At 59.0% G+C, this 139,709-nt stretch overlaps 2 protein-coding genes and 2 long non-coding RNA genes across 9 annotated transcripts; 2 read left to right on the forward strand and 2 right to left on the reverse strand.

Moving 5' to 3' along the window:
* The first annotated feature begins 3,681 nt into the window (after positions 1-3,681).
* Positions 3,682-7,560, forward strand: LOC106852099 (uncharacterized). Its single transcript, XR_015806364.1, has 3 exons — positions 3,682-3,813; positions 5,774-5,862; positions 7,191-7,560. It is a non-coding gene; the product is annotated as an uncharacterized LOC106852099 (long non-coding RNA).
* Positions 7,561-9,321: 1,761 nt separating this feature from the next.
* On the forward strand, positions 9,322-13,435 carry GINS2 (GINS complex subunit 2). The gene is made up of 5 exons (XM_014874438.2): positions 9,322-9,581; positions 10,277-10,391; positions 11,062-11,161; positions 12,227-12,353; positions 12,795-13,435. The coding sequence occupies exons 1-5, from the start codon at positions 9,492-9,494 to the stop codon at positions 12,918-12,920; spliced, it is 558 nt and encodes a 185-aa protein (XP_014729924.1). The 5' UTR covers positions 9,322-9,491; the 3' UTR covers positions 12,921-13,435.
* A 2,037-nt stretch (positions 13,436-15,472) lies between these two features.
* GSE1 (Gse1 coiled-coil protein) lies at positions 15,473-79,431 on the reverse strand. 6 transcript variants are annotated; one of them, XM_088172115.1, is made up of 16 exons: positions 79,292-79,431; positions 30,534-30,752; positions 26,964-27,163; positions 25,458-25,639; positions 25,123-25,320; positions 24,745-24,936; positions 24,156-24,472; positions 23,457-23,781; positions 21,258-21,838; positions 20,598-20,710; positions 19,774-20,044; positions 19,549-19,671; positions 19,074-19,442; positions 17,873-18,130; positions 17,407-17,510; positions 15,473-16,452 (listed from the first exon to the last, which is right to left on the reverse strand). In XM_088172115.1, exons 2-16 carry the CDS (start codon positions 30,748-30,750, stop codon positions 16,318-16,320), a joined length of 3,585 nt encoding a protein of 1,194 aa, XP_088028241.1. In that variant the 5' UTR covers positions 30,751-30,752; positions 79,292-79,431; the 3' UTR covers positions 15,473-16,317. The 6 variants fall into 6 exon arrangements, with proteins under 6 accessions (XP_088028241.1, XP_088028240.1, XP_088028237.1 ...); XM_088172114.1 differs by lacking the exon at positions 79,292-79,431 and adding an exon at positions 76,564-76,718 and having other exon boundaries at positions 19,549-19,656; positions 25,458-25,636; XM_088172111.1 differs by lacking the exon at positions 79,292-79,431 and adding an exon at positions 76,564-76,718 and having other exon boundaries at positions 25,458-25,636.
* A 39,464-nt stretch (positions 79,432-118,895) lies between these two features.
* On the reverse strand, positions 118,896-122,990 carry LOC148222422 (uncharacterized). Its single transcript, XR_015806173.1, has 3 exons — positions 122,554-122,990; positions 120,474-120,575; positions 118,896-120,325 (listed from the first exon to the last, which is right to left on the reverse strand). It is a non-coding gene; the product is annotated as an uncharacterized LOC148222422 (long non-coding RNA).
* Positions 122,991-139,709: the final 16,719 nt, after the last annotated feature.

Raw genomic sequence — 139,709 nt, forward strand, 5'->3', positions numbered from 1 at the left:
TCTCCCTGAGCTCATCATTCTGTGTGTGCATACGAGGATTTGGGGAAGTTTTTTCCCCATCCAGCAAGCGAAGCTGCTGGCATTTCCCCTCTTCCCATCTGCTCCTGGGATGTTCCCTCCCCGAGGAACGTGAGCAGAGATGTAACAGCCCCAGCTCTTGGAGCTGATGTGGATGCAGGAGCAGGTGAGCAGTTCAGACATCACCTGGCACAGCTGGAGCCAGCAGCAAACACATGTGCAAAGCCCACCCCAGCCGTGAGGGGCGGCCCCCTGCCCCCAAGAATTCCTTCTGCGAGTGGCAGGCGAGGAGAGGTGACAGTGACAGATGCAGGAAGCAATGCCGGGGCTCTCTGCTCCCTGGCTCCGCGCCTAATCACTGCACTCTGTGATCTGGGAAGCGTCTGGAGATGCCGCTGGAGGAGGGCACTGCCAGGGAGAGCCGGGATAATGCTAATGGAGGAGCTGTTAGCGGGGTGGGCTTGCGGCTGAGTGCAGCCTGGAAAATGGCCTCGAGGGGAAATGTGCTCGATCTGTTAGCTCTGCTTCTCGTTTGGGTGGAATTCAGCTCCTGCAGCCGAGCTGGGGCACCCACACGACCTGGTCTCTATCGGGCTGCTCACCTCTCACCCTGCCCAGGCTCTGCTATTCCCAGCTGGGCTTCAGCACCTCCGCACATCCCAGTCCTACCCCACAACCCCGTCCTTGCTTCCCCCAGCGCCCTGACCCAGCCCTCCCGCAGCCGGCAGCGCTTTCTGTGTGCCCAAGGATCCTCTGAGGACTTTATCGATTTCCCTTTTGGTTTGTTGTTTGGTTTTTTTTTTCACTGTCGCTTTTAGACCACATTTTCACCCAGCCTTCTCTTCTGAAAGTACACCCCAGCTGCATCCCTTCCATTTGGTTTCCCGTGGAAGGCAGCAGAGGCAGATTTGGAGAGGACGGACACAGGGGGCTGACAGGGGGGACAACGCTCCTGCGTGTGGCACTTCCAGCCTGCCAGAGCTGGGATGAGGGAAGCAGGGAACTCTGCTCTTAAAAACACGCGGTAGGTGGGCTGGGGGTGAGGGGTCACTCGGGGAGTGCTTGCAGGCAGCGCCGCTCCGGCTGCAGCACTTTAGCGAGATGCGGGCAGGATCCGTGCCAGGCATGGCCCATTCTGCGCACAGCCAAGGCCGAGGGAAACAACCCAGCCCTTCCTAGAAATGCACCCTGGAGCTTAAAAGATGGACCTAATTGAAAAACTCTATCGAGGTTGTAGCAGCAGGGGATAAAAGGGAAAGCTGGGCCCAGATTAACCTGGAGCTCAGCGAGCCGGGAAGCGCAGGCAGCCGTGGCCAGGTCCCGGAGCCAATTCCCGGCTGTGGCCTCTCAGGGAGGAGGATGCTCCATGCTGGGAGAGAGGTGCTTTGTTCTGGATGCAGGAGGTCTCTGTGCCTCAGGTACGTGCTCGCTCCCTGCTTCGCTCCCGACCCCCATCTCAGCAGCTCCCTCCTCATCCCGCTGGATTTTCTCCGGGGGTGCTTCCAGCCCACGCGGTTCCTGCCGGTCCTGCCAAGAGCCCGTGCTTGGGGAGTGCTGGAGCTGCTCCAGTTTCCCCGGAGCCTGCATCTTCAGCTGCCTCCTCGTGACATCCTCCTCCCTCCCCACTCCTGGCATCCCCTCCGGGTACCGCTCGCCAGCCCCGGATGACTCTGGAGCTCCGGGAGGGAATTTCTTCTCTGCTCCCAGCGCTGGTTGCCACTTCCAGCTCCTGCAAGCCCCGGGCAGGACCCTGCAGCCCCTTTCTGGGGCAGCTCCAGAGCCAGGCTGGGAGCAGCCCTTTCCCCTGCTCGGGCCAGAAGGGACGGGGGCAGGAGGGGACAGGTGGCCTCGTTGCTGGGTTAGCACGGAGCCAGGGTGACGTGTCACCTGCGTTAGCAGACCCTGGCACTCGGTGACCCAGAAAGCTGCTTCCTCCCCCTCCCTGCTGAAAGGGGAGCCCAGCTGGTGTTTGCAGGAGCAGCTCCTGAAGGGAGCCAGCAGAGCTGCTCCAGGCTCTCCAGCCAAAGCTTTTCTTGTGGCCAGTGTTTGCACAACACGTCCCTTGTCCCTGCGGTTCCTCTGGCGCCTGGGAAGCATCAGCTCTCCCTGCCCTTTTCCCGAAGGGAATTTGGGAGGCTGCCCTCCATCCTCACCCCCCACCAGGGCTTCAGCCCCGGGGCAGGATGGAGCAGGAGGGTTGGGAAAGCACGGGGAGAGGAGCAGCACAGCTACCAAAGGGACACAGTCAGGACTGGAAACCTGACAGTGACCACCCCAGGGGACAGCCAGGTGCTGGAATCTTCTCCCAGGGAGTGAAGGTGGCTCTGAACCTCCCCCCCCACCCCCTGAGCTCACCCTCCTTCTCCCCTGGCCAGCTGGCTCTTGATGGGCTTTGGCTACTCGCCCTGACGTGATGCTCAGCAAATCACAGCTCAGAGCCTTGTGACAGGAATCACAGGAAGGGATGTGACCCTGCAAAGTGGGTGTTGAGCCCGCTGAGCTGCTCCTGTTCCTGGCACTCAGCTCTCCCTAACCCTGCTCACCCAGCAGTGACCAGGACCCCACACCAGAGGGGCTCCAGGCCACTCCTAATCACCTCAAGGTGGACAACCCCCACTTTTTAAACCTTCACAAAGGTTTTTGCTTTGCTCACCAGCCCCAGGGAGGACAGGAAAGGGTGTTTGACGTTGTGTTTGTGCCTATCAGTTGTCAGCAAAGCAGCTGGAGCTGTGCTGCACCCGCAGAACTAACCACAGGTATTTTAGCAGCCTGGTGTTTATGTTTCCCACCCCTGCTGCAGCAAGACAATCACTTTCTGTCACTGTTGTAGCAACAACTGCTGCTCCAGGCCAGGCTAATTCCAGCCCTTGTGGGTTTGGAGCTGTTTGTTCTCACCCAGCAGCAGCAAACAGGTAGTTTTGGAGACAGGCAGTAAAATAGCTCAAGGGGGAGGTGGGATTTGTTCTGCTCTGACTGGATTTGTGCTTCCAAGGGAGCAATCCCTGGCTCCATGGGATGCTGCATGCTCTGAGTTTGGGATGGGACCTTGAAAGATCAGGTTTGCCAGGCTCTGGTTCAGGACTTGTCTCTAACTCTTAGACTTTGCAGCTGAACGGGGGAAATAAATCCACATAAACCAATTAATTTGTTGTTTTATGGGGTAAAAAATGGAGCTGTGGGTTGCAAATGTCTCTGCCCAGGACTGTGCCTGTAGCTGGAGCTGAAGCCTTGCCCCTGTGGCACCCTCCCTGCTCCTGGAGCTTTGCAATAACTCAGTTATTTGACAAATCGGAAGAGTCAGATCGGGAAGGAAATCAGCTCTTCCCAGACTTCTGATTTTCATCAGACATGGCAGCACCAAACAGCAGAAAGTGGAGCAAAACCACCGGTTCCATCTCCCTGCTGCCCTTCATGCCCATCCCAGCAGGGCTTGGTGAGGCTGTGATCCCATCGGGGTCCTCCCAAACTCCTGGCATCACTTCTCTCCCGATCCTTGGGTGAAGTTCCCAGCTTTCTTTCCCTTCCATTCCCTCCCTCCCGCAGCCGGGGGGGTGTTTAATGTGCTGCCGGCGTTCCCTGCAGGCCGGCGCCCTGCATTTGAACCGATGCTTTTCAGCTCCGGCTCAAAAGGAGCCGGCGCGGGGCCTCGCCTCTTAATTGCGGAGGAGGGGGAACATGGAAAAGCCTCTGGCTGCTGCTAATGCGGGCGAAGGCGGCTGCTCCGGAGGCACAGCCTTCTCCTGGGCGTCCTCCCAGCGGGGTGGGACCCGACCCGGAGCGCTCATCCTGGGAATGGTGAGGACCCCGCTGCCTCCTGGTGCTCTTCCCGCTGCCAGGCTGGGTTTGGGGCTGGGAAGGGGAAAAGATCCTTCCTGCAAGCTGGTGAAAGGTGGAGGTGCTGCCAGAGGTTGATGTCTGTTGACATCAGGACCTCAGAGATGCTGATGGGTCTTGCCAGAGCTGGGTGTGGACACCCACTGGCCCTTTGCGGGCACTTGGTAGCCCCCAGGCTGCTTGTAGGAGTGTTGGATGCCCGGGGGCTTTGCTGGCAGCCCAGGGCACTCCTTCCTCTCTGTCTCTCGGCTCTGGACTGGCTTGTGCAGCGGGGTGAGAGTAAATCAGCGTTTCCTCATCACCCAAGGGCTTTGCTGGCCATGGATGGGGTTGGACTGGGGGCTGGATGGGAGGAGCCGGCGCTCCGCTAACCTGATTAACCAGGTTCCCAACCAACCTCGCCAAACCCAAAGCCGACCGGCTGCCACCTCCTGCCACCCTCCTGCTCAGGGAAACCCCCCTGCCAGGCTCCGGCATCCCGGAGCAGCCGGGTGCGGTGGGAGGTGGGATGCGACCGCGGGCATCGCCCCTCCGGGCACCGGGTAAGTGCCACCCCCTCGGAGCTTTGTCCCTTTTGTCCCCTCCTCGGTGCAGCCTCTGAGTGTCCCCCCTGCCCGGGCAGCTCGGTCCCCGCTCCAGTGAGGCCCGCGATGAGTGTCTGGGGGTTTTTGGAGCGTGAACTCGTCGGGATGCAAACATTCCTTTGGCCTGATGCTGGCACACGGGAGCGAAGTTGGAGCCCCAGCAGCGAGCACCAGGAATCCCGCTGGGGTGATCCCAGGGGGAATTCTCTACCCAAATTCTGGAGACGGGATCCGGCCCTCAGCCATGGGGAGGGGGCTGCTGAGTCCTGCAAGGGTTTGACCACAGGGGGTGATCCCAGAGGATCAGATCCCAGAGGATCAGATCCCAAGGAGACCCCCTGTGCACGGAGCTGGGTGTCCCCAGCGTGACCCTCCTCTGTCCCTGAGTGGTGTGAGCCACCAGCAGGTGCCAAAATCCACAGGATTTGCCTCAAAACAGATTTATTGATATTTGGGCAGCCTCCAGGAGAGCTACGAAGTGAGGTCTTGCAGAGGACTCCACTCCCCAGCCCTGGGGCGGGTCACAGCTCAGGCTGCACCTGGGGAACTGATAAAAATACGGAATTAAAAGCAGAGAGAGCAAATTTTCGCTTCCCCTTGCTGGCTGCTGCCAACCCACCTCAGGGCTTCTTGGAAAGGCAGAGGTCAGGCAGGGGGAGCAGAGGCTTTCCTTGGCTCTTTGTGTGGCCCAGAGCTTGGAAGAGCCAAAATGAGTCACTGACCCTCATCTCAATAAGCTTTTCCCAGCAGCAGTGGGAGGAGGGATGAAGATTTCCCAGTAAAGTGACTTTTCTTCGCAGAAAACTTTTCAGCATCTTGAAAAAATGATGTCCCGCAGTGGAAATCATCCATCCAGAAGCTCTTGGGGCATCAGGGATGCCCAAGAGGAGCAGGATGATTGAATTCCAGCAGAGCATCCTGGCAGCTGCTCTGGCTCAGCCCGAGGGAGGCAGCTCTGGGAGTTTCCGTGCATGGACTCAGGGTTTTCTCTGCAAGAACCAACCTAAAACCAACCCAATTCCTCCTGCTCACAACCTTCTCATCCAGAAATATTTTCAGCCCAGACTCCAGGAGTGGAGAAGCTGGGATGGGACCCCTCACCCAGCAGCAAGCTCCTTCTCCACCCTCCCAAAAAGTTCTTCCTGAACCCTATCGGGCCAGATTGAGTCACTGAAGTGCCGTGACATCACTGGTGGTTTTGTGAGCGAGCAGCCGCGTTTCCTGTGGTGCCCGGGCTCCTGTAGACACAGACACGCAGGGAGAGATGTGAGCTTTTAGCTCCTGCTCCTTCCTCCCTGCCAGCATCGCTTCCCTCAACCCTCTCCTCTCTTCCCCAGCGCCTGCGGCGAGGGCCGGCGGCGGAGCTGGAGAGCTGGATCCCGCTGAGAGGATGAAAACATGGGGCTCAAGTTCTCCTGCCTGAAAGGTGAGCTTGGGATGGGGCTTTGCGGCGTTGCTGCTCTCTGAAGGCGTCTGAGGGATGGTTGTACCTGGAGGGGATTTAGGTGTGGGCAGGATTGGTGGAGTTTGGGAGTGTGGTGGAATTTCTGAAGTGCTGCGGGTGACCTGTTGCACCTGGAGTGGCCCAGAGAGGATTTTCCCAGCTTTTATTTCCCCCAGTCCTGTGTTCGTCCTACACCCGTTGCTCTGGAGAATCCATGGGTTAAGGGCAGCCTTCAAGAAACCAGGTGGATTTCCTTGGAGGCAGGAAAAGGCTGCTCAGGGACACGTGGATGGGATGCAGGGGTCAGCCCAGAGCCAGGGTCCCAGCTCCTGGCTTTCCCCCAAGCATCCCCCACTGCTCCACCCTCCCCAGGGATACTCCAACAAGGAGCTTCTTCCCCAACTTTAATTTTCTTAATGGATTTAGGCTGGGAATGGCGTCAGGGATGTCTGCACTGGGGCAAAGTGGGAGCTTTTAATGCTGCTGGCCTGGCAGGGCGAAGGCTGGATATGGCATCTCCCATTAGCTCTGCATCCCTCTGACTCCTGGTAATCGTCCTTGGGGTCGTTAGGGATGGGACTTAATGAGGATCCCTCTCTAGGATGCAGGGCTGCCTCTTCCCTGGCTTTCCCCAAGCCTAAATTCTGTGGGATTCTGGTTGTGATGGGCACAGAGTTGGATGCATCACCCAAAAATGAGCTCTGTCCCCTCTCCGCATCAGGGATGTTGGGAGGGAGTGGTTGAGAGGTTTGAGGTCTCACAACTCCCCCTGTCCAACAAGGGATAACTGAAGAGGGGAAGCAAGCAGCAAGGGAATCCCAATCCTGCCCTAAATCCAAGACAGAGCCTCAAAATATTCCCCCATGCCTCCAGACCCCTCTGATGAGCTTGGAGTCTGGAATAAAAGAAAAGACCCTCCCCCTTTTCCAGCTCCCTTACATAAGGCAGAGCTTTATCCTTAATTAAAAAGAGATTAAAAATATCAGTGTCTGTCCCCTCCGGGCATTTTCCTGCTTGGGAAGAGCTGAAACCTCCCTGGATGCCGCCTGTGCCACACGGGGGCTTTTCTCCTGATTAAAAAAGCAGATTAAAGCGATCTGCTCCCCTCAGGGGGGTGAGCTGGGCAGGTGGTCGGGTGAGGGGGGGATCTACCTATGAAACCCCCCAAAATCCAAGGTGGGTCCAGGGGAGGAGATGTGAGGATGCCGTGGATTCTCCAGCGCCTCGTAAAGACACCGAGGAGGGCAGGGAGCTGGGGGATGCTGTAGCCCCGTGCCTGATCTCCTTTTTATCCCCCCAAATTTCCCCAGGCTTGAAGATGTGTGTGAGCAGCGGGAACGGCAGCGACGGGACCCCGACGGCATCCTCGGGACAGAAGCACCTGCACGTGCCCTCCATCATCGTCACACCTCCCACGCCCACGGGGACCACGCTGTCCCGCGAGGGGCGGCGCGGGGAGGGCCCCTCACCCTGCAGCCAGTGCTGAGCAGGGACATGGGGCACACCCAGCCTGGCAGGACCTGTCCCTGCTCCACCAGGATGGAGCCACAGCCTGCAGGGTGCAGCTCCTAGAGACACACGGAGTGGGTTTGGACGCCAAGGACTGGGGTTTGTGTCTTTTCCTAACAGCGCCGGGGAGGGGGATCCCCCCACGATGAATAAAATCCCTGGGGCTCTGCACCCCCGGTTTGGCTGTGTCGGCACAGAGGGAGTGGGTTGTGCCCCCCAAAATACGCCAGCACCACCCTCCCAGGAGCCGCCCCCCCAAAAGTGAGGCCCCCACTTCTCCAGTGGGGATTGAAGAATCTCAGCAAACAGCAGCGGGAAAATGAACTCGGCGTCGTCACCCGCATCCCGCCGGATCGGCCGCATCCCGCGAGGGAGACGGGGGCGATGATTCCCGGGGAGCGGCGGCACCCGGAGCCGGCGGGAGAGGCGGGAGTGTGAAAGCAGATGGAAATTTAATTTTTTAATGACAGCAGCAGATGGCAAAAGACACGCGAGGGGAGGCGCAGCGTGGGGGAGACGTTCCTGGAGCGCCCAGCACGTGCCGGCGGCACCGGGGGCTGCTCTGGGAATGGGGGCTTTGGGACCCTCCTCGTGCCACCCATGGTGGGGGTGGGTTGGAGGTCCCCAAGGCTTGGCTCCCACCCCAGGGTGGGGTTAGCACTCATCCCAAGGGTCGTGGTTACTCCGTGGGTGGTGCCAGGGCTGAGCCCAAGGTGGTTTGGTAGAGGGATTGGGGAGAAGTGGATTTGTCCGGTGAGGGGGAGTTTCCATGGGGACTTGTAAATGGAATGCAGCCCCCAAAAATCATCCAGGAGCCACTTGGCTGAGCTGGGTGTGGGGAGAGGGACGGATGGAGGGAGGGATGGATGGGTGAATGAAGGGAAGGATGGATGAGGTGTGGATGGATGGAGGGGTGGAAAGGTGGATGGAGGCGTGGATGGGTGAAGGGATGGCTGGTTGGGTGGATGGATGAGTGGATGGATGGATGGATGGATGGATGGATGGATGGATGGATAGAGGGAGGGGAATGAATGATGGATGGATGGATGGATGGATGGATGGATGGATGGATGGATGGATGGATGGATGGAGGGGAATGAATGATGGATGGATGGATGGATGGGTGGATGGATGGGAATGAATGATGGATGAATGGACAGATGGATGGATGGATAGGTGGGTGGTTAGATGGAAGCATGGATGAGTGATGGAGGACTGGATAGGTGAATAGATGGATGGGTGGCTGGGTGAATAGCTGAGTGGCTGGATGTGTGGATGGATGGATGGATGGATGGATGGATGGATGGATGGATGGATGGATGTGGATGGATGGGAAACAGAGGAAAAGGACAGGTGAGTGATGGCAGGTGCCTGAGCATGGGTGTCTGCATAGGTGCCACTGAACAGACAGTCAGCCGCCGCTGCTGCTGGTCTGTGCATAGGAGGGCGAGTGCTGGGGCCTGGGCACAGCCCAGGGACAGCCATGCACAGCCAGAGTCACCCATCACAGTCAGAGTCACCCATCCCAGCCCGGGTCACCCATCACAGTCAGAGTCACCCATCCCAGCCCCGGGTCGCGTTCCCGCGGGGCGCTGCCTCTCCCGCCCGCCAGGGGGCGGCAGCGTCGGGCGCCGCCACTCCCACGGCGCCCCGGCAACAAGTACCGAGCGCTGATTGGCCGAGCGCCCGCGGGGAGCGCCGTGATTGGTCCCGGTGTCCCCATCCGGGCCACCCCCCGCGGAGAGCAGATCAGCCAATCATAGAGGCGTGCGCCACGGCAACAGTGGGGGACAGCCAATCAGCGTGCGCTCCCCGCTCCAGGTCCCGCCTTCTCCCGGAGACCGCGAAAACGCGCGGGGAGGCGGGAGCGGGGCGCGGGGAGGCGGGAGCGGGGCGCGGTGGGCGGGGCCTGGGGGCTGCACAGCCAATAGGGAGCGAGGGCGCGCGGCCGGTCGGTGCCGGTGCCGTCCCGGTCCGATCCCCGTGCGATCTCGGACTGATCTCGGTCCGATCCCGGTGCGATCCCGAGTCGATCCCGGTGCGATCCGGGTTCCATCCCGCTGTGATCCCGGTGCGATCCCGGTTCGGCCCCCCCCAGGCCCATGGAGCCGGCCGAGGTGGAGTTCCTGGCCGAGAAGGAGCTGGTGACGATCGTGCCCAACTTCAGCCTGGACCGGATTCACCTGATCGGGGTCGGCGGTGCCGGGCTGGGCAGGGACCGGGGCTGGGGCAATGGGGACACGGCTTGGGGTGCCCGAGAACAAGTCTGGGGGGTTTATGGGGCAGGGGAGGGTCTGGGTGGGTTTTAGGGGCGGGGACGGGGGGTTAGGTCTGGGGAATTTGGCTTTAAGGGTTTGGGATTGAGATGCAAGAGCTGGGAGGATTAGGATGGGTCTGGGGTGTTTGGGAACAGGGGGAGGAGATGGGGAAGGTTCGGGATGGATTTGGGGTGATGGGGACGGAGGGATGAAGGGATTCGGGAATGACAGGCAGAGGGGTTGGGAGAAGAGGCAGTGCAGTCCCCCAGGAGGTTTGGGAGGGGGCTGTGCTGTCCCCCACATATTTGGGGGTCTTTGCAACCCTGGAGCCCTTGCTGGGAGTGTCCGGCTGTCCTGGGCATGGCCAGGGAGATGGAATTTGTGGCTGTAACTCCTGTGAAGCACCTTGAAATAGAAAATACACTGGAAACATTGGTTATTCCTTCTTGAGGGAGAGGAGGAAAAATCTGAGAGCAAAAATTCTGGGAAGTGAGAGGAGGAAATGCAGGATCAAATGTTTGACTCAGGCTTTTCCAAATCCTCTGGAAACTCTCAGCACATTAGCAGACAAGTTCTGTGCAGTCCAAGCCTGGTGGTTGCCTGCCTCTCATCCTTAATTTGTTTTCCAGGGAGATCTGGGTCCCTTCAATCCTGGTTTGCCAGTGGAAGTGCCTGTGTGGTTGGCCATTAATCTGAAGCAGAGGCAGAAGTGTCGGCTCATTCCCCCAGAATGGATGGATGTTGGTGAGGACGGAGGCTCTGACTTCAGCTCTGGCCTTCAGTGGGTGCAGTGGAAGCATGAAATTAAAAATAATCCGTTTTTCAACATTAGTGGGGAGCTTAATTCAAAAACACAAAGCAACTGAGAGAAAAGGATTCCATGTTCCACCACTGGAATTCTTTATTTACTCTGAGGGTGGTGAGGCTTATTCAGAGGAAGCTTTAGGGACTTTGGGTCACAGAATCCCAGAAATTTTTAGGCTGGAAAAGACCACCAACCTCATCAAGTCCAACTTGTGCCCAACCTTGTCACCAACCCAGAGCACTGAGTACCACATCCAGCCATTGCTTGGACACCTCCAGGGATGGGGACTCCAAACCTCCCTGAGCATCTCCTTCCACTGTTTAATCACCCTTTTAGTCCAGGAATTTCTTCTGAGATCCAACCTGAACCTCCCCTGGAAAAACTTGTGGCTGTTTCCTCTCATCCTGTCACAAATTCCATGGGAAAATCTCTTGGAGGTGTCCATTTCCCTTGTGTGCCTTCCCACAGGAGCCTTTTCCTGCCCTCACATCATTGCTTGGACCCTGAGCTGATCCTACAGAAACAACGTGGGTTTCCCTGGGGAGGGGGAAAACACACCTGGAGCATTTAAAGCCTGGTAAAACCTGAGCACCCCTGGTTGTATTTTAGGAAAACTGGAGGAAATCCGGGATCAGGAACGGAAAGAAGACACCTTCACTCCAATGCCCAGTCCCTACTACATGGAACTCACCAAGCTGCTGCTGAACTAGTGAGTAGGAGCTGAGCTGGGCCATTTTCCACCCCACTTCGTGTGAGCACAGATGATTTTTCAAGCTTTGCTTGGCAGCAGCCCCGGAGGGTGGTGGGTAAAAGGAAGAGTTGAGGGAGGTTTATCCCCTCAGCCTGCCAAGATTTCACAGCAGCACTTCCCTCGTGGTAACTCTGTCTCTCAGGAACTTGGGGATCGCTTGTTCCGTGGCCTCATAATTGGGGCTGTGCCGCTTTATTGAGCAGCAGCTCAGCGTGGAGGCCTGGAGGAGCCACAACACGTTCCATGGCTGCAATCTGTTCAGCAGCCTCCAGCCTCCAGGCTTCTTCCTTGGCTCTCCTTCAGGAGGAAAGCTCCTCTCTCCTCAGCCTGGGAAGCAGGAGGCCGGGGATATTCCGAGCCTGAGCTCCTGCCTGCTGAGGCATTTCACTTGTAAAATGTGCTGGCTGGTATTTGTCTCAGCGAGGGCTCTGCTGACTTTTTAAGCTCTCGATTAAGCAGGGTGGGCATTCCAGCTCTGGCTTTTCCTCTGGAGAGGAGGCTCCTGGCGTGCTGCTCCTTCCCAGCACGCTCCAGCAACCCTGACAGCTCTGTCCGTGCGCATCGATCGCATCTCCCAGCCCCTGATGGCAGCGCTGAATGGCCTTAATGGGGTGATGTGGCACATCCCATCCAGCCCTTCCAGCTTCATTCTCCCTGATGGAGCACCACGAGCCCTGAGCAGGGGATTTCGTAGTGCCTGAGCCCTTGGATTCCCCAGCTGGCCGTGGCTTTGGCCAGGTTTGGGGCCCTCTGTGCGCCTCATACCAGGTGGGCAATTAAAGAGCAGAAGGATTCTAGTAAAAGCCAGCTGCTGCATTGGAGCTGAGCATTCCTGGGGAAGGAAACCGTCCCAGAAATCCCAGCAGGACAAGGAGCAGAGAGGATTTTAATGTGGACTCACAAGTTTTTAGCAAACCGTCCTACGAGGGAGCGGGGCTGAGATGGTGACAACACCACTCAGTGACATAACCACACACCCCTCACGAGCCTGCTGTGAGCCTGCCTTTCCTTTCCCTGTCCCAGTGCCTCTGACAACATCCCCAGGGCGGATGAGATCCGGACGCTGGTGAAGGACACGTGGGACACGCGCATGGCCAAGCTGCGCCTGTCCGCCGACAGCTTCGTGCGCCAGCAGGAGGCTCACGCCAAGGTGTGCCAGCACCTCATCCCGGGAGGGATCCAGCTGCCCCGGGCTGCTGAGGGATGAGGGATGAGCTGCTGGGAAAAGGCTGGCTTAAGGCATGCTTGTCCTGGCTTGTGGGTGCGTCACTGGAGTTGTGGGTTGAGCCTCGTGGGGCAGGGGCAGCTCGTTGTGGGAAGCAGAGGAGTCATGGAGTGGTTTGGGTTGGGTTTGGATCTCATTCTGCCCTCTTCCACACCTTCCACTAGACCAGGCATCTCCAAGCCCCATCCAGCTTGTCCTTGAACACTTCCAGGAATGGGGAGTGCTCCTGAAATGATGCTGGGGTGCTGCTCTAGACCAGGGCTGGCAGCTGGGTCAGTCCCTTGGGGTGTCACCGAAGGGAACTGTGGGCTGTGAGCTGCTTCCCGAGTACCTTGTCCTCCCTGATCCTGTTCTTTCCCCTCTTAGCTGGATAATTTAACCCTGATGGAGATCAACACCACCGGGACTTTCCTTACCCAAGCCTTGGATCACATGTACAAGCTCCGGACTAACCTCCAGCCTGGCGAGAGCTCCCAGTCCCAGGATTTCTGACAGGGAGCTGGGAAGGAGCTGGAGCAGCTCCCACCTCCCTGCAGGGACCTCCCAACCCTCCAATCTCCCCTCGGGGCCGGATGGGAATTGCTCCAGAGCTGCCTGAGCATCGCCAGAGCCTCGGTGCAGGCGGTGACTCGCTGGGCGGATCTCTCGGGTTGTACTTTCAGCGAGGGAACTTCTGAGGGCAGCACAGGCCACACACTGCCTTGAAAGCCGTAAATTTCGAGGCGGTGCTTCCATGGATTTTCTCAGAGCCTTGGGGGAAAAAAAAAAAAAAAAAAAAAAAAAAGGAAGATGTGCTGGCAATGAGGTGTCTGCTGGGGAGATCAGCTGGGAAGCAGATCCATCTGCTCTTTGGAGAAGGACAAAAGAAAATGGTTTTCCCTTTCAGATACCAGGCTGTGGGGAAACACCAGAATATCATCCATCTTTATTTTTGTAATTGGGGTTTTAATCTGAAACTTGTCTGTAAAAAAAAAATAGCGATAATAAAAAAAATAACTGCAGCTGAAGAACGGCATCAAATTAATCCTGAGCTGTGTCACAAACAATGCTTGGAAAATCCTGCAGCTCTCCTTTGGCTCTGGCCCCGTTTCCCTGCAGCAAAGTGACAGGCAAGGGCAGGATCCAGGCAGGATCAAGATGGGATCCAGGGCAGGATCCAGGGCAGGATCAAGATGGGATCCAGGGCAGGACCAAGATAGGATTCAGGCAGGATCAAGATAGGATTTAGGCAGAATCCAGGCAGGATCCAGGCAGGATCCAGGCAGGCTCTGGCCGGAGCAGGGCTGTGCTGATGGCAGCTGTAATAATTCCTGGCACCCGAGGCTGCCAGCGCTGCCCTTCCCCGAGCATCTGGGCCAGGCTCCCGCTGCCATCTGTGCCCTGCCTGCCTGGGCCGTGCCCCCAAGGGCTGGCACAGCGGGAAGGATGGCAGGAATGACGGCAGGAGCTGCCGGGAATGCTCGGAGCAGGGCTGGGGATGCTCGGAGCAGGGCTGAGTTCCCAACGGAGAAAGGATTCCTTGCCGTCGTTGTGGAAGAGTTTATTTTGGGTTTTTTTTTTTTTGGGGATGTTCTCAGGAATTACAGCAATATATTCATAAATACCTAATTACTACATTCAACAAATAATATATTACATTACAATTAATTCCGACAAAGTACACTTTGAACATGTTTAGGGTTGGGTTTTTCTCCTTTTTTGGGTTTTTTTTTTTTTTGTTTCACAGCATCCAACCTGCTCCCAGCAGGTTCTGCCTTCCTCTCCTTCCTCCTTCCAGGCTCTGGCACAGCTGCTCCAGCAATTCTCCACGGACACAAATGCTCACCACAGCCCCGGGGCGGGGGGAAAATTGGTCCAAAAACCCTGAATCCAGGCTGGTGAGGAGGGAAAGGCAGCACAGGAGAGAGGCTGCATCCCAGCCAGGCTCCTCAGCACGGCGAGGGATAAATTACCAATGATTTTCCATCCCTGGCTTCTTCCCCCTCCCTCTGCCACGGCACACAGGAAGGGAAAGGAGTGCAGCCACGAGTGAATTTTACTGTGTTAAAATTCCCTTCGAAGCCTGGAGTTGGCAGCGGCGAGGCCAGAGGCTGGCGAGGCAATTGGGGATTTAAAAAAGATTAAACTAATTTCTGTCACAAGGGCATTTTGCTTTTTAATCTTGCCCAGCTTTTTTTTATTTGGTGAAGCCAATGAGAGAGCAGGGAGCGGGGGGGGGGGGGAGTTAGTGCTTTTCTTTGCCAGTGCAACGAGGGAATTTAAAGCAGGAAGCAGAGGTCACCTTTTCCCAGAGATGTGAGCTGGTCTCGTGGCGAATTAAAAACAATTTCTAATAAATAATTTAAAAATAACAATCAAATAAAAAGGCTCCCCCGGGGGAAGGGAGGCAGGGCATGTGCTGGTTTTTAGCTAAAAATGGCACCAAGCCTGACCCTGGTGGCACCAGGACATCCCTGCCCGCCTGCAGGCACAGCCCCACATGGATTGTCCCCAAAGTGCCACCAAGAGACCCCACAAGACCCCCTCTCCCTGTGCCCAAACTGCCTTAGAGCCCCTCTGATTGTCTTGGTATTTTTTGTGGGGGACAGGGGCACCCCAATGCCACCCATCCCTCAACCCTCCACCCTCTCAGCACAATTCCTTGGGATTTTTCCTTTGGCAAGGCTCAGACATCACCCGGCACTGTGACACCCACGACGACCCAGCTGGAGCAGAAAAAGCCCCAGAAAGCAAAGAAAAAGGGTAAAAATAAATTAAAAAAAAAAAAAATCCACAGGAGGGTGGAAGGGCTCAGCTTCCAGAGGGACTGGTGATGGGACAGGACCTGCCCCAGTGGAAAAGGGGATTTATTTTTCCTGGGTTTCAATTCTTTTTAAAACATTTCAATATCTTTTCTGGCCCAACCAGCAGCAGTAAAAACACTAAAAAAGCGAGTTAATCCATTTGCCAAAATAAAAACGAAAACAAACTAGGAAGAAAATAAAACAGGGGGGTAGAAGGAGGGGGGGAAAAAAGGAAAAAAAAAAGCAGAAACATCTTAAAAAAAAGGGCAAGCTTTTTATAACAATAATTAAAGCAATAAAAACATACAAAACTTTGTTGTTTTTTAATATATATACACAGTACAAGGCTGAAACACCTTTTTTTTCTTTTTTTCCTCTTTTTTCTTTTTTTCCGCCTGTTCAATCCCAAAGCCGGGGTGCCAAAGTGACCCCGCGCATGTCCCTGCCCCTTCCCCGCCAACCAGGAACAAAAAGGGACCTTCAACCAGTTTATTGACTTTATTTTTTTGATAGCGAAGTGCATTTCCAGGGGAAACCCCGGGCTGGGGGTGCCGTGCTGGGAGCAGGATCCGGCAGCACCCGGCCCCGCGGGGCCCCACCGGGTTTAGTGTTGTCGTGGAGTCTTTCATTGTCTTTTTTTTTTTTTTTTCTTTTTTTTCTTTTTTTTTTTTAGAAAAAAAAAAACCCAAAGAACCAACAAAAATGAGCGTTATAAAGTGTAGGTGGGTGGAGGGGGGGCTTCAGAGCTGTGGCCCCCAGAGGAGGGGACAGGAGGGGACATGCCAGGGGCTGCTGGCCGTGGGGTGGGCTCCCGGCTCCTCCCGGCTCCCATTTGCTTCATGCATGGCACATTCTCCATTTATTTATTTCTCTTTTTTTTTTTTTTTTTGTCTGTTTTCTTCCTTTTATTATTAACGATTTTGTTGTCGTGGTTTCGCTTGTTTGTTTTTTTTTTTTCCTTTTTGTCTTGTTGTTGTATTTTTTTTTTTTTATTATTTTATTTTATTATTTTAGCTTCAAACCTCCCAGTGAAAAATATTAAATATTCAAGGTAATAAAATAGATTATTATTTCTAGACTATATGTTCGGCCTGGCCCAAGGAGCGTCACCTGGGATACCCCTTGAAATAACCCCTAGACCACTGCATTGCAGGCAAGGCAAGGCACTTCCGCAGGTGATCCAGCTCGGCTTGCAGGCGCTCCCGCTCCGACACCATCTTCTGCTTCTGGCTCCTCAGCTCCTGCAGGCAGCCACGGAAAGGGAAAGGGGATGGTCAGTCAGGCACTGGACAGCTCGTAGGGCAGGGAATAGGGTGGGGGTGGTGTTGGGAATGGGGGCTGCGAGGAATGGCCAGTGCGGGAAAACGGGCACTACAAGGGATGGGTGCTGCAGGGCACTACAAGGGATGGGTGCTGCAGGGAATGGGTGCTGCAGGGTTTGGGATGTAGCAGGAGATGGGATATAGCAGGGTTTGGGACATAGCAGAGTTTGGGATATAGCAGGAGATGGGCACTGCAGGGTTTGGGATATAGCAGGGTTTGGGATATAGCAGGAGATGGGCACTGCAGGGTTTGGGATATAGCAGGGTTTGGGAACTGAAGAGTTTGGGATATAGCAGAGTTTGGGATATAGCAGGAGATGGGCACTACAGGATTTGGGATATAGCAGGGTTTGGGATATAGCAGAGTTTGGGATACAGCAGGAGATGGGATATAGCAGAGTTTGGGATATAGCAGAGTTTGGGATAGAGCAGGGTTTGGGAACTGAAGAGTTTGGGATATAGCAGGGGATGGACGTTGCACGGCATAGACAGAGCATGGATGGGGCAGTGCAAGGAATGGGAAGTGCAGGGTTTGGGATATAGCAGGAGATGGGCACTACAGGAAACGGGCAGTGCATGGATGGGGTAGTGCAGGAAATGGGCACTCCAGGGAATGGACACTGTAAGGAATGGACACAGAGTTTGGACACTGCAGGGAATGGACACTGCACAGGATGGGTACAATATGTGTAAATGGATGGGCTGTGGGAGGATTGGGTGCCTCGAGGTCAGATCCTGGGAAGGCTGGGTACCAGGGAAGGCTGGATGCCCAGGGGATGAGTGCCCAGAGAATGGGTGCCCAGGGGATGGGTGCCCAGGGGATGGGTGCCCAGGAGATGAGTTCCCAGGTGATGAGTGCCTGTCCCCACTCACCGCCATGCTGTGTGACAGCTGCTCTGCTGTCAGGCTCAGGGTGTAGTGCTGGGCCTCCAGCCGCCGGCACTGCGTCTGCAGCACTTGGCGCTCCAGGTTTTGTTCTGCAACATCCAAAGGACAAGGGCTGAGCACCAGCCCCTCCCACAGAAGGTGCCAGCCCTACTCTAGGCCTGCCCAGACAGCAGTGATTGCCCCCAGCATCCCAGAACATTCCCAACCCTGGCACTGCCTGTGGGGAATCATTAGGTCCCACTGGAAGGACACTGGGCAGCTGTGAATACACCGATTTTTAATGCATACATTAATTTTTGAGAAAACAACAGTGCCTGTTGCTTTCATGCTGCTCCTACACTGCTGGAGATCCCCCAGTGCTTCCCCAACTCATCCCAGCAGGAACCAGTGACACCTCCCACGGGAAACTAAAGCACAAATTGGGAATTCTACCCTCCCTGCACCCCCTTACCTTCTATATGTTCCTGGTAAGCTTCAAAAATTGCCTCGATCCCTTGCCACTTGGGCCTGGGGTAATCTTCCTCCTCTTCCTCCTCTTCCTCCTCCTCCTCCTCATCCTCGGAGGCCGAGTCCCGGGGGGGCAGTGGCCGGAGTGGCCCCTCGGCCGTGCCGTTGTGCGGGGGCCCGGCCAGGCGGGTGGACGCCTGCAGCTCCGGGATGTTGTAGTGGATGGAGGTGTCCAGCTTGTGGTTCTGCTCCACTGTCCCCCCTGTGGGCAGCCACAGTCAGTCCCTGTCCACTCCCCATGTTCCCTCAAGGCATTAATTCCCACCCTTCCCAGATTTTTCAGGGGCTCACAGCATCTTCTGTGGGTTTTTAATCACTCTTTGAGTGCTGGAGTGGTTTTATTTATTTCAATCACTAGACTGAGTGAGTTTGGAGGCTTTGGAGCTGTGTTATCCCTAATTTTTAGCTTCAGCAATAAGCTCATGGGACGCCACTGTCAAACCCTGGTGGGGGGGACATGGGGGTGATGTCCAAGACTCAACCAGCTTCCTGCATCCCTGCTTCTTTTTCTGGACATCGAGGAGAATTTCTTGATTGGTAGGGTTGTTAAACACTGGAAGGAATTGCCCTGAGAGGTGGTGGAGTCCCCATCCCTGAAGGGGCTCAAGAAGGGCTCAATGTGGGACTCAGTGCAGAATCTTAGTCTCCTGGAATCTTAAGTACCTTAGATTTGTAAGTTAGGCATGTAAGGAAGTTATTGTTGTGTGGTACAGTAAATTCTGTATTAATCCCTTGCTAAATTGTTTATATTATCAGTAACTTTAAATGTTGCTAAGTGCTGTTCAGTTTAAGTGCTGTTGGGCCTTTAAACATAACCTGTTGATCAAGTCCTGGCTCAGTTTAGCACAGGGGTCTACTCTGAACTTGTGACACAAGGGTCTTCCATATTCCTTTTTGTCCTTACCCCTTCCTAACCTTTTGTTTCCCCCTCTCCAGCCTCCAAGCCGATTATTTGGGGTTTATTTATTGACTTTGGATTTTTGTTTGCTTTTCCTCAGAGTGCTTTAACCATCCAATAAAGAGGAGAGTAAACCTTGCCAACGAACTTTGTTGTGACACTGCTTTTACACTAAACCTGTTTTTTCTGATACTTTTTCTGGCGACTCTTTAAGTGACTTTAATAATTCCTAACAACTCCCCGTTACCTTTGTGCTTCTGCAGCGCCTTCTGCGTGGACTGCAGCACCGACTCATGGAACTGGTGGGCAAATTCCTCGGCAATGAAGGGCTCCCAGGGCTTGCTCTTGCCGTTCATGCTGTGGGACAGCGGCACCGGGATGTCCTTGGGGAGGGGCCCCCTGACGTAGCTGAGGATGCTCAGAGCCTTCTTCCCGGGGTGCCCATCGCTCAGCCGGGGCTTCTCCGGTGCCGTGCCCGACTCCTTGGGCCTCGCTGGCTCCTGAGGTCTCAGCTGCTCTAACCTGGAGGCTTCTGCTGCTTTCGGCACCTCCGGCACGGAGACGGCGATGCCCACGGGTTTATCCAGGTCCAGCAGGAGCGGCGGCACTGGAGGCTCTTTGGGAAGAGGAGCAGCAGTTGGCTGTAGCCAGGACTCCGTGCACCCCTCAAGGCAAAGCTGTGCCCCCCAACCCAAGAGCCAGGGAAGGACTCGGGCGCTTACCAGTGCTGGGGGCACCGGGGCTGTCCCGCGGGGAGCTCTTCACCACCACGGCAGCTGGTGTGGTCTTCTGCTTCATGGCCTGCAGCATCTCCACCAGCTTCTCCTTGTCTGCAGCATGGGAAGCTGAGGTTTAGTGTAGCCTCTGCTCAGCAGAGCCAGCTCAGGGCCCAAGGCAGACCCCCCAGAGCACTCCCAACCCAAGCAGGCACAGGCCATGGCTGTTACCTTTCCTCTTCTCGGCGCTGATGTGCGTGAGGTTGAAGATGGTGAGGAAGCGTTTCTTCTCCTCGAAGTTGGGGCTGTTGTTCATCTCGTCGGGGCTGTAGCGGGTGGAGAGCGGGAGGCGCGGGGAGGGCGTGCGGCGCTTGTTCTGCACCGTGGGGGGAGAGGGGCTCCGCTCCCGCAGCATCCGCCGCCGCTTGCGCCGCTTCTGGCTCAGCAGTTCCTCCTTCTGCTGCTGCGTGGTGAGGCCGAAGAGCTGCAGGAACTCCAGCTTCTGGGGCGGCCAGGGGGAGAGAAGAGCAGGGTCATGCCCCGTCCTCATCTTCATCCCCACGCCCATTGTCATCCTCGTCTTCATTCCTATTCCCGTCCTCATGCATCCTCTCATCCCCGTTGTGATCCCCATCTCCATTCCCATCTCCATTCTTATCTCCATTCCCCATCCCTATTGTCATCCCCATTCCCCTCATCCTTATTTTCATTCCTGTTCCCATCCCCATCCTCATCCCACCCCCACTCCCATTCCAATGCCCACCCTTACCACCATCCCCATCTCCATTACCCACCCCCATTCTCATCATCCTCATTTTCATTCCTGTTCCCATCCTCATCCTCATCCCACCCCCATTCCCGTTCCAATGCCCACCCTTACCACCATTCCCATTTCCATCCCCAATCTCCATTACCCATCTCCCTCCCCATCCTCATCACCCCCACCTCTAACCCCCTCTGCAGACATGTGGAAATGGTGGCTTTATTGGGCACTGGGAACTGGTGAAAAGGAGGGGCCGCTCCCCCAGGGAGGGGACAGGGGGTGCCACCAGTACCTCAGAGGACGTGTCCAGCTTCAGCGGGGGCTGCTCAGCCACGCAGCGGAGATGGGCCCGCACCTCCTCCTCGTCGCTGTCGTCACAGGAGTCATCCAGGTCGTAGTAGTACCCTGGGGATGGGGAGAGGCTGGCGTGAGGCTGGGGACACCTTGGGGACCTGCTGGGATCCTGGGGAATCTTCTGGGACACAGGGGAACGCCACTGGGGATGGGAGTGCAGCAGGGTAGGATGTCAGAAGGGAGTGATGTGAGTCCAACGTGGGGCCCAGCAGGGTGGGGGGAGCCCTGTCCCCTCTCCAACAGCTGTGGGACCTCGGAGGGCATCACCCACCTCTCTTGGCATCTCTGTGGGATGGTGGCAGGGGGTCGCTGGGTGACAGGTTGGGGAGGCTGTGGCTGAGCCCCCATCCCACTGGAGTGGGGACAGCAATCCCAGCCCCTCCCAGCTCTCCATCTCCTCCTCACCGCTGTTCCCATCCCCGCTCCAGCAACCCCATCAATATTTAAAACCCTCTTATTAGCTCCAGTTCATCATTTATTCATCAGGCAAGTCTGGAGCGCAGGGTTTACCGAACTGCTCGGATGTGGGAACGTCGGCATCCCTGGGAGACCCCTGGCCAGTTCCTGGTGCCAGGGGGGGAAATCCCTGCTCCCTCACCTTTCTCACGGGCCTCCCGCCTCCGGCGCTCCTCCAGGTCCAGTTTGCTGACCAGCCTGCGGTGCTGCTGCACGAATTCGTCGTAGATGTACATGGGGTCCTGGGCACGGGGCTGGGGGGGCCGGTAGGGCGAGCTGGGCTTGGTGGCCTCGGAGAACGGGGTGGCTGGGGCTCTCTGCTGGCTCAGGATGCTCTGAGTGGACTTTTCCAGCTCAGCTAAGAAGGGGGTATGGGTGAAGGCCCCGTGCTCCGGGGCACCAGGCTCCCGTCCCGGGGGGTATTTCTCCAGAGTGTCCCTCTTCCTCGGCCCCTCCTCCAGCTTCTCTGGGCAGAAGACTCTCTCCACCTTTACCAGTGGGATGCCCTGGCGGCCGGGCTCGAAGGGTGCTGGGTGGCTGTGGAGGGCGTGGGGCTCGGGGAGGCGCCGGGGAGGGTCGGGGGGGCTCTCCATCAGCGAGACAGGGTTCCAGAGGGACGTGGTGACAGGGTGGTGCTGGGGTTTGGGGGAGATGAGGGGTGGGGGACCGCCAAAGTGCTGCCCTGGCTCCCGGCTGCTTGGCTCGTGGCGGCTTGATCCCAACCTGCAGGGAGAGGAGAGCACCGGAAAGGTGAGGAGCTGGCACTGCCACCGGAGAGCTGGCAGCACTCCAGCCCCGGGGGATTTTGGGGAGAAAAATCCCTGTGCGGAACACCCAGACGGGTTTGTGCATGTGGGGATCCCACAGTTGTCCCCTCCCTGCCACAAACCTGAGGGCTGGGGGCAGAGTTAAGGCTGTGCATGGGTGTGTTGGGCAGGGATGCGGCTGCATCCCAGGAGCAGTGGGTGGGAGACGCCAGCCTTGACCCCTGCATGGGGACAAGCGAGCCACCAGTCCTGCCACAGCCCCGTGGCCAGGGCAGTGCCCCAGTGCAGCCCTCCTCTGACAGCCAGAGCCAGAGCCAGCCCGTTTGCAGGATAAATATTTCATGTGCCCAAGCTGTGCATTTAACACTTTTCCGCTCCAGTGCCCCGGAGCTCCGCGTGCGGAGCAGCGGCTTCAGCTCGGTGCCGCCATCGAGTCACCACCGGCGGGGAGCACAGCCCATCCCCTCCCCAGGATGCAGGAAAAGGATGGGGATGGAATATCCCCAGCTGCAGGTGTTTCGGGGTGACCTTGCTATCTCCTCTCTATTTTGGGGTGGGAGGAGCGGATGGGGAAGGGAGCCCGCGGCGGGCGCTCGCCTTTGTGCCGCCCCGTGATCCGCTCCTTATTATCCTCCATGAGCCGCGCTAATCCCCTGGATACCCAAAAATAACAAAGGGAGCAGGCGGCAGAGCTGGCTGGATGAGCTTGCACTGCTTAAGTGCTCAGCCACGGGGGTGAGCAAGGCTTTGTCAATCAATCCGGGGGTGTGGGCACGCTCTGCTGCCCCCCAAACTGCCCAGGCTCGGCGCAGGTGCCCCCAAAATGAGGCATCCATTGCCCAGCCCCACTGCCTGGGAGGGGGAAGCTGCAATTAGTGGTGCTGGTGGCTGGGCAGCACCTGGCAACTCACCGCTGGCCCTCGGCCACCTCCCGGGCTCGGCGCCTGCCGCCGCGCAGATGTCGGGCACCAGGAACGCCTGGCACTGCCAGCACAGCCGGTCTGGCTGGCACTGTGTGGCAGGAACCTGCTGGCACCGGCCAGGCACCGTGGCTTTGGCTCAGGGGATGTGTGAGGGGCACGGCCGTGGGGTGGTGGATGCCTGATGAGGGGCAGAGCTGGGTAATGGGGTGGACACAGCCACAGGTTGAGGGGAAAATCCTATAAATCATCCTATCATGGCATCATGGAATGGTATGGGGCAAAGAGACCTTAAAGATCATCCTATTCCACCCCCTGCCATGGGCAGGGACACCTTCCACTACACCAGATTGCTCAAAGCCCCGTCCAGCCTGGCCTTGGACACTTCCAGGGATCATTGGGCAGCCACAGCTTCTCTGAGCATCCTGTGCCAGGGCCTCAGCACCCTCACAGGGAAGCATGTCTTCCCACTATCCCATCTAACTCTCTCTATATAAAGACATTCCCTCTGTACTATCACTCCTTTCCCTCGTCCAAAGCCCCTCTCCAGCTTAAGATACAGATATTCCAGCAAGGACAGCTGCAACACAGGAAAACACAGCTCAGTTTTGGGGGAAAGTATTGCCCTTGGAGCAGGGCTGGCAGCATCCCTACCTGGGGTGCTCGGGACGGTGCTCGGGCTCAGCTTGGCTCGGGGCACGCCCTATGTCCAGGTGCTGCTCCAGCACTTGCTGCCGGAACTCCGAGACTTGGGATTGCCGATCCTCCTTCTCCTGGCGCAGCCGGCGCTGCCGGGCCAGCCACTTCTCCTCCTCGTTGGTGCGGTGGATGAGCAGCGCCGTGGCCGCGCTGCTTCCGGGCAGAGGGAACACGCTGTGGTTGGGGATGAGGCTGGGCACGGGGTGGTGGGATCCTGGTGGTGGGTGCAGAGGGTGCTGGATGGGTTTTGGCGTGGGCAGCACCGAGTCCTTGAGTTTGTCTGCGGTGGAAAAGGGGTGATGGAGAGTCAGGGAAAGAGGGAGGGTGTTTTGGGGCGAGTGTTTGTTGCTGTGGGTGGCAGGGACCCGGAGCTGTGGGGCTGCCACCGGTCAGAGCTCAGCACAGGGGGCTGCCCACTCGCTGCCAGCCCAGCTGCCCCACATGCACCGGGCACGGTGCCAGCCCAGCCCGAGTCAGATGGCACAGGCACCGCGCCGCCGCTCCGAGCTGCCGCAGCTGGGCTCCTGGCAAAGCTCCTGGCAGCCAGGACAGCCCATCCCCATCCCCAGCCACCTCCCGGGGCCACCAACCCCCTCAGCTTTGCCATCTGGAGGGGAGAGGGGACCAAGGCAAGCTCTGCAAGGCGAGCGTTACCTGCTCTGCTGGGTGCCAGCGGCTCCACCGGCTTGCCCCGCTCCTCGGCCGGGTGCCCCCGCAGCCCGTGCAGCTCCGCCACGGGGAGGAAGGGCCCCTCCATGGCTTTCACCATGCTCAGCTCCTTCTCCCGGGCACGTTCCCGCTGCCTCTCCAGCTCCCGCTCCCGCTCCTTTTCCCGCTCGCGCTCCAGCTCCTTCTCGCGTTCCCGCTCCCGTTCTCGCTCCTTCTCCCGCTCCCGGTCGGCTTCTCGCTCCCGCTCCTTCTCCCGCTCCCTCTCCCGCTCCCTCTGCCGCAGCTCCTCGTCCATTTGCAGCCTGCAGAGAAAAATCAAAAAGAAAAGCACCAACCCCAAACATCCTCCCTTGGAGCACCCCTAAAATCAATCCTGGATGCCTGTCAGCACGCTCTGAATCACCCTTCAACCTTCCCAGCACCCCTGGGCACCTGTCAGCATCCTCTGCAGCACCCCCAAATCCCTAGTCACCTGTCAGCATTCCTAGAGCATCCCAAAACCACCCCTGGTCCTCTGTCAGCATCCTCTGGAGCACCCCCACCCATCCCCCCCACCATCCATGCCCTTCCGTACCTCTCGGCTGCCAGGCTGGAGATGCGCTCGGACTGCAGGGCGGACAGGGAGGAGTGGGAGAGCTCGGGGGGGTACCGGACCCCCGAGAGGTGCAGGTGCATGGCCGAGGGGTGCAGGGGTGGCAGCGAGCCCGGCGCTGGCAGCGGGTAGAAGGGGGTCCTCAGTGCCGACAGGCAGTACGACTCATCCATCCTGGGGAGACAGGGATGCTCAGACGGGCAAAGAACCCCTCAATTCCCCTCCCAGGAGCCAGATGGGGGCTGCCTTCTACTGGGAGAAAGGGATGGAGAGCCCCCAAACGCCCTCAATGGATCATGCTCCCACCTCCCAACACCCCAAAGCTCATCCAGTGGTATCCCAAGGCTGGGAGGTGCCCACCTGAAGGCAGGATGAGGGAAGGGGTGATGTGTCAGGTAGCTGGGGTGGTAGTAGGCGGCGGCAGTGGCCGGGTCGAGGCCGAGGGGAGGCAGGGAGGACATGCGGAGATCCTCGGCCGTGTGGTAGGGACGGAAGCTCCGCAGGTAATCCTCGGTCACCGCGCTGGGAGGCACCACGTGGTGGACCGGCCGCTGCAGGCTGGGGGGCAAGGAGATGGTCACCACCCCTGGGCAGGTCACCATCTCCCTGGGGGAGATGTCACCTCCCCCAGGTGACACCAGAGCTCGCAGGGGACGCCCGCATCCTGCAAACCCGTCCATCCCGAGCAGACTCACTTGAGAGGCGGGAAGCGGGAGTCCTGGACCACGGAGCTGGGGGGCAGCCCGAAGGAGTAGGGTGTCCCCAGGAGGTGGGAGGGGACAGTGGGACCCCCCGCTTTCTCCTGTGCGAGGGGGGGCTCCGAGATGAGGCGCTCGCGGCCGGCGCTGCTGCTGCTGCCTCGTGACCCTGCTTCCTGCTGGAAGGCAAAGGGGCAGGAATGCCAAGATGGGGGACAGCAGGGGATGGGGAATTCCTGCTGTGTCCCCACCCCAAGACCCTCAGTAGGTCTCCAGCGTGCCCTGGCTAGCACCAGTACCCAGGGAAGGATTCATCCACCAGGGCATCTCCTCCATCCAGGCTTTGGAAAGGCAGCTGGAAGCGTGGGAGGGTCTGGGAGGCTACACCAGGGGGGCCCCAGTGGGAAAGGAGGTGCTGAAGCCAGGGCAGAGCTGAGGGCAAGACACCCATTACCTGCCTGGAGATTTATGGCTGCTTTGTTCTCCCGAGCTATTAATCATCCGGGGAGGAGTGACACGGCCGGGGGGAAATCCAGGCGGCCTTTGATAAGGGCCATAACCCAGGGGTCAGCCCACAATCCCCCCGGCATCAGCACCCTCCCACAGGGCCTCAGCCGCTTTCCATCAGCTCCCACCCCTGGTGTCAGGATGAAGGTCACTCCCTCCAGCTGGGGAGGGACCCCTAGCAAAGGGGGAACAACTTGGGGTGACAAGAGACCCCACAGGATCTGACAATTAGTGGGGCGACTCCCCAGCAAAGCAAGTTTTGGTTTAAAAATTATTATTTTTCATTGCATCATCTCCATTTAGCAGCTCAGGAGGAAGACGATGGCGGCACCTACAGCATCCCCCTCCCCACCGCAGCCCCTCCAGGGCAGGGGCAGCCCCAAGGTCACCACAAAGGGCACGGTGTCCCCCCCTGGCCACCACTCCTGCCGCCTGCGCGGAGCTCATTGTGCGTGCCAGGCTCTGCTCTAATTACCTCCCATCTCGGATTGTCTGCCAGACAATCACCACGCTCGGTTAACCCCCACACCGGGGGGGACACGGGGGTGACACCGGGCTGGGGAGCTCCCGGACACCCCACACACCCCTCTGAGCTCCCGAGGATCACAGTTCCATTTATTTTTTTCCTCCCCACCCCTGCCCCCAGCGTTTCTCATCCCCTAGCCTCGCCTCTCCGCTTTGTGGTTTAATTAGTCTTTCCAAGTGGCATAATCCCCCCGGGAATCTGCTTGTAGCATGCGGAGGAGAGGAGAACCACTAACGATGCTTCTTAATTAGCTGCTCTCCCCCCACTCCTCACCCCCCCCCCCTCCTCCTCCTCCTTCCTCACACTCCCCTCCGGATGGCAGCCCGGGGATGATGGCAGCAGGGGGACGATGGTGACACAGCTCAGGGACACAGCGGGGAGGGGAAGGGACAAAATGTGGGCAGCCCAGTGATCCCACGGTAGCCCTCCATCCTTCAGGGGGGCCAGGCAACCCCCGAGCACAGCCATACCTGTCTGCCCTCGCTCCTCCAGACCCCGTTGACCGTCTTGGTGGGGGCGATGGTGACGACGGGCGGCGTGCTGGGCACGCTGTGCCCCCCTGGGGGCACGATGATGGGGCCCATGGGGCCACGTTTGGGTGTGCTGGCGGGGGAGCTGTGGTTGGTGGCCGGTGAGGACACTGGGGACGACTCGCTGCTTAGTGAGGACCCTGGAATTAAATCAGAAATTGAAATAAGTTAGGAAAACAGCAGTGAACTGGATGAAACCACCCTCTGAAGGAGCTGGAGCCATTCGTGACAGGATGTGTCACTGCAGGGAGCACGGGTGGGGCACTGGGATGCACTCAGGGCGTTCAGCATCCTGCCAGACTCCCAAACTGGACCCACATCCTCCCATCCCAGAAGTTCCCAGTGGTGCTGAAGGCTCCACCCAACACAGTGGGACGGGGCAGCCTCTTGCTCCCACCTAACAGGGACTGCCAAACCTCACAAAACCCCTCAGCACAAGTGACACCGATGTGATGCCGGCCCCAGACAGCCACATCTTCCCAAGGCAAACCCAGAGACTCCTTAATCCAGCTGCAGAAGTTGTCACGGACAAGCCAGGGCCTCTGGAGACACTGGGATGAAGGAGTGACTCCCTGAAACCCTTGGGCAAGGCTTTGGTTTCATTTGCATAATACATCTGTACTTTAACTTATCCCCACCCTAGGGATGCTGGCCATATTTCCAAAGGAAAAATAAAAAGGGAGTGAAAGTGGAGAACAGGAAAAGCAGAGAAATACAAATTCCACATTAACCGGGGCACAGGGAGCCTGGTGTCTTTTCCATAGAACACTTCCCATTCCCCAAACACAGCTGGGCAGTCTGGGGGGGCTCTGAACCCCCAAACTCTGCTCCCTCCATCCCAGAGCCTGGGTTAGAGGGAGATTCCAACATGCCAGCAAGGATCAGCTGTCGGAAAGTGAGGAGTGGGCTGTGCTCCCAGGATGAGGTGACAGCGATGCTCCCAGGCAGTGGGCAGGGCATGGAGAGAGGCTTCGGCTCCCCTGAGCGTGCAGGGTGTCCCCTCACTTTCCTGAGTGTGCAAGGCCACTCCCCTGAGAGTGCCAGCCATCTCCTGTCCTGTGGACACAGCAGGACACAGCTCCTCACCCTGCACCCCAACTCCATCCCCTTGCCCTCTCCTCACGCCACACACCACCAGGAGGGAACCAGGAGGCTGGGAATGCCAGGGGAAGCAGGAGCATCCCCGGGCAGCAGAAGGGATGCTGGGTGGGAAGGATGCTCCAGAAGGACGCTCTGTGGGAAGGATGCTCAGCAGAGCAGAGGCCAAGCGGAGCATCCCCGCTGCCGGCCGCCCTCCCTGATTAATTATTCCCGAGTCGCTCCGAATCGCTTTCATTTGAAGAGCAGCAAGGCTGGGGGAAGGAGAAAGGCTGTCCCCGACAAAGGAGGCCGATTTGACACCCACTGAAGTCTATCTTGTCAGCGCAAGGCCAACAACAATTAGCAGCCTAATCCCCTCTGAGCTGGGAAGCCATTACTCACCACGCGATAGCGTTAACAATCAATACCATCACAATGAGCCCGGCAATTAATGAAGCTAAAGTCTTACTTCAGAACCTTAATTCTCGCTGTGTGGCTTTAAACGGGAGGGTTTGTGATCGTTATAATTAACTGGTGGTATTCAGCCAGGAGTTAGTCAATGAAACTAATCTGGATTGGAGATGACAAGAGGCACAGTGTGATGGTGTCACCTTTGTTTTCTGACCTCCCGCTTCCCGCTCAGCGATAGCAGATTAGCAGCCCGGGCTGACAGGCAAATGTAATTAACAGCTGAGACCCTGACTGGAGAACTGGGGAAAAAAGAAGGGAAGGAGGGGTGGAATAAAACCCACCCTGCGGACAGCCTCGGGCAGGACAAGAGGCAGCAGCCCCCGGGCAGGCGGTGGCTTTGTGGGGCTTTGCTGGGAAGGGGTCAGTCAGGATGAGCCTTGACAGTTTGGGATGCTCTGGAGCAGTAGGATATCCCTAGGGATGTGCCAGCACACCTGTGAGCCCATAAAGCTGGAAAAAATACAGTGATCCTGTGTGGATCTGGCATCTGCCAGAGCGGAGCATCTCCAGAGGTGGGAAGGGAAGTGGAGTGAGCATCTCCTGTTGTGGGAAGTGGGTGAGGATTTGAGGGAAAAGCAATTCGTTTCCTGGTGCTAAAAACCACAGCAAGGAGAAAAACCCCCTTCCCAACACACACCCAAACCCACACGGATCAAAAACCTCTGGGATGGGTGACTTGAGGCACCCAAATGGGCAAGGGAGGGGTTTTTGAAACAAACTACGAAAGTGTTAAGGGGAAATCCAAAAACAATGTGACTGCTTCTCTCCAGTGCCATAAAATCCATGCCCAAACCTGATGATGTCCCTTGGGATGGGCTGAGCAGCACAGGGAGGGCACAAACTGTGGGGTGCGAGGCGAAAATAAATCAAAATAATTCCCCAAACTCAATCAATCGCTCTAAAGGAAGCAGATGGGTTCCAGAGGAAGCAGCTGGGAAAAACCAGGAGCTTCCAGAGAGGATGAAGCATCACCAAGACCTGGTTCCCTCAGAGTTACAGGGACCTGCTATCCCCACACATTTCCTTGGGAGCAGCCAATGCTTCAGGTCATGGCTGTGCCAGAGATTTTGGGGCTGCAGGGAGGGTCATGTAGATGGTGCTTCCAAAAAGGATTTTCCAAAAAGAGCCTTGCAAAAGGGGTCTTGGAAAAAGGATTGTGCCAAAAGGGCCTTTTAAATAGGGTCTTCCAAAAAGACTTTGCAAAAAACATCTTGCAAAAGGGTTGGGTGTCTTTTCCAGGGATCAAAGTGTCCAAGCACTGATCCAAAGGGAACACCCACCGATGCAAATAGCAGGGATAAAGACTATTTCATCCTAAATTGATGATACCAGCAGTCTCCTAAAACACTTCCCAGCCCGGAGACTGGCTGCCTCCCCTCTGGGTGTGGAAGCCCTGGAAATTCCCATGAGATATGCTCCATGAGGAAAGGGAGACCTCGGGGTGCTCCAGGTATGGAGCATGACCAGGGGATATAGGGGATCCTACAGTAAACACAGTCCCAGTCCATGTACAGCTCTGCCTGGCAGTGTGGGGCAGTTATGGGGCAGGCCAGGGGCTGTGGGGCATCCCAAAGGCTGTGGGGCACCCGCAAGCTGCTCCAGAAGCAGCTCACACCCACATCCAAACAGAGACAGGGGGGTGTGATGGAGGATGTGGGAGACAAGAGCTGGGCACCTCCTGGAGCTGTTCAGCTGGGAAATTCACCTGGGGAAATATCAAATTTGGGGAAACTCCAGCAAAAGTAGCATGGTGGGAAGGAGCAGGGCTGGTCCCAGGGTACAGTGAGCAACGCAGCACTCGGATTACTCCGGATGAATTGAATTCCCAAACTGCCCCCTCGAGACACGACAACAGGAGAAGGCATAGCTGGGAAATGACAGGAAAACACCAGCTCCAGCTCCTGGGAAAGGCACCAGTGTTTGTCCCCACCCTGTCCTTGCCCCTGTCCCTGTCCCCACCTCTGGGCTCCTCGGCTTGCTTGGCGAGCTTGCGGAGGGCGGCGGCGAAGCTGGAGGAAGGTGCTGCCTGGACGGACAAAGTGCTGCTGGCAGCGGGGCTGCCATTGGGAACGATGGAGCCGTTCAGGGGGGACGGGGTCAGGGGGCTCACGGTGGCAGTGGTGCGGGTGGCCGTGGAGAGCATTCCTAGGGACGGCGACTTCGGCTCATGGCTCATGCCTGTGAATGAGACACACCGGGTTAGACACGTGGAGACAGGATCTTCAGTTCCCCCTAAAACCTTTCCTCTAGTTCACCATGCCGCCCCAAAATGCACCCCGAGTTCAGAGATGGGGGGAAGCGTCTCCCAGCATCCCACTGAACCCCTGGATGATGGAGCAGGAGGGCTCAGCAGAGCTCCGCAGGGATGGACAGAGTGTTTTGGAGGGACACAGGGACTTCAGCATCCTGATGGAGGTGACGGGGAGAGGCACAGTCCCCTGACTCGCATGGTGCTGCCAAAACCCAAAGGACCACTGCTGCACCCCTAACTGCCACTGTTGCACCCCCAAATCTCAGACACTGCACACTCAAATCGCCACCACTGTACCCCTAAATCCCCAATATTGCATCCCTGGATTTGCAGCACTGCGCCCCCAAACTTCCACTGCTGAATCCCTGGATTAACAATATTTGATCCCTAGGTCTTCAGAATTGCACCTTCAAATCCCCAGTAACACATCCCTGGATCCCCAGAACTGCATCCTTAAATCCCCATCGCTGCACCCCCAAAACCCCGATACTGCATCCCTGGATCCCCAGCACAGCACCCCCAGCTCCCCACACTGCACCTTCAGATCCTCACGCCTCAAATCCCCATCACTGCACCCCAAAGCCCCGAGTTGCTACAGGGCACAGTGACCCCAAAAGTGAGGTTCAGGTGCTGAGCAGGAGGGTGCAGCCCTCCCCGAGCTCCCCCAGCTGTCACACCAATCGCTCCAGGGCTCTCCACCTCCCAAAACAGCAACTGCTGATGTCAGGGGCCCTTAAAATAGACTTCACCCAGCAGCTTCATTAACACCAGCCTAAAATTAGCCCGGCTCCCAGGTGGGCAGGAGGACAGGGGGGTCGTGGGGCAGCCCCCAACTCTCAGCAGGCCTGGAGGCAGCTCGAGGCATTGAACACCTGGAGCATCCTCTGCAGGGAGGGTGGATGGAGCATCCCCGGAGCATCCCGCGGATGGGCAGGCAAGCACTGCGGGCGCCGCGGGAGCCGGGGGGGCACGGGGGGCACTCAGCGTTGATTAATCTTTGCCCCCCGGCCCCAGGAGAGGCGGCCGGCGCGGCGGCGCGCTCCCCTCTGCCCTCATTATACAAGCATTTATTAACTCCGGTGCTCTCAGCCATTGACTGCCGCCTTGTCGACACGCTCGGCTCATGTAAATTCATTACCAGAACAGCTGGGAAGCCAACCCGCCACGCCAGCCTGGCCCCGGCACCCCTGGGCTCTGTGCTGGCACCCCCGGGCTCTGCTCCAGCCCCGGGTGAGGGTTCGGTGCCAACCCCAGAGAGAGGTGGCACCGGGATCTGCCTGCAGCACCAGGCACCCACGCATCATCCAAAGGGGACACGGCACTCCAGGCACAGCTTGCAGCTCCCATGCACCCCTGAGCATTGCCCCACATTCCCCAGGCACTGCCCAGCATCCCTTTGGCACAGCTCTGCATTCTCCCAGCACTGCCCCACAGCCTCCAGGCACTGCTCCATATATCCCAGGCACTGCCTGGCATCCCCTTGGCACAGCCCTGCATCCTCCAGGCACTGCCCCACATCCACCAGGCACAAACCTGAATCCCCAGGCTCAGCCCTGCATCCTCCAGGCACTGTCCCACAACCTCCAGGCACAGACTCAAACACTTCCCAGTGCCCCCCAGTTCCTCCCCACCTATTAACCCCAAATTAACCCCCCCGTTTCCAGCCCCAATCCAGGTCTGGAGACGCTTTCCCAGCCACCCGGTGGGATCAGCAGGCTGGCACACGGGCACGGGGCTGGCTGCAGGGTATCACCCGTGTGATGCTCAGCTGATCCCAGCGGCCCCAAACGCCTCTCGGCCAACTCATGATCCCAACGGGATTTTCCAGGCGAGCTCAGGGCAGCAGGGAGCGGGCGAGTGGCCGGGCAGCGTGCGGGGAGCTCGAGTGCCCCCCGGGCTGAGCTGTGCCGCTGCCCCAGCCGCGCTCCAAACCAGTTCTGCCGCTCCCTCCCGGTGATAAAATCGGCGCCTCCACCCCGGCTGGGGCCCGAGCAGCGCCGCTCACCCGCCGTGCCCCGCCGGCGCTGGCGTCCGTCTGTCCAGGCGTCCCTGGGCTGCTCCATGGGACAGCTGCCAGCTGGGGAAACTGAGGCACGGAGAGCTGGCTGGGCGGGAGCATCCACACGGGACGGGACGGGACGGGACGGGACGGGACGGGACGGGACGGGACGGGACGGGACGGGACGGGATGGGATGGGATGGGATGGGATGGGATGGGATGGGATGGGATGGGATGGGATGGGAAGTGGGGTTGCCACGCTGCATCCCCCCCATCCCTCCGGCATCCCATCCCTGGCACAGTGTAGGTGGCACTCACCCCTGCGGGTGGCTGGGGACGCCGTGACGCCCCACGGTGAGGTGGGGCCCCCCCAGCTCTGCCCCTCCCCGGCTGCTTCTCTCAGCAGGCAGATCCGTGTGGAAAAACAGGTCAAGTTTGGTGCCTGGAGCAGCCCGGGGTCATGGCAGCGGTTGCCTCACCAGGGCGGGGAGATGAACCCCAAAACGGGACATGCTGTCTCTCCGCTGTCCCCAGCCCTGTGTGGGTACAGGGCTGGCACTCTCACGTACACCTCCCTTTGGAAAATGATGCCTGTACCCCACACACACAAAGGCAAGGGGGCTGTGGGGGCCACCTGGATCCCCCGCTGAGGCCACAAGGGAGGTTAGGGAGCGGGGAGCAGGCGATGTGTCACCCTGTCCCCGTCCCTCCCACAGCATGTGCCCGGGCACAGCAGTACAGGGAGTGTCTGGCATTCCCGGTGCCCGCTGGCTGCCTGCCCGCGGGAGCAGGCAGAGGAGGAGGAGGAGCGGGGATGGCAGGGTCACTGCCACGCTCCCCTCACCCTTCCCGCAGCGCCACACATGGCACTCGCCATGGGGCTGGCATCTCCGACGGCACAGGACCCCAAACCCCTGACTCCTGGAGCGGCGCTCCCGCCCCCCCGAACCCCCGCATCCCCGGCTCAGGGCTGGGAGCCGGGAGCTGGGAGCGTGCCATGTTCTCTCCATCTGCTCCTGATGATGCTGGCGGGTTTTTTGGCAGCGGGAGCCTCCTCCGGCAGCGAGAGCAGAACCAGTCTGGCTGCCTGGTGGGGCTGGAGACAAATAAAACCCCTTGGCAGCCGCTGCGGGCAGGCTGGAGCGGGCAGCGAGGGGCAGGGATGGGCTCCCAGCGCCCAGAAATCCCTGGGCACGGCGTTCTGCTGTCGGGAAATGGAAAGTGGGCAGGTTTAGCACCTTGGCTCCCGATTGCCCCCTTCCCAGCACCTTGAAAGGCCTCTAATGAGCGTGGAGTGCCCTTGGGAGCAGATTGCCATTGAACTCGACCTGCACCAGCCGCCCGCTCTTACAGCAGCTATTTTGAGCTGCCGGGCTCCCAAGTGCTGGAACTAATAATTTATTACCAAATACGATCAGGCAGCAGCTCCAGCCCCTGGCAAATGGAGCGGAAAAAAACCCAGTGCGGTGGGAGGCCGAGGGAGTGGGGAGAGACGAGCATCCTGCATCCTCCTCCCCCGGGATGGATCCGCACCCACCCCGCAGCTGGGACGGAGCCCACTTGGCCAAGCCCTCTGGAAAGCTCCACCACGCTCACTGCTGATGGTTCCCCAAGGGATTTGGGGTGATGAGGTCCCCCCTCAGCCTTTCCCCCCTCTCCCAGCGCCTCTGCTCCCGCTCCGGAGCCGCATCCAGCTGCACGCTCCAAGCAGGAACAGCTGCTCTGCATGGATTTTCAATGCTAATGGCCTCGCATTGTCAGCACCCCCCTTCCCTCTGCCTGAATGCAGCGGGCAGAGCCCCAGGATGGAGGGCAGGGGGCCAGGGCCAACACGTGCCCATCGTCCCCTTGTCACACACCCTGCCACCCCCTGGGGCAGGGGACAGGCAGAGGGGAGAGGCAGAGGGGACAGCTCCTCTCCCGGTGATGTCCTGCAGAGCCGCCGCACGTTTTCCACCCCTCATTAAAGCAGCTCTGCTGCTGCACCTCCAGCATGCTCCATTAATTAATTAATTGATCGATCGCAGCCCGCGCTCCTGCCTTCCCCCCCCACTTCCCAGCACACAGCTGAAATGAAGGGAGGTGACCAGCCTTGGTGTCCCCAAGTGTCCCCAGGCGCAGAGAGACGCAGACACAGCCTCTGTCCAATTTTAGGGTGCTCAGGGCAGAGCATCCTGGGAACATCCCCCATTCCCTTGGAGGGGCCTGGATGGGTTCCCCACGGTGAGGAGCACCTTAGTGGGAAAGGCTGGGATTTGGGGCTCCCCGTGGAGCCTGGAACGGCACCGAGCACCCGGCGCTATTATCCGGCTGGGCCTCCATCGATCACTCCTCCATGGACCATTGATCTGGCAAACGACAACAAGCAAACTAATAAGAGCTCGTTTGGAGGGCGCAGCGCTGGGGATGGAGGGATGCTGGGTGGCTTCTCTCCCTTCCTGGCCTTCCCAAGGCCCAGCCAAGCAGCCCTGGGAGCTTTTTCAGCCCTCAGGAAATCGAGCCAGGGAAAGATTTACTTGAAAGCAACTTTCTACCCCGTTTCTGCCCTGTTTCGAAAAAATCAAGCCCCTGTGCCCCAAGGGTGCTGCTGGGCCCTGAACTCCACTCTATGGTATCAAAGGTTGGGTTGGTAGCCCCTCGTGGCTCCTGATGCCCAGACCCCAGTGCCAGCTGTCTCCTGAGGATCCCTCTGCTTTGGGGGAAGCGGGGTACAGCCCTCACCCCTCCACACTGCTGTCTTCTGGGCACTCCATGGGGCTGCCAGGCATCTCCTGGGGGAGACTGGGCATTGCATTGGGATTCTGGGAATGGCCTGGGGGAGACTGGGCATTGCACTGGGATACTGGGAATTGCCTGGGAGAGATCTGGGAACGGCACTGGGATGCTAAGAGAGAGTTGGGCACTGCATTGATGGGCATTTAATGGCATAGCCAGGCAGTGTTTGGTGCTGTCAGGCACTGCAGAGTGGCATTAAATGGTGCCACTGGGCACTCCCTGCAGCCACTGAGCATTGCACAGCAGCACTGGGAATTGCACAGTGCTGCTGGGCATCCCATGGAGGCGGCACTGGGCATTCCCAGATGCCACAGGGCATTGCACAATGGCACCGAGCATTCCACAGAGCCGTTGGGCAACACCTGGGTCGGAGCCAGGTGCCACACGGCGCTGCCAAACCTTGCACAGCACTACCTGCCACGGCACAGCCCGAGAGCAGGCAGTGCCTGGCACATCCAGGCTGCCCTCCCATGCCCACATCCCCGTGCCCCATGTCCCCACGTCCCCAGGCTGGCGCAGGCGTGCAGCAGCAGTGCATTGTTTTGGGCGCAGGATCCCTTGCCCAGCAGATGGCAGGTATAACAAAGCAGCTTGCTGCGGCCAAGCCAATTATTTATCTAATTATGATTTACCACTTAACCACATGATCTTTCTGCAGAGTTGTAGGCAATTAAAACCAGGGTGATTATGTGGATTATGCAAATCGGCTGGAGCCGAGCGAATAAAATTGGAGATTAGAGTTTCACGCAGGCTGGATCTTGTGTGGGGCAGGTCCTGGAGGGGCAGGGGCAGGGCAGGGGGCTGCAGGCAGGGCAGAGGAGGCAGGGCCACGGGGCTGCAGGCAGGGCAGGGAGCCAGGACTCAGCCAAGGAAAGGAGCTACAGGACACAGTTGGGAAGTGCCAGAACAAGGTGAGCAGATGCCTTGTGCCACCCCCCTGCAGCATTGGGGCCAAAAACTGCCCCCATCATGGGGGGTGCCCACAGGGGACCCCCGGTGACTCTGTTGGCACCAGGGACTCCCCAGCATCCATCCCCAGCTGCACCCCAAAAAACAGAGAAGGGTTCCACAGTGCAGACCCCATCCCTCACCCCATCCATGGGGCACCTCATGGCAGGCTTCAGGGGCAATGAATAACAGGTATTAATGATGAGTACTAATAACGGGCATTAATAATGAGTATTAATAAGGAGCATTAATAACGCTGCCTGGCAGATTACGCCGCCCGCCCGGCTCGATATGAGATTTATGGATGGCGTGAAGTCCGGAAATACAGGAGTATTAATGGTAATTCCTCGTGTCCTAGCAAAGGTCACAGGCAATCTCCATCAATCCTGCTGCAGAGCTGGGGGTCTGGCCAGGATGGGGGGTCTGGCCAGGATAGGGGGGTCCAGGCAGGATGGGGGTCCCCCTTTCGCCCCCGGGGTCCCCCTTTCGCCCCCAGGATCCCCCAGCAGTTTCTGGTGGTGCAGATGGGTCAGAGCAAAGGTTTTACCTTGGGATAAGAAATTATCCCTGGCAAAGAGTGAATTTGCTGTGTGGATTTTCATTTTCCCAATACCATCTGCTCCCGATGGGTGCCCCATGTCCTCAGCTTTGAGCTATGAGATGTTGTGAAGGTCCAGGGAAAATCTTGGATTTTTCCAAGCCTGGGAGCACCTGCAGTGTCACCAGGGCTGCCTTGATGGGTATTTCCCTTTCCATAGAGTCCCACAAAAAAATGAGGAAGGTTTGAAGGAGCAGAGATATCCCTTGAGCCAGACTCTGCTGGGGATGGGGACACGCTGCCAGCATTGGTGGGACAGATCCAGCACGTTCCTCATTGCAAGGAAGATCAACCAAAACCCCAATGAGGGGAGCAGATCCCTCTTCTCTTCCCACGCTGGGATTTAGGGTGATTAACACCAGTGATCCCATGTGCCAGTGCTGGGAAGGCCGGCCCGTGCCCCCATGAGCAGCATCTTCCCTTTTTGCCTACAGTAATCCTCAGCCTTTCCAGCAAATTATTAAAATTCACTTATATTTAATCTGCCTGCTGGAATTAATTGAATTTTTACGCTTGGCAAATGTCAGTGGGTGCACGCTGCCTCCCAACGGGGACCCGGCTGCAGGTGCAGCGGGCACAGCCCACGGCTCTCACCACCCTCCAGGGATAAATCCCACCCTGGAGCAGGGCACAGGCTGCCCACAGGCCCCACTGGCAAGGGTAGTGGGATGCCAGGATGCCAGCACCCTCCCAGCTCTGCAGGAATGCTCAGTGACACCAGGCGTGCATCCCTGTGAAGGGAGGCTCCCCAAATCCCATGGGATTCCAACTGTGGTGGCTTTGGAGGGGACATGGGGAGCCCCTCTCTCCCTTTCCCACACATCCGTGCTGGAGATGCCAGCGCCCTGCCTGGCATTGTGTCGCCCTCCGGGTGATGAGAACCTTCCTCCCCTCCCCATCCTCCTCCTCCTCCTCGCAAATTGCCAAAGCATCTAATTTGCCCGCTGGGAAGGCCGAGGGAAAAGAGGCTCTATTTTGCCGGTAATAAGCCCTCCAGACAAAGGCGGGATGAGCCATTCAGAGCCGGGAAGGGGGAAGGGTCCGGCCCCACGCCAGAGCCGTGCCAGGGGCTTGGGGAAGCCAGAAATTCCCTCCTTGTCGGGCGAGCCAGCACTGGGACACACACACAGGATGGGACGCTCACCCCAGCATGACCCCGGGATGGGACACACCAGCCACGGCGCTGGGGACACTCCCGCCCTACAAACTGACCCCAAATCCCAACCCCACGTGGCCTCACTCGCTGTTGCCCCCGGGAACAGCCCCGTTCCCTGCTCGGGGATGCTCCCCTCTCCAATGGAGAAGTTCACGGTCGACCGTGGAGTTCACGGTCGGCAGGAGCCACGGGGGACCCCGGGCCCCGGCAACTTCCAAACTTGACTGGCGCTTGCCCCCCTCCACCGCCCGCCCGGGATTATCATAAATTAAGACGTAATTACTCCATGGAAATTTACAGCACAAAGCTGCGGCGCTAACAAGTGTGTTTGGCGGCACCGGGGGGAGATACAAAGCGCTATTGTCTGGCAGGCGCCAAAAAAGCTGCTCTGCCCCCAAACCCACACATCCTGGGGACAGGGATGAGGGTGGGGATGGCGATGGAGTGACACCACGGCAGCAGCGCAGGGAATCGCGTTTGCACGACACGGAGCTCCAAAAGGAGGGTCCCAGCAGGGAGGGGTGGGTGAGGGTGGGTGAAGGCTGCCCAGGGTGATGGGTGCCCTCCAAGCAGGTGCCACGGCTCTGCTCCCCAACAAAGAAATTTCCTTTATTCCCTTAAATAACTCTCAGCTCCCAACCATGCTGCACCCAGCAAAACATTCCCTCTACCCCCTTTTGCCCAACTCCAGCACACACGGGGTTAAAACTAAACCCCCTGGGGCACTGGAAAGGGGGGGGGACACATGGGGACCAGTGCCAGCGCTGGCGTGTGTCCCCCCCCTCGGTGCTGCCACATTCCCCCAGCTGTCACACGCATTAAAAAATAATAATCATCAACGTGGCAAAAAAAAAAAAAAAAAAAAAAAAAAAGCAAAAATAATAAAAAAAAAAGCAACCAACAACCGAACCCAACAAAACAGTGCGAAAAAATTCAGGCGGCTAAAACAAATCCAGCAATAAAGGAGCTGGGATCCTCGGAAAGCTGGCTGTGCAATTAAGCAGTTTTCTGCTGTATGCCGATAATCACCTAATTATACTATTAATGACAGTTCAACCTGCTCGGAAATAAAAGGACATTCTTCCATAACAGGATGCCAGCTGTTTGTTACAGATGTCAAACATCTTTAAAGCATTATTATTAAAAGAAGGGGGGAAGGAGGAAGCTTGGGGATGCTGAAGCACAGCCGGTTTTCCCCCTCAAAGCATCTTGCAAGGGATGAGGGGGGCGGTTTTGGAGCGTCGCCCCCACTTGGAATCCGGGAGAAGAATCTGTCAGAGGGGTTTTGGTTTTTTTTCGGCGGGGGTCGATGTTTGGAGCCGTAAATCCCCCACGTCGGGCTCGCGGCGAGAGGCGCCTGGGTTTAATTAAGCGCAGCGTTTGGGAAATAAAGTTAAAAATCAGTCATAAAATTAGAGGGAGGGGATGCTCCTGCTGCCAGGCTCGGGGCAGGGCTGGCCCCGCTCTTCCCCCCCCCCCCCGCCTTTGGTTGCCACCGCCGGTGCCTCGAGCGCGGCTGCCGCCGGCGGTGCCCGCGCACGTGCCGCGGTGCCGTGCCAAGGAGCATCCCGGCAGGTGCCGACAGCCGCTGCCAAGGCGAGGGAAAAGGGGGGGACACGCCGGAGAGAAAGGCGGCACCTGCTCCCCCTCCAAACCCCGCGGTGCGCTGGGAGGTTTGGAGGTGAGCGGTGCCCGCTGCAGCCCCGCTGGATTGGGGTGCGGCGGTGCCAAGGAAAGGGGAGGAGGGGGGACAGGAGAGTGGCAGGGTGGCAGGTGTGCCCCAAATCGCCGGCCAAATTCCCGCTGGGGTGATTCCACCTCTTCCCCGGCAGCTCTGAGGGTTCGTGCTGGCACAGCATTCCCGGGGGGCAGCGGGGTGCCCACCCACCGTGGGGTGATGCCAACGCTGGCGTTACCCACCCAGCCAGCCAGACACCTGGCTTTGCACCCTGTCCTATATAACTACCGGGAAATCTGCCTGTAAAACCATCAGGAACCAGGTTTATCTTGGGAATAAAGAGATTACGGGGAGTGCGGGGGGGAGAGAAAGGAAGGAGGAAGGAAAAAGGGGGTGTCTAATTCACCCTGCTCCTGGCTGTGTGGTTACTGATATCCCGAATGCCTGCAGGGCCAAGGCATGCAGAAAGGCACTGGATTTTGGGGGTGCCCACCCACCCACTCAGAGCTGGGGGTCTGTGATGGAGCCCCCTACCCAGGCCAGGACCCCCTGGCCCCTTGGCATGCACTGGGCTGGCACCGGCCCCACTTGCCAGACAGGATCCAGCAGGAAAAAACCATCTGGGAAGCGTCCCCCCCGAGCTCCCGGCAATGCCCCCAGTCCCCCCCTTCCCCTGGCTTCCCTCTTCTCCCCCCTCCCCTCCTCAAACCATCACGGGGAAGCTGGAAAGTGGTTGACATGGTTGCCATGGCGACCGAATTTAGGACTGGCGAGAGGAGGAGGAGGAGGAAGATGGTGGGGTGGGCAAGGGAGGAAGGCAGGAGGACTTCCCGGCACCCCAACACGGCTTGGAACCCCTCGGCATCACCCAGCCCCCCCCTCAGCACCCCACCAACACCTCCTCGTGCACCCCTCGAACCCCACACGCGGCGAGGATGAGGAAGGGTATCCCCAAACCCCAGACCCAGCTGGGGGGATGCCAAGAGTGGGGCTCAGCCCCGAGCACCCCAAAGGCAGCCTGGGGGCGACTGTGCCCGCCCAGCGCTGCCGAGAGCCGCCGGTGACTCACACCTCGCGCCAGCGGCACCCGCCGAGCGGGTGTTTACGCGGCATCACCCAGCTCCTTCCATCTGCTTTGATCCAGGGGCTAAATATTCCCGGCCCCGGCATAAAAATAGGAACCATTTGGGAAGGTCCTGAGTCAGCAGCATCCGCTGCCGGCACCCACCGCCATCCTCCCCGGCATGCCAGGCACCCGCCGGGGAGCCCCAGGGCCCCTCCAGCACCTGGGGGATTCGCCGGATTTGGGGATACCCATAGGGAGGGGGAGTCCTCAAAAAGCTGTGTGCATCCAGGTGCCACCCTTGCGCTTGCTGGAGCAAACAGCCAGGCCCTCCGGGGATGCTCTGTGTCCCCAAGGAGTGCCGCTGTCCCCAAGGAGGGTGGTGTCCCCGAGGGACACTGACACCGGCCATAGGGTGACAAATGCACCCACGTTATCTCAGGGAACATCAGTCTGAGCACGGTTCCCATAGGGACCAGCAGGGAATGGGGTCCATTCCCTGTCCCCCAGGTCTCAGTGCTGCCTGATGGCAGGTCCCCACAGTGCCCAGTGTCCCCTTGCGGCCGGCTGAGCCCCGTGGCATAAACGCAGCCTCATCACCACAGGGACAGAGGGGACAGAGGCATCGGTGACCACAGGGAAAAAAAGGGACAGAAGCATCAGTGACCAGAGAGACAGGGGTGACAGGAGCATTGGTGAGGTGACCAGAGAGATAAAAGGGGACAGCAGCACTGGTGACAACAGGGACAGAAGCTTCAGTGACCAGAGAGATACAGGAGACAGGAGGATTGGTGAACCAGAGGGATACAGGGGACAGGAGCATCAGTGACAAGAGGAGACAGGAACATTGGTGACCAGAGGGACGGAGGAGACACAGAGGAGCCGGCTGGATCCTGGGCCAGCCAGGCTTGGGGGAACAAGCCACCGAGGAGTGTGTGACACGGGCCACGGCCAGGCAGTCCCTGAGGCGGTGACAGTCCCCAGCAGGACTCGCGCCGCTGAGTCACCGCCACCAGCCCCGCGCTGCTGAAACCCCCGCGAGCCCAGGGCGGGGGGAAGGCTCCCGTCTCCATCTGCTCCCACCCGACCTGGCCCACCGGCATCTCCCAACGCCCGGCAGCTGCCGCCAGCGATCCCGCTGCGTGCCAGCGCCTCCAGCATCATTCCCCCTAATTGCTTTAAACCTCGCAGCCTGACACTTCCATGTTCCTCTCCGTCTTGCTTCCCTCCTCCGATTTTATTATTCCCCCTCCTCCCGAGGTGGTTGAGGAGCCGGCCGGAGCAGGGTTTTCCAGGGCGCAGGAATTAGTGCATCAGTCACAACGGCAAAACCAGAAGTTTCACGCAACAGGAGCTGCCGCCGGGAACCCCGGCTCGACCGGCGCGTGCTAAATATGGAATTTAAGGGGGGAAAAAAGCCAACCCCAAACCCGTCTCCCTGCACCTGCAGCCTTCGGAGGAGTCCCCACCGCAAGGGACGGCTCCGAGGCCGGGCAGGAATCGCCCAGGGCTGCTCAATGCAGCGGAGAAGAGCGAGGAGCAGGCGAGGCGATGGCGTTTGGGGGGAACACGGGGAGCGGGACCCCCACAGCCGGCACGGAAGAGGGCGCAGGGTGGGAGCGCGCAGGGTGCCACAGCAAAGCAGGTCACCCACGTCCCCACCGTGGCACAGCGCTGGCAGGGGATGTCACAGCACAACCCCTTCCAGAACGGGGGGACCCCCATTTCAATCCCGGTGCCCCCCGGTTGCCCTTCCCTGCTCGCCTTCGTGCGCTCCGGCGCAGGCGCGCCGGGAGAGCCCTGGCTCCGGTAAGAACGGCCACATGCCAAAGCCATTTCCTGAAACAAACAACCATCCACCGGGGAACGGGCACGCGTGGGCACCGAGCCCCGCAGAGGGCCCTGCCACTGCTCCCCAACTCTGGGACAGCGCCCCGAGCGTGCACCCCGAGCTGCACCCCGAAAGAGCCTCGAGTTCACGGCCGGGGCTCCCAGCCCGAGGCTGCATCCGGAGGCTGCACCCCGAGATCACATCCTGAGCTCACAGCCCGAGTGCTACACCCCAAACACGCACCCTGAGCCGGCACCCCCAGAGCACCTCCAGCTCCCACCCTTAAGCACCCCAAAGCCCCTTCAAAACACTCACCCTGAGCACACACCCTGCACGCACCCCAACCCCACCGATGCTCCCCAAACCCCCCCCGGGGGGATCCCCCTCCCTCGCCGGCTGCCGCGGGGGCCGGAGCTGCCGGCTGGGGTGGCACAGCAAAGTTTGGTGCCCCAAATCGCCTTGCCCTCGCAGTGACGAGGCTGGCACCCCAAAACACAGCACATCCCGCATTTCTCCCCATCCCATCTTTGCCAGAACGCCCCCGGCTCCTCGGGGACAGGGAGAAACCCCCAGGGTGAGGGAGTGGCAGCAGGAAAAGAGAGGGGGATCCAAGCACCCCAAAACACTGCAGTGCCGTGCCAGGGCTCTCTACTCCCCCCTCTCCCTCCTTCCCCCGACACCAAAAACCTCTTAAAAGGCGCTGGAAGAAAGTAAGTTCACCCCCAAATTGCCCTTGGCTGCCGCTGGCTGGGGCGGACAAAGGGGAGTCCCCGGGTTGGGGGGGGACCCCGGGGGGAGACCCCGGAGTGGGGGGAGAGGGAGTGCGGAGGGCTGGCGGCAGCATCGCTCGGTGCCTTACCTGGTAAGTAATAGAGAGGTGGTTTCAACCCAAACATGATTTATGTTACAGTTCCATTGCAGCCAGGGAAAAAAAATTAAAAATAAAAATAAAAGAGCCAACGTGAGGAGGATGTGTCAGGAAGCAAGAAAAAAAAAAAAAAAAAAAAAAGAAGAAAAAACCCCAAAAATTAGCACCAAGCCGCACGGAGGGGGTTGGAAAAATAAACCAGAGGCGAAAAAATACGGTGGAGCGGGGAGGAGGAGAAGGAGGAGGAGGAGGAGGAGGAGGAGGAGCGGGGGGAATCAAGTGCGTGGGGGGAGGAGGAAAAATAAAAATTGAAATAGCAGCGAGCCCAGGGCGCCGGCGGAGGGTGGCGGTGGCGGCTGTCACCGGCGGGGCCAGGGCAGGAGCCTGGCTGCCACGCGTGACGCCTTCCCGGGGGTTTTCCTGCCGCTGAGCCCCCAGCTGCCAACCGCAGGCACACAAAAAGCCAGCGACGAGAAGGAGGAGGAGGAGGATGATGAAGAGGCGGTGGGACCCTCGGCGGCGGGGAACGCACCCCCTGAGCAATGCAGTGGGGTTCCCCCCACGCTGGGGAGGGTGCTGGGGGCGTGGGGCGGGTGACCCACGCGGGGGCTGCGAGCCGTGTGTCCGTCCGTCCGTCCGTCCGTCTGTCCGTGCGGCCGGAAAGCCCCGTCTCCGCGGGCTGCGCCAAGGCGGGCGGGCGAGAGGCGGCAGACTTGCCCCTCGATCAATTTTCATGCAAGAATCATTATCGGTAAATTGGAAATCTGGCTCCTTGACAGCAGATTTGTCTCCTCTAATGACGGGGAGCGGGCAGGAGGGCGGCCGGCAGCTGCTCGCCCCAGCACCCTCCGCCCACCGCCCGCGTCCCCCGGGCTCCAGCCTTTGGCCCCGGCGGTTTCGGGGGAGGGGGGTGAACCCCCGGGGCGCCCCGGGGAGCAGCCTCCTTCCCCCTCAACCCCCCGCTCCTCCTCCTCGCCTACAGACGGAATAATTTTAAATTTCTCTTTCTTGCCTTTTTCTGTTTTCAAACAGCTGCCGATGCGGCGGGCGGAGGGGAGGATGGGGGGAAGAGATATATGTAAAATAAAAATAGGAAACCAAGCCCCCCCCCCCCCCCCCCCCAGTCTCTTCAGGAGGGAAAATTAGGAAATAAAACAATAAATAACCCAACTTTCCTGCCTGCCGGGAGCTGCCTGCTGCTTCACAAAAGGCAGGCGAGCAAAGCCGCCTGCCCCAACCGCAGCGCGGGGGCTGGGGGTGAGCTCCTGCTGCCCCCCCAAATCCCCTCTGAGCCCCTAAATCCCCCCTTGCCGGCCTCGCTGGGCGTCGGGAGCTGTAATGAGCCGCCCGATAGGATCTCCCCCATCCCCTCTCCGCTGATGCATTAGCAGATCCGGGAAGACATGCTTGCAGGCAAATAGGGCTAATAAATGCTATTACGGGAGCGCGAGGGAGGCTGGAGATCCTGGCTGCACCATAGTAACGAGGGCCCGGCTTAATTTGCTTTAAGCAAACGATCAGCCAAGGCGGGGTGGAGAAAGGAGGGGACGGGGGTGGGGGGGGGGTGCGGGGAGCGTCGCTGGCTCCAGGCACGCACGGGCGCGCTTCCCCGGGCACGCGCTTCCAGCGGGAGCGCGCTTCTCACGGGAGCGCGCCCCGACTGGTACATGTGCGTCTGACCCCCCCCTTCCCTCCCCTCCCAGCGCCCCCGCCCAGCTCCGTCCTTCTCTTCCCAAACTGGTTTTAACACCAAAGTTCACAAGGGCGACGTGTGATATCTCGCCCCTGCAAGAGAAGCCACATCCTGTATGATAATGACCAGCCCTTCAAACAGCTTAAAGATACAGAGGCCATTCCCAGGCGCCCGCTGCCTGCCCCTGCCTCACCGGAGCGTGGGGACAGGGGGCACGGAGGTCATGGTGTCACCCCAAAGCCATCCATCCAGTCCCAGGTGGCCCCTGCCTGCTCCAGAGCGTGGGGACAGAGGGGCATGGGGGTCACGGTGTCACCCCAAATCCATCCAGGCATTCCCAGGAGGCCACTGCCTGCACTGGGTGTGGGGACCGAGGGTCATGGGGGTCACGGTGTCACCCCAAACCCATCCAGGCATTCCCAAGAGATCACTGCCTGCAGTGGGTGTGGGGATGGGGGGGGCATGGGGTTCACAGGGCAACCCCAAATCTATCCAGCCATTCGCAGGTGCCCCCTGCCTTCACCAGAGCGTGGGCAGAAGGGGGAAAAAGGGGGCCACAGTGTCACCCCAAACCGATCCAGCCTCATGGGGGTTTGTGAGAGGTCGTCTGTCTGCAAATGCATGTGTGCAAACTTCTGCACACACACAGGTATCCCTGCACTCCCACCCTGCCAGCCGTACTCCCCAAAATCCCACTCGGCAGAGACAGAGCCTATGCAAACCTGCACCTTCCTCCTCCTCCTCCTCCCCCCCTTCCCCCTTAAAACATTGCTTTCCCGATTCCAGGTCGGGGGATTATTATTATTATGTCTTCTCTTCCTTCCTAACCTACATCTGTCAAGATCGGTGCTGGGAGTATTTCTGGCCCGTCCCCTGAGTCATCGCCGCTCGCGTCCCGCTCCCTCCCAGGCAGCTCCCCTGTGTCACCGTGCTCCGTGGGGTGCTGGGACCTGCTGCTCCCACCCATGGGGTGCTGCTCCACCGTGTCCCCCCATCCCGGCCAAACCCCCTCCTCAACCTCACTGGTGCACTCTATAATGTCACTGATGGGGTGACACACCTGGGGGTGCCCCAAAAGCAGTGTCCCCCCTGCGTGGGTGCAATGGGGGACCCCCCCACCCCACGCTGGGAAAGCTTTGGAGTCACCACGTCACCCAATTCCCACCTGGCTTGCAGAAGGGTTGGATTTGCCGGGTTCAGACAAGCACGGGGGGACCCCTCCCCTGCTTCCCCCCCCACCCCACGGCAGGAGCCGTAAAAATTAATTTGCAAACATGTCATTACACAATAGCTGTGCAGGCAATAAACCTGTAATTACAGGCGGCTGGGGGAGCGGGCAGGCAGGGAGGGGAGGCCAGGGAGGGGAGGGAGGGCAGACCTGCCTGCCAGCTCCGGTTTTGGGGTTTCGCCCCCCTCTCCCCCCACCCTTCCCCCCCCCCCCCCCCCCCGCTCCCTTTATTCATTATGCAAACGAGAATTGCTTCACTCCTGGAAGTTGGGCTCCACTTCAAAGGGGCGCCCTGCCTGCCCGGCCTGCACTCCCCGCCTTGCCTCCCAAAACCCCCGCACCCCAAAAACCAGGAGCACCCGTTGCTTGGCCGGCATGGGGAAACCGAGGAACAGCGGCTGAGGCAGCCCCGTTGGGAAACGCTTTGCGACATAACCGAATTATCCGCCACCCTCCTGGGCTGTCCCCGCTCTGCGGGCAGGGGCGACCACCCTGCCTCATTTTACCCATTTACCACCCTGCCTCAGTTTACCCATTTACCACCCTGCCTCAGTTTACCCACTTACCACCCCGCGGGACGCCGGGTGACACCCGCCCGGGCCACCCAGCAGCCGGCTGGGCCACGCCGCGCCTCGCCCCTCGTTAGCGGGAGAGCCTGACGAGCCTGACCCACTTCCCCGAGCGCCGGGAGGATTAATTGGTTCCTTTGCTCGCGCGGAGCCGCCGGGAGCTGGGGCAGGTGCCAGGCGGGATTAGCAAAGCATGAGAGCGCAGCTCGCGGGGCCAGCCCTGCCCACGCCGCACGGGCATCCCGGATTGTCACCGGGACACCCCTCCCTGGGGATGGCTCGGCCTCTCCCGTGGGTATCCCCACGGAATGGGATGCGGCCGTGCTGGGGACAGCCAGCCTGTGGCCCTCAGTGGGATGCCCAACCCCAAGGGATGCCCGCTCTAGGGAAACTGAGTCACATTCCCTGCAGCCCAGCATGCTGGAAGCATCCAGCAGTGGGGACACAGGATCAAGAGGAGCGAGCGGTCGCCTCCCATCGTAAATAAGCAGCTCAGCGATGATTTCCTGCTCTTGTTGACCTTTGACTATGCAGAATAAAGACATAAATCCATATTTTAAACCCATCTGAGCGCCAGCCAGGCCCACAAAGCCATTTACAGCCTGCGATTTGGACGGGGCAGTGAGCAGGAAAGCGATGGTTTCTCGAGGTGACATTCCCCAGGAGGGAAATGAAGTGTTTTATTTGCAGATATATAGGGCACGGTCGTTCCTCCGCTTCCCCTTCCCTCCGCCCTCGGCTCATAAATAAAACATACGGCCGTGTAACCGGCTAATTACGGGGAGGATGGCAAAACCCCGCCGGTCGCTGGGAAAAGAAATCAGCTTTTTAATCAGCCCACTTTCCTCCCCATCTAACTTAAGAAGAAACGGGCATTTCGGGTGCTGGGTTGGAGCCGAGACTCTCCGGCGGCTCGTAGGCTCCCTCTGGGGTTGTGCACCCTGATCCCTCGGGGCAGCTTTGGGGTTGCTCTGGACTGGGGAGCGTTCGAGCTGCTTCTGGTGTTATGTTTTTTTTTCCCCTGGCTGGGAAAAGGATGTCTTTGAAAAGTCTAATTGTTCCTTACACATTAGATACATTAATGAGGTCTCTGATCAAGCGGCTGGCTCTCCGGCAAGGAGGCTTCAAGTAGCAATTTTCCATTTGTGTTTCAAATTTTAATGAATGTTCCTGTCTCCGGCTGCGATGCGCGGTGATAATCCGTACGGCTCGGGTCAGCGCCGGAGCAGGGGCTGCCGCACGGGAGGGCTTGTACAAGGGTTTGATTTCTTTGGGGAATAGTTCATACAAAAAATGGTAATGGCAGAAGACAGTCTTCCTTCCCCCTCGGTTGCCAGAGCCCAAGAGCTACAAATCAGAGGGTTATTATTTCTTTCCGATGTCCCTAAAGTATCCTATATCTTTAGCGGGAGAGTAAAGTTCAGCCCTGATAAGATTGCGGCGCTGGGTGAGACGCGCTTTGCCTTTCTTCCTACCTTGTTTTTTCTTCCCTCCACCTCCATCTCCTTCTCCCTCTATCCCTGAGGAGGCCAGCAGGGTGTCCCCAGGGCCACCAGCCCACCCCAGCCCCCCCCCAGTGCCCCACATCCAAGGGCCGGATCCGGAACCCACCCCGCCAGGACAAGATTTGTATAACCTTGTTTTGGCATGCCTGCCATTAACTTAATTTAACATCCATATTGCCGCTACTTAATTAAATAGATGAACTCATTTTACATTTGCAAGTCTTAATTCATCCTGAACAAAATTGGCCATGTTTCGTTCTTTCTACACTACCAGCTCCCCGGAACAAATGACTGCCTTTTGTAGTTAACTGCTAGTACAGGTTAAAAGCTAATTAGCAGCCCGGGTTGGGTGTTAACTTCCTTATTTATCACCCGGCGCCACTCGGCGAGCGAGGGGGCGCGGGCTGGCACTTCCAGCTTCCTGCGTGGGCCCCGGTCCCGTGGGGTCAGGGCAGCAGCACTGGATGGGTGCGGGATGCACACGGGGCTCAGGGCACGGTGCCTGACCGTGGGGCTCCTGATGCTCGGTTTCAGGGGGCCTGGAACATCATCCAGGTGTGTAGGATCCATGGGGCTATGCGTGTGGTGCATGGGGGTGGGCGCATGGTGCTCAGCACATGTTCGATGCATCATTTGCAGTGCGTGATGCTTGACATGCAGTGCATGGTGGTGCGTGGGGTCCAGCACACCGTGCCCACAAGTGGCGTGGGACAAGGGACACAGTGCACAACACGTGGCTCATGGTGGATGATGCACAGGCCTTGACACACAACGCACAGGGGTCAGTGCCTGGGCTTTGACACACGTGGCTCTGTCACAATGGTGCTCAGCACATCACACAGTGCCCAACCATCACCCAAACATCTGCCTGGAGAGCACCCAACCACGCTACTAAGCCACCACGGGCTCTGCCATGTCCACCACAGCCTCCCTGGAGGTATCTGGGGAGAGGCCCCTAAACAAGCACCACCCTGGTTTTCCAAGCATGCTCCCATGCAGGCTGCTCTGGGGGTGCCCACACCAAGTGGTGATGCCTGGAGGCTGCAAAGCCTCACCACATCCCACCCCCGTGCCCTCCATGTGGTGGGGGGCATGGCAGGGCTGGGGGACACACGGGGACCCTACTAGCAAGGCAGCCAGGCTGTGCTGAGCCTGGCAGGAAGCCGCTCCAGGAAGGCTCATCTGGTTTGACTAACAAATCGCTAACTGCTTCCCCCGAGGCAGGTGGAAGGAAACAAGCTCCGTGGCTGTAAACAACCCCCCCGGCCCCCCGCTTCCCACCCACGGCCCCCCACAGCCCTCCCCAAGCACTGGCCAGGGGCAGGTTGAGACAGAAAACACTTGTGCAACACCCCCTTCATGCTCTGATGCAAGCCCTGCCAGGGGGACAGGGCCCCCCCCCAGTCCCTGCCAGGCGCCCAGCGACGCTGGCACTCCGGGCAGGGCGTGGGGTGACGCAGAGCTTGCCCCAGCCCAGGCTGGCCCTGCAGGACAACACCTCGCTGCCATGACATCCCAGCTGCCGGCGTGACTCAAGGGGACGAGCCGAGATGGTGGAACGGGGCAGCCAGGGGCAAAGCCCACCATGCTGGTGACAGTGCAGTCCCTCTGCCAGCACTAGCCAGTGCAGGGGACCCCAAAGAGCAGCGTGCCCAGGAGAGGAGAGCATTGGTGATGGCAGTTGTCATCACTGGTGATGTCTAACGGGGACGTGGCGGAGGTGGCGTGGGGACGAAGTGGCGGGAGGGGACTGATAGGCATCTCCCCGGCCTTGTAAACCGATCAGCCCCCACCTGCTGAAATAACAGCGAGGGGAGGCAGCTCTGGTTACCGGCAGTGCCGGGGGCCGGCTGGGTGCCAGCACCCTTGGCCGAGGGCCAGGCAGCTCGGCGGGCACCGAGCGGGGACCCCCCGTTCTCCCCCCTTGCCCAAGGCACCGCACGGAGCTGCTCGTCCCGCTCCCCGGCGTCACCACCCCGCCTGCTCCCTCCCCACCCGGTATTTCAGGTCTGGCACCCAAGCCGGCGCCTTCGGGAGCCAGCGGTCCCGCAGGGACATCACCCCTGCCCGGGGCCACTGCTGTGGGGATGACACCAGCCACGCCGCGTAGGAGCACGAATAACTCTCCAGGTTATCCCGTGCGGTTTTAGCTGCTCTTTGGCACAGAGAGGGTCAGAGAATCCGGCAGCACCAGGATGAGGAGCCACCACGGCCAAAAAAGCAAAGCCTGGTGGCTGGATCCAGCCCCTTTGGGAGGAGGGATAAGAGCTCCCAGGTCCCCTCGCTTCCCCCAGGCCCCACCAGGACCCCATCCCAAATCCCTGCCATCAGCAGAAGCGAAGGAGCGGGGCCGTACGGAGCGAGGGTGATAGATAACAGCCCTCTGTGCCGGCGAGATAAATAGCCCCAGCAGCGCCAAGCTGTACTCGGCCAGAAGCTAATAGGGGCTGTCAGGGCGGTTTAGAGGAGCGGAGCATCGTTTCGGGGCCCGGCTGGGAGGACGCCGAGGGGAAGTGACAAGGAAGCTGAGCAGAAAGCGACAGGCAGTACACAAAGAGCATGTCCTCTGTAAGTGGTGATAAACCTTGGAAAAAAAAGAGAAAAGCTAAATCAGTTGTTTAGCCGATGTACCACATGCTGACAGGGCAAATGTGAAGGCTTTTATGGCCACATGGGTTTTCATTTGCAGTTATTCATAGCGGAGCCGGGCGCTTTATCTCACTTTACATTATGTGCAACCACAATGCAGACACTTGCACCGCAACGCATTGCCTCCCTGGAAAATATTAATATGTAAATGTCAGGCTCAGAGGGCAGCGAGGGAATGGCAGGCAAGGAGCAGGCCGGGAGATAAAACCTGCCCTGGAAGGGAGGGGGGCGAGAAGGACCCCCAGCCCGCACCCTCGGGTGTGCAGGAAAGGAGAGGCACAGCTGGGATGGAGCGTGCAGAGAGGAGCTTGGTTTGTGCGTGGTCACACGTGTGTGCACCATGCACAGCCTCAGCTGAGAGGGGTGTGTGTGTGTGTGTGTGTGTGTGTGAGCACAAACACGTGTGCACAACACAGCTCAGCGGAGAGGCACGAATTTCTGTGTGTGCACTCACACACGTGTGTGCACAACACCTCCTCTGCAGCACGTGCGGCACCTCTGCAGGAGGACAGGCCACCTCGGTCACCTGCCACGTGTCACAACCCATGGACAGCCCCCACAACCCCACGCCACGCACATCTGAGCACCCACACGCACCCACGGGGAGCTGTGCCCATCCCAAGGCCATGGGCCACCACGCCGGGCTGGGAGGCAGCCCCGGCCGGGCAGAGCGCACCGGCGCGGCGTGCCAGCGCCCGCACAGCCCCGGCGGGCAGCGCTCCAGCCATGCCTGCTGTTCCCGGGCTCCATTCCTCTCCAAGAGCCTCCAGCCCCGGGGTAGTGCCAGACTGACAGCCTGGAGGCTATTTATTCGCAGGCAGAGGCAGCGGGAGCTGCTGGCGGATGCAGCCGCCTTTGTCCTACAGGGAAGTTTGCTCCCTGGCTCCTGCCTGCCCCCCATCGCCCCTGGTTTTCCACCTCCACACCCCCATGCACTATCCAAAACGCAGAGAGGCATCTGGGCGAGTTCCCAGCCCGGGGTTCCCAGCCCTGATGCTCACTGTGCTCCGGCAGGACTCGCCACAAGGTACTGGCACACAGGGACACCAGGCAGCTGCCACGCTCGCCCTGCCCCAGCAGCCCTCAGCATCACCCAGTCAGGCCAAGGCGCTAGAGGTGGCACCCCAAAGGTGGTGGGGGTAGGAGGAGGGGGGCACCCACCCCTGGGCTTTGCTCCTCTTCACGGTGCCTGCCGGGGTGGGGGGCACCTCCAAAACGTGGCCCTCCTCGGCCGTTACCAGGAGAATCGCTGGCAGCCGGCGCTGGCACGGGGACAAGCCTGGGAGGGAGGTGGCCCCCCAGCACCTCAGGGAAGGGAACAATCCCTGGGCATTTCTTTTTTGGCAGGCCCCGAGTGCCCCCCCTCTGCACCCCCCGTCCTCCTCCCGCGCTCGGGCGCGGGGACACAATTAAATCAGTGTTCTGCTAACAATCTGCCAGCTAATAAGACATTTTCCTCCCTCTCCCTCCTCCCCCCCACTCCACCCCAATCCGTGTGTGATGGGAGCGCTTTGATATGAGAGTGGACTCTAATGGGTTCGGTGTAAGGGAGCCTTAATTTATTACGTGCCTGTAATTGATGTTTGTATAAAGTAGCTCTTACAGCTCCTCAGAGCGGGAGATGAAAAGCAATCAGTCAGCCATTTGCCTCCAAAGGAAGGAGAGAGGAGAAGACAGACAGCGAGAAAGAACCAGACATACTCATCAAGCCTGGAGAAAAACCCAGAAAACGAGGGAACAAACAAAATCACCCCCACGCAGCCTCACCAGCGGCTCTGGCACCCCTGGGTATCACCACGAGCATCCCTGGGTACCACCACCAGCATCTCTGGATATCATTGCCAGCACCCCTGGGTATCAGCATCAACATCCCTGGGTACTGTTGCCAGCAGCCCTGGGTACCACTGCCAGCACCCTTGGGTATTACTGCAAGCAAAGCATCTCTGGGTACTGCTATCAGCATCCCTGGGTACCACCAACAGCATCCTTGGGTACCAGCTGCCACAATCCTGAGTACCTCACCACCCCAGCATTCCCAGGGCCGGATCCTGGTGGGAATGCCGGGGGCAGGGCAGGATGAGGCCCCCTCCTGCCCTGGCCAGGGCTGATTAGGCTGCAGCAGCCGGTGCTGAGCTGCTCTAATGACGGCGGGCGCTGGGGAGTCACGTGCTGCCCAGCGCCGGCTGGGGAGCCGTACGTCACCGGCCCCGGCAAAAAATCGGTGCTAAATTGAATCAATCCATCTTGGAAATGGCTCTTGTCAGCCAGTGTCAGGGAGAGCGTCTGCAGGAGAGGGATCAGGCGGGGGCAGGCCGGCGAGGGCCAGGCGGGCGGCACCGCTGCCGCGGCACTGCCGGGTGTCTCCTGACCCCCACGTATGTTGGATATGGGGGGTCCTCCTGCTGCCAGGGGGGCAGAGCAGGATGGGATCCTCATCCATCCAGCAGGAAAAGCAGAGCCCGGAGCAGACTGCATGCCTCAGTTTCCCCACACTCCGTGCCCCTCTATCTGGTGAAGGAGGGCAGCCCCACATCAGGTAAGACCCCAGCAGGGTTGGAGACCCCCCCCCCCCCAGTGCCCACGTGCATCCCAACACTGTGCCCAGGGCAGAGTGTGCCAAGCTGGGAAGGACGATTCCGCACCAGGGAGACAAAGACGCCGGCACTTGACACAAATATAGATGGATCCTCGGAGTACGGACCCTGCAGCCTGGCAAATTAAAACGTAGCGCGAAAGGGGGGACGGAAACAGCCCTGGTGATTGATTTTCCATCCAGACATTCAAACCAACCGAATATGTCACCCAGACAAGCCCTCGGAAAGCGGCAGCAAGCCCAGATTTATCCTCCACTTGGACCGGAGACTATCAATCCCTATCCAACCCTGGGAAATGGCTTCACGCCCCTGCCTTCCCATCACAGTGCCCATCCCACGGCCGGGCCAGCAGGTGGGATGGGCACCACGATGGGAAGATGGGGCACAGGAGCCGTCACCACGCCAGGAAAGAGGATCCAGGCACAGGGACACATACCCAGGCTGCTAACGAAGGCAATTAGAGGGGAAAGCATCCCTCGCACCGCTTCTCCTAATTAAGAACCATCCAATTCCCCAACCCGCCTGTTCCCCAGCTCCGGTACAGCCTGTTATTTACCTGCAGCTAATAGGTTGGGCGCAGCTAATGATAGTCTTGTATCAAATGGCTGGATCTTGGCTTCTGACAGCTTTAAAGACCCGTCTCAGGGACACGAGGGTTTCTAATTACGGGGTTCGTCACGGGAAGGCTGGGTTCAACGCCAGTCACTCTCCCCGGGTGACATTTCTGCCCGGATTGGAAATCTAAACACAGCCCAGCCAGTTAAGGTTAAAAATACGGCGCTTGACAAGACAAGGGATCATAATTTGGGTCACCGCCGGGTTTAATTAATTGGAATGGAGCAATCAAAGCACAGCGTGCGGTAATTACAGCCCCGGTTGGGGCAGGGCTGGGGGAGGCGGGTGAAGGGACGGGGGGGATGCTCCCCACCGTGGGGACGGGCAGGGAGGCATCGCCCTCGCCCCAGGGTGCAGGCAGGCATCGCGTGCAAGAAGCAGGCAGGGAGACGCGAAGGAAAGCGAGCTGGGAGCTTCCCAGCACGCCATTCCCAGCGGATCACACTCCAGCCCCGCAGGAATCCCGGCCAGGCAAAGCGGGTTCCATCCCCAGTGTCCCCATCCCCATGTGGCTGCAGCCCAGGCTCCCAGGCACCACCGCGGCTCTGCGCCGAGTGATTTATTTTCACCAATTACCAGGGCACTTTTCCCTTCGCCTGGACCACGCTTAATTGATTGGAACCTATTGAAAACAAATTAACCGGCACCGGGGCGCAGGGACCTGTTTATGGCTCCTCCGTGGGGCAGCAGGGAGGACACGTGAGTGGCTCTGACACGTGGGTGATGCACGGTGGGATCGGGAGAGGAAGGTGGGACAACCCAAATATCCCCCTAAATATCCCCAGCGCTGCTCGCTGGCTCCTCTGCGATGCTTCATGCTGATGTGCAAGGGGAAACTGAGGCAGGGGACAGCATGGAGCTCACATCCTGGCACTTCCTTGCTGTTAAAACTCTCCGTGGCACGGACAGGACCGAAATGTTCCTCCCCACCGCAGCACCCCGGAGGAGGGATGCTCACAACGGTGACCCCATTAAGCAAACCCAGCTAGCATTAATTTGACCCCATCCGCCGCGCGCTAATCAGCTGTAACCGTGGCACCCAGCTCAATCCAAATTGATTTACCGAGGCTGGAAATGGATACAAATGTGATTAAAGGCTTTTTATTTTCCATAGGTCCTCTCTAAAATGATTTAAATCAATTGCTACGTGCAGGGTCCTCTTCCTCCTCCCCGGCCGACCCCGCGGCGCCGCGCTGTCGGCCGAGGCGAGGGGGGTGGGAATAACACCCCACTTTCCACACCTGCCCCACAAAACCCACCCAGAGGGGAGCAGCACCCCAATTTCCCCCGCTGACCCACCCACGCCCCTCTCTGGACCCCTCACATCCTTCCTGGGCGGGATGCCGGCGCGCCGGGCGGCCCTGGCGAGCGATCAAAGCCCATTAGGCTGAGCGCCGATGCGCGCCCGTTGTTCGTCAATTATTCAAACAATAATTGCACCCTTATTTAAAGTCTAGTCTTGCGTGCGCGGCACTGCAGGCTGCCAAGGCCCACGTTAGATTTACACCCCCGGCGCGCTCCCGCCGCCAATTAATTAAGCAAACACATTCCTCCGCACGCTCTCAGGTGTGCAACCTGCCCAGCTCAGGTTCAGCCCGGCAGCACTGACACGGCCCCACCTGGGCGAGGGGTCACAGCCCCTGGGGGGCCCTATTAGGGCTCCCTGCTTTTAGGATTTCCTTCAGCATGGCTGCTGTCGCCCTGCTCCAAAGCTGATTCAAGATTGAGCAGTCCCCTCATTTGCCTCCCCACAAATTTTTCCAAATTTGAGGGGAAAAAAGCAAAGAGGAGGGGGTTGACACCAGCATCCATTGTTGGGGCCCCCCTCGTCCCCAGCAGTCCCTAACGAGGGGGGAGGCTGGGAGTGACAGTCACCAAGAGGTCAATTCATTCATCTGGCCATGTTATTACAAGTCCAAATTTATTGTCACCGGGCCACATTAGCGCTGGCACGGAGGATGCGAGGTTGCACCCCTACTGAATAAGCAGATAAATGAAAGACATCTGGAGAGCAGAATGAAGGGGCAGATTATTAATGCTGAAATTTAGAAGCCAAGGTCTAAGCCACGAATCCATCAGCGCAACCAGTTATGTCCAATAAATTAGGAGAGATAAGGATTGAAGGATGGTATATTAAAGGCAACATTCATTTCTGAACTGGCACGAGGGCTTGCAGGCATCCTGCCTCTGCAGGGTTAACCCTTGGTGGGCAGGGATGTGGAATGTGGGATGTGACAGAGCTGGGGAGGCCGATGGTCCCTGCACAGAGCCCACCCTGCCACCAGCTGCCTGACTTGGGGTTGTCCCCAGTGCTCACAAGGGGGTGTGAAGGAGGGTGCACCACAATGGAATGGGCACAATGATGGAGGTGCAAGGTGACAATGGAGAGGCTGGCATGGGAGGAGCACGGGGCATCCCATAACCACTGGGCAGGGAGCACAGGGGACCCCAGCCTTTCCTGCAGCCCATCCATCCTCCCCAATTAAGGGAGGCCTGGGGGTCTGCATGGCTCCTCACAGCATCTGTGACCTCTGTCCCTGGGCTGGGGTTCAGCTGGCCCTGACAGTTCGTGACTCATTGCCACGGGCGACAGGTAAGGACTGAGGGGACAGAGCCTGTCCGGCCACCCCAGCCCCAGGCCGGACAGCTGTCACCAGGAATTGTCCCCCTATTCCTTCCCCTGTGGCTGCCTCCCACCCACGGCCCCCATCCCACCCCACAGGTCCCACCACACCAGCACCTCCCAGTTGTGCCTGCCTCAATTTCCTTAATGGCATCACAACAGGATGGCAGGATCTGGCTACCTGAGAACACTTTGCTCCCTATCCTGCTGATGTGAGGCTGCAGCCTGGCACCTCTAGGACACTTTTTTCCCTGGGGAAAGCAAGGGGACACAGCAGGCCAGGGACCCATGATCTCCTCAGTGGCACAGCCCTGGGGATGAGTGAGCACCTCTACGCCATGATGTCTGGAAGGGGAAAAATCAGGAGTTTTTTCTCCCAAGCACACATCTTGGCTGTATGACTGCTCAGCAGTGAGGCCACCCACCTGCGTCTCCCCTTGGCACCCCACAAATGGCATTTTGGAGGAGAGATGTGGTAAGATGGAGAGATGATGGGAGAACAGGAGGCTCCCTGATGCTGGTCCCTCCTGGCCCAGCAGCAAAGGGATGTAGGGCAGGAAGGCACACAGGGCCCCTCAACACTGACCTGGCTCCCACAACACCAACTGAGCCCCCTGCCCAGTCCCAACCCCTCCCAGCACCCACGCAGCTCCAGCCTCCCCAGTGCTCTCAGTAATTTTGGCCTTCCCAGTGCTCCCACCAGTTTCAGCTTCTCTCCCCCTCCCCACGGTGGCTCCCGAGCAAATTTCAACCAGCCTCATCTGGCATCTGAGGGATTTGGGATTTGTTTAAGCTCTTTTCACCCGCTGGACTTTAATCGGCGCGTTTGCCTGACCTCCAGCCCCGGTGCAACCCCGGCTGTGCCGGCGGTGCCGCCTGAGGGTCCCGGCTCGGGGCCATTCCCAGCTCCAAAGCCCGGGGCTGCCCCCAGGATAGCTGGGATTAGCTATCAAATAACTTTGCATTTAAACCCTTTTTAACAGGGCTGGAGGTCGGGAGGGTAAGGGCAGAGGTTAAGCCTGGCCGTGGCCGGGCGCTGACCCCGCAGCCGGGGATGCTGGAGAGGGGACGGGGTGGCACACGGGGCCAGGGGTGTGGGACCCTCGCCCCGGCCATGCCACCCACCCAATTCCCTTTGCACGGTGGGGCTGGGGAGGGGGCAGCAATAAGGTGTCCCCACAGAAGAGCGTGTCCCTACAGGAGAGGCGTCCCCACAGCCCCCAGCCTCGCCACCCCCATCACTTACTGAGGCTCTGCAGCAAAGACGACCAGCTCTTCATCTCCAGCATGGTGGGGGTCCTGTGCCCCCCTCCCCACGCCGGTGTTCACGCTGCTGGGGGGGCCAAGGATCGATTCCACACCCTGGCAGCAGGAGGCACAGCCACGGTGCTGAGCCGCCGGCGGGTGACAGCGACCATTTTATTGCCTTTTAACTCTGCCTGCGTGGCTCCGGCGCGCTCATCCTCCCCCTCCCCGCTTCCCAGGCTGGTCCTGAGTTGGGGAGCTTTGCTTTTCCCTCCCTTCCCTCCTCCTCCCTCCTTGCACTTGATAGCAGCCTTGTCAAGACCGCCGAGCTGAGCTGACCCCTGCCCTGGCGCTGCTAATTAAGGCGGCACAGTGACAGCCCCAGTGCCTCGCCAGTGCGCCGTGGCACTGCTGCTCCTAATTGGAGACGCTTTTGAGTTCTCAAAAACCACCCAGTTGGGGCTGGGGGTCCTGGGGGGGGTCCTGCACCCATGCCAGGGGGTGGTGCTGCAGGGGGATGCAGTGCTCAGCCTGCAACCATCAACATCCTGGATATTGAGATCTCAGAAATTACTGAGAAGCTGGTGCAAAATTGGATAAAAAGACCCTGAAGTCATGAGGAAAGTGGGATTGGGATGGATGAAGGTGAGCAATTCCCTCGGGAACATCTCCTGCCCTGAGGGGCAGCTTGTGCTGGGGCCTCCCGAGATATTTTTGGATGGTGAGGAGTGAGGGCACCGGGCATGGCAGGCAGCCAGGACACGGGGCTGTATCTCCCTGTGGCAGAGCAGGGGCTGGCAGGGGTATCAGCTGGGACACCTGGCTCCTGTCCCTGTCCCTACCTCTCTGCTGACACCCTGAACACCCTGGGGAACCCCAGCAAGGCTGGGAGGGGGGCTCGGAGGGGCACACCAGCACCCACCCAGCCCCGGGGCCGTGTCCCCTGGGCCGTGCCAGCAGCCTGACGGGTCTATTGTGTCGTGACAGACGAGCTGCTTTATCGCGGAGAGGCAGCCAGCGCCAGCCGTCAGGCTGACCCCGCCGGCGGGCTGAGGAGAAACAGAAGAGGGTTTGTATCATCCGGGGGGTCAGAGGGCACGGAGACAGCCGGGCCCCCCTGCGCTCCCAAATTCCTGGCATGCACGCCCGGGCAGGCAGCTGCGTGCAGCCCCTGAGCTGCAGGTGGGGGGCTGGCAGGGTGTGGGGACAGACATCCCCCTCCTCTGCACCCCTAAGTCCCTGTGCTGCCAGCACAGCCTCCCCTTGTCATCCCTGTAACATGGGGACTGTGCTCTGCCACAGTGTCCCCAAGCTGTCGTGTGCTGTCCCATCCCTGAAGTGGTGTCCCCCAGCTGCCCCATCCCACTGCAGGGAGACACAGATGGACAAGGATACTCACAACCACCCCAGTGTCTCCCAAGCCAAACCAGTGACCAGCAGGGTCACTGTTTTTCCCACATCACCCCAAAATCCAGTGTCACCTCCATGTCAGGGCTCTACTGGGACAGGCAGGATGGCATGGCAATTCCAGCCATGACTCACATGGAATTAATTGGAAATCACATCCCCAAGGCCGAAGCCATGTCGCAGCACAGTGAGATGGGGATGTTTGGTAGGACTCCACTCCCTGCTCTCAGCAACAGGAATTATGGGCAAGGACTAAGCAATGCTGCTCCCCCCCAAACTGTCTCCAAAGTCACATCCCTCTGAGATCAATCCCACTGGGCTGACATCCCTGGCATCAGGCATGGCCAAGCTGTAGAGGCATGATGGTGCCAAACACATGGGTCAGAGCCTGTCTTTGCCTCCTCGCCCTGGCACTGGGGGTTGACGTGGGCCAGTGGGGAGTAAATCCCCCCTGGAACCTCTCTGAGCTCCCCATCCCTTCCTCCCCTCCCTTCCAGCAGCCTTTGTGCCGCCGCCGAGCCGGCACCTCCGGGGTGGACGCATTAAAGCAGCACAAAGCAGAGCCGAGAGGCATTTCGGGTGCAATTTTCCCTGCTCCATTATTGACAAACAAGCTGCTTTGTGCAGGTGATGCCGAGGCCAGCGCAGCAGCTGGGACACCGTGCCACGCCGTGCCAAGCCGTGCCAGCTGGACAGCCCCGCTCCTACCCCACAGCCAGCCACGCTGCCCTCCCATCCGCCACATCGCAGGTCACGCAGATCCGTGTCACTCCTGCAAACCAAGGGGGGAAGAGGCAGGGGGAGTGCTCTGGGTGGAGCAGTGGTGCCCAGGCGGGCTCTGGCATCGCCGGCGGGCAGCCCCTTTCCCCCGGCCGGGGCGGCTGGGCACAGCGTGCGGCGAGTCTGTCGTTAGCGCCGTGCCAAACCCAAAGTGGCTGCTTCGGAACGGCAATCCAATAAAAGTGCTACTTGTCTATTTATCATCCTCAGGGCTTTTTATCACAGTGCAGATGGCTGCTACCTTCGCAAGGCACAGCAGTGTGCTGGCACGCGCCCGCCGCACAGAAGCTCGGGCGCCGCGGAGTCTGTGCGTACACCTGCGAGGAGCCGGCGGCCGCCTGCTCCAGAGAAGCCGGCCGGGAGCCGGGCAGCGCCGCCTGCCAGCGCCACAGCGCCCCAGGACACGCCAGATCCCTGCCTGGGTGGTGTTTGTACCGGGCATTGGCACCAGGGATGGGCATTGGGGTATTGGGAACTGGGCATTGGAACGGGGCACTTGCGCTGGGGATGTCCACCAGGCACTGATCATTTGCATAAGGTGTTTGCATGGCGCATTTGCATCAGGGATGGGCGCTGGGTATTGGCACTGGGCATTCTTCATCCCTGGAAGTGTTCCAGATCAGGTTGAACAGGGCTTGGAGCAACATGGTCTAGCCTAAGGTGTCCCTGCCCATGGCAGGGGGTTGAAACGCAGAGATATTTAAGGTCTCTTCCAACCCAAAGAATTCCACAATTCCATGATTTGCACTAGGGATGTTCGTGAAGTGTTGGCACAGGGCTGGTGCAGTGGGAACATTCACTGGGCACCTGCAGGGGGTGTTTGTTTGCACCGGGCACCTGCACCGGGCATTTGCACCGGGGGTTATTAGCGGGCGTTCCACCGGGCACCCGCAGCCTGTCATTACCCGGCTGGGAGGACTGTGGGCAGCAGCAGCAGCGGCAGCAGCGGGCACAGGGCGGTGGGTGGGAGCCGCTGGAGCAGGTGATTAAAGCTGTATTAAGTGTCTGTCTGCACGCGGGAGAAAACACACCTAATTATCCAGCGGAGTCAGCCGGGAGGGAGGAGCTGCCCCGATCACAATCGCGTAATGAAGTGGAACGCAGGGCCAGGCCTGGCGCGGGCCATAATTAAAAGGCAGCAAAGCCAGAATTGCAACGGTGGCGGGCAGCGGGCAGGGTCCCAAACCCTCAGCCTCTTGGGAAGAGGGACTCGCAGATCCATGGGAATCCCTCCTCAGGGAGCCCCACTCACATCCCCACTCCCGGCCGCGCGCTTCGTGACCTCAAGCCCCACCTGCTCATGCCAAAATCCCCCATGTTGTATGGCACAACACCGGCACACTCCAGCAAAGCCAGCCGGGTGCCAGGACGCGGTGCCAGCACCCCCGCCCTGCCCGCGGGCACGGGGCAGGCACCGCCGTGGCACCGTTGCATGGGCGTCGAGCGCGGCCCGCTGCGCACAGGCGATGCCGGGACACGGAGCCCCGGCGCCGCTGGAACAGGCGGCGGCGAGGCGGCAGGGGCGGCCAGCCCCACCTCTTGCACCGGAGCCAAAGCCTCCAACCCACGCCGCCGCTCCCCGAGCGGGTCCGGCGGGTCAGGAGCGCCCCGGGGAGACGCCGTGTCGCCCTGCCTGTGCCCGGCGTCCGTAGCACCGCTGCAGGGACCCCACGCCCGCGCCTCCCCCCCCGGTCCGGCTGCCCCAGCCGGTTGGGAAGCGGCCGGGCTTGCCCGGGAATGCCGCTTGCATCAGCCCCGGCCTGGCTGGCACCGCTGGCAGGCGGGGACGTGCAGTGCCGGCGGGCAGCACGCTGGGGTCAGGCCCTGGAGAGATGCAGCGGGATAAGGGCATCCCTGGCAACACCACGGAGACCCCCCACAACCCTTAGGGCGGTGGCACAGGGGACACTCAGAGGGGCAGTGACCACCCATCCCATCTCCCTGTCATTCCAACTGCAGCACGCCGCGGTGCCAGCACTCACAGCCTCAACCATGGCACGGTGACAATCGCCACTACAACGAGTGGCACGGTGGCAGGCGGTGAGGACACAGGAGGATGTCCCCTCCTTCTCTTCTCCCTGTCTTTTTCTCCTTCTAATGTTTTTTTTTTTTTTTTCCCTCCAAGCTCTCCAGAACAAAGTACACACTCTACCTCTTCAAACCCACCACCATCTGTCCGTCCGTCTGAGCGCCGCAGCCCCGCCGCTCCGAGCGGCCGCCTCCGAGCAGATGGTGACAGGGGAAGGACAAGCCGCTGCCACACAGGGCCTCGACGGCGGCGGGTCACGGCGGCTCCATCGGCCCTGACCTCCCCATCCTGCCCGGCACGGTAATTACCCAGCGCGCCGAGCAAACAGCCTGCGCCGGGTCATTGTGCCGGACACCAACAAAGGGCGGCCGACGGCGGGACCTCCCGACCCCTGCCAGTCCCTGGCGACCCCCGCCACCCCTGCCCTCCGCCAAAAGAGCAATAAATCAAAGAGATGGGACGGGGACAGGCTGGCAGGGGGGATGGGGATGGGGACTCCCTCCCCACAGCACGTGGGTGCGCCCCCAGCACCTGGGCGATGAGCCCTGGCTGCTCCGCAGCCCCCTTGTGTTAGTGAGGCCATGCAAATCATGGGGGCCATCCCCTTCCCTGGCCAAGGGGACAAGTCCCTGCTGCCCTCAGGGACACACACAGGCTGTGTGTGTTCCCAGGCTGAGCGCAGAAGGAGTGAGGGATGCTTCCTCCCCCTCCACCCTCCGGTCACAGCCAGTTAATGGGGAATTTCATGGGTGCGGCACAGCGGAGCGCGGCCGGGAACATGCCGGAGCCATCTGCTCGCAGGACCTGGGGCTGTCGAGCCGCCCTGACCTCGGCAAGGCAAACAATTTGCAGGAGCAGATGTCGCACCCTCCCTTTTCCCCCGGGGCTGTGGGTGTGTCACCCCCCGGGCTCGGCACCCCCACAAACCCCCACCACCTCGGAGGGGTCCCTTGCAGCGAGCTGGGGGCACAACCAGAGAGGAAAGGCAAATTGCAGAGACCTGGGAATCTCACCGCAGGAGTGATTCCTCCAAAATGCGGGGCCTGTGGGAGTCTGGGCATGGCACAGCGGCGCAGAGGATCCATGCTCCCTCCTGGCACCCCGGGCACCACGGTCAGGTGCCACCTCACAAGTTGCCATCCCGCTGGCAAGGATTTGGAGAGCCGGCTGTGCCCGCAGAGCTCATACCCAGCAACCCCCCTGCCATGGCAGCAGCGCACAAAGGTGCCTGGCTCTGTCCCCACCCGCACGTAGCACGGCATGGCACGGGGGCAAAGGTGCAGGCGCGGCTGCTCTGGCAGCAGATCCCGGCCGGATCCAGGCTGGTTTCCCGCAGGTCCCCGGGAGTGGCTAGCACCGGTGTCTTTCGGACTGATTAAAATTCATTCTGCATGATTTAGGACCTAATCTCAGTGAAACTCCACAGCGCTTTATTAATAGCGCATTAGTGGATAATTCATGCGTTCGGATGAAAAATCAGCCCGTGTTATTCTCCGGGAGGGGGGGATACGCTGTGGGGGGGGGCGGGGGGGACACGGGCAAGGGGAGGGGTGCATCCCACTCGCCCAGCCGCCCGCACCTCCCTGCCGCCGCCGCATCCCGGCGAGGCAGCAGCCCTTCTGACAACTGCCACCACTCATTAATCTTGACGAGTTTTCTGCTGAATATTCTTCCACAGGCTTTCAAACCGTTCACTAATTGCAATTAATCACTTACCGAAACAGATGTCAGGAACAATGGAATTGGGAAGTCTGGAGGCTTGATAAAGCTGTCAGAGGAGCGCGCTCGTGTGGCAGCGGGTGCCAAAAGGCGCTGGCAACACCTTCCCCTAGCCATGTGCTGGGGGGACCCGGTGACCCCGTCCTGCCCGCGCGGCATCTGTCCACCCCGGAGAGGGAAAACGCACGGAGAGGGGGCACAGGGGGGCTCTGTGTCCCCACCAGCCACCAGCGCACGGGATGGGGATGTGGGAAGTGGTTTTTGGTGGTGGGAGTGGCACACCTGCAGGGAATACCACGGATCCCATCAGCACAGCTTCACCCTGACACGGGGGTGGCTGGGGCTCTGCTCTCCATCAGGAAAAGCTGCACGGAGCCCCAGCGGGGCGTCACGTCCGCCGTGCCTCGCGCAGGCGACGGCACGTTCCCCGTCCCTGCCAGACGCCGCTTTAGCACCAGCAGGGATCCAACAGCCTTCCCCGGCAGGCGCGCCACGCTGTTTACCCATCACACATGAAAGGTGCCGAGCTGACAGCTCCAGAGATGGGAGAGAGCTCCCGGAGACACTGACGGGGCCAAGGCGCCCGCGCGCCTTCGCCTCCTGCCCGTGGAGACCCCAAAGGCCACCCCACAGGTGACCCCAGCAAGGGGCAGCCCCCGGGCTTCTGTTCCCCTGCAGCTTTACCAGCTGTAGCTCTGCACACCCCCACACCTCAGCTGCTCCCCTAGCTTGAAGACATCCTTTGGGAACAAGGTGGGGACGGGCTGGGAGAGGGAGCACTTTCCCAGTCCCCCACGAGGCAGAGGATGCTGCACAGCCTGAGGCCACCAAGCACAGTTAGCCCCGAGTCCCCCAACTGTGGGGACACCGCCGTGGGGACACCGTCGTGGGGACACCCACACCTCCCCAGCAGGGAGGATTGGAGCATCCTTCTGGGGCCCGTGCAGCACGAGCCCAGCCCGGGGCTCATGACCGGCGCGGCCTCGACACATGTTACAATAAATATTCCGCACAGACACCGTTCCATATGTATGATCCGGTGGGGTGATGATTTTTCTACTGATCACTGGAAGTGACAGCTGTGCGGAGAGCAGGAGAAACAAAGGCACCGACTGCTCTCCCCGCCACACTCCGCTAGCGACATGATGGTGTGACACGGAGCGGCAGCATCTGGTGGCACGGGGACTGGCAACCGGGACGGGACGCCTGTTAGCACCCGCCACAAAGGGGTGGGCACGGGGTGGGGACAGAGATGGGGTGCAAATAAGGATGGGCAGCCACGGGGATGGGGTGGAAATAAGGATGGGGTGGCCATGGGAATGGGTTGGCCGTGGAAATGGGGTGGAAAAAAGGATGGGGTGGACATAGGAATGGGGTGGCCATAAGAATGGGGTGGAAGTAAGGATGCAGTGGCCTAGGAATGGGGTGGAAATAAGAATGGGGTGGCCATGGGGACGGGGTGGCAAAGGAAATAAGGTGGAAATAAAGATGGGGTGCCAATAGGGACAAGCTGACAATAAGGATAGGGTGGCAGTAGGGATGACATGGTAATGGGAATGAGGTGACCATAGGACAAGGGTGGAAATAAGGATGAAGTGGCAATGGGGAAAGGGTGGCCATGGAGATGGAGTGGGAATATGGATGGGGTATCAATGGGGACAGGGTGGCATGGGGACAGGAATGGACATAGGATAGCAGTGGGTGCTGGGTAGCAATGAAGATGGGGTGGGCATGGGACAGCAATGAGCATGAGGTGAAAAAAAGGATGGGGTGGCAACATGGTGACCATGGGAACAGGGTAGCAGAGGGTGACAATGGGGATAGGGTGGCCACGACAATAGGATGGAAATAAGGATGGAATGGTAATAGCAACAGGGTGGAAATGAGGATAGGATGGTGATGGGAATGGGGGGGAAATACGGAAAGGCATCAGTGTTGATGGGATGTCAGTAAGAATAGGGCAGAAATAAGGATGGGGTGGCCATGGGGATGGCTCCCATCAGCCCTCTCATGTCCCATAGTAGCACCCAGCCCCTCCATCCTGCCCTCCTGTCCCTGCAGTGGCCGTGGGATGGCAACCAGGAGCACCCGGCCACCGCAGCGCCCGGCCCAGGCAGGGTCAATATTTGCATTTGATTTGCAAGCCTCTCCTCCCCCCAGATAACGGCGGGGCTGCCGCACGTACGGGAGGGAGAAGCGCTGGGTTGGGTTAATTATTAGTGAACATGCAAATTCCCCCTCCATGAGATAACAATAAACACCGTGATTTCAGCGAGATAAACAGGGCTTTAAATTTCCAGCAGCCTTTACTGGTGTAAAAATAAGCGTCCCTTATTTATTTAGCTCCTTTGAGAAACCACATCAGTCCCCAAACACAGTCTTTTACTGTCAAGCTACAGTAGAAGCCTTTATAGGCGGCGAAGATCCTGACAGCTACCCCTAGCACAACCATCTTTTATTCATGCTCATAATATAAACTGTATTGCCTCAGAAACAAAAGGATTTAACTCGCTGCTGGCCGGGTGGCAGCGGCCGAGCCGAGGTCCCTGCTTGGGGCACGTGGTTGGGACGGCTTTGCTCTGATATCCCACATCTCTTCATCCCTCAGGACGCCTCCTCCTAGGGACAGTGCTGAGACAGACCCCTGCTCTGATGCATCAGCACATCCACGGATAAAACAAGCCAAAATAACAATCCTCTCCTCAACCTGGAGCCATTAGGCAAAGCCTCGGTGCTCTGCGGTTCCGAATCCCACCCTGCCTGCACAGACACAGGAAGAGCAGCGGTTACAAGAGTGGTTCGTATTTAATAATGCAATTTATATTCCACTCTCAACATAAACTATTGTAAAGGCACACTAATGTAAAAATACATCTGGCTTGTCAATAGTTTATCTTCTGGATCTGCATCTAAATCCCTGGGCATTCTTGACTTATGGCTGCACCAGTGTCTAATGAATAAAAAGGTGCAAATTATAGGCCTTGCTTTAATGCTCATCATAAAATTAGATGATAGTTGCAAAAGCTGCATTCTCCTGCCCACAGTGCAGCAATGGTAAGCTATAAATAAAGTGTATTTAATGTATCCCAGCGCTGCGCAGAGCCAGGAAACAGTATGTTACTGCACAGCCTTCAATGGATCCGCCACCAGTTCAATGAAGTGATAACTGATCCATCATGTGAATTTATGTTAACTGTCTGCTCGCAAAGTCACGGCCCCAGCACTGTAAATAGCCCACAATCCTTCCAGCCCGGCCTGCCTGCCAATAAACCTGTCACCGGCAGCCTGGGAGCAGCCACCTTAGGACACCGCAGACAAACCATTACAGCTTGGGTTTCCTCCTGGTTTTTCCATTGCTGCCGTGCCTTGGTTTACCAGCAGCCCGGCATTCCCCACCCCCCCCCCCCCCCCCACCTCCTCGGGGCTTCCCAACCCCGTGTGATGCTTTTCCACCTCCCTGGAGCTGTCACATCAGGGATGTGGGAAGCCCAGATGGGATCCGGGGGGCTGGCGGGTGCGTGGGTGGGATGGCTCCCGTTCCAGTGACAGGGAAATGATGGGAAAGGGGGGGACAGGCTGGAAGTGGAGCCCCTCCTGTTGGAGTTCCTGCAACAGGGTGGGATGCAGAGCCAGGAGGGATGTGGGAACAATTCACTGGATGGGGACAGAAATGTAACTGCATTGTGGCTGGAAAGCATCCTCTTCTGGCAGAGATGTGTGTCCCAGGGCTGGCACCTGGGAAGGAGACATCCCTGGGAAGAAGTTCCTGGGAAGAAGTGGTCGCCAGGAAGGAGATGCTCCTAAAAATGAGGTCCTCAGGGAGGAGACATTCTCAAGAAGATGTTTCCCAAGAAGAAGGGAAGGAGATGTCCCTGGGAGGATGTCATCCCCTGGAAGGAAACATCCCCAGTGAGGATGTCCCTGGTAAGGTGTCCCTGGGAAGGACACATCCCCAGGATAACCCTGAGAAAATGTGGGAAGGAGATGTCCCCAGGAAGGAGTTGTCTTTGGGAAGGTGCTCAGGAAGGAGACATCCCTGGAAGGAGATGTCCCCAGCCAGGGGACATTGCTGGGAAGGCGTCATCCACAGGGAGTTGCGGATGGGAAGATGTCTCTGGGAAGATAACATCTCCTGGAAGGAGACATCCCCCGCAAGGATGTCCCTGGGAAGGTGTCATTCACAGGGAGGTGTCTCTGGAAAAGTGTCAGGAAGAGGATGTCCCTGCAAAGATGTGATACTCAGGAAGGAGATGTGTCTGAGAAGATGTCTCCAGGAAGACACAGTCCTGGGAAAGATGTTCCCAGGAAGCAGACATATTTGGGAAGGAGATGTCCCCAGGAAGGAGACATCCCTGGGAAGATGTCATCCCCTGGAAGGTGACCTCCACAGCATGGATATCCCGGGGCAGGCATCACCTATAGGGATGCATCATTGGGAAGATGTCCCAGGGAAGAAGACATCCCTTAGGAAGGAGATATCCCCCTTCAAACAGCCCAAACCCGTGGAGCCCCAGCAGTAAGAGACAGGAGACACAGAGATCCTTGGGGAGCAAGGTGGCACCTGGAAGGACACGGGGAAGCCACGTTTGCCATCACCCGGCTCTCATTAACGTGGTGCTGAGCAGCCCCTAATAATAGCAACAGTAAATTCTCCTACCCAATTCGGGTCCATTTCTATAAATAATGTAGAATCTTTTTATTTACTGACAGGTTGTAAAAGTATCAGTGAGAATAATGTGAAATCAGGCGCTGCTGAATAATTCATGGCAGCAGCTCCTCTCTCCCCGTCCCTGCACTCCCCTGGCCCCGGCGTTTACACGACAGCACCTTGCGCCCGGGTTTATCTCATAAAAACCAGGACTAACGACCTGGCACTAATTCTTTATCAACAGGGACTTTTACAGCGAGGGGAGGAGGAAGGAAATAGAAAGAAATAAAAATAACCTCGGGTGCACCCTATAAAAAATACATAGGCCCATGTCCTCGCCTCTACACGGAGCCGGCCATCCCCGGCTCCTCCCATCTGCAATTCCTCACGGACCCCACAGCCTCTCCAAAAATTAGTATTAATTAGCAGCACCCACGGCCTCACGCTGGCATCCTGGGGTAAACAGGGGAGGAAGAGTGGCACAACTCTGCTGGGATATTGGGACACCCATGGGGACATGGGAACAACCCATGGGCACACCAGGAGGACTGATGGAGAGACTGGCAGGGCCCATGGAGACAATGGCAGGACCCATGGGGATGCTGGCAGGACCCATGGGAATGATGGTAGGACCCTTGGGGATACCAATAAGACCCATGGGGATGGTGGCAAACACCAGCAAAGCCCACAGGGATGATGGCAGGACTCGGGGGGATGGTGACAGGACCCCTGGGAACACTGGCAGGGCCCACAGGGATAATGGCAGAACCCATGGGGACAATGTCCCCATGCCACCCTCAAGGATGCCAGCCTGAGGCAGCAAACCCCTGCTGGGGGCAGACAGGTTAAATTTGGGCAGATAAAGCTGATCATTGAGGCAACTAATCCCTGTAACAACCTGATCTGGTGTCCCTCATCCCTCTGCCACTGCTGAGGGCGATGGGGACAGTGGAGATCCCCCCTGCAGCCGCCCCCATCCCCTCCCCAGAACAATACCTACCCGCCACTGTTTTGATGTGCAGCACAAAGCCGGGAGAGCTTTCCATGTAACATGATAAAAGCAAGTCCCCAGCCAGCACAATTATTTGATAATTCTCCCTTAACACCCATCAAATTAAAGCAATGTCCAAGGGCTGCCTGAAGTGGCACTGATAGGTATTAAACTTTAATGAGATTTAATGGCACTGCCCTACTTTTTAAGCGCTCGGGCCTACATTTATGAACATTTAATTTCCCGGGCCCTGACCTCTTTTTTTTTTTTTTTTTTTTCCCCTTTTCCCCGTGGCCCCCCTGCCCGCCCGGCAGCACAGCTGGATTCTGTTAGTGCTGGCAGCTGCCCCGACCTGGGATGCTCGGGATGCTCGGCCAGCCCTGAGCCCATGGAAATCTACAGGGTGAGATCTTGACTCCAGCAGGGAGCAGAGCAGGGAGGGGGAGCCCAGGGAAAAGCCAGAGGGGAAGGGGGGTGTAGATGTGATTCACCGAGAGTGAACGCAGCCAAATTTAATGGAATGACTTAATTAATTTGCTCTTGGGATGAAATGATACTGTAGGTCCCAGTGGTTGGAGGGCCCTCATCGTGCTGCAATGGTTTTGTTTAAGCAGCCCTGAAAAATAAGTGTGTCCCTGCTGCAAACTCACTGTGCCAGGGCAAATCTGGGGGGTCAGACCCCTCAATGCCCCCAGGGACAGAGCACAGCCCACTGAGCCAGTTTATTGCTGCCCTCTAGTGTGTAAGGGACAGCCCAGGCCTGCTGTCACTTGTCCCCCTCTCCATGTGTCCCCCTGGCCACTTGGCCACCTAGCATGCTGTCTCAAGTGGGAACAGCTGATGAGATGCTCAGAGCCCTGACAGGCAGGGTGCCAGAGAGCATCACCCGAAATCGCACTCATGAGGCTTCAAGATGGGCACCATGGCACAGACTGGCACCAGTGACACTGGGCATCACCTCCTGCCCCACGGCATGGCAAGGCCAGGTTTGATGGGGCTTGGAGCAACCTGGACTAGTGGAAGGTGTCCCTGCCCATGGCAGGGGGTTGGAATGAGAGGAGCTTTGAGGTCACTGCCAACCCAAATTATCCTGTGATTCTATGGTCCTGGTGGGATACAGGATGCAGCGTTTCCCTATACTGGGAGTACTAACCATGAACAGGGGCTGCTGGCATGGGTCACCACTCAGGGCATGAGGGTTAAGAGAAACTGAGGCACACGCCAAGGCAGCCAGGCTTCTGAGCTGGAAATGTCCCTCTCCTGCCTTCCCAGCACCCACCTCAACTGCAGGGAGCCCAGCAGCAGGAATGCAAAGGCAGGGCAATAAAAGGGAACGTTATCAAGCGCCAGCAGAGCTGACAACTCAGGGAGGAGAGCAGGGAGGGAGGGAAAGGAACAGAAAGGGAAAAAAAAAAAAAACCCCACCCTTAACCCCGAGATCACTTATCATTCAGGCTGCATCACGCATCTAGAAAGTGCAGACACAAAAATGTAATGTCATAACATTCGCAGTTCAATAACCTTTGCTTCACGAGACGGCTTGAACTGTCAGAGGAGCTGGAAGGTAAATATTTCAGCGCCCAGGCACTGAATGCAAAGGCGTGGGGAGGGGGTCGGCCTCGGCTTTCCCCGGCTCGCCTCGACACGTTCAAATATCCCCCGCCGTAAATCCCGGCCGGCGCTGGGGAAAGGCCGTGGCACGGATAAAATACGAGCAGATATAAAGCCAGACACCTTTATTGTTCAGCAAAGTCTTCCAACAAGTTATGAACCCGCAGCTTGACCCTAACCCATCATCTTGTTATACAGCGGAAACAAAGGCAGCGCCGGGAGCTGGGGCTGGAGTGGGGCAGGATGCGGGTGGGAAGGAGGAAAATCCAGCCTGCCTCCTCCACGGGGGATATTTGGGTGTAATTCATCCCTAAACCCCACATCTACCACGCTCCAGGCTGCCTGTGGGGAGCAGACCCCGTGTTAGCCCCTTGCAAGGAGCCTCCCTGCCAGGTTCAAGGGTACAGAATTCCTTTGGCCGGGGTTAACAGGAGCAGGACCCAGCAAACACCGGTTAACCAGGACAGCTCATGTGCCATGAGGGCAGGAGGAAGGAGATTGCACAGCCAAGGAACAACGGCTGCGGGGGGGGGGTGACAAACCAGTGAGGGATCCGAAGGGGAGCAGAGGGATTTCCCAATGGGGAAAATTCCCCTAACAGCGCTGGGAAGGTGTTGGCAAAGGGACAGCATGGCACGGCGAGCAGTCCAAGGTGACTACACAGCACTGTGTGCAGTGGCCTGGTGTCCAAGCCAGCTGCGTGGCACGGTACGGCACAGCACAGCGGGCAACAGCAGTGCCAAACAGCTTGCACAACCCCCTGCGTGTCACAGCTGGGGACAACCAGAGCCACCTGCCTGCAGCTGTGGGCCGGCTGTGCCACGGCGCACCCCAAACACTGAGGAACGCTCACAGGGGAGCAAGGGCACCCCAGTGCCAAGCAGGGAGGGCATCAAAGGGGGCACGGCCGCGGTGAGGAACAGTTAAACGGCCCCCACCCGCACGGGGCATGTGGCAACAGGCAGCAGCACACCCTGCCCAAACACCTGCTACTGCCGTGCTGGCACGGGGCGAGTGCCCGGGGCGGGCACGGCAGCGGCGGCGGTGGCGGGGAGCACGCCAGGGCCCGCAGCGAGAAGCGGCATGTCTGCGCTTGGCAGCACAACACAGAGCAGGTGACAAGCGCGCCGGCGGTCGCTTTATTACAGGAAGCCAGCACGCAAGCATCTGACGCCGCGCTGCCCGGAGAGAAAATAAAACACCCCCCTCTCTCCCCTGCTATTAACAATCCCTCTGCGGGCGCGGGAGAAGGGCCCCCGGATGAGGGGGGTGGGTGCCCTGCTGCAAAATGATGGCCCTGGTGGCATCACAGCTCAGCCTCTCCCCCTCCCGCATCACTCCCAAGGCCAAGTAAATCCCAAGGGAGTAAAATTATGTGTGTGTGCACAAACATTTTTCCTCGGCAAACACTCCCCGAGACAACAAAAATCAGCCGCCCCTGCACCCGTTCCCGCGCCGCCCCGCTCCTCTGACCCAGCAATTAGAGGCAGGCATTAATATTTAAATATTGCCAGCTCGGGAGAAGGGAAATCAAATAAAACACGGCAGCGCGCCGGCAGCACATCCAGCTCCTGCTCCATCAGCCTCAAAGAGGGTGCACGGCAGCAGGGGGGGTGCTGTGCCACACTGCTGGGGACACCGGGGTATTGATGTCACAAGGGGAACCCCCTTTCTGGGCCAAATCAGGGTGACCAAACGGTGGGCAAGCAGCAGTGATGCTCTTGCCTGCTCAGCCGGGGGGTTTCAAAGGAACCCCAACCCCATGCTGATGATGTTTTGGGGTCCCCACTCCCTCCCAGCCACAAAACACTCTGCTGTAGGGTGCTGGGGACACACGCATCCAGACTGTACCCCCCCCACCACGAGTGTCACCCCCTGGTCCCGCGGGTGCTCGGAGGCGGCGCTGGCCCAGCAAAGAGGATTTACTGCTCAACGCAAGGGGCTTTAGAGGCAATAACTTTCCCTCCTCTTGACTTAAATGGATTTGAAACTTCAAAAAGGATCGAGGGGGCAGGCTGCCAAGCGGCCGCCCCCAAGGGCTGACCCCGCAGGGGCTGAGGGGGGCCGAGGGGGGGCTGCGAGCCCAGCCATGGCCAACGGCTGTGGCAGATAAGGGCTGGGGGGGCCCAGAAGGCCCCGAGATAAGGCGGCCGCCGTTACGGGCGCGGGAGCTCTGGGGTGCTTCCTCCCTCCCCCCGGTGCAACCGCAGAGGGGTGCTGGGCTGGGGGGACGTGGGGGGGATGTGGGGCAGCTGGGGTATGAAGCATGAGGCATGGCGAGGGCCAGTTCAAGGGCAATCCCCCTGGCAGCCTGCCCGGGTGGCCGCTGCAGGCAGAGCTCTGTCCTGGCTGCTCCTTCTTGGGGCTCGGTGGGGCCGCCCCATAGCACCCCACAGGTGGGTGATGCACCCCAGCACTGCCAGCACATGGCGGTCTGGGTTGGGTGTCGGTGGCAGAGGACATCTGCTCCTGCCACAGTGAGGCCAGGCCTTACACCCGGAGCTCTGGGGACAGAGGTGTGACCCATGGCACCGTGCCCTGATGTGGGGGAGAGCACCACTGTCTCCCACACGGCTGGCACAGGCACAAAGCCCCCAGGAACAAACCCCTCCAAGCCTCAACCTCCCACAGGCCAGACAGCAGGGTGAGGGAGAGGGCTGGGAGACCAGAAGAACAGCAATTAAAACTAACACCCCCTCCTCAAGCTGCCCCCCAACCTGTACCCCTGTCCCAGCTGCTGGCGTGCCAGGAAGGAATAAACTGTCCTGCGTCCTTCGGCACCCCCCCTGCACCCCCCGGCAGCCTGGCCCCCCGCCAAAGCCACCATCTCCTCTCTGCAGCTCCCTGCCCTGCAGCCAACACGCTCACCCCCCCTTGCACCGGCCAGAACAGGCCCCGTGTGTGCACACACACAGGAGCGCAGCCCCAGCGGGACGTGCAGGCACACGCACACCCCGTGCGCCCCCAGCCAGGGGTCACCGCGCTCAGCGCGCAGCGCTTGACACCCCGCGGGTTGTGCAACACTCACACACACAGCGTGCTCACTGCCAGCTCCCCCCCCCCCCCACCCCGCACGCTGATTTTTTTTTAGCCTTGTGGGACCCGCTGGCTTCAGCGGGGCAGCCGTGCCAGGCCGCTGTGCCCGTCAGAGCCCTGGCAGGTTACACAAACAGGCTGCCAGGAGCACACGCAGCCGGGCGCACGCTCGCCTCGCTCACACCCACAAACCACACGGGCTCACCCCGGTGCTCGCCGGCGCACGCGCGCCCTTGCAGGAAGAGGCGCTGGCTTCCCGCTGCCTTTTCCCTCCATTAACTCCCTCCCTGGATCTGGATCCTGCTCGTGGCACCCACCCCCACGGCTCTGTGCCCCCAGCCACGGGAGGAGGAGGATGAGGATGAAGGGCACTCGCCCCTGCTGCTCCAAGGGCTGGCAGTGGGCGCTTGCCAAGGGCTTGGGGACAAATGCTACGGATGGGGCGCTCGACAGATGTCACCCGTTGGGGACTGGCACCCATGTCACCATGCAAAGCAGACACAGGCGCTAGCAGGGCACGGTGAGCTGGCAGCCTCAGGGTGAAGGGCACGGCAAGGCAGCACAGGCAGGGCTGGAAGAGCCGGGATGGAGTGGAGCAGGGCAATAAAGGTGGAGGCAGGTGAGACGCCAGGGCCGCAGCATCACCCTGGCACAGGGTGCGGTGCCCGGGCTCCCCGCGTCCGGCTCAATCAGCAACACGGTCCCTCCCCAGCTCTGGCGGTTCTAGCGTCCAGAAATTTGGATATACAGCAGTGGAGAGTGGGTAAACTGAGGCACGGCCCCACACTGCACCCTGTGTGCATCGAGAGAGGGACAGGCAGCAAGGCAAGGAAAGGGTCAAGGTCAGGGCCACTGGGTGCCCTGCCAGCCGTGGGAAATGACCCCAAGGGTCTCTCTGGAATGTGGGTCATTGGGACTGAGCACCTCAGCTGGCCCCAGACCCTGAGGGCACAGAACCCAGAGGGTGTCATCTCCCCACAACATTCCCCAGCTGGATCCTCAACTCCAAAGCAACCTCCATTTTCCACACCACGGGGTCCCCCAAGGCCAGGGTGACCTCTGTCCACAACACCACAGGGCACGTGAAGCTCGGGGTGACCTCTGTCCCCACCATGATGGGGTACCCCTCCACCAGGGCGACCTCCACTCCTCACACAACAGGGACCTCCAAGCCAAAGGCAACCTCCATGCTCCAGGCCACAGGGTCCCCCTGCCTCAGGGTGACCTCCATACCCCAAACAACAGTGTCCCCAAAAAGCTCAGGGGGACCACCACCCTCTATGTCATGGGGGCCCCCAGCTCTGGGGTGACATCAGTCCACACACAGTGGGGTCCCCCAGCTCCAAGGTGACCCCCAACCCCAGGGCAACCGTGGGGTCTCTCAACCCCAGGGTGACCTTGGTCTCCCAAAACACGGCTTCCTCCAGACTCAGGGTGACCTCTGTTCCCCTAACAACGGGGTTCCCCAATCCGGAGTGACCTCCATGGGTTCCCCTAAACACAAGGCGACCTCTTGCCCCTTAGACCCTGAGGTCCCCCAACTCCAGGGTGACCTCCATTCACCAAACAACAGTGCCCCCAAATCCCAGAGCGACCTCCACCCCCTATATCATGGGGTCCCCCAACCCCAGGGTGACCTCCATCCCCCACATCACGATCTCTCTCAGCCCCAGGGTGACCTCTGTCCCCCAAACCACAGGGTCCCCCCATCCCCGGGTGACCAGCAGAGGGTCTGGGTGGGGTGAAATGCGAGCGGCAGGATCACACCAGCCCCATTCCATCCCTCCAGCACAACTCCCACGCGGGGGGGGGACCCCGCTGCCCCCTCCCCACGGCGCTTGTTGAGGGGTCCCCATGGGAGGGGGGGGAGCGTCACTCACCCGCGGGCCGCGCCGTCCAACGGGGGCTGCGCTCCTCCATGGGCAGCGCCGGAGGGAGCGGAGCGGAGCCGAGCCGAGCTAAGCCGTGCCGAGCCTTCCCCCGCCGCTTCCTGCTTCCCTCGGCGCCCGCCCGCCGCCCCGAGAGCCGCACGGCTGGAGCGTGACTCACCGGGGGCCGGGCCGGGCAGGGCAGGGCAGGGCAGGGCGGCGGGGGCGGCGGGCACCGGGAGCCGCGCACGGGGGGCTCCCAAAACAGCGATGCTGGGCAGGGGGAGGAACCGCCCACCTGGGACCACCCCCCCTAATTTACCGGGAATTGGGGTTCTCCCAGTGCGGGGGGTCCCGCAGCGTGGCAAGAATTAGGGTGATGGGGGTGTCACTGCTGATCATGGCCAGGTGATCCCTCCCCAAATGTAGAGATGGGGGGATGCCTGTGCCAGGCACTGATGGGGGTAAGAGGTTGGGGTGGGATCCAGGCCTCTGACCCCCCCCACCCCAAAACTGCTCCAAAATACCCTGGGGTTCAGGGGTGCCAGCGTGGCCCAGCACAGTGAGCACACAGGGTGGTCCTGAGCCCAGACCCCGCAGAAATAAGGAGTGTTCCCAGGGCAGACCCCTCGGGGCACCCCAGTGCCCCAGGCACCCCCTGCACCAGGTGTGGGAGAGGTAACATCACTGTCCCTCCCAGGTGGGGATGGTGGTGGTCACCCCTGTGCCACCCCACCATCACCTGGGCTTGGGGACACCAGTGACACCAGTGGGGTGGGGCTCAGCCCACTCGCACAGGAGGAAGTTGCCCATCATTCACCGGCCACACCAGTCAGCTCCACGTGCCAGACAGGCTTAGCTGGCTCGGACAGGCCGGACCCCCCACCTCCCTCGGGCAGGAAGGAGGCTCCAGTGAGGAATTTCACCCTGGCACTGCCAGCCATGAACTGGCATCTCTGCAGTAGGAGACACAGGCCACGAGAGAGACACCCAGCTGTCCCCAAACAAACTACCACGCCACCATACACACACACACACCCAAATCCCTTCCCAGCTCACCCTCACCTCTGCATCCCCTCCATCCTCCTCCTCTTCCTCCAACAGGCCCTGGTGCCCGCCACGCCGGTGCTGTCGCGTTGCCTCTGCTGCCCGCCCCCCCCAGTCCTCCTCGTGCTTCCCCCCCCCACCCTCCTCGTGCTTCCCCCCCCAACTCCCTTTTCCCGTTCTATTTTAAATTTTTATTGCATTCTTTTTAAAGAATACAGAGGAACAAATGCCCTTATCAGCAATTCTCACAAGGTATAAAGAGCCGCTTTTATCTCCTGCCTTTACTAATCTAGAGCGAGCCAATGCCTGTTAATTTTTTAATTTTCCTGGTGAATGCATTTGTGGTTCCGTCAGCATCCATCCGGACACACACTCAGGATCCCCTCGGCATCCCAGCCCAGCCACCCTGGCATGGGATTGACACCGTGCTGGCAGAGCTGTGGCTCATGGTTTGGCAACCACAAAGGGGTTTTGTGCACTGGGAAGTCCCGTGTGTCACATGAAGCTCCTCAGGACACCCTGGGATGTGTCACCACTCCCAAGATGTGGAGGTGCTCCCACAGATGCCAGCCTGGCTCTGCCTGGCCACAGGGAACGCTGACAGTGCGGGTCTCCATGCTCAGCACGGGGATAGATCCCATGTCAAGCTGTCCAGATGTCATTGTCACCCTCTCTGGCCGAGGTCCCCGCAGGAGCAAAGGGGGGGTCACCCCTGTGTCCCCCCCAGGAAGGGACACAGCGCAGGCACAGCAGGGCTGGGAGCGCAGCAGCCGGACGCGGTGCGCAGATGAGATGTGGCAGGCGTGTAACAAGCCATTAGTCACTGTCACCTTTGCCCGGCAGCCACTGGCAGGGTAATAAATCCCGGGCTGACTCCAGCGGGCCCGTTCCAGGCCACGGCTCCCAGCTTGCCTCCGCACCACTGCCAGCTGGGCTGTGAGCAGCTTGTAAATGCATCCCAGCCCCCGCCACCCCGGGGGACACAGTGCCTTGCGAGGTCCCCAAACCACAGCCAGATCCCTATGGGGCTGATCGATGGGTGACATGGGCCACCGCATTCCTGAGAAATATCCTTCTTAAGGAATGTGAGGGGTCACAAATCCCCACCACCAAGCAGCTCCCTGTCCCTGCAGGCTCTCCCTGCCTGCCCCAGCTTCCTGCCCGCTGCACCTTGCGGTTCCTGACTCTTCCCAGCCCAACGCCAGGAACCGGCATCGGCGGTTGTTACCGGATCAAAGGAGCCTGGCATGGCCCGGCACAGCACGGCCCGGCGCGCCCGCCGGGAAGGGCTGGCAAACAAGCCGGTCCAGGGAGGCGGCAGGCGGGAAGCACGCATGATACCTCTCCTAAAAATGCTGCTGCTCCTGACGGACAGGGCGGCCGAGTCCCTGGAGCCGCGGTCCATCCCAGCCCCGGGGGCCCCCCAGCTCCCCAGCACAGCCAGCCCAACACCGTGGCTCTCCCTGGCGCCCACAGCCTGACTCACGGCCCCGGGGATGGCGGGCAGGCAGATGTCGGGGTCACCTTCCCGGCGGGGCTGCGGGTGTCGGATCCCAACCCCAAGCCACTCGGTGTGAGCCTTCACCGGGAGTCCCAAGCAGCACATCGGGCTGATGGTCACCCCACAGTGGGACAGGGGACATCTCGTGGGAGTGGCAGCCTTGTACCCTTGTATGCCCCCGGTATCACCTACTTGTGGCTCCAGCGTCCGCACCCTCCGCATCCAAAGGCGTCCGCTGGCCGATGTCCGGGACAGTGCTGCCCGTTCCCGGGCTCTCCCCAGCGCTGGCCACTCGGTGCCGGGACTCACCGGCCGCAGGCTTGGTGGCGGCTGTCTCCAGGGACGAAGAGGACGCCTGGAAGAGAAGAAGCAGGACAGAGACTCAGCGCTGTTGCCTCTCCCGGTCGGAGCAGCACCAGCACCAGCACGGGTGGGGGGCACGGGGGGGTTCGGGGCGCACAGACACAAGATGCTTTTGTTTTCCTGCCGGCCGGTGCACGTGGCCAGCGCGGGAGCCGCACGCCAGCCCGCGCCGCGGGGCTACAGCTGGATCCGGCCGATGGCTCCCAGCACAGCCAGACAAGAAAGGCTGCAGGGGGGGTGAGGACATGAATCAAAGCGGCGTCCCCTCGCCCGCCGGCGGCAGCTGGCCGGTTAGGCAGCTCCCGATTACTCAACCGGGCAGTGTTTACTCGAGATCAACAACCCCCCATCGCCTTCCCTGCCAGGCGGGCGAGGGAAACGTGCTGCTGGGATGGGGATGGCATTCCCGCTGTGCCTTGTCTGGGGACAGTCCTCCTTCCTCGACCCCCGGGCGCTGCTGTGGCCCGGGGTTTGTTGTAGCTGTCACCCTCCTGCCCAGGCACACAGCTTGGGCTGTCACTGCTCCTGCTTAGCTTTAATAAAGCAACAGCCAGTGACATCACGCTCATCCCAGTACTGTTGTGCCACCCTGGGAAAGGCACGCACACAGCCCAGGTTCACAGGATGCTGCGCCCACCCCGGGTACGGTGGGACGCAGGTGACCTCCCCCTGCCACAGGTGACATCCACAGGAGACACCGTGTGCCTGATTTGAGGACATTAGGGCCATGGTGAGGATTTTATGTTGATCCTGTTTCTCTCAGGATTACTCCTATAAACATGGAGATGGATGGTCGGTGGATGCTTTGCAGGGAAGCCCTTAGACTCAATGAGCCACGCACACGAGCGGACGTATAAATTTACCGTTTGCTTCCTGGAAAGGTTTAATTTATGGAATCCATATGGCAGCGCCGCACAACCGCGAGCGCTTGGCACATCCCGTGAGTCCTCGAGTGCCACCACGTCCCAGCTCCAACTGGCGGGGTGCCACCGGCTGCCCCGGTGATGGCAGGATGCTCTTCTCTTTCCCAGTGATTAACAGAAGGTGACTTTCACAGCGGGCAGGGGACAAGCCCAGGGATCAGTTCCCATCCCTGACAGCTTGGTGTGGGATCCCTGGAGGTGACAGGGATGTCTCAGGGGGAGGCCATGCCATCGCTCCTCCTCCCAGGACAATGCCACCGGCAGCAGCAGAGACCAATCCCCTACCTGTGGGCATGGGAAAAGGCTGGGGTGCACTTTGATACCCGGAGCAACTAATCATTAATTAGCATTAATCACTCCCCATCATGTGTCACAGCAGCATTGGGCAAGACGCAATTGGGAAGTGCCAGACCAGGATCTGGGTGGGGAAAGTGGATTTTGATAGCTGGGACAAGGCTGGCACCCTCCTGCTCCCCAAGGAGCCCCCCGGACCCCAAACCACACCCCAACCAACCCATCAGCCCCACAGCACCAGCATCCCCCACCCCCTCTATTTTTCTGTCAAGGGATGCTGAGATGCAAAGGCACCAGAGATGGGTCCCACCTGCCCAAGGGCAGCCAGGATCCCACCCCCCGCAACCACCCGTGTCCCCTGGGACCCCCAGGCTCCACACAGAGCACCGGCCGCCTCCTTGCTTTAACTTCACCCAGCCCTATCTGTCAGCAAATCATCCCCGGTTACACAGATAAGGAATAATTGATGCAAAGGAGCCATCTGTTTGCGAACACGGAATATCTGCTCAATTAGGAGGGATCTGTCCATCCAGATAAAGCATGGCAGCAGCCCCTCGGAGCGGGGGCCTTCCTCCCCAGCCATGTCCTCAAAGACTCACCCCCAATTAGAGGTGAGCAGGTTGATTTGGGTGCTAATTTGTTAAGCAGCACCCTTAGGTGCTTGGGATGAGGCTGGGAGGGAAGGGTGCTCTGCCACCAAGCGCTGAAATCTGAGGGGAGAGCTGGCAGATCCCCCATGTCCCACTGTGATGTAGCTCAGCTCCTCCTGGCTCTGGGAGATACTTATCCCACATCTTTCCAGGGATGGAGAGAGGTGACCAGGATCTGTGCCTGATGAATGGCACTGAGCTGAGGTGGACACGCAGATGGACAAGCCTGAAACAGCTTCCAGGACATCCACACAGGGATCAGGGCCACAGGGCACAGCCTCAGGCACATCCAGGTCAGGGGTAGATGTGCAGCGAGGTGACAGCAATGTGACATCGTTATGCGATGTTATTAACACAGGAGGAATGGAGCTGGCATGCCGGTCAGCTCCACAAGTGACAAAACCACGGGGAAAAGGCTCCAAGCAGAGCTGGCAGGGATAGCCCCATGGCATCACACTCCTCAAACCCCTCCTGGGTGACATCTGTCCCTACCTACCCCAGCAGGTATGAAGGTCGTGGAGAGCTTGAATAGGGTCAAAAGGGACAGGCGCAGAGAGGCACTGTCAAACCCCACGTCAGCCGTGTCACCTTGTGCCCCTCACCACCAGCACAGTGCCCCCCTTGCCCTCGGGGTGGTCTCCAGGGCAGGCAGCGTGGACGGAAGGGCATCAAGGGCAGGGGATAGTGTCCTCATGTCCAGTGTTCCCACTGTCCCCAGTGTGTTCCTCCCTGCCAAGAGCACATTCCTTCTGCTCCCATCACTGGTCTAAATACCTGCCAGCTCTGCCCCCAGCTTTGCGATGGCAGTGGTGAAGTGGGAAAGCAAAGGGCAGGAGGCCACGCCAGCACACTTCCTGTGCCTTGGGGACACCCAAAAATGTGGCTTCCCCATTCTGCCTCGCCTGCTGCCAGGACGGGCTGCAGCGTGCGCAGCGCCGATGCCACCCACGGAAACGCCGCCCACGGGAATGCCGCGGGCACGGCAAAGCCCCCACCGCACCACCCCAACCTCCATCCTCCCGGGTGGCAGCATCCCGGAAAACCCCTGCGCTGCCAGCAGCCAGGGCACCGGGGGTGGATGCAATCTTTGGCTCTTGGCTGGCATCACCCCGGCAAGGCGGCGGGCACGGAGCCCGGCAAGCACCGGCACAGCCGCACTGGCAACGGGGTTTGGCACAGCGTGGATGCCAGCTCCTGTGAGTGAGCAAGGGATGAGGTGAGGAGAATGCCCAGCACAGAGGGGCTGCATCCTGCACTTCCCAGGGGATGCAGAGAGCGCTGGCTGTAAGACCTGGGGGACACAAACCCTCGCTGTCCCCCGGCTCCCCCCAGGCCTGGGAGGCGGCGCTCAGGATAAAAGGTATTTTTTAAGTGTTGACGGCTGCAGGAGCAGGCTCCCCCCAGTTCCCTTTGTCGCTGAGGCCCTCAAGCCCCCCGGCTCCTGCTGGGGCTTTTATCACAGCACAGCCCCTGACGTGTGTTCCCCCAGACGGTTCCAGCTGCTCTTCCCTCCAGGAAGCCTCTGCCCTTCTCATCCTTGTCGCAGCAGCCTGAAAACAGAGGGTTTTCCCACAAGAGCAGGCTGGGGTGCCCCTGGGGAGCTGGGGTCCCTGCTAGTGGCATGACTTGGCCCTGATGGATGCCCACGGGAGGGGTGGTGGCTGGGTCCATGCATCTCCACCGTATTTCAAGTTTCTCAGCCGTGTTTGCTGGCGGAAAGTTGGAACCTACAATTACAGCTGTGCTAACTCCTCATTAAAGAGGGGAAGGGGAAAAAAAAAAAAAAAAGAGAAAGAAACAAAAGGCTCCAGACTGAGACACAGCGCAGTTAACCCTTCCCAAGATGGGGATGTGGCCCCCCCAGGAAATTCATACAGCTAGAGAGATGGTGGCAGTGGTGACAGATGACACCGTGCACCGAGGGTCTGCCCATGAGCATCACTGCCCACCCGGTGTCCCTCTCCATGTCCTGGTGCAGCGGCGGTGCCGGCTGTGCCGCGGCGCCCGCGTGGGCACGGCTGCGGCTGTGCCGGAGCCGTTTGTCACGGCAGGGCTGCGGTTCCCGCTCGCTCTCCAGCAGCGACACCGTGACGCCTGCTCCAGGAGCCCACACAATATGTTCGCACTCATCTCGCAGCTGCCCCCAGACAGCCCGAGGTGCCGCGCTGCTCGCCGGCGCGGGGGCCGGTGTGTGCCGGCAGAGCCCAGGCGGGAACTGGCACGGCTGGAAGGGGCTGGAGACTGTGGTCAGGCTGGATGCCACAAGGGCAGACGAAGCTGGAAACACTACTAGCATGAGCAAGGGATGCACCAGCGGCCCCCCATGCCCCAGCACGCTCACCCAGGCTGTGCCACCAGCCCTGGGAACAGCGGGCAGGGGGACAGGCCTGGCTGTGACCCCCGTGTGTCCCTGCAGCCACCCTGCGCCACACGGAGCAGAAGCTGGTGCAACACACGGGGTGAAGCGCATCCCCCCAGGACCCCATCCCCAGCGAGGGTCTGACCCTGTGGCCACCTCAGCATGACCATAGCCCCCTCATGCCCCATCCCCAGGGACTAGCGGGTCCCTGCGTCACTCTCCAGCATCCCCCCCCACCCCCCCCGGCGACACCACCTCAGCGCCGCGGCCGCAGCGGCTCTGACAGCAGCTAACGAGCTGCAGGCAGCAATTTGGGTTATATATAGCCCCAAAGTGACTGCATCTAATTGCTCCAGCGCGCACCGGCCCCGCCGCGGGGTCCGGGTGCTGGGAGCAAGGGGACAGGGCGAGCGACACGTGCTCGGCCCCCCTCCCCCGGCTGTCACCCCGTGTGACCCCCGGGCACCCTGAGGCTGGCGGGGCACAAGCATCACCCCATCCATGCCAGCCCCGAGGAGCTGGGCTGTTCCCGGCGGCTTTGTGCCGGGCCATAAGCGGCTTTGGCTAAAGCCGCCGTCCCAGCCCGTCCCAGCCAGGGACCCTAAGGAGCTTTTGTCCCCTCTCATTAAGGGGTTTTCGACCAGGAGGCCACGGGGTGCAGCACCCAGCACCTCCTCTCTGCAGCCTGTGGGCTCCGGCCAGCTGCTCCGGCAGCCCCGGGAGGGAGGTACGGCTGCAGGGAGGGAGGGATGGAGGGAGGGAGGTGCTCCCTTTGTGGCAGCCCCCATCCCCTCGCAGCAGCTGCCAGGCGAGGCGGCGGGCGCGCAGATGCGGCCGGGGGAGGTGCTGTGTGTGTGTGTATGTGTGTGTGTGTGTGTGTGTGTGTGTGTGTGTGTGTGTGTGTGTGTGTGTGTGTTTTTAGGGGGGTCCCCCGCAGCGGCTCCCCACGCCGGCGGGGCAAGCGGTGGCCCCCGCGTGCAGCCGCCGGCGGGGAGGGGGAGCCGGAGCCGAAATTGTTTGCCAGCTTCCTCGAGACGGCACAATGGAGGGCGCGCAGGCGGATCCGGGGTCAGGGGTGAGAGCAGCAATAAGTGGTTTATGCCTTTTGTGAAGAGGCTGAACTGACAGCTCGCTGGATTAACAAAGACGTCCTCTGTTCCCGGGCAGGTCATGTGGAAAGCGCTGCGCCGACCCCTGTCACTTCTTTTTTTTGCAAGAACAGACATTTGTTCGCCAGCGAACAGGGAGGTGATGGAGGGGGAGGCGGGGGGCACGCAGCCGCCCGCTCCCGGCTTTTCCTCGAGCTTCTCTGGGGCTCTGGGCGTGGGGATCGGCGGCTGCTCGCTGCTCCCTGGCCACACCGTGTCACCTCCCGTGCCTCAGTTTCTCCAGGTTACAGGAAGAGCCGTGGCTGGTGGGGATGTCAGCACCTCCACCCCATGCCCGGGCAGTGCTGTGCTCCACAACGCTCCACGTGCACACGAAATTCCTCCCGTGCTCATCCTTCCATCAGCCCAGCACCAAGCTGGCTGGGCAGGATGGGACCCGCATCCTGCTCTGTCCCTGTCCCACCCTGGGGACACACATTCCGAGCTCGTGTTTGCCAGTCCCTGCCAGGCTAGGGAATGCTCCCTTCAGCCTCCTTTCAAGGCAGGGAAACTGAGGCAGAGGAGGATGTGAGCATCCCATAGCAGGGCTGGCAGCAGCATTGCCACTCCTGGTCCTGGCCCTGCAGGGAACAATCAGCCTTTTCAAATCCGCAAGGATTTCCTCAAGGTTGTGCAGCACAGAGCCTTTGCTGTCATCATTAGACTCCGGAGTTAACAGCTGCAATGCTGCCATTCCACACCGACACAAACTTCCCTGGCTGGGACAGTCACTCCCTGGCCTCAGATGTCCCTGCAGCTCCCACCTCCCTCTGTCACCACATCCCAGGCCTGGCTCTAGGTCCTCCTGAGACCACAGGGCCCACAGCTGGGATGGGAGGGATGCAGCTTGGTGTCTGCCACCCAAATCCTGCTGAGATCCCACAGGACATGCAGCTGCTCAGCCCCTGCTCCCCATCCCCATCTCAGGGACTCCACAACCCAGCATAGTTTACCCACCTCCAGCTCCAGAGCTGCCGGGCAGTCTGTGACCAGTGTCCCCTCCTCTCCACCCTAAATACCTGCCATGGGAACCAGAGGCTGCCACAAGGGGCTTTTCACTCCGGAAAACCCCACCCACCCCACAGCGGCTCATGTTTTCGGGACATTCCCACACGGGCCAATCCCCGCGTGCTCAGGGGTAAACTGAGGCAGGGAGGAGCAGCCAGGTGGGTGACAGGTTCTGCTTGGTGAGGGGACACATCTGGGGGTCCCCATCCCTCTTGGTGGGGGGCACGGCAATCCCAGCGAGGGCCACGCTCCGCCTGGGTGATCAGCTCACAGCACGGTGGCATTAAAGCCTCAATCCGTGTCCCTCAATCCGCCGTGTCCCCCTTCTCCATCCCGCGGGCAGCTTAGCGCCCGTTCCCGGCTCCCTCCTGCCATCTAAAGACGGACTTACCGCCAGGTCCAGCGCTGCCTTAAGCCGCAGATTAAATGTGAACCATCTGCAAGGGGAAACTTTAATGCCGGATAATACCTGCCACACACACCCCGCCGTGTCACAGCGCGCCCCGGGCCAGGGGGGTGCAGAGCTCTGCGGTGGCATCGAGTCCCTGAACGGTACCACGTCCCTCCACGGGGATCTTGAGGCTCTGCACATGATGTTCCCATCCTCCTGGGCGTCCCCATTGTCCCTGCTGTTCCCTCCTGGCACAGCTCCGTGAGGAACCATGCCCAGCTAGCCCCCACCTCGCCAGCCCGTGTCCCCCACTAAGGCAGCCACCCCAGGCAGGGGACACCCAGGCATGTGGGGGGAGTCCAGGCAATGCCCCACCTGGTTAATTACTTTAAGTAATTAATGTCTCTCCATCAGGGCAGCAGATTAGACCTTACAGTTGGAAGCTGTTTTCCCTCACAATCTCCTCCCCCAGGGGACAACAAGGGGTGTCCTGCACTGTCCCCAGTTTTAGGAGCAAATCCCACCTCCCCAGCCCCACAAAGGCGGCTCAGGTGTCTTCTCTCCCCCCAGCCTGGCAAAGCCCCCAGGAATGCCCAGATCAGCAGCATCACCCGGGGTGCAGCAGGGACATGGGGTCACCCAGGCTGTCCCTAGTGGTAATGGGGACAAAGCTGGACTGAGCATCACACAGCCAGGAATGACCTCTGGGCAGGGAGGAGGGATTCCTGGGGGACAGGGAACCCCAAAGCTGGGTGGGGGAGGATGAGACACCTCCTGCCATCTCAGGACCCCAATGAATTACACGGGATCACAAGTCCCTGCTCAGGTCAGCAGGGAAAGCAGCCAGGGAGGTTTTCCACCTTCCAGCCTGCTCCTGATGGAGAATTTACAGCCAGGTTCCACTATAGGCTCAGTAATTAGTGTTGGCATGCTGAATCAGCACCTGTCCATTGTCACTGAAGGGATGGAGCTGGGGGGGCTCTGGTGGTCCCCCAGGAGGGATAGAGGGGGCACTGGGATGACCCAGCAGTGCCTGACAGTGGAGGGAACTATGTCTGGGAATACTGGAGAAAAGCTGGTAGCCCAGCATCCTATCCCAGTCTGCTGCTCCAGGACCAGCTCCAGCCCAGAATCCCTCAGGTGTCACTTTGGGAATGCCCAAAGATGGACAGAACCCCCCCGTACTGTTCACCTAAAGACAAAAATCCCTCTGGCCCTCCCTTCACAGCCTGAATGCTGCATCCCAGGATGCTCAAGCCCTGGGATGCCCGAGCATCCTCCCAGCTGTGCCCGGGCAGCCCTCTGGCCTTGACGGCTGCCATCAATTTCCCGGGGTCGGGAATGGCAGGGCCGGCTCCCCGGCAGATCCAGCCTGCGCTCCGTGGCTGATTACAGCCATTTCCCTGCCCGTGCCCCCTCCCCGCTGTCTGCCTCCTGCCTCCGTCTGCTGCCTGGTTTTATGAGGGCCATTTCCAAGAGGTCGCTGGAAATAGATTTTTATCACCTCGTGATAAATATCGTTTATGGTGACATTACTGCTCCGAGCAGCCGTGCAGGGGGGAGGGAGGAGAGGCAGGCGGACGCCCGCTCCCAACCCCAGCTCCACGGGGCACCGGCTGGGCCCCTCCTCGTCCCTGTCCCCATTCTCGGAGGTTCGGACAGCGCCAGCCGACACCATCCATCCATCCATCCATCCATCCATCCATCCATCCATCCATCCATCCATCCATCCATCCAGGCGGCAGGAACAGAGGGAGCTGCATCATTAGCCCCGCGCGCCATTAAGCACTTAAAAAGCCATAGGAATAAGCCGCGCCATTAGCTGGCAAGCGAGCTGGGAGGGGAGGGATGCACGGAACCAAGCATGGACCAGGGAATGTCACCACCCCGAGGGCTCCCCTGTGCCCAGGAAGCCGCGGCAGAACCGCCCCCTCCCGCACACAGCTCCAAGGTGGAAAACCAGGGGCTTTCAGAGCTGACACATGGCTTCTACAAGGGGTGACGCCACTGGGCGCCTCTCCAGAGGGACTTTTCGGCACTCTGGGCAGAACCGGCTCCTTGCTCATCCCCTCCTCTGCTTCAGGGATGGAGCTGGCACAGAAACCTGTGCAGGAGGAAAAGCCACGGCTGAGCTGAGAACTGCAAAGTCATGACAGCGGTGGCCCCGCGTGTTGCAACCCTGCACGGAGGTGACCCGGTGGCCCAGGGGAGCAGGGTTCTGCCCCGGCCGAGCCCGCAGCAGGGACAGCTGCCAAGCCATGCCCACAGGCAGTTGCCTCTGGAAAAGGGCATGGCAACGGGCAGGGGGCCAAGGCCAAGCCGCTCTCCATGCCAGCCCTGCCACACACAGCGCTGGGCCACCCTCGGGGAACAATTGGCCCGTTCACCAGCGCCAAGGTGAGGGGGTGTCACCTGTAGGGACAGAGGTACAGTCCCCAGGGAGACAGAGCTGGGGTGTAAAGCAGCAGCAAAACTGCACACGCAGCAAAGAGCAACCATTGCCCGCAGGCACTGCCAGCCCGTGCCAAGATTCCTGTTTGCTCTCCCCAGCCCTGGCACTGGGTCTCTTGGGCAAGCCACCTCCTGCCCCACTGCCTCAGTTTCCCCAGTTGTCAGGGATGGTGGGGCACGGGCAGGGGGTGGGGGAAACCTTACCCTTGGTTTGTGGCTCCTTGTGACACGCAGTGAGAACTGGCCGTGACACAGAGCTGTGGTGACTTACTTGGGAAGAGACCCCCTGTGTGGGGCTGGGGCTTTGTATGGGGACAAGCATGGCCACATGGCTGCACTGGCCACCTGGCATGGTGGCATGACCCCTCCTCAGCTCCCCACACCTGGTGGGCAGAAAACAACACCAAAAAGGGCCAGTCTGGTCACCCTGATGGCACACTGAGCTGCATGGGGACAGCCAGCCCCACATGCAAGGACGAGGAGTGCTGGTGGTGTCCACTCTGTTTCCCTCTCTGCTGCCAGGACAGGTGCCTTGGTCATCCAGTGCCACCCCCATGTCATCATCCATGCTAGCAGCTGTCCCCTGTTGCCACATCCCACCTTTAGGTTCCCCAGGCCACTGCATCCCCTTGGGGACAAGGAGTCCCTTGTCCAACAGAGACCCTGGAATGCCCGGCAGCAGGATGCTGCAGAGCCAGCTGCCTCCTGTGCCCATGAAAGGAGATTTATTCACCTGGTGAGTGCTCAGTGACCCCAAGTCCAGCTCCTGCCACCACTTCGTGGCTCCTGGCACGCAGGAGCCAGCACAGCCTGGCAGGGCCACCTCGCTGGCGGTCACGGTGACCTTACACCACTGCCGGAGCGCTCCAAGCCCAGCTCTTGGCCCAGCACACGGATCCTCTGGCCAAGGCGGGCTGGCAGCTTGGCACCCACCCTCTCACGGTGCCCTCCTCACCCTGGGCTGGCAGGGAGAGGGCAGCAGCAGCTGCAGGAGGTGTGGACAGATGGACAGACAGCACGGGCACAGCCCCCTGTGCACCACCCCAAACTCTGGGGTTCAGGTCTGGGCATCCCCTGCCCTCACCGGGGCTGGCAAAGCCCGGGTGGGCCACCCCACCTGAGCATCTCTCACTGGGGGACAAATCCCAGCTCAGCACCCCAGCAGAGCACCACGGGGTGTCCCCAGCCATCCACAAACAGAGCCTCGTGCTGCCAGCAGCCAAATGCCCCAAACCCTTTGCCTGCTGCCCCCCCAGGAGCCAGACCTGAACCCCCCAAGGGCGGGCGCATATGCTGCAGCCCCCAGGTTGGGGTGCCCCCCCATGCACCCCATTAGAGCTGTGTATGGGCCTGCTGGGGTGCAGAAAAAAAAACATTTTACTACTTAAAAGGAAAAAAAACAAAACAACACCACAGAAAAAAACGGGAAGTGCAGAAGGCACCTGGCAGCACCACACAAAGTTTGCAGCAAGTTCCACAAAGCCCCCAAACAAGTACCCACCGCTGGCCAGGGGGCCACAGGGGTCCCCCCACTGTGTCCTCACACCCACCCACAGCAGGCACCTCAAAAACACCCAGAAAAATTGCGGGGGGACACGCAACAAGTCGGGGGGTACAGAGTTTATCCCCCCAACAATGCTGGTGGGGTGCCCGCCTCAAGGCTGGACAGGGGGTGGGAGGGGAGGTTACAGGGAGGGGGGTAGAGGCAGGGGCTGGGGGTACAGAGGGGTGGGAGGATACAGGAGGGGCATTTAGGATGGGGATGGAGGGGCACAAGTGTGAGGAGGGTACAGGCAGAGATGAGGGAGGCGCAGACCGAGGGGTAGGGGGTATAGAGATGGGATGGGATGGGATGGGATGGGATGGGATGGGATGGGATGGGATGGGATGGGATGGGATGGGATGGGATGGGATGGGATGGGATGGGATGGGATGGGATGGGGGGTACAGGCAGGGTGTGCTGAGGGGGTTACAGGTAAGGCTGGGGGGACAGGGCGAGGGGAGGGCACAGGCAGCTGCCTGCCCTGCACGTACCTGCGGGGCGCGGTGCGGGGCGCGGTGCGGGCGGCGCGGTGACCCCGGCGGCGGCAGCGGGAGGAGGCAGCGCCGCGCACACGCACACGCGCGATCACATCCCGAGCCGGCGGCGAGAGGCGGGGGACACACACACACACACACACACACGCACACACTGCTGGGGAGGTGGGGGCTGTGGTGAGCTGGGAGGGGGTCAGGGAAATTAATAACCGAGAAAAAGGCACTTACCCCCTCCGCGGGGCTCGCCACCGTGCCGCGGGGGTGGCTGGAGGGTGGCGCTGGGAGGGGAGGGGGGATCAAAGGCTGGGGGGGGGGGGGGGGGTCTCGCCAGCCCCCGCTGCCTGCCACAACAAAGAGCCAGACACAACAAAAGCAGCATATGGCCAGAGCCGCGCGGGGCTGTAAATTAAACATAAAGGGAAGATTAGATAATTAATGAGCGCTCCCGGGCCGGCCCCGGGGGAAGGGGAAGGGGGGAGCTGCCTGCTGCGGGGAGCCCCGAGCCCCCCGCCCAGCCCCGGCGGGGAGGGGGCCGGGGGGCACCTGTTGGGAGGGAGGATGGGCAGCGGCCGGGCCAGCCTCGACAGCTGCTCCGGGGCGCAGCCTAAGAGGATTAGCGGGGGCATCCCGCCCCCGGCAAAAGGGCTTGAAGCTGCAGGGCTGGGGGTGGGGGTCCCTTGAACCCCCCCACGTGCGGTGTCGCCTCTGCCCCATGCCGGGGGGAAGGGGTTGGGCTCGCATCCTGCATCCCTGCATCCCTGCCCGGGCAGCATCCCGGGGGGAGGGGAGTGGGCTCGCATCCTGCATTCCTCTGCCTCAGACACCGGCACCCACAAACACGCACAGGGATTCAGGCACAGCTCAGCCTGTTCCCCCTGCCCGTGTTCCCACTCCCACGCAGGGAAGGTGGCTCCTGCCCTTTGGAACGCCCCAAATCCACCCTGCTAGGCAGGAGGGGAAACTGAGGCAGAATGGGGGGAACAGGAAGGAGAGGGACACTGAGGTGGGAGGGGGGAAACTGAGGCAGAGAGACACAGAGGAAAGAGAGGGGAAACTGAGGCAGGAGAGGGTGAGTCCATGCTGGTGGCTCAGATCAAACGGGGGCTGTCCCCGGGCAGCCCTGGAACATCAGCACCGGCATGTCCTGGCGGGCTGGCTGCCCCCGGCAGGCGGGAGGAGGGGGTACCCCGGGAAGGGGGTGCCAGAAAGAGCGTCAGGCTCGGCCCGGCCAGGGGAAGGAGTTAATCCCATTATTGGCAGGCTCACAGATGGCGGCTGCACTATTCCCCTGCTTAGCAGATTGAACAGATCAGGCAGGAGGGAGGGAAGGAGGGAGGGGGGGGATCTCCTCCCCAAACACCCACAAAACAGGGGTGTGAGGGGCCGTGAACACCCCCCTGCACCCCACGAGAGCCTGTGAGCACCACGGGTGCTGCCCTGATCCCCACTGCCAACATAAACCCATCCACTCTGCCCTGGACAAGGGGTGGCTGACACAGCAGGGGACTTGGGGACACCCCTGCTGTCCCCACGCCAAACCTGCCACCCCCCAGATTCCCCGGGAGGTTAAGGGCCAGGTCCTGTTTCCCTGGCTCGGAGAGATTTCAGCAGCTGCTCCCAGGGCATCAGCAGCCAGGGCTGGAGCCTGGGATTAGGGAGTGTGGGAAAGGGCTGGCAGGAAGCCAGGGACAGAGAGGCTGGAACGTCCTGAGCAGGGAGGACAACCGAAAAGGGATGGAGGGAGGGGACAGAGGGAAGGATGGAGGGATGACAGGAGGGTGGGAGGGATGAGGGAAGGAGGCAGGGAGGGAAGAACAGAAGCCAACAGCTCCTCACCCTCGTGACACCAGCGTGGAACCACAGGGCTCCAGCCAAGCCACTCCATCGCTGCCATGAGCTCACCAGGGCTCAGCGACCTCCACCCCACAGCCATCTCCCACCACAGCCCCCCTGGAGACCCCACATAACCCCGGATTCCAGGTCCTGGTGGCTCCCAGCCCAGTCCCAGTGGGCAAGATGAGGCCACCTCCAAAGCAAAGCTGCCCACTTGCCTTTTGGAAAACAGTTGGAAAACACTGTGCCTTTGATTCTGCGGGGTGAACAGCGGTGCCCAGCCTGGCACCCCACAAAATAACCTCCCTGGCCACCTGCATCAGCCCCCCCCAAATCCCTCTCATCCCCTCTGGAGGGCACCCCCAGCACAGGGAGAGCACCCAGTGAGACATCCCCTTGCAGAAGGCACTGAGCCACCACGCCAGGGGGTGCCAAGGCAATGGGAGAGTGGGAATCTGGGTGGAAAAGGTTGGGGATGCAATCCCATAGGGCCGGGAGCCCCTCCAGCAGACCAGTATGAAATGGAGATGGGTTGGGGGGCCGTGGCACCCCCAGCTTCCACCCCGGCAGAGAATTGGGATGTACCCACTGCCTGGCCCCACTGCTCAGCATTGGTGTCCTCATGCCACTCTCTACCCTCTCCTTTGGCAGTCTCTGCAGGTTTAGGGGTGCAGGAACTGGAGTGAGCACAGCCCCAGCATCCCAAAACAGCTCAGCTGAGGGAATCCTGGCCAGAGAATGACCCCCAGCAAAAGGGGGACAACCCCAGAGCCCTGGGGACACCAGGGGAAGCGGGACAGCTCTGGTGTCACCCTGTCCACACTACAGCACGGGATGGAGCCCAGGGCAAGACCTCATAGGGTGAGAGCTGGCAGGAGGGTGGGTAGGCTGCTCCTCAGCCCTTGGTGCCTCAGTTTCCCCAGCTATGCCTCAGTTTCCCCAGCCCTTGGTGCCTCAGTTTCCCCTGGCATTCCGGCCTTGTGGCTGCAGGCAGGATCACCACAGGCAGTCTCACCAGTCCCTGCCCAGCCCCACGGCTCACCCAGCCCACTGGGAGCACGGTGCTTCCAAACCTGCCCTTCCAGGAGCTCCAGCACAGCTCCCAGGGACCCACCCCAGCCACTGGCACAGGGCAGAGGTTGCTTGGTGGCCACATGGCAAGAATCCCTCTCTGCTGCCACTCCTTGCTCCAGGCACCAGCCAGCTCATGTTTGTGCCTCAAGAGCCAGGTCAAAGCCCTGGTAATCTCACTCTGGGACATCCCCAGCTCATGCCTCCGCCCTACCCCAGCACAGGGCTCCCCAAACGTCAGAATCCCTCTGTGGAAGCTCAGCCCAACCCTGCTGCTCCCACAAAGCAGCTGGGTGCCGAGCTGTGGGGATGCTCAGCCATCCCCAGCTTTTTTTTTTGGGGGGGGGAGGATGCCCCCCCATTCCCAGCTGGCAGTTCCCATCCATTCGAGATCTGAGGATCCATCAGCTGGGAGCAGACAGGTTGAGGCTGGGAGCTGCCTCCTGTGCCAGCCCAGACAGGCTCCCAGGGGACTAATACCGGCATGTAAATATTAGATACTTCTGTCTCCTCTGAGGCCAATTACACAAATCGTGGCAGCTCCCGCAGGACTCTCCGCTCCTACTTACTGTATCATCATTAACAGCTTATTAGAGAACAGCTGCTCCAAGAGGGGGAAACAAAAAAAGGAGAAGCCAGCAGGAGAGGCGGGAAGGAGACAGGAGGACGAGGAAGCGTGACCTCCACCCTGCCCCAGCACTCAGGGACACCAGGAACATCATCCCCACGGTGGCACTGGTGTGCTCAGCCCTCTCTGCAAACCCAGCACCAAACCAGCCCAAAAATCATGGTGGGATCTGCTGTGGGATTCCCAGAAGGTGCTGGGAAGGGGACAGAGGGATGGGCCTTGCTCATCATGGGAGGTGGCTCCAGGGAAAGCAGGAGTTGGAGTGAAGCCACCAAAGCAGCCTGGCACCCCTCAAACAGGGGAATTTTGGGGCTGGGAGGTCTCTCCACGCCCAGGGGGAGGATATTCCTCAGCCTTTGGATGTTGGGATGGGAGCACAGGAGGTTTAGGATCAGCTCCTCAGCACAACCCAGCCCCCCTGAGGGGACACACACATTCCCTAAACCAACTGCAGCATCATTAAAAAGTCCAGATAATTAGGAGCCAGACACTCCCTGCCCTCCTCCCGGTCCCCCAGGGGTGACAGCAGCCAGGCTGGGATGGCAGGGGGGTTTTTTGGGGTGCCACAACTCTCCACCCTTCCCACTCCCTCCAAGTGCAATTAGGCACCATCAGTCCCAGCCCTGACACCCATTCACGTCCCCTGCGGCCACCAAGGCCAGCCGGGGTCGCCAGCGGGGTGGCCACGGGTGCCTCCGGGGTCAGGGCAGGGTGGCCGCGGGCAGGTGGCCAGGGCAGGTGGCCCTGCTGGGAGCCGTGTCCCCGGGAGGATGTCACGACATGCTTGTGGTGCGCTCTAGCGTCAGGCAGCATTAATGCATTGCTGGCAGCAGGCAGGAGCTGCACAGCTGGACACGGATCGGGGACGGACACCTGGACACGGATCCGTGTGGGGATGGACACCTGGACACACACACGCGTAAAGAGGGACACTGGAACAGCCACCAGACCCCCTTTGGGCAGGGGACACGGCCACCAGCTGCCAATGTCCCAAACTGGGGGGACTTGGGGGGCAGATGTCCCATGCTGGGGGGGGACAAACCACCCCAGGCAGGGGCAGATGCTCTGCGGTGTGGAGGGGGAGCGGGGCTCCCCAGGGCTTTCGGGGGCCGGGGAGGCAGCAGCTTCCCGTCTGATTGCTAATTATCCTCGTTATTCCGTGTCAGACACTTTATGAAGCACCGGAGTGATTTGCTCTTTCTCTGTAATTAGGCACGTCGCAATTACCATCTAATTCAAGTTCAAGCTCCGCGTCCTCACGACCTTCCCGGCCTCGACACGATGTCCCTGCTTGTCCCCCCAGGGCCCCCCTGGTGTCACCTCTGCCCTGTCACTGCTTCTCCAGAGAGGAGAGGGGGCTGGTGGAGGACAAGGCACACAGCCACCCCCCCAAATGTGGCACCACTAAATGTGACACCAAAAGCCCCAAGCTAGCTTTGGGGTCCCCCTCCAGGAGGGTGACAACGCTCCTGAGCATCCCTGAGCCCTTGGGATTTTGGGGTGAGGGCTGACCCCCAGCACACAGCCAGGCCCTGCCCACACACAGCTCCCAGCCGGCTGCCACTTTGTCCCCTGCAGTGTCATTTTAGATTCCACAGGACATATTTAACACATCCATGTCACACCCTCGGCTCCCATTCCCACAGGGACAACAGCACAGAAACAGCAATAAAAAAACCCAAAAAACACAAGACTTTTTTTTTTTTTTTTTTTTTGGGAAGCAATGGAATATAGAGAGCAGGAGCCTGAGTGATTGACCAGCAGCTCTTGTACCTTCCCAGTGTGGCACTGGGATTCTCCCTCCCCACCTGGCTCATGGCATTTGCTGCAGGAAGAGCCGCATCTCCTCCTGGAGCATCCCAAAAACGCCGCCAGTGCCGCAGCCCCGGGCGCTGTGCCGTGCCAGGCTCCGGTGGCACCGGAGTCCCCCGCAGAAGGATGCCCCCCCCACTCTCCTCCCAGCAGCTAATTAATCCTTCTGCTCAGGCAGAGCTCATTAGTGCTGGTGCAGCACGGGGCTGCTCCGGCCACCCGGCACAGCCGCCCTTCCCAGCAGAGAGCAAGGGCAGTGCCAGGGGCCAGCGGGCACCAGCACTGGCTGCACCACGCTCGCCCTGGCCTCTGCTTCCTGGCCCCCTTCGGTGGCCTTTCCTGCAGGCTGCTGGTGTTTTTCCAAGCTTACAGCATAAAATAAAAAAAAATAAATAAAAAATAAAAAGGGAGAAAAAAGGAAAAAAAAAAAGGAGAAAAAGAATAAAGAGGGGTGAGGAGGTGGAGAAAAGGAGAAAAACCCCCTCCCCCTGAGCGTGAGCGGGAGGGAGCAGCGGCCAAGGAAAGCAGAGGAGTCAGCCAAGTGCCTCTCTCCGTGGCGGCAGGGCGCGAGTGGGCCGCCCTGCAAATGTTTTGAATTTCCAAAACAGAAGGGAGAAGCCAAGAGCTGCCGAGTTCCCCCACACGCCAAGAAGGACAAAGGGCATCCCTGTGTGGTGGAGGGGAGGGCGGGCGCCCAGCAGCCCCCCCGGATGTGCCAGGTCAGGGGATGTGGCACAGGGGTGCTCCCAGCTTGGCTCTGATTGTATCCAGGGAGGGGAAATGAGCAGTTCTGGGTGAGGGTGGGCACAGGGCTGGTCACCCATTGGGATAATGTGTGGCTGTCATGGGATGTGCACCCACAGGGACAGCCCTGAGCAGAGCCTGGGGTGATTCAACACCAGCAAAAAGCCCCCAGCTCCCTATCCTGGCACAGCAGGAACCTCCCAGCTCCCATCCTCCTGGGAACCCACCCCCTTGAAGAGCCAAATGTGCTGGAAAAACCCCGAAGCCGGCCTACTAGAGGCTCTCCTTGCTGCAGGAGACGCCGACACTGATCCAGAAGGAAATCCCAGTGCCCACCCCGGCTGCTGGCAGGGATGTGAGGATGCTGCATGGGTGGTCCTGCCCCTCTGAGTGATCCCATCCTGCAGGGTGATGCTGTGCCCCAAAAAGCAGAGCCTGCCCCATAAGGAAGATGGGAGATGGGTCAGCATCCGTGGGAATGCCAGCAGCCCAGGCCCCACGCTAGTGGGGGACCCCACACCCCTCCCTCCCCTGCAGATTATAACCTCACACAGATTATAATCTTAAATTATTAAACCCCAACAAATCCAAACCCCATCTGCCTAATCCTGCCCCCTCCTCCCAGGGGGATGGGGAGGAGTGGGGCTGCCTGGATGCCAGCCCTGCTACTGGGAGGGGTGGGAGAAGCCACGGGGGGAGCCCCCCCAGCCATGCTGGGAGCAGGCAGGGAGACAATATCGGGCCTATGCGGCCCCCTCGCCGCCAGATGTGTGTTAATAAGGCAGCTGCCCCCTAAGCTAATAAGGTCACTTACTGGCTCCAGCAAGACGAGAAAACAAGCAGGGGCTTGGCTGCGGTACAGCCTGACTTGGCACTCGCCGCACGCCGGCTTCCTGAATTCTTGCCGCTTCCAGAACAGCGCAACGGGGTGGAAAAAGCAGAGAGAAACCTCCCTCACCCCCTAAAAAGCACCCCCGTGGCCCAGCATCCAGCATCCCCCTGGTCCCTGGGTGCTGCTGCCTGTGTCCTGCTGTTCTCACCCCACTGCAGGGTTTATTCCTTTAGGGAATAAACGTGGAAAGGCAGGAGAGGGGGGGGATTCCTGCAGACTTTCCCAGCAGCCCCCCCTGGCCCCGCTCCCTCCCTCGCCTGCCCCCGATCATGGCGCCTACAACTCCCTTTGTTTTAATATTCTAAAGCGAGCCAGATGCCGGCTTTAATCCCCTCAGCTGGGGAGGATTTGCAAACACATTAGGAGGCAGAGCCGGCCCCTCCGCCCCAGCCCCAGCCCCACGGCCACCCTGCGCCCCATCTGCCGCCTCGGGAAGGGGATCCCAGCCCCTAATTGCCTTCTCATGTCGGGATTAGGGGCTGACAAGGTGTCCGACAACAGGGACACGAGCATCCCCTGCCACTTGTGGCTGGGGAGCACCGGGAGGGCCCTTTGGTTTGGCTCTCAGATTTTGGGGGTTTGCCCTGGTGACACGGTGCCAGGGGGGTGGAAGTGGTGTGGATGGGTGCTGCAGGGTGCTGGGTGCTCAGGAAAGGGGCAGAGCTGGGCTGCAGCTCTCCTGAAGATGGGATGATGGATGGAGTGTCTGTCCCAATGGTGCAAAGTCGCAGCTGCCACACCAGAGCGTGAGCGGCTCCCCCACATCCCTCGTGGATATTGGGATATTTTGGGCAAAGCTCTGGGGGTCCTTCCTGCAGCATGGACAGGGGACAGCACCACCAGCTCCTGCTCTGCTGCTGCCTCTTTCCCCTGGGATTCAGCAAAGGAGGCTGAGATTAAACAGGGAGCAGCAGCAGCAGCAGCGAGAGGAGTCAGATCCCGCAGGAGCAGCTCCAGGTGTGCATCCCGTTTGTCCGACAGCATCCAGGCCAGCTCCTCTGCTGTCCCAGCACAGACTGACCCTTCCCACAGTCAGGAGGGGGAAGAGGCCCCTCCAAAGTGGGGGGAGGCAGCAGCAGAGCCCCAGGAGCTGGAGTGTGACGGGAATGTGATGCTGGAGCGATGTCCCAACCCAACAACATCCCAAATGGGGAAACAGCTGCCCCATAAACCCCCTCCTTACCCAAGGTCCAGCTCACAGCACACCCTCTCAGCTTCCCTCCAGGCCCCCCAGTCCAGGCTGGACTTTGTGGGGGACCCCAAAGAGCTCACAACCATTCAGGGACCAGGTACCCCTCCAAGGATCTCCACATTCTCCCCTGCCCATCCCAGTGCTGCCTGGGAGGTTCCTGCTCCAGCTTCCCCAGAGAAACAGCTCCAGGAGCACAGAATCTTCCTGAGCTATCCCAGACCCCATATTTGCACTGTAAAAGCAGCAGGGCTTTTTCTTGAGGGTATTTTTTTTTTTTTTTTTTGGTGTGTTGTTTTTTTTAAGACCAGGATCTCCTCCATTGCACTTAGCAGCCAGGAGTTCCGAGGGAGCAGAGCTCAGTGCTTTAGAACGACGCCTCATTTGCCAAGAAATAATCCCAAGGAGAAAAAAAACAACAAAACACCAACTCAAAAAACACCCAAAAAACTCAGACTCAGAAGATAATTAACTCCACAAAGCAGCGACCCTGAGTAGCTCAAATCTTCTCTGTAACTCCCCAGCCTCCTCTCCAAGGAATTATTTCTTCCTGTCTCCAACACAACGGCACCAACACCCGGAGGCCTGGGGATTTTATTGGGGTTGTGTTTGTCCCCCAAACCCTGCAGACAGACTTGCCCTCACCCAGGCAAGGTGGGGGGCCCAGCCCTACAGGAGACTCCATATCTCTGAGCAGGGTTGCAATGGGATCACTCCCCATCCCTGTGGAGGATGGGAATAGGGACACTGAGGATGTGGAGCTGCACTCTTGAGGGGATGGAGGGAGGGGAAATGGGTGCAGCTGCCCCCAGCACCCACCAGCAGGGAAGGAGCCACTTTTCAGGTTCGTCCCTGCAGAGAAACAGCAGGAAAAAGCAGGACAGGCACCCTGGGGGTGCATTTTACGCCCCCCCCAAATCCCTCTCTTGTCTTTAAGTCTGGCAGAAGGGATGCTCCACCAGAAGCTGGCCCGAGTGACCCTGGCACCATCACCCCCCTGGCACCATCACCCCCTGCCCCTTGCTGCCCCTCGCCAGGGAGGGGAATTGAAGAGAGAAGAGCTGAGAAAAAGCAGTGCAGAGCCAGCCCTTCCTGCTGCTGCTCCCCCCGGCATCCCCCTTCCCCTCCTGACCGCAAAAAGCCAACATCTCCCCGCGCCCCTCCAGCCAGGGGATGGGAATGTGGAAGCAATTGCACTTGGCAAGGCAGCAACAGTGAGTCAAAAACAGTTGTTTGGCTTGTCAGCCACCCAGGCCCTGCAGCACTCTTGTTTTCCTTTGCCTGCCTTAACCCCTTCCAGCCCCACACGCTGTTCCCAGCAGGACCCACAGCCCCCAGCCCCTCTGTGGACAGGAGAGGGGAGCTGGGGGGAAGTTTCATGGCATAGCCCAGCTGTCCTGCTCCCAGAAATGGGAGAATGGGCAATTCTCTGGCAGGAAACCTGCAGGGAGAGGGTGCACTGAACCTGCTGTGGGGCACAGAGATATCCCAAGGCCATCAAGGGCTCTGGAGCATCCCACCCACTCGACCCAGGAGGTGCAGAGAGCTCCTTGTCCCTGCCACAGAGAACATCCCAGGTGACCCTTGGCAGGCTGAAAGGACGTGGCCACGTGTGCTGGGGACCCTGTGCCACTCCAGGGTGGTCAGACCCCCCGGACACTGCCAGCCTGGTGGCACTGGGTGATTTAAAACCCTGAGCACAGCAGGCCCCATCCCATTTACAGCAGTTTAGCACATCCCAGGCTGCTTCCCACCGGCTCCTCCAGCCCCTTCCCTGCTGGCCATATGGCAGGAACACATCCAGAGCCACCAGGGGCTGCAGCAGAGGCTCTGCTCCATGCCCAGGTCACCCCTCACATCCCAAGATGGGGGTCCCACACTGCTGGGACCCCAGCTCATTCAAGCTACCACCAATTCGGGGCAGGGTAGGGGGACACCAGGACCCATCCACCCCCTCCCCACCGTGGAGACACAGCCATGGGGAATAGGGTATGGGTCAGGGTATCCCTCTGGGCATCCAGCCAGACCCCACAGCTCTCCATTTTCCCCAGATTGCTCCCAGAGAAGACAGACACGAGGAGAGAGGCCAGGGGTGCAGGTTCTCCCTCTCCCCACTGGGCACAACCCCCACTGCACCCCTCCAGCAGGAGGCAACCAGGGCGAGGGGATGGCTGGGGAAGAGTTAAACCCTCTGGAAGGAAAAGTGGAGGGCAAGGCTTCGCCCGCCGGGAGAGACAAAGCGAGATGCAGGAGCCAAGAGATGAAGGCGAGGATGCGATAAGAGGGGGAGCGGGTGTGTGCGCTGGAGCGAGGGAAGGGGAGGAGGAGGAGGAGAGGTGGGTGATGACCAAAGTCATTGAACATTTTTTGGCACGCCTACCCCCGAGTATCCTGGCCGTTGGCCCAGCTCGGAGCTGAACTTAAACAAACTCCTGTTGCAGCCATCTGCTTGATTTTAAAATAAATCAAACAATCTGTTGAGCCGTGGGTGATCAAATTTCCATCTGTGCGGACGCCTGCTCGCCTCCTCGGAGCCTCCGCTTGCCTCTACCAGCCAAACACTCCTGGCAGCATGTGGCCTCCCTAATTCCTCCAGGAAAGGGAGAAACCGGACCTCCCCCTGCACCCCGGCCCCCTCCCGGCCCTTCCCCGCCACCCTCCTAACTCAAACCAAGTTTTGCTATTTTTACAGCCGCCCACCAAACAGAGACACGTCCCGGGTTTAAACAGGAGGAAAACGGGGCTGGAGGGAAGATCCCAAGAGGGATTGAGCTGCTCTGTTGCTGCCCACGCTGGGGGGATTCCTCATCCTGTCTCCATCCATCCCACGGGTGTGAGGGAACGGGAAGGGAAAGGGCAGCAGCTGCTGGCCCCGGCGGTGGTGACTGCGGTGCAGAGGCCAAGGGCTGGCCAGAAATAGCAGCTGTGAGGCCAGTGCTGTGTGGCTGTCCCCAGGATGAGGACACCAGGCACACGTCACCTCCAGGTGCCCGAGGGTGCCAAGCTCACAGCCAGCCTGCCCAGCCACCCCCCCCCAGGCAGCCTGCTGGACCTCAACTCCACCCAAAATCATCTCATCCTGAGGGTTCCTCCCTCCTCTGGGAGTAGAAGTGGGGCAGCACCACTTGCATTTTGTCCCAAGGTCCCCAAAGTGTGAAAAGAGAGGTGGCATCTCCCTCCTCCACTGTTTCTTCGTGTCCCTGCTCGCCTGGGGGAACAGCACCCATGATATTCATGTCCCCAAAGCCCCTCTGAGGGGTCAGTCCCTTGCCCAAGCCAAGGACAAACCCCTGCTGGCATCACCCCGACTTTGCCATCCTTCCCCTGAGCCCTTCCTTCCTCTCCAAGCAGAGGGCACCGGGCACAGAGCCAGCACAGCCAGAACTAGGGCAGCAAGGGGTGGGGAAAAACACAGCAAAAGGACTAAAAGATGAGCAAAGAGGGAGGAAATGGTTGTGAATGAAGGAGAAGGAGCAGGGATGGATAAAGGATGGAGCCCAATTCGGGCTCACTGGACCCCAGCAGCTCCATTGGGGAAGGTCAGGGTGAGAGCACAGACTGTGCATGGATAAGGGAGGAAGGACACCACAGCAGGATTTATTCCTCCTCCAGGGCTTCAGTTATCGGGGTGACACTTCCTGAGGGTCCCCATGGCATGGGGTGGAAGCAGCAGCAAGGAAAAGGAGGTGCCCAGCACCCACCAGAGCCCTGCCAGGAGGCCGAGCCAGCGGCTGTGGAACAAACCTCACCCGTGTGGGACTTTGCCAAGCCAAGAGCTGTCCTGGCCAGCCCAGGGCCAGCCTGGCCAAGCCACTCACTGCTGGAAAGAACAGGGAGCAGGGTGGCCCCCACCCTGCTGCAGCCTCAAATGCTTCCCAGTGCCAGCTTTTGGGAGGGGTTGTCCAGCCCCAAGCACACAGCAAACAGCACCCAGGCTCCAGGATGCAGGATCAGCAAGATCAGCGTGAGAACGGGAAGATCAGCGGGGAGGGAAAAAAAAATTGGAATGAGTGATACAGTAGCTTGGGTGATCCCAGTGGCACAAGGGAACAGCCCCACAGGAAAATCTGCTCCTGGGGATCCACATCCCTGAGCTCAGGCGGTGGCTGAGATGGGGAAGTTCCTCCAAATGCTCCTTATGGAGTAAAATCCAAGCAGAGCCCTGACAGGATGCACAGCAGGGAGCAGGTTACACAGAACAAGCAATAGCGGGAAGGGGAGGAAAAAAAAAAAACCAACAAAAAACACCAAACCCCTTTTTGGAAAAGGAAAGAGCTGACAGGACCTGGCTGAGAAGCAGGAGAAAGCCCAGATTTCCCAGTTACTGTGCAGATGTTCTGGACTGAAAACAGAAGACGGCAGGAGCGAATTCATCTCCCCCTCCAGAGACGCTGCAGCCGGAGCATCTGGACTGTGTCTGCAGGCAGCAGAGCTGGCTCCCCCCGTTCCCTGGGAGCCCCCAGCCCCGGGGTGCCCACCCAAACCACGAGCAGTGACAACCCAGCCCTGTCCCCACACCACGTTGGCCTTGGCACTGCTGCCTCCAGGGAAAACGGAAAGGCCTTTGCAGTGTTTTCACTCCGGGATAACTCCTGCTGCCTGCTCTGAGAGCTGAGGGAGAGATGGGGAGAGGAGAATGAGGCTGCTCCAGCAGTGAGGACAAGGAGGGGGGCAGGAGACATCCATCCATGTATATATATCTATATAAATATACACTTATTCCTGGCCAGAATAATAACTGGAATCATCAGCGCTTGGTCATCACTCAGTGTAAATCTTCACGGCCGACTGAAGCCAGCCCCTTTCCACAAACATGCTGGAAGCAGCTGGAAGATGATGGTGGCAATTTGCTGTGTGCCCCACATCCTCAGCTGTCTGTGTGTCCGTCCCTCCCAAGTCTGTCTGTCCCACCATGGCTGCAAAACAGAGAGAGAGAGCCCAACATCCTGGCTATCACCAAAATGTTCCCAGCTCCAAGTGTGGTGTCCCCAGGGACAGAGGTGGCTGCTGGTGGCCCCTCAGATCCATCAGATGACACACTCCCCGTTTCCAAGGAGGGGCAAAGCAGGGGAGGACAATTAAAACCATTTTGGAGGGTCAGGGAAAACTCCCCCGACATGGAGTTGTGGCAGAGCCTGGGCTGTGCCATGGGATGAACGTCCTGCAGGGATTGGCACCCACAACAGGAATCCCCAGCCCCAAAACAGCAGGTGCTGGGGACACACTGGGTGACAGCATGCCAGGACACAGCCTCCAGGGGGTCACAGAGGGGCTGGAAGCCTGGGAGCAGTCCAGACCTGCCCTTTGGCAAGGGAAGGCAGCTGTCCATCCCAAACCAAGTTGGGATGCCCCTGGCTGCTCACTCCATCACCCCTCTCCCATCAGGACCTTCCATCTCAGCTGAGTCTCAGCCTTTTTTCAGCTCAAAAGTGGAAAACAATAAAAATTCACTGGGACAAAGCAAAGCAGACCCTGCAAGCCTTCCTCTTCACATCCTTCACTGGGGTTGCCAGGACCTTCCTCATGCATTCCTGGTCAAAACCAGCCCCAAAACCCAGCTGCTCACCCCTGCCAAGACCTGGCTCTGCCAGGATAGCAGGGCAGGCAATGCTGTGGCCAGCAGGAAGAGGCAGCACCGGGGCAGACGGTGATTTCCTGAGTTTGTGTGCCAGGGGCTATGGAACAACCCTCGGTAAATCCTGCAGCAGGTCCCTGTGCCACTGGCAATGGTCCATCCAGCACCAGTGCCACCAAAACACAAAGTCTTGGATGGAGGGAGCTCCTATACCTGCACAACTACAGCAGGGACACCCCAGCTCCATTCTGGGATGGGATGGGATGTGAGGCAGCCCAGGGCAGCCACAGGGCTCGCTCTGCCCAGTGCAGGACACAGACACAGCATACTCGGCACAGGTACCTCTCTGGCAGGTTGGAGAGGGAAAGCCGGGGCAGCTGCTGCTTCAAGCACGTCAGCTCCATGGGTAAACAGATTACTTCAGTCTCCTGAGAGCTACTAAAGCCCAGCAGCACTTGTGCTAACGTGGAAGGAGGGAGGAAAAGAAGGAAACTAAAGAGGGAGAAGCAGCGTCATAGCCACGCCAGCCTGCAAAGCGCACCCAGGTAACATCACCCTTCTCCCAGCCCAGCCAAAAATCCACCCTGGAGCCATCCCCTTCATCTCTGCCTTGCTACCGAAGATCCAGCATGCAAAAGGAGTCACACAGCAGCCAGAGCAGCTGCACGAGGCTGTTTATCCAGCCACAGTACAGCTTGGCTTGTGTGTGCTGAGGAGAGGCTGTGGCAGCTGCTCACCCAGCACCGGCAGCAAACCACGACCTGCCCGCAGCAGCCTGGGCTGGCAGCGGGGCTCTGCACCCTCCACACGGCCCAGGGAGGGGAACCAGGCTGGGATGGCTGGGAGCAATGCCCTTGGCACAGGAGCAGCCCTGCGGTCCCCAAAGTGTGGCTGGCACCGGTGCAGCAAGGAGCCAAGGCACGCCCGAGGTGCCGCTGGCACCCGGTGGGGGACCCGGGGCTGTCACAGCCCTGGGACAGGGCCCGGGGGAATCGTGCTGCTGGAAAGGCTCCTGCTGCCAGCTGCTCCCAGCGGAAGAGAGCCTGGCATGGCTGGGAGGCTGCCACCACCTCCTGCCCCAGCTCCCAGGGATGCTCCTGCCTCACCGTCCCCCTCTTGGGGGTCCCCATCCTGGGGCAGTGTGACACACCAGAGGGACATTTCTATGCTATCCCTTCCAGGCCAGGATGGCATCATGTGGCCTTTTGCTGCAGGGAGGAACATCTGGCCAGATGCTGCCCAGAAGCACAGGACTGTCTCCCAAAAAAGGAGCCAAAGGTGCAGCCAAGGAGCAAAGAGAGCCCTCCCCATCCCCAAAAAATAGCATTGGAATGGATCCAGGGCACCTACTGCAGCCAGAGAGGTGTAAACAGGCTCCTGGCAAACCAGCTGTGTCCTGTGCCCCCAAAACATCGTGGGTCCCCCAAACCTGCTCAGGAGATGGAGCTCCTTGCCAGTCAAGGACGGTTTCAGGGCTGTCAGGACAGGAACCAGCTGGTATCTTGTAGGGTTGAAAAGCCAACTCCTGCCATTCCTGATGGGCTTGGAAAACCAGGCACCCACGCTGCTGTGCAGGGAAGTCCCTCCTCGCTGGGAAGCAGCCAAGGAGCATCCCAGGCTGCCCCCTCTGCGACGGAGCTTCCCGGATGGCTGAGGAAGGCCAAGTGTCTGGACAAAACATCTGTCCAGCCACAGCAGCCAGACTGTCCAGCCGTCCCTTTACCCCATCTCCCGACTTGGCTGTGACTCCAGAGGATGCTCCAGTGGTTGCAAAAGCGTTTTCACTGCATGGGGTGAGAGTGGAGCTGGTCCCTCTCCCCAGGGTGCCCACCGGGGGTATTTTGGGTGGTGCAGCACAGTGTTAGACCAGCATTATTGGCAGGTGCCTGCTCGAGCTGCCAGTCCTGCAGTGCTGCTGCTTTTGGGAAAGGCAGGGAGAAAGCAAAGAGCAGGGAGGTGAAAAATAAATATATAGCAGCCAGCTGGTGAGCTGTGGAGTCAGCACGAGGTCTGCAGGACGCGGCGCTGGCAGCGGCGCGGGAGCCCTGGAATTTTGGACAGCTGGTCCAGCAAGGTCAGCCCGGCCAGAGCAAAGACCCCTGTGCTGTTCCCCACAGCGTGGCTGAAGGACAAACATCCCCAGCTGGAAACCCCATGGGGACAAGCCACCACCCCGGGAGGTGACTCTGACCCAGGCTAAGTGGCTGGTGAGGATGAGGAGGGACAGTCAAGTGCGGGTTCCCGCACAGCAAAGCAGCCCTGAACTCGGTGGCAGGAGAAAGCCTGGAGCACATTTTCCCCGTGTTGTTTCTTTGTTTGCCATCTGGGAACACGATCCCGAGGGAGGCTGTGCCCCGAGACATGAAGTCATATCATGATTATATTGCCACCTCCATGCTGGGATTGAGATCTCATCCGAAAATGCCAGCCCGGGTCGGTGCTGGCTGCAGCAGCTGCTTTGCTGACAGGCAGTGTAGGCTCCACTAAAAACAACTTCACATGCTGCAAACGGAACAGGTTTATCCCAATGAAGTTGGCTTAAGTTGGCCCGATTCTGCCCTGAATCTGCTGGAATTCGTGATGGCAAAAATTGCCACAAGAATAGGTATAAACACCAAAACCAACCCGAGCTGGAAGCCAAAAGATTGAGGTGAGTAAGGGCAGCTCTGCTCGTTATTTAAGGGATGAGGAGAAGCCAAATTCAGCCTGTGCACACCCCTGGAGCCCACACATGATGCCTGGGATGGGGACACAGAGGTGCCATCAGCTTGGCCAAAAAAGCACCACCACCCAGAACACTGCCAGTGGCCAGAAGGTTTTTGATTTCCTTCAAAATCTATGGACGATGCAAAGAAGGCAGAGGTGCCTAGGGTTCTTCCTGCACAGGTCTCTTAATCCTCATGCTGCAGTGCACCCAAATATCCCATAATCTGGCCTGGTGCAATGCAGGAGGAGGGCTCAGGCATCACTCCCCGCCTTCTGGGTTTGCTTTTCTGGCAATCCAGGAGCTTTGGCTGCCTCTCAGCATCAGTGGGACAAGGTTTAGTGGAGAACACAAGAACTCTTTGATTTTTACCCAAAACCCTTTTTGAAAGCCAAAAGGAAAGTGCCCACCAACAGCTGTCAGCTCGACGCAGTGATTTGGAAATGCAGCCATGACCTTTGGAGCTGGGAACCTGCAGAAGGGGCCAAATCTCCAGCTGAGCCAACAGCACTGCTGGCAATTAGTAAATACAGTGAACTCAGCCCCTGGGGCCTGGCTGTGCCCTGTCAGGCACAGCCCCACACAACCAGCCCCAGGTGTGCTCTGAAAAGTGGGAATGGGGCATGGAAAACACCACGTGATTCCCAGGAAGCACCCGAGGACAAGGCTGGGAGAGGCAGTGAAATCCAGCTGCTCCCGAGGAGCACCATGCCAACACCTCCACAGCACCACCAAAGGAAACTGAACACAGAGCCACAGATTTGTTTAGGTTGGAAAATCCCTCCAAGATCATCGAGTCCAACCGTTCCACCAGCACTGCCAAGGCCACCAGTGACCATGTCCCCAAGTGCCACACCTTTTAAATCCCTCAAGGAATGGTGGCTCCGTGACTGCCATGGGCAGCTGTGACAGAGTTTGATTAACTTTTCGGTGGAGAAATTTTCCTTAAAATCCAACCCGAGCCTCCCCTGGCCCAGCCTGAGGCCGTTCCCTCTGCTCCTGTCCCTGTTCCCTGGGAGCAGAGCCCGATCTGGGGCTGTCCCCTCCTGTCGGGGAGTTGTGCAGAGCCAGAAATTCCCCCTGAGCCTCCTTTCCTCCAGGCTGAGCCCCTTTCCCAGCTCCCTCAGCCTCTCGTGGTGCCCCAGCCTCTTCCCCAGCTCTGCTGAGCCGTGGTGACACCACTGGTGACCAGCCACCACCTGGGTATGTCCCCATTCACCGTCTCTCTCCAGAATCCAGTCTGTCTTTTACCCAAAGAACAACAACTCATCCAAACCATGAGCAGCCAGTTTCTCCAGGGAAATGCTGTGGGAAGCACTGCCAAAACCTTTACTAAAGTCCACACAGACATCCAGAACCTTCCCCCACCCAGTGAGTGGGTCACCTTGTCACAGGACATCAGGTGACAAGGACCTGCCACTCATGAACTCATGGGCTGGGCTTCATCACTTGGTTGTCCTGAACAGCTGTGCTCGAGTTATGGTAGGATTTGAGAGCTTTCCAGGCACCTGGAAGTATTTCCAAGAAGTTATATTTAAGGGGAAAAAAAACAGAAAACCTCAAGAGGAGTCACTTTTACAGGTACATAAGTGCAGAGAGAGCAGTGGAAGGTGAAGATGGGAAGAGCTGGAAGACAGGAGAAGTTTTCCTTGTGAAAACAGGACACTGAGAATGCCAGACAGGCAGTCCTTGAGCTGGGAATGCATCATTTCACCCCTGTGGAGAGAGCTGGAGAGCCTGGAGGTGACTTGAGAAGGCACAGCCAGCCAGGAACAGGTCACTGTCACATCTGGGAAGCGACCAAATCTGGGCATTTTGTGGTTTATTCAAAGCCACTGCTCCCAACAGCAGCTGCTCGAGGAACCAGCTCCTCCTGGGAGGGATGCACATCCCAGTGGGATGCACAGGCCAGCAGGATGAGAGATCCCACGTGATACCCCAAACTCACCAAAAAGTGCATTGATCTACACAGAGAAAATCCATTTTCACAGTAGTGCACATCTGGGGACCAAGGGTGACAAGCCAAAGGCTGCCCAAGCCAGATGCCCTTTCTACACCCAGCACTGCCATGTTTTCTTGGAGGGGAGAACCCAAACCCACCCCACACATATCAACCACAGAAGGGTTCTGCAGAGCTCACCTCCAGGAGATCCTCCTGTAGCAGGGAGAGCTTCAGGCACCACCACACCTCCACAGAGCACCACTTGTTCCACTGCTCCCCAGCACCAAACCAGCAGCAGAGGCACCACCCATCCAAAAATATCAGTGGCTCCTCCCTCCTGACAAGCCTCAGATGTGGGGGTCCCTCATCAGCACCTCCGCACTGCCACAGAGATGACCTTAGCCCCATCCTGCTCTTGCTGCCCTGCTAAAAGAGGGAGATGTGGGGGTGTCTGGTGGCTTTTGGGGTATTGACCTCAAGCTTTGAGCCATTTGTCTAAACTGTGCACAGGCAGGACAGCAGCAAACCACAGCTGTGTGCAGAGGGTGTGAAAAAGCAAGTGCAGCCCAAAAATGAAGTTGCAGAGCTGAAAGAGAACTGGGGAAATGATTTTAACTGCTCAGGCTCATTCCCTCCAGCCTGGTCCCATTGGAACGGGGACCTGGGTGTCACACAAGAGTGAAAGGCTCATCTGGGGTGACTTTCAGCAGCAAGCGTGGCTGAACAAGGGTACAGCTAAATTAACCAAGCGCCCTACCCAAGCACTAAGCCGTGTTTTAAATAACCTTGACATCTGTGAGGTCTCAGCCTGCTGGAAAGCATGTGGAGACAGGGAGGGAAAAAGTGCCAGGACCTTCTGGCCAGCCAGAGTCTCCACCAGGACACGGCAGAGCCCAGCCACGATGTCCCCAGGCAGCTCTGCTGTGCCTCCTTCCACTCAGCCCCTTGCAGCAGCCCCTTAATTTGCTCATTAGCAAACCCAGGAACAAGAGGAGGAACTCAATAGTGTCCCTTCTGTGTCCTCGAGGGACTTGGGGATTGGGGCCAGTGGGAACGAGGGCTGGCGTGCCTGAAAAACGCTGGGATGTGGGGGGGTCACTAAGGAATCCTACGGGATTCCCAGAGCACCCATCCATGCTGGAAGAGAATTGCTGTCCATAATGATCCCATGAGGTGGCCTGGGGACACCAAGAGGCCTGAAAAACCAGCTGGGGACATGCAGATGATGCCCCTGTCACCAGCTGCAGCCACTTGGGCTCTGCTGGGGCACTCCAGCATCACCCCTGGATCAGCACCAGGGGTGGCTCACTTGACTCCCGAGTCCCCCATGGCCACCAGCACCTTGCAAATGCCACCAGACCTGTGACCACATGGGCATCACAACCCACCCAGCAACCACGAAAATAAACGACTTCCATCCACAAATTACCCAAAATTATGTCAAGACCATCCAGCTCAGGCTGACAGACATTGGGGAAACCCCCCAAAAGCAACAACTTCCAGAGGGTTCTGGTGCCAACCCAACCCAACCCCCTGTGCCATCCTGGCACCCTCCAGGTGAATGCAGCTCCTGCCTGGTGGCTTTCCAAGCAGTGTCCCCCCCAGCTCAGGAGCCAGCACAGCTGAATGGGAAATCATATTTGTAAGCAGCCAAGGGAGAGCAACGGGAGAGAAAAGGAGCGCTGTCTTGGAAGGACTGGTTTACATTTCTAAAGAAAATGCCAGTGCCTCAGAGAGCTGCAGGGTTCTGGCTATGGATGGAACTGAAAGTCTTTGAAAATGACCTCGGGGATTTGGGATGTTGGCATTTGACAGAGCTCAGCCTGGGGCCTGGTTTGGTGATACAGAGCGCTGGCTCTGGAGAGCTCCCACAAGCTGGAAATTTGGGGATAAAAGCTGTTATTTCCTCATCCCACGAGAAAGACAAGCTTGGGAGGAATAAACTTTTGCTCTGCTATGTGCTTTTGAGGTGATGCCCCCAAAGCAACCTGTGTAACCCCAGGGGGAGCCACAGAAAGGAGCAATTGGGGAATCTGGCAGCACCTGGATGATGACATCCGTGACATCCTTCAGGGTTGCAGGGCTTTTGGGGAGCCCCCACTGCAGGATAACCAGAGCAGCATGGGTGGGAGGCACCCAGCTCTGCGCTCACCCCACCAGCTGTGGGAAGAACTGGGGCTTCTCCAAGGGAAATCCCTTCATTAAGGCACATTGTAAAAATGGGAATAAGTTGGGAAGTTTCCTACAGAGCCCATGAGCTCCTTCCAGATTCCCAAGGATGCTCCCATGGAGGGCAGGCCAGGCAGCCCTCTGGCACCTCTGAGAACCCTTGATGGCAAGCTGGACAGGATTGGGATTTCCTCTGTCCTGGCTCCCACCTCCCTCATGCGAAGCTGCCAACAGCACAGACACTTCTGGAACAGGACAGGTCTCGGCTCTTCCCACCTCCTGGAAGGATTTTTATCTGTTCCTTCGCAGCTTGACAGCTCCAAAAGTTCATTGCTAAAGGCACCCCATCCATTAGCATCTGCCCCCAGGAACCAGACCCAAAAGAAGAGCATCCATCTACATCGCTGCTCCAACTCCTCCTGGATTCCAGAGCTGGGAAGCGCTGGGGAAGGAGGGATGGGGTCTGGACCAGCTGCCTTACCTTGGGGAGGAGAGACGGGGGTGCCACTGCCAGCAGCTCTGGCGGGGTCATGCTCTTGCCAGCCAGGACCACGGCCCCGCACTCGGCACAGGCGCCGATGGTCAGCTGCTTGCCATCGTCCACCAGCAGGCTGTTGGCCACGCGCAGGGTGTAGAGGAAGACGGGAAGTCTGGCCACTTGAACCGCTCTTAATCCAAGGCATCGCTTCTTCTCCTGCCGGCAGAAGAAGCAGACGAAGGTCTCCACTTTGTACTGCCGGGACCAGGCGCTGCTGGGGTGGTGGGAGTTCCTGCCCTCGTGCTGCAGCCACTGTCCCAGCAGGTCGTGGTAGCACAGGATGCAGGTGGCCACCAGCCCGGTGGAGTCGGCCGGTCTGGCCCGCGGGGCGGGAGGGTAGACCGTCAAGAAGGGGAAAAAGGGCTCCTTCTCCCCAAATCGCCCTGGAGGGTTGACGTTGAGCTGGAACTCTTTGCCAGCACCCAGCTCGGCCCCGCAGATGTAGCAGACAGAGGTGGGACCAGGCTTGATGACAGCGGGGTGGCCGGAGAGGTCACCAGCGGAGAAGACCTGGTGGTACCTCCCCAGGAAACTCTGCACGGAGGAGATGAGCTCCTCGTTGTGACAGGCCCTGTACATGGCCCACAGGTCCTGCAGCACCCCGAAGCACTTGCGGCAGCTGCTGACCTCCCAGTGCTTGTTCAGCCCCTTGGCGCCGGGCGGGCAGGGCAGGAGGCTGAGGAAGGGGAAATGCATGGTGCTCTTCGCGTTGCCGTTGGTGATTTTGGCCGCCACCGGCCTCGCCTCCTTGCCGCACTCCTCCCCGCAGAGGTAGCAAGCCTCGGGCACCGGCGGGATGCCCGTCCCGTCCTCCTTCATCCCCCGGCGACCCTTGGCGGGCATGGCCCCGGCGCTGAGTGGCACCACGTAGAGCCGCTGCAGCACGGGCACGTTGGCCAGCTCGAAGCTTTGCCACTGCTGCATGAGGGAGGCGAAGCAGCAGGGACACACCAGGGTGCTGCCGGTGGGGGACAGCGGCTGGGCGCCCGGAGGGGGGCTGTGCAGCCACAGGAACGGGAAGAAAGGTCCCGGCGAGGTCTTCTCCTGCTTCTGCACGTGGACGCGGTGCTGGGCGCCGGGTGCCAAGGGGCTGCCGCAGATGTAGCAGGCGGTGCCCGGTGCCCAAGCGGGCCGCTCGCTGCCTTCCTCCTCCTCCTCCTCCTCGCTGGTGATGTTGATCTCGCTGTCCGAGGAGCAGCAGGGGGGCCCCCGCTCGCTCCCCGCCGCCGGGGGGGCCCGCGCCGCGCCGCCCGCCCCCTCGGGCTCCGAGAGGGGCTCGGCCTCGGAGAGCTCAGAGAGCTCGGAGCCGGCTGCCGGCCCTTCCTCCTCCTCCTCTTCCTCCTCCTCCTCCTCCTCCTCCTCCTCCTCCGGGTGGCCGGCGGCGCGGCGCGGCGGCGCGGAGGGGTCCCAGCCCGTGGTCCCCCGCCGCAGCCCGGCTCCCCCCGCCGCCGCCGCCGCCGCCGCCGCCGCCTCGCACTGATGGGGCCGCTTGAGCCAGTACATGCGCTTCTCCACCGGCGTGCGGCTGCGCTCGAAGGAGTCCCACTGCTCGCCCAGGAAGCAGCGGCAGACAGCGCAGACCAGGGCGCAGCCCTCCGCCGAGACGGCGCGGGCGCCGGGCGCCGGCTCCTGGTGCTGCAGGAAGGGGAAGAAGGGCCGGTGGTCGCGGGGGGGTCGCACTTGAAGCTTGAGCTCTTTGCCGCGGCTGATGCCGCCGCCGCAGATGAAGCAGCAGAGCGGGGGCGCCGGGGGTTGCGCTGCCCCGGGGCCGCCCCCCCCCGCCGCCGCCGCCGCCGCCACCGCCACCGCCGCCTCTCCGGCCGCCAGCGCGGCCATCAGCCGCTGCTTGCGGGAGAGCGGCGCCGCCGCTGCCCCCGGCCCCGCCGCCGCCCCCGGCCCCGCCGCGCTCATCGCCGCCCCCGGCTCATCCCGCGGCTCCGCCGGACACGCAGGCTCGGGGGGCGGGTTTGCGGAGCGCTCCCCCCCCCACCCCTCCGCCCGCCTCCTCCCGCCGGGGGAAGGCAGCGAGAAAGGAAAGAAAAAAAAAAATTATAATAAAACAACGGCAACAACAGAAAAAAAAAAAAAGCTCCCAACGGCAACAAAATATCCACGAACAGCAACAAAAATAAACCCGGGATAAAAGTTCGGTGCGAAAGTTTGGGTCCCGCCGGCGGCGCGGAGGAAGGGCGGCTGCCGGCTGCCTCCCGGCCCCGGCGCCCCCGGCCCGGCTCCTCCCCGGCCCCCCCCGCCGCGACCTGCCCGCCCGGGGGGGCCCGGAGGGAGGAACGAGCCGCTGCCACCCCCCGCCCGCCCGCCGCCAGCCCGGCGCGGAGCGGAGAGCAGCGGAGGGACCCCACGGGGGAGGGACGCGGGGATTGACAAAGACACCCCCCGAGGGGGTTTATGACCGGCCCCACGCCGGGATCCCCTCCGCGCCCGTCACCCGTGTCCCACTCGCCACCCCCTAACCCGCACCACGGCGCTTTGTGCGGCTCCCGCTCCCCAAAGGCACCGTGTCCTGCTTCAGGCCGGCAGGACGGATCCTACCGAAAGCACTGGCCTTTTCCTGCCCTTTCCAGCCATTAACTCGGTGTCCCGACCACCCCCGGTAATTTATTTCCCATTTTAAAACTACTGCCGCTGTTCCAGTTCAATACCAGATTCTATTTCCCGCTCGGTCCTAAAATGCTGCATCGCTTTGCCACTCACTGGTAAATAGCTGATGCGTTCCCAGCCGGAGCTGGCGGCGTTTCAGCGGCGCATGCAATAATCCCGGTATATCCTTACCTGCCTCGCAGCCTGCGATAAGATTTAATGCTTGGAAAGCACTTTGCTGTCCTTGGACAATAGGCACCGCGGAAGCGCAAACTGCACCCAGGGCCAGCTTCAATTAAACCTGACTGATTAAGCACCCGAGCGGCTCGTCAGCATGCCCACCGGCTCGGCACGGCTCTCCCGATTAAATAAATATATTAGGAGCTGGAAAGGGGATTTTTTTTTTTCAAACAGTCATTTTAGGAGGAAGCCTGCTCCCGGCAGTGCTGTGGAGTTTTTGAGTTCATGGCAAGTCACTGCAATATCCCAGGTGCTGTCCTTGCAAATCTCCCTGAGCTTGGAGGGCGCAGAATGAAACCCAAAAGAGGCAAGGTCAGTGGTTGCATAGGACACAGGGACAGAGGGACAGCAGGATGAATGCCTGAGCCACGTGCCAGCACACCCAGATGATGCACAGAGGCCACATTGTCCCTTGCTCCTGATCACTCCTCGGGGCTCCCCGTCCGGGTCCCCCTTGGGCTGACCAACCCTTCGTGTCACCTCCCACCCAGATTGCGGGTGACAGCGTCCGGTGCTCCCAGCAACTGGCCCTGAGATCAAACAGATTGTGTGACATCAGCTGGAGCGCGGGCAGGGGCAGGAGGGCTCTTCAGGGACCCGGATCCAGTTTCCACGCAGATGGCTCCGGTAGTAAAGAAGCAGGGGGTGGGAGGCAACACACAAAGCAGGAATACGATACCTTGGGAGAACTGGCTCCACGGGGCTTTTTCAGGGGTTTCCAGAAGACAGCAGGGCCTCGTTATATTTTATTTATTTATAGGGCTGATGCGATGGCTGCTCCATGCACCGAGGGCAGTGGGAATGCCGCGTGTCGGGGTGGACATGACTCAGATGCTCTTTAAAGATGCACACAGTCTCACGGTGTCACCCCTTTTCCCGGATGGAAAGGGGCCACTGGGCCGGATGGGATCCCTGACCCCAGGCAGCAACACCGGATCTGGGAATGCCTCACCCCAGTTGCCCAGCTGGAGCTCCCCCGGGAGCTGTGGCCACCAGCTCAGCCCACCCTTCGAGCGCAGCCGACAGATGCTCTCCCGCCTGCTCCACAGATGGGCGAGAAAACAACACGCTGCTTTCAAAGTCCAGAGCTCAGCAGGGCCAACCCCCCCCCCTCCCCACCCTGCCCTAAAACACCGACCCTCCGTGCCCCTCTCTGGAGGCACCACAAGCCCCTGGCTACCCCGTTCCCCCCCTGCACCCCACTGGGACACAGCCTCGGAGCAGCTTCCCGGGCCTTGGCTGCGCCCGGACAGAGCAGCTCATTTATCATCCTGTGCCGCCCCGGCCCTGCGGTTGCTGTTTGCAACAGAGAAGCTGGGAGGGAGAGAAAATTTCTCAAGTCGGCCTCGGCAAGAACTGAAAACATATGCCCTGGCGGCAAACGCGTCCCCCGGGGCGCGCGGGGATCAAGGCGAGCCTAGCGCAGGATTTTCCACCGCGGCTCCCGCCGGCGCGCAGCCCTGCTGCCAGAGCTGGCGTTCCACAGCCGCCCCGGGGCTGGGGGTGGTGACAGCCAGGTCTGCTCCTCGAGCCCAGCACTGTGACACAGTGGGATGCAGGGCAGGATGGCTCGTCGCTCGCTCTGCGTGGCCAATATCTCACTGTACCTTGCTGGCTGCCGTGCAGAGCTGTCCCTTCGCTCAAAGACAAGCCCCAGGGACAGATGTCCCTTACAAGGTAGGGGACAGGCCCTGTTTTGCATCAAGACTCAGCACCAGTTGTGCAAGGTGTTGTACAAACAGCTCACCTCGTGGGGCAGGGGGGGCTCCCCCGGCTTGTATAGGGCAGGGATTCAGGATGGATGCATGAGCAGCCCACGGGGTGCTGGGTCCATCCCTATCCCCATTCCCATTCCTGTCCCCATCCTCATTTCCATCCCCATTCCTGCCTCCGTTCTTCCATCCATCCTCACTCCAACCTTATCTTTATTCTCATAGCCATCCCCGTTCCTGTTTGCATTCCTGTGCCTGCCCCTATTGCCATCCTTATCCTAATACTCCTTTCTTTTTCTACTTCTGTCCCATCTCATCCTCACCCTCGTTACCATCCTCATCTTCATCCTCATCCCCATTTCTGTCCCTATCTCTCTCCCCACCCTCATCCCATCCTTATCCCCATCTCCATCTCTGTCCCTATCCCTATCCCAGGCCCTTTTGCCCTTGGGGCCCTGCAGGACAGGGCCCAGCAGCACCCATTCCCTGGCACCCCTAGGAGCAGGCACGTGCTGCAGATCCCACATCCCTGGGACCGGGAGGTTAATATGGAAATTACCAACTGCTTATTCCTTCCAGCTGTTGCTGTGAGTCATCAAGTGCCTTAAAGAGCATTTCAAACAACACAGTGCCTTCGAGACAGCATGACTGCTGCCCCAGCCACCCCCTCTGGATAATCCTCGGCAGGGTCTGGTGTTTGAAAAGGGAATGTTTCTCCAAGGAGGCAATTCCCAGCCGTGCATGGCCGTGGCTGGGGAGGCAGAACAGCCGCTGCCTCCACGGCGCCTGTCCAGGCTCCCACCTCCGCCCGTGGACTCCTGGAATCCTGCCCGAGAGCAAAACCAGGCAGGGAAGGGCACTGGGAATGGCAGCCCAGCCCTGTCATCATCCCTGCTCAAAATCCAGCAGGGACATCTAAATGCCACCACGTGCCAGCATGGGTGAGGATCCCTGCTGTGCCACCTGGGGAAACTGAGGCACGGGGCAGCCAGTCTGAGCTCCACAGTGTCACCTGCCTGGGGGGAAGGTGGCAGAGTGGCTGTCATGGGACGCTGGGTCACTGCTCTGAGGTTCAGCGACCTTAAACCCTGCACTCAACAGCTGTATTTGTCTCGGCAAGCTTTTATTTCCTTTTTTTTTTAAGAGAAAAGGCTGATCTCTGCACTCAGTTGGTGCTGATTTTTCAGATGAGAGAGATAGGGCTGGTTCATGGAAATAGTCGTGATATATCCCTTATCTGCTGCTTTAAGTTCAACCTTTCTTTGAACTTCTGGACTGACTTCATTGATTTTTCACTGTTCCTTTTGCTGGAAAAGCCCAGGCAGTTTTTCTCCTGCTTGCCAACTGCTTTCCCCCAGTCCTTCGTGTGGCCATGCAGGTGAGTCAAGAATGCTCCTAGCCAAGATCCCAGCTGGTGCCAGCAGGAACATCTGCCTCTGCACAGAGGGGAGCCTGGAATAAAAAAATAATGACCCAAGGAAAGCTGTGCACAGGTGACAGGGATCTGTGACACAAGTGGAGGGGAAGAGGACACGGCCATCCCATGCTGCACACTGAGAGAGGATGCAGGGAAGGAGGGGAGGATGCTGCTGGGATGGTCCCCACCAGGCAGGAAGGAGGAAAGTGACTCTGGGGAGAGGAGGGGACCACTGGCTGCCACCACAGCCCTGTGGCGACACTCTGAGCCTCTCTGCTCTGCCAGGCACTTCCAGACAGGCTGCAGCAAAGGAACTGCTGCTGCTGTGACAGCCGGAGGACAAAGCCATGTGGGGACACATTTGGTGCCTGGCACGGTGGTTACAGTGGCTGAGTCCAACCAGGATTCCCAGGAGCACCCTGTGAGTCCACGAACATAAATGGATGATCCAGCACCCTCAAATCCCTCCGTGGGTACCCACAGCGCTGATACCCACTCATGCTGCTCCTCCTGCTCACCCCCACTGGGACCAGGTCCCAATTCCCCCCATGTCCTGTGAGGCAGGAGGGAGCCACGTCCTCTGCAAGGCACAAGGGCCCAGTTTTCTCCCAGGTTGTGGGGTTTTTTAATAAGTTTTTATTTTTGGGGTTTTTTTTTTTTTCTTTTTTTAAGAGATTTTTTTTCTTTTCCTTTCCAGGGCGAGCAGCTCCGCAGATGCCAAGTGCTGATGCCAAAGGGCCGTGTCAACAAAGAAGAATGAGTGTAGCTGTTAGAGGCTGCTATTAAAAAAGGGTGGAGAGGAGAGGGAGAGGGGGGGTGAAAAAGCGAAGAAAAGGTTTGTCACTGCAAATAATAACAGTTTGCAGAGCAGTAAAAATCCGGGAGCAGCAGCCGGACCCCTGCAGTGCCCTTGGGTGCTGGCATCAAGCAGGATCTCTGCTCCCTGTGTCTTTCCAGAGCACAAACCCAGCCCAGCAACTTGGCATCCCGTGTGGGCAGCACAAAGTGTTTTTCAAGCTCCAAGGGTTTTCCAAGCCTGCTGTGCTCCTGCTTGGCCTCCAGGCCCTGCTGCAGGGAGCCACAGCAGGGCTGTGCATGGCCTCGGCTCCCCGGGACGGGGCGGGGTCCAGGTCCTGCCCCGTGAGTGCCAGGAGCTATTTCTAGGCAAGCCCTGGCTGCTGCCGAGTGGGATGGGAGGGAAGGAACCTCTCACATGACTCCGAAGATGCAACGGGAAGACGCGGTCTCTGGTTTCAGCTTTCTATTCCCAGCCCCGTTATTCAGCAGTCAAAGATGGATCAGCCCCGCAGGAGCTGGGGCTGGATCGGGGGCTGGAGTCAAGCACCCTCATCCCCCTGGGAGGCAGGTGGAGCTTACAGCTCCTGCCCAGCTGAAAATCCCCCTTGGCACTGCCTCTCCTTCCTGCTGGAATGTCAAACCCAAGTGGATGTAGGGGATGCTCAAGTAACACCACTGGGGAAAAGACAAAGTAAGCAGAGGAAGAGATAGACAAAGCCCGAATATTACTTCAAAATCCACAGTGGAAGTATTTTTGAGGATAATCCACCAATTCACTTCATTTTGCCTTTTTGAAAAATATTCTTGTTTACTGTTTTTGAAGGGCACCATGGTCTGTCCTTAGCCATGATTTTATGCCCACGTCACCTTTCATTCCCACCTTTCCCATGCCACAACCACCCGCTGTGCTCATCTCAAAAGCAATGGCAGAAGTTAAACCTCTGGAAAAGCCTGGTTTTAAAGTATTCTCCTTCCCCACCCCCCAAAAAAAGAAAACTCTGGTCAAAATTGAGATGTTCCCACAGAAATTGGTATTTCCCGATGGAAAAACATTCCATCAGCAAAACGCTGACCTGCTCCGGTTACAGCCTGGTCATGGCGATGAGGCAAAGCAGCTGGGAAAGGAATTAGAAAGGAGCTGGGAGCTGCGTGGATTCACCACATCCTCGGATCCTGCTCCTCCCTGGTTCTTCCCGCTGCTGGGATGGGGATGTGCCGGCAGGAGCCGAGCTGCCAGCACAGCACCCAGCCAGCAGCACCCTGAGATGCCATGGGTGCTTGTCACCAACCCTGTGGCACTCCAGGGTGGCTCAGCAGAGTGTGACCACCCACAGTCGCTGCTCCCCCAAAGCCAACTGGAGCTGGGGTGAGCCAATGGTACCAGATGTTCCCAAGGATGGAGCTCTGCAAACAACCCCAGGTCTGTGCTCCTAATTGGGAATATCTTGCTGGATTTAGCTAGCTGGGGGAGGAGATCAGAGGAACAAGGGCTGGGAGCTCAGCAGGTTCACTCCCCAGAGCTGGAGATCAAAGGCTGCTTCCAGTGTCTTCCCTCTAAGAATTGATGGAAGAGCTTGTTTGGGAGGTTCTCCTGTGCCTTGGGGTGGCCAAGAAATGGCTGAGGCTTGGGTTTTGGTCTTTTCTGAAGGCAGGCTGGTACAGGCATGTTGGAATGGATCAGGAGTCAATGGAACAGATCAGGAATCACTGTCCCCTTGTGTAGGGTGAGAAGAGAAACTCCTGTGTTGGAAAGATTTTTGTTGCCAGTAACAGGACAGAAATCCGTGGACATGTAGCAACCAGAGCAACCCGTGAAGGGTCCAGCCCCACCATGACAAGCACAGATGCCCAGGAAAGGTGCCACCATCCAGGTGGAACGGGCACTCACCTCTGTCACTGCGGGCTCACCCTCCCCACATGGCACTGGAACCCATCAGCGTGATGGACACATCCCTTCGGACACAGACTGCAGCTCTCACACCTGGGGAAACTGAGGCAAGGAATGTGAGCCCAGACCTCCCAAATTCCCATAACCACCAGCTCATTGCTTCCCTGTTCCAAACCCTGCTCCCCATGTGCCTCTCAAGAGGCACCACCAGTCCCAGAGCCCTCCCTCATCCTGGAGATTCCACGCGGGCCAGGAATCGCCTCCTTCGCCAGGTCCTGTCCGGTCTGTCCAGCTGAGGTGCATCCCTGTGCCCTGCTAATCACTTTCCTGACCAAACCTGAGCTTCCAGCAGGCATTTTCCCCTTCCAGATTTCTCCCTCACGTCCCACACTGTGGGACACAGGAGCACTGGTCATGATGGGGACTCTGGACCTCTTGACCTGTGCCCAGGTTGTCACCCGGGCAAGCAACATCCCCTTCCTGGGAGGAATTATGTCTGTGTGTCTGACCTCTGCTGAACACATCCATCCCAAAGGATGTGCTGGCCCCGCTGGAGGCAGCAGAGATGGAGCCTGATCCCACCAGGAAAATAAATGTGCTTTCATCCAAGGGATTCCATGCAACCCCAACCTCACATCAGGGTGCACCCCATTCCTCCCCATTCCTGCTCCTGCCCTAAATCAACACCAGCAGCATGATCCAAAAGCAAATTTATCTTAAAGACTTTTTAAAATGCATATAAAAAAATACAGCTTCATCAGAAAGGCTTTTTTTTTTTCTTCCCTTTTCCTTTTTTTTTTTGGGGGGGGGGGTGAAGGTTTATGCCTCCTTGGAGACCTCTTCAATAAAACGCATTCTGGCTTTCCGAGCGTCTGACTGCAAATCAGGTTCCAGCCGTTCCCTTCCTGTGCCGACCTGCTGGAGTCGGCTGTTATTCTTGGCAGGGTGCCCCGAAGGAAGAAAAAAATTCCCCCCCCAGGCTCCCAGCGGCTGGGAAATGCTGATGACATGACACCTTCCAGCATTCTTCAAGGTCAAGAGGGGAGGGAGGGAAATGAAAGGGGAGAGGGTTTTTTTTTTCTGTTGTTAGCATGGGTTATTGCTTCGCTCAGGCATTTCCCTTTGATGCTCGCTCCTTGTTACACAAGATGTTGCAGGCTCCCCATGCCCTGGGTAGGAGCTCACCCCTTTCCCTGCTTCCCAACAGCAGGGATCTGCATCCCCAGGGCATCTTGGGACCAGCACTGCATGGGCTCAGCTTAAACTCAAGCTGGCTTTAACCTGCACATCTCAAGGAGCATCATATTTACTCCACCTAACACTGCCCCACAGAGCTCCAGAACACCCCCATGCCATCCAGGAGCCCGTGGTTATTCTAAACCAAAATCTGTCTCCTTAGCATCTCCCCCCAGCACTGGCCCATGGGGCTCCCCACACAGAAAGCCCCCATCCCCCTCAGCCAGCCCTGGGTGCTGCATCCAGCTGACAGCGACACGCAGCATCCTCGGGGGTCCCCTGCCCGCAGGACTCCTGCTCTGACAAATAAAACTTGGCACCTCTCTCCTTGAGATCCAACAAATCTCTGCTAATCCCCCTGCTCCCAGCTGCCAAATCCTCCTCCTCCTCCCTCCAGCCAAGGTGCAGAGCTCTTTGAGGCAAGCTGCAAGCAACCATTGAACTTTACAGCAAGGAATGGCCATCATCAGGGCACAGAGGACGAGTGGCAGCACTGATGTCGCTCGTGGCACTGACAGGGAGGCTGCTGCACTCCTTGGAGAGGTTCTGGTTGATGCCCCAACTCGGGGTTGATGTGCTGCTGGAGCACACAACAGCTGCTCTGACCCTGTGGGTGGATCTTTTGCTCTCCTGCTTTCCCAGACCACATTGGAAGGAAAATCCAAAAGGATCCAAGCTCTGTGACAAAGGGAAGCAAAGCAGATGCCAGCTTTGTTCAGGGACAAGAGAACAAGGCAGGGACAGTGTCACTGTGTGTGCAGGCAGGTTTGGGATGGGGTGACATCCCTGCACCCCTGGGAGCCCAGGGACATTGCTCACGTCCTCACAAGCTGCATCACCACACCTGCAGTTCAGGATCTCCCTCGGGGGACTGTGCTCCTCCTGCTCTGTGTTCAGCTGAGTTCTCACTGCCACAGCATTCCATGAGACTGCCAAGGATCGTCTTTGAGCTAACCCACCTGCCCTGGGATCCCATGGCTTTCTTCACACACTTTTTAGGGGCCAGGGCGGTGAATGTGCCTCTTGGGTGAGCTGGATCAGTTCAGGGCTCTCATGTTCTTGTTGGGTTCTCGAACCTTTATCCAATCCTGGGATTACCAGCACCACAACACCTGGGCTTGCCCTGGGGCTGGCTCGGAAAGGAGCTGTGGAGAATCTCCAGGACACCCCAGCATCCCTGCAGGTTCCCCTGGAAGCTGGTGCACGGCAGCATCCTGCCCCAAGGGCTGCTGGAGGAAATCCTGGAAGGCCATCTTACAATGCAGCCCTTCCTGTCCCCGAAACACCGCCGAGCACGGAAAAGGCACCGCGGGCTCAGGCTGCAGCCAGCCCCGGGGGGACGTGGACCTGCCCCCCAGCACCTTGTCCAGCCCACCTGGGGCCACTTCCCGCCGGGCTCCTGGCCAGCAGCGCTGCTTTGTCTTCAAAACCCAGAAACACAATGGGAGCAGCGGGGGGAATCGCCCAGGACCCCGCTGGGGCAGAGACACGGGCACAGCCAGAGCGACACTGGGGAGATGCTGCCACCGGAGATGCTCCTTTGCACATCCCAGCCTCGCTGCCCTGGCATCCCACCTGCAAGGCAAAGGGAAATGTGGCAAAGGGAAACGTTTCATTAACATCCCCGAGCTGCCCTCCTGCTCCTGCCAGCCCCGTGATGCCCCCAGGGTCCCTCACCCCGTGTTGGGGCCAGGCCGGCCGGGTGGCAGCAGGTCATGTCCCCACGCCACGGTGACAGGCTCGGCGCGGGGCTCCCGTGTTATTGTTCCCGGTTGTTTTCCAGCGGGGAGGCCGCGGGGCCAGCTGGCTGCCGCCAGCCTGGAACAGCGTGGCCTATTTTAAACCGCTTGCACAAGGAGTCAGCAGCTCCAGCTCGGATTTTTTCCGAACTTTATTTGTCCAAACGCTCCGCAGGGAGAGAGGGAGGGAGAGCAGGAGGTGGGGGAGCAGCTCCCGGCTTGTTCTGCCGCCAGCAGCTCACCTGCACCGCGGTGGTCTGGGGTGGGATGGTGCAGAGAGGATGCTGCGTGCAACACCCAGTCCCCAAATCCCCCAGGAACAACCAAAAAGCTGGAGGTGACAGGGGCAGAGCATCAAAGCCAGGATCCTGCCTGTAAAAAGCAGCAGATACCTGTCCACTGGCCAAGTTGTGGCTCTTGGGAGCATTCCCAGGGCACGCAGCTCTGCTGTGCCAGAGGCTTATGCCAAGCAGCCACCCATATGGAAAGACCCACTGGGAGCCAGGATAAAATCCCAGCCAGACCCTGCTGGGAGCACCAGAAGAAGGGACTGGGAAACTCTTCCACTCTCATGATGGTCCCATAGCCCCACCATGCCCCTTGTGAGCCGGGTCACCCTGCCAAGGATGCTGCTACCTGAGGATGGAACACTGACTGTGCAGTGATTAAATATCGACAGCTTTAAATTAAAATCCCTTGTTTGTACTTTTCCACATCAGACCACATCCACTATAAACTTTCTGGGAGGCCAACCATTCCCTGAAGGTCCCAAAGGACCCAGAAACACAGAGCAGCAGTGCTCACAGGGAATCTTTTCCCTCACAGAAGACTTGATATTCCACAATGCAAACAGAGTATCCATCACTCAAGAATTTTTTTCCATGCTATTTTCTTTAGATCAAACTGCTAACTACATCTCTTTATGAAATAACTCCTTCTGCTCGGGCTGAGGTGAGCTCCCTTCCAGCTCTTCTCTGAAACCCAGCAGCTCTCACAGGGGTCAGCAGCCAAAATGATGTAAAACACGATTTCCTAACCCTGCCGGTGGGAAATCACTGGAGAACAGAGGGGATGACTATGGTTTAAAAAATTTAAATGTGCTCAAAGGTTTCTTGTTTTTTTTAACTGCCTCTCCAAAGAAGCAGGAGTTGCTGTGGCCAGTAGAAATAAATTTCCTTTTCCAAAGTCACCAGGGCCTTTGCACACCGGGGAGGGACTGAGCTTCTGCTTGGGGGGACCTGGCCCGTGCTGGGGGTCCCAGAGCACACGTTCTGTAACTGCTAAACCACCCAGCTCACAAAACCTTCTTCTTGGGCTTTAAACTCTTGGCTGGAGGCCCTTTCCGAGCTTTTGAGTTTGAAGAACAGCCCAACTCTTGGAAGAAAAGGCAGGGGGGAAAAGTTATCAGCTGTTGAGTGCTAGCTGGATGGGATAGAGCCGCCGAGCCGCTTGCTGGCCGGGGGGACAGCCGGGGAGCTCCACGGATGTCACGTTGGCCCGAGGCAAGATGTTTATGGCCCTGGCTGGAAGCCCTTCAGAGGAGCCCATGGCAGTGATTTACAGCGCTTCCGATGGACACGGAGCCGCTCCTCTCGCACTGACCGGGCTGCAAAGAAAACATCTGCAATCTGTCAAAGTCAGCCAGGGGGCTGAGGGCGTCAATGAGCGTGTGTGTGTGTGCCCGAGGGCAAGGTGACACCAGGGCCAGCATGTCCCTGCACCCAGCACCGGGGCACAAGGGCAGCCAGCTCCACTTGAGGACACCCAGATCCTCCCCGCTGCCCTTCCGGGCTTCTCCCTTCAGCACTGGAGCCCAGAGGTGCTAAAACATGGATTAAATCAACAGGCTTGCCTTTCACAGCAGAGCTGCTTGGGGAGGATGGAGCCCAGCTCTGTGTAATTCTGGATTTACCCGGACAAGCCCAGAGTGTGGTGGGAGCGTAACCAGCAGCTCCTGGCTCCACCGAGGCTCATCCAACACCTACAGCAGGTGCTGGAAGCTGCACCCACACCCTCCTGTGCTGCCAGCAGAGGGGTCTGACCCATGGACAGCCCCCCAGGGACCAGCTGGGCTCCCCCACCTTGGTGCTGTGGCTTTGCCATCCATCACTGTCCCCACAGGCTGAGATGTGGGAAGCAAACGTAGCCACGATGGCTGATTTCCCCTGGATTTGGGGAAGAGTGGGTGGGAACGGTTTAAGTCTGGACACCAGAACTTGTTTCCCTTTTCCCAGCCTAGGAAAGGGACCACAATCCTCCCACACACCGTGCTGCACCCACTGAGTCACTGTGTGAAAGGAGAAGAAGGGGTGATGCTGCCCAAATCTGGCAGCATCCTGGGACCCCAAATGCACACTCACACCCATCCCCACTGAGCAGGACAGCCAGAGGAGCCACATCTCATGGCTGCCAAGCCTTGTGGGTCAGAGATGATTGCAGTGAAGCAGGACACTGCCCCAGGGGCTACGAAGTTGTTTGTTCTTCTTTTAAGAGCCTAATTTTGTAGGAAGCAAAGAGCTGTAACGCAAGTGAGTGATTGGCAGCTGCCTCCTGGAGATGCTGGGCTGGGGGCTGCCCAGGAGGAGCTGGAGGGCTCTGTGCCTCCCTGCTACACACCCTTGCCCATGTCCCTCCCTTCCCAGCTGCTTCCCAGCACAGGATGGATTTTTAAACACAAACAGCCTCTGGGCAATGCAGGCCAGCAAGAAAACAGAGATCACTGCCCCCTCCAATGAACTAACCTGCACAACCCCCATCCCACAGCCCCCAGGAGGTGTCTCAGCCCTGAAACCCCCAGGTGGGCTGCAGGCAGGTGGGTTTGCCCCCCCTTAACAAAGCTCACATGGTTCCAGTCACACAGAGGCCATCAAGTGAGTGACTGTGAGAGGGATGAAGGCTCCCAGAGGCCCTCAGCAGCCTCCAGCACAGCATTTGAGCAGTAAATGGCTTTATTCTCTTCCCAGCACTCCCCCATTAAACACTCCATGTCTCTGCCACTGCTTTAAGCCAGTGATAAGTCAGATTGAGGAGGGTGAAGAGGGGGATGTAAAAAAAGCACCCCCAGGCATGAAATGCCAGCGAGCCCCTGCTCCCCCCTCCCAGGATTTATGAATGAAAACACGTTTCGCCTTGGCACCGCAAGTTTCCTCGATGCACGCGGGCAAGGAGGGGGGGAAATCCTGGAATTATGAGGCTCCAGCACCAATTAGGGCTGTTTACATTGACGTAAAGTCTGGGTGAAGTCCCCACCCCTGCTCCCAGCATATTTATGAAATTACTCCTGCTGACACTGACAAATGCAGGAGGGAAAGTCCCGGGGAGCAGGGATCCAGCCCAGCACTCCGTGGGGCTTTTTGAACCAGCACTGAGATAGTTCCTATAAATACCAGCCCAGGCCCCCTCACCCCAACCAGGAAAAAGGGGTTCAGCTTGAGGAACCCTCAGCAGAGCCCTAGGGCAAGGATTCCCAGAGAGGGAGGGGAAGGCAGCAACACAATGGAGAGAAGCTGGGATGCATAGGAAAACTCTCCACAATTTAAAATTTCCTGGATAAAAGTGCTCCAGGCTCCCCCTCCCCAATCCAGGGATCTCAGGCCACCGTCACCAGCTGGGATCTGGCAAAAAGAGGATTCTCCGCCCCAAATCTCCCTGATCACTCCTTGCTTCTGCACCAGAGCAGGACGTCCCAGGCTCCATCCATAGGGAAGAAACAGCAGCTTTATGGCTGAAAATCCCCAGGAAAACCTTTTTTACCCCCCAAGTCCATAAAGAGAAACTATTTGAACCTGCTCCCCACCACGCACGCGGCAGCACAGACGCAGCACTGGGCGCCAGCACGGGCGTGTTGGAGGCAAACCTTCGAATTAGGGAGCTTGGCCAAGCCAAGACATTCCCACTAACGGCTCCTGGCACGGGAATTCGCCAGGGGCTGAGCAGGATTCGTGCTCAGAGGGAGATGCCACGGCTGGTGGCAGGGGACACGGGCTGGGAGGTGGAGGGTGCAGAGCGCTGCCAGAGGCTGCCGCAGGTTGGTTGGAAAGGCTGGAACCAGCTCCAGAGGGAGGGAATAGAGGCTTGATCCAGCTGGAGAATACCAGGCGGGCTTGTGGGGCCGGTGCTGAGCACATTCAGGGGTTTTGGGAAGGGCCTAGGGCGAGCCAGCAGGAGCTGAGCCTCGGCAGCATGGAAGATGGAGAGAGTGATTCCTGAATGCTGCCAGGCTCAAAGCGAGCCCAAGTCCCTCAGGAAGGAGATCCAAGCGTGGCAGCAGATCGATCAATGCAAACCACTCTTCTTGCTGCACCTCAGCCTGGGGAGGCACCACCAGAGAGGAAGCGAAGGTGATGGAGGAAGAGGAGGAAGAGGAAGAAGAGGAGGAGGAGGGGCTGGAGCTGCCCAATGCTGCCTCCCTGCAGGGAAGCCAAGTGCAGAAATGCAGGAGCAGAAGGATAAGGCCTTGGGCAATGGGATGGAGAGGGAGTGGGAGAGCTGCAGAGGGAGCATTAAGCAGGGAGAACCAGCCCATAGAAAGAAAATTACTTCCCTTTTTTCCCCAGAACAGAGCTCAGTGCTAACCTGAGGAATTCCCTATGGCACCGCAGCAGCAAAGCTGGAAGCTCAGCAGGATTAAAGCCATGGATTAATTCCTTTCCCAACAAATAAATATCTCCTAGGCCATTATATGGACAGTGAGACCATCTGTGGGGACACTGATGGTGATAAAAACCATGGGCACAAGAGGAAATCTCAGCCTGTGGAGTCCTAATCCAGTCAGATCTGAAGGCAGATTTTCCCTGCTGCCATCCTGACAGCCAGCCACTGGAAAACCAGAGGTTTTGCTCAATTTGATAAGGAGAGAGGAGCCTCCGAGCTGGTTTTTGCAGCCCTTGGGCACACTGTGATGGAAAAGCAGCACAAGGAGCATCGCTTCACTCTATACCACAGAGTTTTTATTTGTTAATGGCTTCTAGGTTAAAAATTATTTAACACAGGCTGCAAAACAACACATTTCCCATCTGGCAAAGCCGCTCTCTTTAGCTAAAACAGCTCCACACTCGTGAAGTCTCCAGCACACCGAAGCCAAGAGCCCACACGGGCTGGGAACCACAGCAGCAGCCCCCCTTGCAGTGCCCTGATGACTTGCCAAAAAGCAGAACTTCCAGCAGTTCAACTAAAAATGGCAAATCCTCTTTCATCCCCCCGGTGTTATTTTTACCCGGTGTCCCAGCGCGGGGACAGCGCTGCCATTTCAAAGCTTAGGCTTGAGCTTAACAAGCTGGGAAAAGCTCAGCGGTGTCTGCTGAGTCTCGGGGTGAAAGCAGAGCAGAGAGAGGAGCTGCTTTAATTTTATGATGAAATAACTCCCCGTGCTGGGCCACGGGCACCCTCCCGGGTGGACCTGCTGGGTTTGGAGCAGCTGGAGCTTTTGCTGCAGGGAAGCTCTCGGGTGGGACTTACCTTGGGTAAAATAAAGCAGCTTTTTCAGCAGCAAAAGCAGCTTCTAGCAGGGAAAACAACCCTTTCCATCATCACTTCCCTGGCTCATCCACAGAGATTCCCTCTGGTGTCTGCTCTGATTCAGGATGATGCAGGAGGAAGGAGCTCCATCCTCATCCCACTCGCCAGGGCTAGCCCTCCGTGCTGGTGAGAGGAAGCAGCACTAGGGAAGAGTGGGAGCAAGAGGAATGGGATCTCAGGAGGTGGGATTTTCAGGCTGACAACATCTGCCTGAGATGGCTTTGAGCGGGGGCACTGGGTTTTCCCATAACAATAAAGCCATGGGGGAAAAAAAATCCCTTTTGTTTCCCAGGCCAGCGGCTGGAGCAGTTCCTGTTCCAGGGATGGCATTAACGGGTTTGCTGTAGCACTAATTATGCAGCAGTGGGGATGGGGGAGGGCTCAGCCTTGGTTCTACTTCTTTTTCCCTCTAAATAACTCGAAGTAAATAAGGAAGGTGCAGCAAGGAGCAGGGAAGTTGGGGCACTCTTGCTCCATTAGCTCCTGATAATGATATTATTTGTATTAAAGCCTGGGATAAAAGCAGCCAGGCAGACCTCAGCTGGGATCTGGATGGGAAATGGGATGAGGCTCCTCTCTGGCCAGAGGGATGGTGGAAGCTGTGTCTGTGCAAGTGTGGAAGAGAAGGAGGGGAAATACACAACTGCTTCCTCAGATTTCCCTGTAGACACTCGAAAATGGGATTTTTTTTTCACCCTAGAGGGGAAGCATCCCAGGCTTTTCTATCCCAACAGCAGGATTGTGCCATCCCAAGAGCTGCTATCCCCTGCCACACAAACAAAACATGGATAATTTGGCTGCTTATCCCGGATTTTGCTTCCAATCCCATTGGGAAGGGATGCCTGGCAGCCTGGGGGTGCAGCAGCAAATAAACTCCATTGCTTTAACGTTGTTCCCATTAAGCGACCACAGGAACAAGATTTGCTGTTACAAACACCATGGAAAAAATCAAGGAAGCCTCTTGTCCCATCTCCCAGATGAAAGGAAGGAAAATGAACCATGGAAAGGAGAAACCAGGGAGTTGAAATAAGTGTCAGCAACTCAGCCTGGCTCTGTTGACACCACCCGGGATTCCTTGGGTGGTTTTGTACTGTTTGGGGAAGGGCTGGAAAGGCTCTGCCTTTAGTCCTGTATGGAAAACAAACCCCAAACATTCCCCCATCTCCATCTAGGCAGCCCCAGCCCTGGTTTTCATGCCTGGCTGGAGTTTGCAATAGCAAAGAGCCAATAACTGGGTCAGGGCATCCATCCGTGCTTGCAGAGCTGGCGAGGCCGGGGCAGGAGGCTCAGCCCTGCCCCAGCTCCAGACCACGGCGCTGGGTGTGGATCCATCCCAGCTCCTGCTGGAGCCGCTCAGACACACTGTGAGCGCTGTCTGCGGCCAGAGCCACACAGGGACACCTTGTTCTGCCAATCCACAGCCAGGCCCTGCACTTTGCAGTGCTCCAGCAGCCCCTTCTCCCCCCTGGCCAAGTCCAGGGAGACTCACAGATTCTCCAGCAGGGAGCCAGGGCACGCACAGATCCCAGCGAGCATCCTCAGGGCAGCGCTGCTCTGGCACACCGGTGTGCTGGGGGCATCTGTCCTCTCCTGGTCCCCAAAATCAAAAGCTCCAGCCGGCTTTCCCAGCATGGAGCAGATGGCACAGCACGGGAAGGCGGCACAGGCATCACCAGATCCATTTCAAGCCTCCCTGACAGAAGCACTTCCCCCCTGGAGCTGGGATGAGTTTTGCCTCACCCCTGCAATGTGGCGGTGAGGGGATGGAGCACTCCCACTCATTTTTGGGGGTGTTTCCCCAACTAGACAGGGTTTGATGGCTCTTTCCCTCCTCCTCCTCTCTTCGAGGAGCGGGGATGGATTTGTGAATGGGCTATTGTGAGTGGATAGGAGAGAGGGAAGGGAGCAGATGGGGAGCGGGCTGGTCCCCGTCACGGGCTGGTGGCCCGAGCCCTGAGCGATGCAGCCAGGTGCTAAAGGCCAGCCTTGCTTGAAGGTTACCCAGATCTGAGAAACCCGAGCTGCAAAAGACCTTGCAAAAGGGCAGACCCGGCCTTATGGCCCGTCTGGAAGAGCAGACCTCCCCTCTGCCTTGCACCCCTTCTTTGCCACCCACGTTGCCAGTGGGGCTGCACCCAGGGGTGCCAGCTGGGGGACAGCTCCTGCTCTCTCTGCTTTCCAGGGCAGGAGCAGACTCCTCCTGGGGCAGCCATTCAATTCTGGCTGTGCTTCTCAGAAAGCCCGAGCCAAGCCCTGAGCCCAAACAAGGAGGTGCTTTGGCCCCCAGCCCTGCCCTGGGAGCACCTCCGAGCCTGCCCTCACCCAGGCAGGGTGGCAGCAGCTCCAATTCGGTTCCAAAAGCAGCCAGAGGGGGTTGGGAGCAGGGGCAGACTTGCATCCCACAGTTCCAATCCTGACAGAGCCGCATGGGCACCAGGGCACCCCGGGGCATCACCACCTCCACCCCTCCTGCCTCTGCTGCTGCCCTGCTCTCACAGGGGGGATGTGGGGGACACCCCGAGGGGGACAGAGCAGAACCCCCACCCGCCACACACACACATTCCAGCGGCTTTACCCTCCGGAGTCGCGGCGGCTGGAGAATTCCAGCTATTCCAGCATCTTTATCTTTTTTGGCTACCATTTCTCTTTCGGCCACGTTATAAATTAAAAGCTGCTTTGCTTTTAACCTCCTCCAAGCTGCACCTTTTAACCTCCCTCCCCCGGCTGCTGGCAGGGAGGGGGCTGCTCCTTGCCGGGGCCGATGCTCTCGCCTTGGAGGTCTGCCGCAAGCCAGCGAGCCCGATTTTCCCCCCTTGCTTGGCTCGGCACCGGGTGCCAACAAAGGCTCCTTGCAAAAGGAGCTTGTCATCGCTGATGGATGACGTGGTTGTGCGGCGGCTGGAGCCAGGGAGCCGGGCTGTGTCTGCACGGGGGCTCAGCCAGCCACCTGGATGGCACTGACAGCCTGCCCGCCAGCAGCACGGCGGCTGCCGGGGCTCCACAGGGCTTCCTGGGCAGGGGGACAGCCCAGGGGGTGGCACTGGGACAACCCGGGGGAGTGGCATTGGGATAAGCTGAGGGGTGGCACTGGGAAAACACTGGGGGGGGTGACACTGGAACAACCGGGGTGGTGGCACTGGGACAACCCTGGGAAGTGGCACTGGGACAACCCGGGGTGGGGGGGTGGCACTGGGAAAACTCTGGGGGGGGTGACACTGGGACTGCCTGGGGGGGTGGCACTGGGACAACCCTGGGGGGGTGGCGCTGGGACAATCAGGAGGTGGCACTGGGACTAGCAAGGCCGCCGTGGCTCGGAGCAATCCCACAGACACAGCACCTGGGACGGGGGTGGCTCGCAGCCCAGACATCCCAAAGCCATCCCGGCTGTGCCGGTGACCGATGGGTTCGGAGGGGCCGGCCGGGAGCTGGGGGATGACAGACAGGCAGCGCTGAGAAATAATTCCCTCCATCCTATGTGGCTTCCTACATAAGGTATCAGTGCTGCTCTTGATTAGAGAAAAGCTTCCCATATTACAGGCTTTTGGCTCCGGGGAGGAACGAGTTGGCCAATTGCAATTATTAAGACATTTAAAGTGCATTTAACCCAGGAGCCCTTATTTTCCCCTTTCAATGTAACCACTAATTCCTCCTAAATGGTCTGCTCCGCACTCCCAACCAGACAAAGGCTTTAATGTTCGCCTGGAAAGGCTCATGGCACAGGCACCGGGCACGGCGGAGGAGAGAGGAATGAAAGGCTGGTGCAGCCTCCAAGGGGGAATCAAAGCTGGAGACTGGAACTGAGCACAGCTCGGAGCCCTTGGAGGATGCAGGGTCCAGGCAGGGGCTGAGCGGGCTGGAGGCACGGGATAAAACTCAGCAGGGCAAGGAGAGGAACAGGGAAAGGTTGGATTGTGTGAAGCCTGGCCAAAGTTATCCCGGGGTCACCTCAGGGAAACAAAGCAGCCCAAGGAGACATAACTCACTGTCCCCAACAGCTGGTGACCTCAGACATCATGAGGACACTCACCCTCCCACCTTGCCCACATCTTGTTTGGATGAACAACTGACTGCCGGAGCCGTGGGAGCTCATCCTGCTGCCCTGGTGGTCCTGGTCCGCAGCCAGCAATCCCCTGGGACACCAGTCCCTGCCACTGCAGCTCGGGGACAGCCCCCAGCCACCCCTCAGCGATGCAAAGCAGGGCTTGCCTGGAGCTCTGTGCTTTAATCCAGGGCCAGAGGTTATTTGCCTTGTTGCTCTGCTGCTGTTGGATCCCCCTCAGGCAGAGCCTGGAAACGCTGGATTTGTACCAGGATGAACCCGGGGCTGCAGCCTGCAGCAACATCTGTGCGTCCTCACCAGCCAAGCAGCCTGCTACCCTCACAATCCCAAAAAAAACCCCCCAAAAAAACCCCAAAAAACCCAAACCAGGCTCCCCATCTCAAAACTGTGATGTGGAAGGAGGCTGTGCAACTGGCATCCCTATCTTCTCCTCACTGCCTAAAATTCGAGATTGGATTTATCAGCTCTGAAGGACTCCAAGCCCCAGTGGAGCACCCCACCATTCCCATACCCTCCTATTTTTCACACTCGATTCCTCCTGGAGCGAGGGACTCCTGGAGGAAGGTTTTCCCCCCAGCCCTGGCTCAGCAGTGGGTTCCCATTCCCAGCTGAAGTTATCGGCACGCTCGGACCCGATGGGGAAAACAGATGCAGCAGCAGATGCGAAAGTCATCGGCTCCTTCGGGGCGGGAGAGAGACGGGCCAAAAAAAGCAGAGCAGGATGGGCAAAGGGAAAACAGATTTTTTTCTTGGCGCTGGGGTAACCAGGAGGCGGCACGGCAAGAGCCGGTGCGAGCCCGGCTGTGCCGGATCCAGACCTTTTCCCTGGGGTTTATTTCCCAAACAACAACAACAAATTGGTTGCAGATTCCAAGGCGGGTGGGGAAATAAAAGGAAATCAAACCAAAATCCTTTGACTGCAGAGATTAAAGGGGATCAGAGGCCAAACACACAGTCAGCACCCAGCTCCTCCACTCACATGATAGAGGCTGCTTTGCATGCAGGCTGTAATTAAACAGCTGTGTTTTCTTTAAAGTATGATTTCGAGTTTGTTCAAACATCATTTTTGCAGAGTACCACGGGATTTTAAATGAATAGACTTTTAAAAACATATTTGGCGGGGTGGCCTTGGATTTGGGACTGGGGAAGGAGGAAGGAGAATATCTGGGGGGGGGGGGGGGGCGGAATGAAATGAAATAAAATTAAATTAAATTTAAAAATAAAATAAAGTAAAGTAAAATAAAGTAAAAATAAAATAAAATAAAATAAAATAAAATAAAATAAAATAAAATAAAATAAAATAAAATAAAATAAAATAAAATAAAATAAAATAAAATAACCTGCAAAGCAAACACCTCGGTGGGGAGAACATGCAAAGCAGGGCCAGGACTGCCATCCCTGGCAGAGGAGAGGCGGACACTCAGCAGCTGCCAGCAAACACAGGGTTAAGACTCCAACCAGCCCCTCTATTAAGAGCTGAGCACATTTAATGGTTTAATATTAACCCAAGCGTGACGGCAGGATTTCAGCCCTACTGTCTCGCCTTGGAGCTCAGCCCCACCGAAGGCTCCGGCTCCCTGGCGAGTGGGCACTGGAAAAGCTGATCCGAAGGTGATGCCTTCTCCAGCATCCCTGAGCTGGGATGCCAGCAGCCCTCTGGCACAGCCGGGGGGGCTCCAGCGGCTCCAGGCACACACAGAGCCATGAGAGCAGGGCTCAGCTTGCGGCAGGTAGCGCTGCCCGGCTCGGCAGATAGTCAATACCTCATTTGAGGTTTAGCCTTTCAAGCATTTCCCATTCATTTCAGCAAATGGATCGACTCGCACGTCTGCGGGAAGATCGAAGGGCCCCCCGCCCATCCCTCCGGCTGGCCGGGCTGGCAGGGCTCAGGATGCCCGGCCACCCCTCCCGGCAGCTCGGGGCGTTAATGGGAGGTCGATGCGGCGCTAACGACCGCTCCGGGTGTGACCTTCGCGCAGGGCGAGGGAGAGAGCTATTCCAGAAGGAAAATTGCGGCTACAGCCCGCTGGCTGGTTCAGGAGGCTAATTGCAGAGGGGCTGGCCGCTGAGGATTGGGGGTGATGGTTCACATCTTGTCTGGGTTTCAGGTCCCTCAGCGCTCATCCTGCTGCAGACTCCAAGCTACAGCTGAGCCGGCTCTGGCTGTGCCCATCTCCCGCATTCCAGCCCTTCTCCAGCGTCCCTGCAAAGGCTGTTCCTCCAGATCCACACCCCACAGCACATTTCCCATAAGTCGTTCCCTCTCAAAGCATCGGGGTCGCTACTCGGGCTTCAAGGCAGCATTCAACCACTTTTCATCAGTGTTAGAGTGGTTGTAACCTGCAATTGTGTCCATGGGGAGGATTCACAGGCTTGGGAACAGAGCAGCTCTGCTGCTGGTAACCCCAGCCTTGGAGGCAGTTCCAGGCCTTGCTCAGGCTCAAAATTTGGGTCCAGAGCAGCTCTCCCTGGTTTATAACCCACATTGGAGCTCATTAACGGGATGACGATTCCCACCTCGGAGCCACCACTGAGACGATCATTCCCACTTTGAAGCGACTATTCCCTCCCATGGACGGGCTCCAAGGTGGGAACCGTCACTCCATCCATGGGGTCACCACTCCAGGTGCCACCACTTGGCACAGCAGATGCTGAGAACAGGTCTTGCTCCCAGGAAAAGACCATGGCACTACCCAGGGTCCCCGTGTCCCCCGCAGCCGGGATGCACCAGCCGAGTCTCCCAGGTGCAGGGAGGGTGATTTTTTTGGGGACAAGGCGGTTGCAAAGGTCACTGTTGCCCTCTGCTGGTCCAGGGACAGGGAGAGCGGGGACAGCCCGGCTCCCACCCCGGGGACTCCACCCGGGCTGGCCGGGACACCGCTGTCCCTTGCTGTCACATGTGTGCTGAGTGTGCCCGTGCTCAGCCCAGCTGCCACCGCCTCGGCAAACCCGTGTGTGGCTGTTCCATCCCCCTGGCTGGCAAAGAGCCTTTCTGGTCCCAGGTCCCTGTTATCTCTCACTTAAGGATTTTCCTTGCAGACACTGCTGCCAGCTGAGCCTGCAGAGACACTCGACCGAGCTGGGCAATGCCTTCTACGCAGGAAATAAATCAAATCTACAGGAAATAAATCAAATCTGCAGGGTAGAGATCCAATCTCCATCTCCAGGGGATTGCAGCCTACCCTGGAGTCACGCTGTCTCCCATCTCCATCCCCAGGCAGAAAGTGCCCATCCCAACAGGTAACTCCTCCCTCCTTCCCTCACTCCAAAGCTCCATAATTTTCCCTCTCATAAGCAAATCCACAGGAGGTACTGGGAGGCTGGCATCCGGAAGGCAAAGTCTGCAGATTGCTAAATCCAAAGCTGTCGTTGCAGTCCCAGCACTGGCAGAGGGCCCGGCCAAAGCTGCCCTGCCTGCATGTCCCCAGGCTTGGCACCAGAGCTGCTGAGCCAGAGCCTGCCCGGCAATTCCTGCCCACACCACAGCCCTGAAAACTCCAAGGCACACCGGGAGGAGGGATGCTCCGTGAGCAGAGGGAAGGGAAGATGCCTCAAGAGTGCCAGGAAAGGGGAATCTCGTGGGATCCTGGTTATGCAGCAGCAGTGCTGGCACAAACTGGGGATGGGAAATGTCTCAGGGCTCTGGGGAAGGAGAATTGCTCGGGATCCTGGTTATGCAACAGCATCAGGCTATGGGAATGGGAGATGTCTCAGGACTCTGCGGAAGGAGAATCCCTTGGGATCCTGGTAATGCAGCAGCATCAGCTGCAGGCGCCGGGTGTGGGCACAGCCCTGGGTCTGTCAGGCGAGCAGAGGGTGTTGTCTGTGCATGGCCCCTCCTGCCACCAGGAGCACAGACCTCCCCCAGGCTCCTCTGTGTCCTACTCCCGGGTCCTATATCGTGCTCACAAACCCCTGTCAATAAGCATTAAGAAATCATCCAGCTCGCTGGGGAAGGGAAAAATCTGTAGGGTTAAGATAAGACATGATGACAGAGCAAGACAGGGAGTTATCTCGGGCATGGGGGGAAGGAAAGAAGAGCAGGGAGGGAGGGAGGGAGGTGGGGAGCAGGACTGATTTCCCCTGCAGAGCAGCAGCCTGCCAGGCTGAAGGTCAGCAAAGGGCTGCAGCAAATCAGTTGTTAATTGAAAGCGAGCTCAGCAATGATGCCTGGGCACAGTTACCTGCGTGGGGATGCTGGAGCCGGCTGCCACCAACAGCTTTGCTCTCCAAATAAACAAGGGTTTATTCTTCCACCGGCACAGCTCCCCAAGGAAAGCCATGTGCAGGGAATCATAGCCCCTCCTGCATCCCTTCCTGCTGTCCTGCTACCTCCCAGCGAGAGCAGGAGGTGGAGGAGAAGGACCCCGTTTGGAGACACATGGAGAAACCACAATTTCCTCGAAACTTTGCATCTGCTGGAGCTCGGCGGCTGCTCTGACAAGCAGGGGTTGGGCTCTATTGGATCCATACGTTATTCTGTGCAATCAGAGCCAAGATCCCACCGTGGGATTTGTGGGGCCTCGGCAGGAAAAAGCTCCAGAGCTCAAGAGGTTCCCAGGCAGCTACGGCCAGGCTGCATCCTCCTTCCTGCCCCAGGTGTTCCTCCCAGCAGAGACATCCCTTTCATTCCCACTGCTCTCCCACCTCCCAGGTAGCTCTGGTGGGGACCTGCTGGCTCTGGCTGTGGTGGTATTCCCAAGAGCCCGTGGATTCGAGCTGTGCATCCCACTTTGAGCTGAGCAGCTCATGTACTCTAGTGGTGCTTACAGAGATGAATCCCCGTCTGAAAACACTTCCCCTGAATTAATACCCATTTTTTTCTCCATTAGCACTTCTGTCAAGACAGATTTGCTGCCCTCAGGCACTCAGAAACCAAAGTAAAGACCAAAAGCTGGGAACGGGGGAGTTGCCCCTCACCCTAAAGTTCAATATGGTTAAACAAAACCTGATTATTCCTATCAATCCTGCTTTCCTCCGTGGAGCATTCCTGTGTCACAGCGTTGGGAGATGCTAACTCACTGCTGCTGCCTTGGAGGGAGTTATTCCTGATTCAGGGCCAAGGATCATCTCTGAGTGTCCCCAGCAAGCAGCAGGATGCTCAGGGATTAAGCCTGACATGCATTTCCCCTGAGGGACAAGGAGAAGCTGTCCCTGCAGTTTCCCATGGGAAGGGGGGGGTGGAGGGGGAGAGCCATTAAGCAGCTCCTTACACTGGGAATAATTAATCTGCAAAGCCCACGAGGAGGGAACGGCTGCGTTTACCCTCTCCGTGCTCCCCATTCCCAAGGGGAACCCTGGAAATGCTCCAGTCAGATCCCATCTTGTGGTAGGGGGTCCCTGCTCACCATCTACAGGGTCTTCAAGGGCATGGGGGTCCCTGCTCACCTGGAACCGAGCATCCAAAAGGCAGGGCAGGGCCACCTTAGCTCCCTAAAGCAGCACCTGGAGGCATCCAGAGCGTGCGGAGCCTCGGGAAGGCTGAGCCTTTCCCCGGCCTCCGGGCAGCTTTTCCAAGCTGGTGCATTTTTAATCTGGAGCTGTGGAAATTCAGGCGCCTCTCCAGCCCTCGGAGCTGTTCTGAATTTTGACTTTAAGCTCCTGCACCCAGGGCAGAGGCAGGAGAAGGGCTGTGCCCCCCAGCTCTGCCCCACACACAGGGATCTGTGCCAGCACATCTCATCTCCCTGCTTTCCTCAGGGCTTTGGAGCTGGGATCAGCACAACAGGAGGCTACAGGCAGCCCTGCCGTGGTCCATGGGCAGCACAGCACCCCCGGGGGTCACATTTTGGTTCTGGAGACAACTTCAGTCCTGTTCTGGGCGCTCAGGCAGAGCCCAGGAGGCAGCTCCAGGGCAGGAGCGGCGTCCCGGCTCAGCGGGGTGGAGGATGATGGATGAGGAGGGAATCAGCATCCTCTGAGAAACCTTCCTGGGGACAAAGCACCAGAAAGCCTGGTGAGTGCAACAGCTTGGCAAGAGCCGGGAGCTCTGGAAAACCAGGAGGGCTTGGCACAGCGGTGCCTTTGGGATGTGCTCTCCCTGCCAGCACCTGCCACCTGTGGCAGCCCCTTCCCCAGCCTTTGATCCGCCTCCAGCTCCCGGCTCTCCTCAGCACTCCCGTTGCTCTCTCTAGGGATTTTCCAGACCACCTGGGTAGAAGCATTCCTGTATTCCCCCGTGTGGCCCGGTGCCTTGTCTGTGCCTCCATCGCTGCCTTGTTCTGCCATGCCAAAACCTAGGCTCCTAAAATACACCCAATTTCCAGAGCAATCACTTTTCCCCAGCTCCCCTGAGCCACCCGGGCCCATGGTGAGGGTTTGCAAAAGCTTTTTATTCAGATGTGCAAACACCAGCGGGTCTAAAGCCACTCTTTAAGATGGAAATGGCAGGGCTTAATCAACCCAGGGCCTCGGGAAGGTTCACCAGCTCAACCTGCCGTGTTTACTGGGAATTCATTGCTCTCCTATGCTGCACCAGGCTGAGCTGTTCCACAGCATCACTGCTGGCCTTCAAGGAGAGCATTCTGGAGGATTGCAGGATGGGGCTGCATGGTCTGTGCTGGCACTGGGATCCTCACCACCCCACTCCAGCGTCCCCTGTACCGTGAAACCCCAACTTCACCATCAAAGCCAACCCCTGGAGTGTCCCCAGTCCCCTCATCCCTGTCACTCCATCGCCTCCCA

Source organism: Sturnus vulgaris, chromosome 12 (genome assembly GCF_052056855.1).
Source record: "Sturnus vulgaris isolate bStuVul1 chromosome 12, bStuVul1.hap1, whole genome shotgun sequence".
Lineage (NCBI taxonomy): Eukaryota > Metazoa > Chordata > Aves > Passeriformes > Sturnidae > Sturnus > Sturnus vulgaris.

Coding starts and splice junctions, on each gene's coding strand:
- GSE1 (XM_088172109.1), bottom strand. CDS start 76,603: ATGGAGGAGCGCAGCCCCCGTTGGACGGCGCGGCCCGCGG. Junction 30,753..76,563: donor TTGGACGGCGCGGCCCGCGG/GTGAGTGACGCT, acceptor TCTCATTCACAG/GCATGAGCCATGAGCCGAAG. Junction 25,640..26,963: donor GGAGGAGCGAGGGCAGACAG/GTATGGCTGTGC, acceptor TTTGCCTTCCAG/CAGGAAGCAGGGTCACGAGG.
- GINS2 (XM_014874438.2), top strand. CDS start 9,492: ATGGAGCCGGCCGAGGTGGAGTTCCTGGCCGAGAAGGAGCTGGTGACG. Junction 10,392..11,061: donor CCCAGAATGGATGGATGTTG/GTGAGGACGGAG, acceptor GTTGTATTTTAG/GAAAACTGGAGGAAATCCGG. Junction 11,162..12,226: donor ACCAAGCTGCTGCTGAACTA/GTGAGTAGGAGC, acceptor TCCCTGTCCCAG/TGCCTCTGACAACATCCCCA.